Source organism: Magallana gigas, chromosome 2 (genome assembly GCF_963853765.1).
Source record: "Magallana gigas chromosome 2, xbMagGiga1.1, whole genome shotgun sequence".
NCBI lineage: Eukaryota > Metazoa > Mollusca > Bivalvia > Ostreida > Ostreidae > Magallana > Magallana gigas.
In genome coordinates, this window is record NC_088854.1 from 33,783,266 (window position 1) to 33,905,443 (window position 122,178).

Consider the following 122,178-nt stretch of genomic DNA (forward strand, 5'->3'; position numbering starts at 1 on the left):
GTTTTAGAGTACTGTTACGTTAACCTCCTAATTTTTTAAGCGCACACTTATCTTCCAGATAGTTTAGGTATTACTATATATTCTTGTTGTTCTGAAAAACATTTTTGAACAATATTTTTAAATTTCTATCAAAATAATTTGGCATATAAAGCTTATGTTTTATAGAAGTTAAGAAAAAATTAACTCGAATTTTTGCCTTAAATTAGTGTATATCATGTCATATATCATTTTTGAGATGTGACCCCTACTTTTTTTTTACTTTTATACGAGACATTTGCTGTTGTATTCATGTACTGGCATTTGAAGCCATCAGTAAAGCAAGATTTTAAACTCTGACTTGGATATTACTTTAATAGTCACTACACGTGTTCAACTTCATACTGTATTGAAATCATAAACTAAATAATGGTTCAAACTAAAAATATTTGTATGATTTCTGCAATTAATCAATTACCATGCCAAATCTTAGCAATTTAATTTCAGGGAAATTATAATTGCTGGCCCAATATTTCCAAAAAATGGCATGTGGCTTAGGTCACAAATAAAATAAATGAACATGTTAGGTCCTCATCTTTATATCCAACATGTTTTTGGGTGATTGACATCACTAGTGTTTCAGGTGCCAACATCCTTAAATTGTGAAAATCACTGACCAGGCCATGGGGCAGAGGTTGAGGCTATTCAATTGGGGGCGGGGTAATATAATATATATATATGGACATATATTTAACATGTGTTTTTACTCAGGGGAATTGCTGTGTGTCGTCAGATAACAAGTTTAACTTTATCTTGAAAACTACAAGGTCAATTGTCAGTATTGAATTAAATATGTGCTCTATTTTTATGAAATCTACTTTGGTATCCTGTGCATTGTATACTTGTAGAAATAAGCTGTATGCATTTTGTATGCATTATAATGACACTGTGAATACTTTAAAGGATTGACTATTAAAGACCTGCAGAGCTCTTATTACCTAAAGTTTACAATATTTGGCCCCTGGGGCTATGGTTTAGATAATCCGAGATTCGTCCGACTTTTAGACAACCCCTCGCCCATCCACATTTTCATGAATGGACGTTTTTCAAACATCAAATAATAAGAGCGGGGTTACACTCAGAGGAGTCTCAGATTAGGGAATAGACTTCAAAATGAAACTTAAAATGCAGACATGGGACTTTCTTACATGTCTATCTAAGGGCTATGGTACTCAGATGACCTTCAAGGCCTGTGGGCCTCTTGTAATGATAAACGTAACGTCAAAATAAGTCGAATGATTATTATTATAATATGTTGATCAAGCAGTCGAGAAAAGATGAGGTCTAAGCGTTTGTACCGTGGCTTGAGACATTCTTTAAAGATTAAACCGAATGTCTTGAGAAAATTAGGAGCGGATCAGCCATACTAAAACCGAGGCACATTTGATCAATTCTCGAGAGCTATGTCACTAACACTAAAAATATATTGGGGGAAATGTAAATTAACTTCTAGCATTAAAACATACCTTACGTTCTTTTTCTGCTTTTTTATTTTCGTGTGTTTCATGAAGGGTTGCCCTGCACTTTAGTTCACAAATATTTGAACAAAGTTCTACACTATATATTTTTCCCTAATTTCATTGATTTTCCTGCTGGACATTATTGCTTACTATCTATGTACTCAAAATAAAATTTATGAGGAAAATAATAAACCAATGATAACAGTTAACGAGAGAGAGAGAGAGAGAGAGAGAGAGAAAGAGAGCCGTTATACCTGCAGCAAAAATATTTCCGGAATTGCTAATACATTCAACTATATGAATTAATTTTGAAGTGACACAAAGGAATTTGCTGTGTACTTGTTATTAAAATTCAAGTCAAAAGGTACACAGTTTTCGATGACTCGGCAAGTCAAATACTAGTTATATTTAGGCCTATATACATGTCGTATATATCAAATATAAAGAAAGAAGTTGTTAAGATTAAGTTTGCATTATTTTTCTTTTACTTTAAATGTTTATAAAGATATCTTAAGAATGATAGTGATGTGATTTTTTTTCAATAAAAATTGAAAATCAAGAAAAAAAAAGTTCCAACATGAAAATAAAAACAATTTTTGATTTTACAATTTTTTAAACTTCGTACAAATATCCTTAAAGAATTGAACAAGATCTATAAATCATACTCTTAAAAGGGTTCCAACATTCTCAAAATTTGTTTTTAACGATCTCGTATCAATAAACGCTCTGTTTTATGTAAATAAATCGTGTCGCCATTTTGAGACATTCCAGATTACAGTTCAACCTCAATATTTTATCTTAATTCACCGGATCACGTGTGGACTTTTTTTTCATATACATCTACATTGACATCCACAGAATGCAGCAAACCAAGAGCTAGAGTTTTCTTTCTATTGTTTTAAAAGAGTTAATACAACAAAGGACACGGACAGTTCATTCATAGACACGTGACCAGATAAAACATCTGCATGTGTTGAGTACTATGTTACGATTTAGGGAACAAACCGGGCGGAGTGGGGTTAATACATGTATGAACGCATTCACTCCTCTTCACCTAACCAGGAAATTCTCATTAATCATAGCGCTACGACTACAGTTTATCATTTCATAATATGCAAATCTTTCGTTTTCTGAACAAGTACACTATAGAGTGTGGCTAATGTTGTAAAATTAATTCTTTGGTTTAATGAAGCAAGCCTAAATAGTAGTCTATGGCTATATCACCTTGCAATCGTAAACTATTGAGAGTTGATTTGAGACAGAATTTAACGAAATCAAAGATGCTTATGAACCAAGAACAATTTAAAGAAAAAACAGTTACTAGTAAGTATTGATGATTGTAAGTCAAGGTCGATTCCTAGTTCCTTATATTAAATAACGTATACAATACATCGAACTTCTTTAGCATTAAGTGTGTCATTTTAAAAATACATGAAGTCGCAAACAAAAAACTATTGTAGAAGTAATACTATAATACTCCGGCTCGTGCACCATGTATCAAACCTTGACTACTATTAAGGCATTGTACATGCACAACACAACACTATTTCTAAGCATTACGATGTACAGCAGATATCAAATAAATTACATAAGTTAACATAACGGAAACAGCGGTAGAGGTGGGTGTAATGTCTAGGTTTTTTTTATATTTCCAAAATGTATTATTGTTTCATAAATCTCGGTATCAATAAATCACACAAAATTTCAATATTTTTTTTTTTTTTTCAGAAAAAACAAACCCCAATTTGTTTCGGGTTTTCATTATGTTGCCTGAAATATATATAAACAACCTGCAGCATAAAAGAAATGAACTGCATTAAACGATTATATTTGCATATTTTCCTCAGAATATATAGAGTGTAATTATATCTGTGGTAGAACCTGAAATAAACCTTGGTGATAGACATATGAATGACAATAACTACATTTTTGGTTGAATTAATTTTTGTGGATGACATGTCACTGAAAAATCTAGACTGTTACGCTAAAAATAAATGTGTGCACTCACTAGAAATGAAATTTTGCATGATCGTAGCACTATTAATATTTGATTTTTTTTTTAAAATAATTATTAACCATGGACTTTCCGGACAGCTGTGTTCGGCATATTCTTAACTCTGCCCATCGACAAACATCTGATTATGGATCGACAGTGAATGGAATTTTTTTTTATCGTCACGTGTGTGTTTGGTGGGCTAGCGCTTATAATCATACCGGTAGCTTTACGTTCGGACATCATCAGTAATCATCGGATTACTACGAAGGATTCCGATTCACGGCCATTGTTGAATAGGAAACTCGGATTCTCAGATTGGTTCCGTCATTGGTTAGGGACCTGGAAAACAGCTTGGAGAGCCAATAGAATTCAGAAAAAAATTTATTCGATAGTATAATTCCGAGTCAGACTACCCATAACCCTTACTTTGGTACGTCAAACGATCTCTGACGGAGGTATGTTTAGTTTGGTACAAACGAACTCTGGTGGAAGTTTGCTTGGTTTGGTACAACCGAACTCTGGCGCAAGTTGGAATTCTGAGTGACGAAATAGTTCTTATTTGCAAACAATGTCGTGATGATATTTGTGATAAAGAATGCGAGAGGTTCTTTTTTCATGTTTAAACGTACATGGTAACACAGAAAATTGAAGATAAAATAGTACATGTATATATGACTTATTAACGGAAATACTGTATAAATATTTAATATGTGAGAGAGATAGAGAGAGGGGGGAGAGAGATTTCTTCAAAATCCTAATCTATGGTACCAACAAAAGAATTGATTAAAATGCAAAATTGGTTTCCTTTTATGTGTATTTTGAAACACTCTCTACAAGAAGTGATGTAATTCCCTTCAAAATTCAAATTTTTATATGCTTGCATGTTGTTTTCAATAGAGAATGTGCTTTTTTCCTGCACTAAAGTTTACAAATATTTGAACAAATGTCTACGCTATTCTGTTCATTGAACTAAAAATTAATCTTCTGCTGCCCAAACATAACGATTTAAGGTAATATGTGACACCTGTCAATATTTGACTAAAAAGGATTTTAAGGTGTTACAATGTATGGGGGACACCTAACGATGTAAATGTGGATAAAAGTATAATATTATAACATGTAATCAAAATACTTCACCTGTTAAGAACTTTTAAATCGTACAATATTTGACCCAAAAATATGTATTTCAAATTATAAAAGGCCAAGCGGGATTCGAACTCATGAATTCTGAGTCAACATTCTGACCCATTGCTCTACACTTTTAGATAACAATTCCGGGAAAGAAATAATTATAAATTATAAATAAACTTGATTTTATTATTTCTTTCGATAGGAAATACGTCACATTATGTAAGTGTCCCATTCCACCTTAATAAAACAATTTTGGAAAGTTAAAAATTTTAAAAGCCTCAATGGGATTGGAGCTCATGACTTACAGAGTCGTAGCTCACGCTCCAACCAAATGCACTTTATTAGTCCCCTACCGGTTTTCACCGGAGGGGACTATAGCTTTCCTCTGCGTCCGTCAGTCCGTCTGTCTGTCCGTCCGTCCGTCCGTCTGTCTGTCCCACTTCAGTTTTCCACACTTTTTTTCTTTATACGTTTGAGGAATAATATGAAATTTGCTGAACAGCTTCAAAACGTCAAACTACAGATCAAGTTTACACTTTTGTAGCGTCTGGTTGACATATTTTTGAGAAAATAAATTTTTATATTCCAAGGTTTTAATGATCGGGTTCGTTATCGGGCTCGGTGTGTATCAAATAAACGAGGAAAGTATGTTGTCAGTAATAATATCGTGCATTTCTTGGACCATTCCTTTTACTGTTTCTTACAAACAAATAAGTTCTGTAAAATTGTGTCAAGCATTGTGTTGTTAATTTAATCGACAGGGTTTTATGTATTATTACAATCGGGTTCGTTATCGGGTTGGTTTGTTGAGACGGTGAGAAATGATATTCTGCATAACAGTGCATTGTTTTCACAAATTTCTACAAACCGGTAGGGGACGTGTATTGCTTATGCAATACTCTCAGAATGCTTGTTTCTATAGGAAGTACATCCCAATATGGAGATGCTCCATACCACCTTAATAATGTACCTCAGTAAGATTTTGGAAAGAGGGAAACAGTTGAATCAAAGTTGAATGAAAGTATCTCGCTAGAATTACAATGTGTAAAGATCGGAGTTGTAATAATAAAAAGATTCTTATTCGAAAAATTTCTCCGAGAAATACTAAAGACACACAAAGGATACCAACTACAAATTAACTTCTAAAGAGTTAAGTACTGTTTAATTTCAATGTGTACAATGTATAATGCACTCCCTATAAAATTACTACAATCTGCATAACAACCAGACATGCCGAACTCAAGTTGCCAGAACATTTCTTACTAAAACAGTTTTGTAATACCAACAACTAAATAATAGAACTACATACCATAACCATGACAAACGCTCAGAAAATATTTGGATTGGTCAGTGGCGAAATACAGGTGTGTAAGTAATTTAATGCTGACCCCTTTTTATATCTCCATAGGGGTTAATGCCAAATATATTTTAAGGGAATGTGCGGGCCCAGAATGTTTTTTGCCGAAAGGATCAGAGGGATAACTTTGTTTTCCGTGAGTGGGGGGTCTATGGCCTATTTTTGGTCATTTTACCACGTGAAATAATACGTTACCATGATACGGAAGGGAGGGGGTCCAGATGTCCAACCTCCCCTCCCTCCTCTAGATGCGCGCATGATGAGCAAGGAGATGAAGAAATGTGAATATACGTACCCACCCACCAACATATCAAAGTAACAATATACAAGAGATACAATATTTATCACTGCTAGGCAAAACAAGCCTGTCAATGACATACTTCGTATTTTCTATCTTAAATGAGAATGATTAATTTGGCCAGATAATGTATTTTACTATTATTTTGCACAACGTACTGTATTTCACGGTATTCTGAAGAAAGAGATCAGAAGAAAACACACCAGAAGTAGGTTAATGTCACTCCCATTTGACCTACTTTTTATGTAAGAAAATCTAATGGCATCTTTGTCGTTTGTTCCGGGTACCAAAATAAATAGTATTCATTTTTTTATTCATTTTTTTTTTAAATTTCATGTTCTTACATCTCAAAAATAACAACCCATTGTGAGAAAACATATAATATATTGTCATGTTAAAGTTAAAAAAAGTACATCGATGGCCTCTTTACCTCAAAACTTAAGTATAATAATTAATGGCACTCAGCGAAGTTTACGAGGAGGGTTTTATTTCCTTACATCTAAAAATGTCCTGCAAGTGTCAAATTAATGATAAAGCGCTCAATCATTAATATCATTGCAGAGTAGTCATCAACTATAGCTGTTTACCTGTAAACTTGGTCTTCATTTCTTCTTAGTTGTTCATTTACCTGTGTTTCTGGTTTTGTTGCGATCCAACTTCGGTGGAGAAAAGAATTAAAACAAAATACGAGCGTGTTAGTATAATCTTCTGAAAGAAAAAACAACTTTTTAAAAAAATGAGATAAGTTAAAAATAATTATGAACAAGTAAATTAGTACACATAAAAAAATTCATAAAGGTAAGAATAATTTTTAGCGATTGAAATTGCTGCACTGTAGTTATAATCTATAGGTCTAATTTAGAGCGAACTGTTTTTTGTTGTGTTTTGCCACAGTTATTGGTTCAAGTTTCAGGTTTGTCAATATAGCCTGGGTCGGAAGTTGCGCGTCTTTCCTTGCAGAAGGTACCACAGACCAAAAATTTATTTATGTCCTCCAGTTTTGAGAACTTGTCCACCGCATCGGAAAGCCAGATCTGTAATTAAATTTTCGCACTTCGCCTGCTGCAACCGTACAGTGTATATATTGTGGATACAGTAGCTTTAAACCAAAACAGTTGCCTGAATTAACTGCACTCACACAGATTACTGTTCGGATAATGATGTAAACAACTTCCTGTGGGATATGTGACGTCAAAAAATAATGTAAGAAAATTGTGTCTACATAGACACTATAAGTGTTTTTTTAAAAACCACAGGTCAGTATGTACAGAATGATTCTTAATTAGATATTCATCATTAATATGCAGGAACCAAAATAAAGAGACATGTGTCAAATTTCGCTAATTACTTGGATCTGGCCTCTGTGGGTTTTCGTGTATAAGATTCTATGTCAAAACCATTCATGATCAATACTTAATCTTAATGATGAATGTAAAATTAAGATTATAGAATTAAAACGATTTTTATGTAAGTAAGCATCTGATGAAAATAAAGATACCTCTTTAGAAGGAAACAATTATTAACCAACAGTGTCACTGTCCTTAAGTTTTTTTTCTTTTGTAGGTCATTTTATTTTTGGAACTGCATAATGAACGGAGAAAGAATTATGAAGTGAATAAGTGCGGGGTCTTTTTGTCTCTTCGAACGCAGCCATGCAAGGAATTTTCGAATAAATTATAATAATTAATTGGCAACCTTCTTGTGACTGCAATGCGACCTACAACTATGCAAATGCTGAATTAAAAGACAGTGCGAGGGTGAAAAAGTAAAAGTCTTTGTCTTAAGATAACCCCGCTCAGTTTGTAGCTAGCTGAAGGGGACAGTGAAACTTTACACTCTACATGCCTTTGGAACTGTTTGAATAGATGTAAGTCATGATTTTAAGCGTTTAATTTTTTACAAGAGTGTTGTGTGTGGTGAGAATGGTCAAGGTTTTTTGTGGTAGTGGCCGGGGGTGGGGGGGGGGGGGGCGGCAGCATTTTAGGGTATGGGGTGGAAGAAAACATAACATTATCTCATATTCAGGCTATGGCTATAATACTAGTAGATTTTTTATTCAGTATTTTTTTTAACTTTTTCTCTTAAAATCTTTTAATTAGATTTTTAAAATGATATATGTGAAAGATATGAATACAGAATTTAAGAAGTACAAGGGTCAACTTATTATACATTGGTTTAAGACATATTTGACGTAAGATGTAGCGAAATATATTCTCTCTGAAAACAAGATTCCATTGCCAATTCGCAAGAAAAATATTGTCCGAATAGCAAAGCTGACTATAGCACGAATGCATCATAAGTTATGCAAGTGACAAAAATGGCTTCGCTTTTAAAAAAAAATAAATGTCATATTGTCATAACCAGCAAGTGTCTTCTGCCATAATCGTTTGTTATTGCTGACATCTTTGTTGTTAGGGTAAACAAATGACGACATCACGGGCGGACATGTCTGTCCGACGGACACATTGTTTTATCTTTATATATATTTGGCAAACGTAGTTTTGGTTATCATGCTGAAAAAGAGCAGTGTAATCATATTAACATGAGTGCGATGTTTATGTATATATAAATTTAAAGATACACAGGTAATCCTTGAGAAAATGTCCCTATATTGTGAAACAAAAAGAATCATGTTAATTTGTAAAGTTCATAAATTTTTATTTTATTTATATATTTATTTTGCTGTTTTTAATGCATCATTTAAAGCCTTTAGAGCGATTTTAGATCAAAGTTAAATATTGTGTTTGTATATTCCCATCTTCGCTAGTCAAGGTCTTTTTCTATTGAAAAGAAGCTGATCGTATACATGTGTATACCCTTGGCTAGGGAAAATGATATCTTTGTTTTATTATCCCTTAATAAAACTCGCTTGTAGATTAGTTTAAAGGAAACTACAAAATTAAAAAAGTTCATAATTCGAAAATATAGATGTTGCATATCTTTAAAAAGATAAGGAAGAGAAACAGATTTATAGTAAAAAAAAAAAAAAACAAATAGTAAGAAAATTATAACATAACTACCAAAACAAAATTACAAATCAAGTGTTATCTGCAAAAAAACTACAGATTTTGTTTATGGTTTTCTGGAGTTCATATCGATTCTATGCCAATAATAGCCTGTCTCTCTAACTTCTAGAAGCACACGTAGTACAAAAATTAAGCTGTGACAAGTGTGAAAGTATGTCGATGGCTCTTCATTAATAATATGGCTGACATGGGATTGTTAAAATTAATATATAGATGTACATGCATTTGGTGTATGTATACCTTGTAGCCAATGTTCCGGTCCTGAAAGGAAAAAAAAGCGTGAAAGAAATCGACGTCCAATGTAGGAAAAGTGTGAAATGCGTATTTTCGCTGTCCCCGACGGGAATAGCTATTTCTTGTATAACATTTTCCTCCGGGGGGAAAATTTGCAACTCCGGTAAAGAAAAAGTAAAAGATAGAAATGTATAGAATTGTCCGTACAATGCGTGTCTTTTAGCGAGCAAAGCCAGAAGTAGTTATCTCTCACTATTTACTCAGTAAATATTAGTATGACCTGAAGAACATTAAGGTCAAGCAATAAATTTTAAATCCTTCCGTGCCCCCATGACGAAGTGCATTGCCTTTGTATGAAGATACATGTATTCTTGATGTTTCAGAAGTCTGTACAAAGCGGGGAAAGTGAGAGTTTTATGACTAAATACATACATGCATCACATCTATGGGATGCAGATCACTTAATATCACAGCCATTATAGAGTTACTACAACCATCTACGAAAATCTAAGAGCCAAATTTGCCTTTCCTTACGTTTTTATCTATTATAAATGCATGTCCGTGTAATTGACCTGTCTACATCAATGCAATCGATTTTCAATATTTTAATTATTAACGCTCTCTTTCCCTTTCCCGACCCCCATCTGCAAGAGTCAATCAATGAGCAAATACTGAATTGTAAGCTGAACTAATATTTGACAGACACTTAGGATCGGGCTGAATATATGGGGGGGGGGGGGGGGGTACCCCAACTTTTTTTTTTCGAAATAGACATTTTTCTTAAATTTTGAATATAGAAAGGAATTTTCATGTACCTGACCTTCCCTGTTTTGGGCAATGTGAAAAATTAAAGATAAACTTTACATATAGATAAAAATAAAAAAAACAGATATGATGCGATATCCACCCCCCCCCCCCCCCTTTCCTCTATTTTTTTTAACACAGTGCTACCTGCCTGTGTGAAAAGACGGTTGTAGTGAAAAAACTCTATTAATTTCCTAGTTCATTTCTCCTTTACACAATAGAAAACGGTTTAATTACAGTCAACACATCTAAATCGAGTTGTCATGTTAAACCATAATTTATATTTTTATTTTTAGAGAAATTGGGCACTTTATGACCTGTCTCAGCAGTAGAATTAATCTTAACATTACTTCTTTGTCAATCGAAATTTGGTTCATTTAGTAACAGCATTTGGATAAACTCGTCAGTTCGAATCCACCTGGAGTTTTATTCTTTACCGTTCATATAATGGTAAAACTATATTTAATCGTGAAAAAATAAACATTTAAAAAAACTGTATTGAAACTTAAGTGTAATTGAATCTTTCAAACGTATGTTATGCTATACATCCACATATGTAATTCAGAAGGACCATTTAGCCTAAAAAATTAAAGACTTAAAGCTGAATATGAAAAGCTTGAGGCATCGTGTGAGAAAATGTTTTATGATAAATATGTTTAACACTTCTAATATTGATAATCATATTGATAATCAAGCAAATACATGTATACCGTGTCCAAAAATTTAATACCAACGTTCACTGGTAACAGTCTAAGAATATGATTTATCATGAAAAAAAGACAGTGTTCAATTCATGAACAAAAGTCAATATTTTGAAAAGAATTTCTTTCAGCTGACCATAATATAGAATTTAGAGACAATGCATTAAGTTTTATTATGGCTGTCTTATAAAAAGCACATATGGGATGAACATTGTGTCTGATGTTTTATTTATGGAAAGGCAGCATCATCATCATAGACATCCTTTAAAACCTGGAACGATACTCCTTGCGTTCTATATCCGGTTTAACTTCATGACCTTTTTTCTTGATGTGGTTCAACGTAAGATTTTTTCATCACGTGTATTATGTCAGTAAAAAAAAAGTCCCCAAGTAAACCGGATCGAATTAATTAACGTTGATAACATTAATCACTGTTTTCTGAGCTTATTTTATCAGTGCCTCCAACTGTTTGGTCAACCTGTCAAGTGTCTCTATGTAGTGGAATAACACAACAATTGTACGATTCAAAAGGTCATTTTTTTCATAACCACACAATGCAATAAATTATTAAATCTCTTCTTCTCTCTCTCTTTCTCTCTCTCAAACAAACATTCCAATTTCAGTAATTAACATAAAATCTTAAACGAACGGTAGGTATATATAAAGTTAATTTTCCACCTCTCTCTCCTTATATGTTGCGACGACTGTTTCTCTGTTGTTCATGAAATATGACAGACTATTTATACCGCGACGACTAGCGGCCCACGTCACAAGAGTCGAGAGGCAGTATTTTATATAACACAAGAGTTCTGGCTACACAGACCCTTTCCGATTTTGCCTGTCGACTGTACAGGATTGGACTCGGGAACGCAAGGCGTTTTCCGGAAAGGAACTTCCCCTATTTATTGTGTATATACCTCGGGTGAGTATACTCAATGAATATTGTTTATTTACAATAATTAAATGCGATAAATGTTTAAATTTTTTACTGGAAACGAAACCTTAACTTTTTTGTCTTAATGACGGATAAATTCACCTTGAAAGCTTATTTCAATGATATGCGGATTTTTGTGCGTCTTTATGAAAGAAATTGAACAAGAAGTGTTTGATCCAATAATTTATTGATAGTTATTTCAAATAATTTATTTTTACCCTTCGATTTATAAAAAAAAAACTTGAAACTTTCAAATCAACATAAATCTTAGTATTGAATTATATTAGTTACAGAGAACTTGGGATAGAGAGGTTTAAATCTGATATACCTTTGAAGAATTAGTTGAAGAACAATAAATTCATCACTTCCGCTCCCCCTTTTGACAAAACAGTTTAACAACCTACTAAACTTCTGATGTGAATTGTTCTTAACTTAGATGAAAGAGAGACGTTATCATATGTTGTGACAAGACTCCCATTACCTGAATTTGTTCAACCGTTATTAGCTAACTACTACAAATGCTTTTACATTTCCGGTACCTTATACTTGTACTATTGCAAGATGTTTTTGATGAAAAAAATCTTCTTTTAGAAAGTGACTCTTTGATATCCTTTTTAAATTATTTATTTTTTTTAAAAAAAATAAACTCATGGTATATCAAATGACTCGCATTGCAACCGGAAGTCTCTTTTTGGTTTCGTTTTCTTTCCTCAGCAACTTTCGTATTTGCAAAGACAACGTCAACTGTATTCCAGACAAGAAACCTTGACCTTGTTTTGACCTTGTCCTGTCATAATTGATTCTGTCTGGATACAATTGTCACTCTTATGCATTTTTCTATTCATGAGCCAGCGTTCTTTCAACGCCCTCTTATAACTGACAAAAACGCTTTAAACTCTTGGACCTACATCGAAGTCTTTTGCATATCACTGTCCATGTCAGTGACCATGTGAGCTTAGTAGTCTATGACGATTCGACTCTCTATTTGTTTATGTAGTCTACCTTTGTATTTTTTACATCAAGTACTCACATGGATATAGACCAGGTATCGGGTGTCAGTTACAGTGTAACGTTCTGGGTGTGTGCAGGCAGTGTGTTGCTGTACCCTGTAGACGTATCGAACAAACTTACATGCTAAAGATCAACAAAAAGAAACCAAAAAGCATTAATGTGAATCATTTAAGTGAAGAAAAAACACATTTAGAGAGACAAAATTGATATACAGCTTCAAATAGATGATAATAGAAAATGTATGATAGCGTTCGATTAGTATTCGTGGATATCCTTATTCATAATTTAAATAGGTATGTCATTTTATTAATGGAAAAAGTCCGGAAAATATGTATATAAATACAATCATGTCTAAATAGAGAGCGAAAACACATACACAACAAAATCACCAAATGTTAGGGAGAACAAATCACCCAATGGTGCACTTGAAACGTCCCCAATGACCACAGTGGTTAATTTTCTTAAGAAGGGGTTTGAATGATGACTTTTTGTTGATGACAGTGTATTACTCGATGTGACAAATGTCAAAGTTTTTAGCTGTTTCTTGTACCAGATTCAACTTTTCCAGGACACACTTCACGGCTCACTGACGCCATTAAACAAATCCAAAGTTAGCAGTGGGCAGGAGATGTTATAATCTATGTAATGCCTTGAAAGAATCCCCCTTAAAACTACAAAATCATGTATGCACGGATAAAGAAGTCTTCTTATCAAACAGGACAACCAATTAACTTTTTCCCGACCTCCTATTCCCGAAACGTTAAAAAGTGTTTAATGCGCATTTCCTGCAGGCAAGGTTCAGTTGTTAAATTTTAATCATCAAGTTGATGCGTGTTTAAGTGTTGGTGCTTGCCAGAGGTTGTCGACGGAACGAAACTCCGGTAAATAGAAAAATTATGCATGCGCAATATCATAATAGCCTTAAAAGTTCATTAATGAATTCATAACTTCGTACCGACAATGATTTTATTGTTACAATCTGGTTTCTGCGATAGAAGTTCTTAGTTTTCCTCCTTACTTGCTAATTCTACGCGTAATGGTTCCTCGGGCGTATATATCACTTGTTTTAACTTATTTGACGTTAGAGGATAAACATTTATATTTATTCTACAATTTGACATTTGTGGAATATATTTGAATTTTATAGCCAAAGCGCCCCGCCTTACTGAATTAATGTCTTGTCCTTAAATCAAGGGTTCTTGTAAACCCCAAAACAAAAAAAACAAAAACTCATATGTAGAAGAAATAAACAGATAAATAAATTGTTGCCTCAATTTTAATGTTGAATTTGATTAATATATAAATGTGTCTATTTTTACATTGTGACATTTCTTCAAAATTATGACCAAACTGTTCTTCTCTTTATAAGTGAAGTCAAATTCTAAGTATAAAAAACGGGAAAATAATACAATTTGAAATGCTTAATCGACAATTTTTGACCCAAAATGAAATCAAAGTCATGTTCGAACCAATTACAAGTGAAATGCGGGGCCGGCGCCGTCTTGTCAGTGGAAGGTCGAGCAGTCGTCCTGCTGTCAAAAAGTTTGTCGACTTCTCCAGAAGTTTTTGCATGCTAAATTTCCTGTTGAAGTGCCATCATAAGTGATACATGAAACACATCATTAATTAGCATAGATACGTTTTTAAAACATTGCGGTTCGACTTTGCAGTGTTTTTCTAAGCGACAGTCCAATGGCAGTAAAAAAAGTGAACAGTACTTAAACGTCAAAAATAAGAATAATTCAATTTTTACAACTGTTTTTTTTTAAACAAAGATTTTGCGTTGCGTTCCGCTGCGTTGAAATGCGAAATGTTTTGCTTAGGCATGTTAGGCCACTAGAGGGCGCAGAAGAGCATTTGTCGTGCCCGACATAAGTTGGACCAGAGTGACGTTTGCGCCGTGTGTCCATTAGTGTGACAAATGAATACTAATGTTTAGATGGACCAGCTGTGTTCCTTGAGAATTGCACGTGTTGAAACACGAGGAAATGTCAGATGCATGTACCAAGATGACGAAAGTCAATGTTTATGGAACGCAAATTGAATACACCCCTCCTCCTCCCCCCAAACAAGATTTCGTTTCTTTGTACGGAAAATACTACTAAAATTATGAACAAATATCACAAAAACGATTTTTATTGTATTGAACTCTTACAGAAAAGATTGTATTATATATTGATTTTTCAAAATATACATAGAGACAACAGTCAAACTCTAAACTGCATACGACCTAAATGATATTACCTTGACCAAAATTGGATACTCATGTGCAATGTCATTTAGAAGTGACACAGAAAAGTTGTACTCAATTTTTATTACTTTGTTCAATTGAACTGTAGCTAACTAAATTGACTGAAATATTATCATAATAAAAATGCCAGCAGAAGCAGACGACACCGGGGCTGTAGTAAGACACTAAACAAATCTTGGCCCTATTTTAGTTTCTTTGTGTGCTTGGTGGTAAATTTGGTACGGAAAAGTAAACAGTCTCCCGTAGTCCCGTTTTAAAACATTTTTTTTTATTATAAAAAGTAATGAAAACAAAAGAAACTTGACTGAGTTTTTGACGTTTACTTCGAGCGATAAAAATATACAAGGAACTGTATTTGTAAGAAACCCCATCCCTTCATTCTAACGCACAATTAACCGCGTACGAGGCCAAAGGTGATGGGGGAAATTACCAAAATCAACAACATTCCACTATTTTAGGCTTAACCAGGGAGGGGAAAAAAGAAGAAAGAACACATGATCAAAAGATTTGATTAACCTGAGCGGCTGACATTCGGTCAATGTTAAATATACAAAGCTGTCATAGGTTGTGACCATTAGGCCAGTGATGGACCGGCGGCTATACGGTAGCTGTCAGGGACAGTGTTTACACTATCTCTAATCGTCTGACTTTGACAGTCTGGTCGTCATATTGGTGATGAGAACGCGATAAATGATAATGAGATCTTCTGATATATATCATTTGTCAGGGAGTAATTTATGAATGAGGAGGAGGAAGTTCTTTTCCTGTTCGGACAACAGTCATTCATATATTTCCTCTACATTTTAGTTGTTTTCATAACTACATGTATGATGCGCGCGCATTAAAGTGTAACGTAGTACTGTTCTAATAGCCACGTGAAGACTATATGCAAGGTATCTCCATTGATCAAATGACAATGCTATAGAAAAATTCAAAAAGCACTTCACCTTGAACTTTTGAGGATTTAAATATGCTGGAGCAATAATTAAAATTGATTGTTATCTTGTCCATTGTCAAATAGCACAGCACAACATAAAGGGATTGGCTAAAGAGTTGCAATTACAAGTTTTTATGCGCGGATCAAAAAAAAAAATCCCCGGTGGCGTGAGGAGGGGCAGGTCGACGGGGTAATTTTATTGCCGTAGTATCGATGGGGTTGGGCGGGGTGGGAATTGTAATGTTGGGAATTGTAATTGTAATGTCTATAATCAGAATTCTCTTTTTTAGATTTAATATGTTTGAAATTTCTTGTGTAGTGGGGTCCGCATCCACATGACCCCATTTAGATCTGCGCGTTTGTTTTCATCGGTCTGTTCATTAATCAAAGAGAAACTCCATTTATTTTGGGTTTTTTCCTTTTCTTTGGTCGGCCAGTTGTCCGAATTCTGTCAATAAATAAGGTCAAAATATGAGGCCCCATTTATCTACCGCACAAACAAACGTCCACATTCTCAAAATGTCTCAAAACAGAGAAGGGAAAATAAAGCAAGCAAACGTATGAGCCCTCAAGAAAACGATGTATTATATTTTGCTTAAATAATGATTTTTTTTCCTTCATAGTTAACCCCAACAGAAAAATTAATTGTATTTATAGACACTTTTAAGATGAATGGTTAAAAAATGAAATAACAATTTTAAAAGTTTGATTAAGGTTTATCATAATTTTAATTATATATCTTTAGTTTCTTTGTTAGGATAGTTTAAAAAGAGCAACCATTATAAATCTGCACGAAATGGCCTGCCGAAATGATTGCAAATTAAGTTTATATTGCGTCTCTTTTTAGATTGATACGCGATTGTACTAATTTGTAACATTGATTTGCGTTTGATTTATTTCATTTCTATGACGTTCTGATAAAAACGGCAATACTTTAAACCAAAGATAAAACGGGATTTACATACACTGACGTTCAAACTTTCTTTCGTACCCGACAGGCTAAAGAATTTTCTACTCAACGAACAAACGCATTCAGCTTTCTTAGTCGTGATCGGATATGTTGACATTTTCTTTTGTCTCGAATCTGTGGCACCTCCTCTCTCAGCTTTATTGGTCGTGATCGGATACCGTATATTGAATGTTTTCTTCTTCTCTCTATGGCACCTCCTCTTCTTTTGAAAGTTCCGAACGTCTTCAGAAAATAACCAAAGAACATGTTTCAATATCTCCCAGACGGATTATTTATTATACCGGTCGTCTGCAGCCATAAATGTTGGACTGTGACTTTAAGAGATTTACCACACCACTCCAAATTACCAGATATTTTGTATTATAAAAACTCAAAAGCTCGCTTGAATTCAATGATACGAGTACTTTCTACAAGAGAGTACCATTTGAGAACTTCTTCGAAACATTTATGAATTTGAGTCTGCAAGCAGCCCTGTGTATTTGAAATCAATAAAAAGGGACTTGATATCAGTGACTTTAGAAGTCACTCGCTCCTTGACTTGCAATTAACCATTAGTAAGAGATAGACAAGTGCATGAAGACGGTTTAAATTTTCTTGATTCCAGAAGTTACACCTGACGGAAGTTGAGAGTTTGGCTTCATCATGACGGATTCTCACGAGGAAACAGTGAGGGATTATGGGATGACTCGGAACTTTAGCAGCGACAATTTCGGTAATTCTTAGAGAGCTTGATAGATATTAATTTAAAAAAAAAACATGTACATACCCAGTAAGCAATATTATGGTCATCGAGCATCAGGTTAGGAAAAACGTTTTTCTTGAATAACGCAAAGACAACAAAAGATGTAATTTGTAATGCTGATTTATTTGAAACCCTCGAAGACTCATAAAACTTCAAAGTTGGTTTAATTGCTATAAATAATTTTAATAAAGAAAACTAAGCCATTAAGCATTGCCCTTTGTTTACAGCTAGCGATGCTCATCGTCAGATGATAGGGGTACGCTTGCCAAGGAGACAACAGCGTCCCGGGCGCTCTTCATCTTCCAGAAGACATCGAGATCAAAATGGCTACCCTAGATCGTCTGATGCTTCAAGTCCCAGTAAGTATATGCAATTATACACCTTGCAATCACCGAGGTTCAGTTGTTTGATAGAATGATATACGCCAAATTGAGGCGGAAATCTAGCTATACGAACTGCTTTAGAATTTAAGGTTTAAGATTTCTGCTTTAAGGTTTTGCATTTGCTATTTTCTTAAACAGATGTGCCAGAAAATACAACCGGTCTTCCTGGTAAGATAATCAATGTTGTAAGGGTGAAATGTTGTATGGTGTTAGCGTACTAACGTCTTTTTTTTCCATAAAGATTTTAAGGGAATTTACAAAACTCATTATTGTGTTTTGTAGAAAAACTAATGCTCAGATCAATAATTATAGTACTGACTCAATCATTAATATCATGGTTTTTGGTGACCCCGGTATTATTCTATAAATAATTAAACTTTGCTTTCTTGCTTTTTCAGAAACAGTTCTTTTGAATTGCGTGATACTCTAGTAAAAATTTAAAAGTATCAATTAAAGTAGTTGGAATATTCAATTTCAGATTTTAATTAGAAATAGAGTTTGAACTTAATTAAGATTTGATAGCACGCTTTTTTCCATTTTAGCTTCAGTGTCGCCTAGTGAACACATTCAACAACTCCTTCTCGAGAACGATGACACACACAACGTTTTCTGTCAGATGGACACACTTTACACCGCTCTGAATGAGTACCAATGGAGAGAGACTGCAAGGTAAATACCCCGACCACAAGTTAGTACATGTCGTACCTGTATTTGTTCAGTCATCATTCTGCTGTATGTCCTTCCACATTTTCAAAAGAAGAGAGAAAACTCTATCAAATTTTTATTGAGAACTCCATTCACGTAAGGAAAATGTCAAATGTCATATAAACTTCTAAAAATATTCATGATGAAATACTGAAGACAGGAGAATTAATGAATTGTTTGTAGATGGGTGAAATATGAAGAAGATGTAGAAGATGGAGGAGAGCGTTGGTCTAAGCCCCACGTTGCCTCACTTTCGCTACATTCCCTGTTTGAACTCCGGTCCTCCCTGCTGATGGGAGCTGTGATGTTAGACATGGATGCTTACCATATCACCCAGGTTGCTGGTAAGGCTCATATTTTGGTTATGTTCAAAAGTTCTTATTTATTGGTAATAAATATTCATAAAATTGTTGTAGAAACTAGTATTTTATACAGACCCATTTCTTTATTCAGACCTCATCATCGATCAGCTCATTAATGCCAAACTCTTGGAAAGCAACCTTCGCGACAACGTCAGAGCAGCGATAACAGCAAACCACGCCCATCAGCATCAAAAGCGCAGGCGAAGTATGATGCCAACTCAACAAGAATCAATGGCCGACTTCCGGAAACGTTCAATGAAGAGGAACTTTTCTAGTAACATGTCTTTCAGAAGAGGTAAACATTTACTATATAAATTTCAAAGTATATACTCCGGAGGTGCAAGCTGGCATGTCTTTTTTCGTATTTTTGAAGGCCTATAAGCGTGTATTAATCTCTCATTTCATTACAGACAGCTCAGCAAAATTAAACAGAAATCCAAATAGTGTTCCCGAAAACATTGGTGACCTTTTGAGCGATTCTGCTTCAAGTGCTAAGGTATATCTTGTTTATTTTTTTTTTAAAGACTATTTACAACATTTTGTGTTCATAGATTGAAATAAGAAGACAAACTAAAAACGAGATCAAAACTGAGTTACGTTCTTTTTTAAAAAGCTGAACCAACAGTTCATGAAAAAGATTCCTGATGGGTCGGAAGCTGCCAACATTTTGGTTGGAGAGATGGATTGCCTGAAGTATCAGATTACTGCCTTTGTGAGACTGACCGAGGCACGGTCTATCGGGGACCTGACGGAGGTCCCTTTGCCAACCAAGTTCATCTTCCTCCTCCTCGGACCTCCCGGAAGCCACAATAAAAACGTAGAGATGGGACGTTCCATGTCCACAATGATGGTTGATGAGGTATTTGCGACTTTCTAATTTTACCAAATTTTTAAACTTTTTCTTATGTTCAAAAATTCCTATATTAGCTGAATCTCTAAATTCTTGTAATACTAGTATTGACTTTGCATTGCTCTATTCTCAGGTATTCAGGGAAGTTGCATACCGGGCCAAAAGTAGGCAAGATATTTTGTCCGGAATCGACGAGTTCCTTGACCAGGTCACGGTTCTTCCTCCCGGAGAGTGGGATCCTAAAATCAGGATAGAGCCTCCTGACAAAGTACCATCCCAGGTAATTATTATAGGATTATCTTAAAATCTAGAATTTGTTAACATTATACTGGGTATGAAAAAACGTAATGATTTTCCATTTTAAAAGCAAATCATTTTCGTTTAATATGGTTTTGTTTCTAGGACCCAAGGAGACAACAGAACGCCAAGGTTCCGGAGGGTCCGAAAGTAGCAGCAGAACAGATTGAAGAGGAAGAATCTCATATCGATCCAACATTAGTACGAACTGGCAGGTAATACTAATTTTTTTTCTTCAATTAATGCGCTCACAATTAGGATGCAAGCGCGCATATTCACTTTGTATTAATTTTTTTTTCAACTTTAAGACTGTTTGGAGGTTTGGTGGCCGACATCAAACGAAAGATTCCGTGGTATGCCAGCGACTTCAAAGATTGTCTTCACATCCAGTGTGTGGCGTCCACATTGTATCTCTACCTGGCTACTCTTACACCAAATGTTACGTTCGGAGGACTTCTAGGACTGGCAACAAACCAATACATGGTATGCAAGAGTCATTTCTCTTTTAAATTAAAATTCTTACCATTCAACTCCGAAAAAAAAAATATAAAAAGACAATTAACTTAACAAACCCTCATCACAATCGTCCTTCATCTTACAGGGTACGATGGAATGCATCTTGACCGCAGCTATCGTTGGCATTCTCTTTGCTCTCTTTGCTGGGCAACCGCTGAATATTCTGGGTAGTACTGGTCCCATGTTGGTTCTGGAAATGATTGTCTACAGCTTCTGTATGTAAGTAAACAAAGGTTACTTTTGTAGGTTTTGCAGGAAATTTATTTTAAAAAATACCGATTCATTTGTGGATGCCGCAAGTTATCCTTTAATTTTTAAATAATTCTCTGTAGTGATCAAGGATGGGATTACATGCCTTTCCGGGCGTGGACGGGAATCTGGACAACAGTTATCATCATGCTTGTAGTGGCCTTTGACCTCAGTGCGCTTGTGCGGTACATCACGAGATTTACCGAGGAGAGCTTCGCTTGCCTGATCGCCATTATCTTCATTTACGAAGCTATCAAAAAAGTCATCGGAATCACCAAAAAGTATCCCGTCAATCTCAACCCAGAGCATGAATACTTCTTCAACTGCACTTGTACGCCACCTATTGACAATTCCACCTACTTTAATGCAACGAACCTAACGATGGCTGCTGGGCCGACATACGCTGTACAAGAGATGACAACCATGAGCTACGCCAATTCCAGCTCCATTGACTTCTCGACGCTGACAGAGGACATGTGCGAGATGTACAATGGAACCATGGTGGGACCGGATTGTGGTCATCATCCGTATGCCGCCGACGTCTTCTTCCTGTCCGTCATCTTGTTCTTTGGCACCTACGTCATCGCAACATCTCTGAAGGACTTCAAGACCAGTGGATACTTCCCTAGCTTTGTAAGTTTGATTAAAATAAAATAGCTTGTTTCGCTTACATTGGGACTATGTTAACGCAGTATAAGATCTATTCTTAACTTTTTGGAGATTTTTTTTTAAAGATATCAATTTTCATTATATTTGATGGGTTCTGTTCTAGGTTCGTCAAATCTTCAGTGACTTTGCTGTACTGTTAGCCATTATTCTCATGGTCGGTCTAGATATGGCCATTGGCATTCCCACGCCTAAACTAGAAGTACCAGAAAATTTCGCTGTAAGTTTCAGAAAGTGAACTTTTTTTCCGTTGTTTTCTTATTTTTGTAAAGATTTGAATACTGATAAATCATCATCTAATTTCAGCCAACAAAGCCCGGCCGTCCATGGTTTATCAACCCCATCAGCGACAAGAACCCTTGGTGGGTCATCCTTGTGTCCGCTATTCCAGCTTTCCTGTCTACCATTTTGATTTTCCTTGATCAGCAGATCACAGCTGTCATCGTCAACAGAAAGGAGAATAAACTGAAGGTACGATGTCCCCCATCAGTCTCGAATGCTCAACCATTCTATAGTACACTAATGAATTAAGTACCGGTATCAATTAAGCAGATTTTAGTATAAAAAATGATCATGTTTATATTCAATTATTTACAAGTATGATACCGAGCAACAAGGAAACTCGGGAGAAAAAAAAACAAAAAAATAATCCCACATCTTAATTACTTGTATATTGGTAATTAGCGTAATACTTCCCCATCTTTATTTATAGAGAGAGAGAGAGAGAGAGAGGACTCAAATGTCTGTGTTTTGTAAATAAATAACATCTTTGAATAAAAAAAAATGTTCTGTTGAACAGAAAGGAAACGGTTACCACTTGGACATGTTCGTGGTCGGTATCTGCGTGCTGATCTGCTCGCTGCTGGGTCTGCCGTGGTACGTCGCCGCCACTGTGTCCGCCCTGGCCCACATCATGAGTCTGAAGAAGGAATCCGAATGCTCCGCCCCAGGTGAAAAGCCGGTCTTCTTAGGATGTCGGTATGTTGAGTTAATTCCAAAAAATGAGATTTCTGCGATGTAGTTCGTATTTCTTACAATAATTGTAAATATCGATATTGGTAATTTTGACGACTTTTTATATCTGGGGTTATATTCGTTGTGTTTCAGCGAACAACGTGTAACAGCGCTGGTGGTCGGTATCCTCAGTGGTCTCTCTGTCTTCATGACCAAAATCTTGAAGGTTAGTTACTTCTAAACGCTTGATGACTGATGAAGCCGGCCTCTGTTTTTTGAGTTTGTGGCATTTTTCAAACTTTGCATTGTGCTAGATAAGCCGCCTAGATTGTAGAAGAATGCAAGCAGTTGAAATATTCATGTCTGTTTTAGGTTATCCCTATGCCTGTGTTGTACGGTGTCTTTTTATTCATGGGTGTCGCAGCTCTTAAAGGAATGCAGGTATATATATATAACAAATGTAACACTGTATATCTTATGCACTTCCAACATACTTTTCCGCAACATTTTTTCACAACATTTTGTGTCGAGTTTTTTTTTATATATTCCGAGAAAATGACTAAAGCAAGTGTTGTCTTATTTCAGTTTGTTGACCGCCTCGCTCTCATCTTCATGCCCAAGAAGTACCAGCCCGATCACATGTACCTTCGTCACGTGCCGATCAAGCGTGTTCACCTCTTCACCTTATTCCAAATCGTCTGTCTTGCTATACTGTGGGTGGTGAAGATGATCAAGTCCATCTCCATTCTCTTCCCCGTCATGGTAACATTTTCACTAGATATATCTGATTATGAAATATACAGTTGGGTATGAATCAATATCCATTAGTCTTAGCTTATGAAATGTTTGTTTCCATCTTTATAATATATCAATACGCATTCAAAATGTTGGAGAGTGTTTTATACTTTAAAACGTCAGAAAAGGTTTGCGTGAGTTTATTATTAATATATGTACATGTATTTGTATACGAATCGTGCATTTACTTATTTTCTATTTTTCATAGGTTTTGGGTACTTGTATTGTACGAAAGTTGTTTGACTATATCTTCGAGCAAAGAGAGTTAAAATGGCTGGATGACTTGATGCCGGAGGATAAGAAGATGGCAAAGGAGGACCAAGAAATGGCTGGAGATGGCGAGGTTCGTAGCATTATATTTCTTATCACCAAGGAATTTGTTGTGTTTCATCTGATATAATCATTTGAACAATTATTTCACACCCCCCCCCCATCAACCCCCCCCCTCCCCAAAAAAAAAAACCCAGCAAAGATATTAGACAAATCCAATGTAAAATGCACATTGTTAAGAACTCCAAAAATAAAAAAGTGTTATTTAATGATACAAACATTCAGTAATTGTAAAAAGATTAAATAATCTAATACCTGCACTAAGGATTATTGATTTGGTTTTACAGAAAGATCAGCTGCTGAATGAGGAGGAGTCAAAGTTCAACTACAACCGAGTCAACATCTCTGAGGAGGTCAACAAGACCGGCATGTGGCTCCAAGTGCGCCGCAGCTCCACCAGGGAGGACTCGCTCCACGAGTAAGCACGCCCGAATTTACTCTGATCTAGTTGTTGTTATTTTCTAAATATAGTATAGGCTTTTGCTATGCTGTATGGGTGGAACTACACTTCTCAGATAGTGTTTTTTTTTCCTGTTTGCTGTTTGATCGAGAGTTACCTTTCTTAGGGGTTAGAAATAAGTGGTTATTTTGGGTGCTGATAAAATACTGAAAAGGGCATTTCTAAATCTCAAGTGTTTTTATCTAGACTATTCTTTAAAGGACAGCATGTTTCTAATTAATTCTGATATCTTATTGAAGTAAAAAAGGAAAATGAATACCATATTGTGATAAAAAAAAGTTTTACTGCATTATAATGAGCTATAATTATAGCCTTTTAAATTCCTTCTGTCTAATTTTGTGCGTCCATTTACAGCAAAAATAGAAAGAACATGAAGAACGAAGAAAATTCAGAGAAAAAGGGACAAAAAGCCGCTTTCTACTTCGGAGAAAATGCGTAAAGGACAGAGATAAACACATACACAGAGAAAAAACTAATGTGTTGATATAAACAAAGAACGCGGGGAGATTGTGTGCGTTTAAATGTAGCAATTCTTTGTATTGTTTTATAAGAGACATCAATACTAGCATAGTATTAAAGATAGAACTCCTGATATTTTGTGTACAATTGGTCAAATATATAGTTAAACAGAAACAAATAGTTTACTTCACTTTGAAGTTTTGTATTTCAATGAATGACTATGTATTTTTTTTTTCTATCACATAGGTATTTTTCTGTACAAGACTGAAATATATATTTGTATTCCCTGAATTTAGGTGCTTTTGAAGGGATGAGATTAATTGGAATAAAATAAAAAAACAAATGAATGCTTATAACTGACACTCACTTTTTTGTATGTCTGCACCAGCCATTAAACTCATGATACATTTGTTAACACTCATATTGTGCATTATGACATCTACAAAGTAGCACTTTTTTTAAAACTGTAATTTTAATTTATATACGGAATAAAAAGACTTTAAAATCCGACAACATTGTTATTTATACTTTCATTTTTTGTATAAAATTTCCCCCTAAACAGAGAGGAGAGTCGCTGCAAGTAAGTTAACTAGAAAATGAGTTATTTCTCTTTTCCACCGATGAAGTCACAGGATTTCGATGCTCATTCTGTGCCAAAAAATTATATATAATATAGAAAAAAACTCGTAAAACTATATATGAACTTTTTTGCCCCTTTTTGCACAGATTGTGATAAAATGGGTAGTCCCAATTCAAATTATTAAAAAAACATCTTTGAATCAATTTTATTGATATTAATTTTTTGAAAAATGTTCGTCGTACATATATTTTTCTTACTTGTATCCATTGGTTCCTGTTTTTGTCATTGTTAAACATGACCATTGACCAGTATCTTTAGTTAAAACAGACAAACATTGATTAACGCGATACCTCTGGCTATTGCCACAGTTTGACATGATGAGATGATTGTTTACATGTATATCATAAATCATGTGTTTAGTAAGTAATGATTATTTACTTTCTTCGTCTTTAATTAATGTCCTAGAAATTCTAGTATGAACCTGATGAAAACAGGAACAAATGTCGGATCAGAAATGACGTCATTGAGAGTAAATTATTACCACTGGTTAGAGTTTCACTTCAAACATGGTATGCTCCTCTGATTAATTACAATTAGGTCTAAACTTTAATCATCGTTTGTAAAAAAAAAAAATGAATAAATAAAGAGTGATATTGAAGTGGATCAATTAAAAAAACCAAGAAGAACCTTATAATTAAAGTGTAATATAGGTATACATTTATAAGATTTTGTGACATTTAAAGATCTTGTATCAGTTCAAACATGCCCATTTTGACCAGGTGTGGGGGTTCTATTATATTCCCAATACATTGTTATTCTAGTTTGCCCCTCCCCATTTTTGCCAGTGGTATAGAAAAATGGGACACTCCCCCTCCCTATATCAATATTTGACATGTAGACATATACCGATCTTTCCCTTTAATTCCTCGCTGTTTGATCTCCATTCATAGGTCACGAGTATAATAAATGATTGGGTGGGAATTGTAAATTACGATTATCAATTATTGTTGTCTTGCTTCTGATGCGATTTTTTCAATACAATTTACATAATAAGTCGGTAAAATGGACCAAGATACTCCAAGTGGGATAAATACGCAATAGATACACGTCAGCTTATTGATTTAGTACCCGACTCCCACAACAGAGCAGCATCATTTGTATTTAAATGTAAACAACTAGAAATATGTATTAGTTTAATCTAAATCAACAGTTTAACAATTGTACAAATAAATAGTATGTGTTCATCCTGAAAACCCAATGCAGATTTCCTGCTGATTTTCAACAAAACAATCTTCGTTAACAATGAAAACACTTTGGCTAAATACACAATGTACAGGTTTTTTTTCTTTCAAATCACGTCATTGGTTTAAGAGAAGTGTCATTGCATCGTGGGATTTTGAGGAAAAGGATAACGTCAACTGTCACCAGCTTTCCTCAAGTCAATACTCAGCCTCAAGTCAATACTCAGCCTCAAGTCAATACTCAGCTTCAAGTCAATACTCAGCCTCAAGTCAATACTCAGCCTTAAGTCAATACTCAGCCTCAAGTCAATATTCAGCTTCAAGTCAATACTCAGCCTCAAGTATAAGTTTTTTACCTAAAATGTATGCACTTTTCATTTAAGGATTTAATTTGAGGACCGAGTTGAGTGATTTGAAAATTTTTGCGCCGGTGGGGCTAGAAAAAAAACTATCCGTTTTTATCTGATTTTACCATCCAGCTTGTCCAAAAGTAAGTAGCAACATACTAAAGATGAAATACAATTATACATACAAATTTGGGTCAAAATGTTAGCTATCATGTAATCTTAATTTCACACAGAAAGGAATTTTTAGCGGAGCATAGGGTTGGATCCCATTTAGAGTTGTCTGACATCAATAAGATACAGTCCTCTCCTGCTTTAGGCGGTCTCTTAGACTTCCAGTTTGTGTACACCATTTCACCCGAAGAGAGTGTCCACTTTGAATTCTCGTATGTTCCATCAATCCACATGTTACCCACATCTTCAAAGATATAAGATAACATATAAAATTAACCTCACTATAAATGTATTCGGAAAATATGAGCAAATTTGGAAAAAAGACCACGTAGGTTGATTAAACTTAAGCCATTTGAGACACAACAGAGTACGCTGTTAAATACTATGTGTGACTTTGTCCACGAATTTACGTGCCCTTTGGTACATAAATTCGTTAAATGTGAGAACAAGTTTGTTTGTGTTAAAGTATGATTGTTTGAATATATGGAGCAAGTGATCTGATATGCACATAGTAGTATGGTTAATTAACAAAGGCCAATAGAATTCATTGGCTTTTTTTACTCCTTAGTATTGTTCTAAATTTGATTTTGAACAAAGACTGTTGATCGTATGTTTTATCTATTTGAATAACAAAAGCCACTAACTAGAGTTCATATGCTTCGTCAGAAAAGCTGAAATAATATTCTGTGCTTCTTCCGAATCAATTCGAAGTAATAAACAGTTGCTTGTCTTTTGGCACTCAGATTTGGCGTTGTCACGTGACATTTTGTTCTGCATGATGGAAATACACAACTTCCCGTCGTCACTTTCTATGAACGGCGCTGGACAAAAAGATGAATTTGGAGTTGTTGAAATCGATGACGAATCAGTTGCAGTTGATACTGAAGTCGTACTTTGCACAATACTCGAAGCAGACAGCGGTGTAGAAGTCTTAATAGATGGCCTGGGAACTACAAACATACATTGTTCAATATGCATGAGACGAACAATAACCTTCCTGAAATCTCATTGGATTTTTTACACAATTTCATTTAAATGCCGAAGCTAACGAAAATAACGTTTTTAAAAAAGACTGCACAAATCCACATAACTAATAAAACAAACTATGTTTTTACAAAAACAGAAGCATGATTATCCAGAATCAATTCCTTTCTGTGAATTTTAAGGACTTTCCTGGAGTCTGATATTTTATGGTTCTGCAAGGTAACGCAATTTATATGCAAGACCTAAAAGCATGAGTTGTCAATCCCGATAAAAAAAAAGTACTAAAAATGAATTGGAAATGAAGAAAAAACAATAACGAAACAGAATTTCACCGCTGTGATTTAATTTCTTGAGCGAGGCCCATGGATTTATGTGTCGATTGCCAATGAGGCGATAGTTGGTTTCCTAACTCTATTGATAATTTACCATAGATATATATAGGTAGAGAATGAGAGTAAAGTCCTAGAACTTGTATTCGTTTTCGAAAGGAACGTTCTTCCATTAAGGAGTATCTGGCATCAATGAACACACAAGTCTAACATGTCAATTACATTATTGGTTTGACAGGTTTTTTATGTTCCATCCCGTTTACAAAGAAAGCTGAAATACATTAGCGGTTGTGAACATAGATTCTTGGCAACCCTTGTGTGTGGTGATGGATATTTCTTTCAGACACTTTCTAAGGAATTCTTAAAATAAAATACAGTACTGTAGTGTAAATGTATTAAAAAGTTCGTCACGTTCAAATTTACCCATTTGTGTCAAAACATTCAGAGCAGTTAGTGCTAAATTGATGAATTCATCATTCAAGAACCTCATTAATTTTTTATATCCAAATAATTGAATCTTCAACAAGTACTTGTATTTATTATTAACAACAAATTTTATGTTTCCTTAGGGGTGAATATTAAAGCTAATTAGAACTAGTTTTACTTACTTACTTACTTATATGTACGAAGATTCTGCGGAATATTCAGAGAGAAAAAATTCCTATTATTTCTTTTTTCCTCCAACTTAACACTAGCACAGTTAAAACAACCGAATTCGTAGCTACGTAGCAACTGAACAAAAATCAAGAATGTAGGCAGAAGCGCACAAATGTTCTGATTTATTTTGGTAAAGAATCAAAGGTTTGGTTTATATTTGTTTTTATTATACTTTCATATTCATGTTAATTCTCTAATATTAAGACATTCAGTATAATAAAATAAATAGTGCCTGTTTGGGAGGATAACAGTTGAAATTGACACCCCTCGAATACTATTGTCAACCTCCGCTTCGCGTCGGTTGACAATGGTTTCCTCGGGGGTGTCAATTTCAACTGTTACCCTCCCAAACAGGCACTATTTATATAGTGTGTATGTTTTATCCACCCATCTCTCTAATTTTTTTTATTGTAGAGGTAGTTGCGCTCTAGTTTAAACATTTACCTGGGTTCACACACACTGTCTTCTGACTGCTCAGCTGGACACATTTAGTTGCCAAGGATCCACAACTTCCGGTTGAAGAGCAAGAGGACAACGGGCTCTGAAAAGGAAAAAAAAAAGAAATATCCTAATGATCTGTATCATCTCCGCCTAAATTCTTAAAAATAATCCTATTAAACCATTATGCAAAACTTGTTGGAGCCGTCTTTTCAATTTAAGTGATTTTAAATAGGAGACCATCCCCCTTCCGAATCACTAAAAAATACAAACTTTAATGGTATCAATTGGATATATCTTTTTTACATCAAATAAAAAAATAGACCCTCTTGAATGTTCTTTTTGTGAAAAAGAAATTGAAACAATTGAGCCCATTTTCTGGGAATGTGGATTTATACAAGGTTTATTAAATGATTTTACTGTGCATTATTTTAGAAATAGTCATACTTATGTCCTGTCTCATGAGAATTTTGAATAAGTCAGATATGTCGTTGCCTTACAAATTAAGTATTACATGTATATACATGTACATATATAAGAAAATGCATGCCACAAATAGGTAATTTGCTTGTTAAAATAATAGACGAATACCATTTGATGATTTGATGAGGTCTAGAGCAATTCTCTCTCTCTCTCTCTCTCTCTCTCTCTCTCTCTCTCTCTCTCTCTCTCTCATAGGATACTTGTATTTGCTGTGACTTTCCGATCTAATGCTCGGTCGTGTTGAAAAAAATCACACGGTCACACAGGACAAAAGAAATAGAATGATTTTTATAGGTTAAAAACATAAACTTATAACTTTTTACCTTTGCAACTCTAGGTGAAGACTATATTCTTAATTAAAAAAACATATGTTGTACCCCACAATACAAATGACCTTATTTGGTCAGAAATTTTGCATATATACTTTTCGACTAATTAAAGTGCAAAGCCTAAGTTTAATGACCTTTTCGTCGCTCTAATTTCATCGTAGAAGCTTTTATATGGCTCATTAATTGCCGGAATCGTCACAACAAATCAATTGGCTGAATTACAAGTAAACAAACCGAAAGACGCAAAATAAAGGCAAAACCAATGCGTCGCTAATATCCACTTTTAACTTTGCAGAGATCAAAATGATTTTCAAAGCATTGACTACTAGTAAACAATCTATCTATCTATCTATCTATCTATCTATCTATCTATCTATCTATCTATCTATCAGAAATTATTGTAAAAGTATTTTTAAAACCTTACAGAAGCAACATCTGCCATGTCGACGTATGTGAAGAGCGGATCCTCAGACACCAATGAAGCGTCGTTTTCCTTTCGGACACTGCTCCGATGTAAGTCACAGATAAGATGGGATCTACTGTAGCTCACGGAGAAGCAATCCTCCCGCGTTTGACATTCTCTTATACACATGATAAATCCAACACCATGAACAGATTCCAACAAACGATTGGTCAATTTGACACCATCTTGTCTTTTTATTCCCGTAGACGAAACGTCGGAAGCTACAAAAACTTTTAAAATAATGAAAAATAAAGCGGTCCAAGGGGTGAAAAATTTCGAATATTTTATCATGACTTTCAATTTTTTCTTCAAATTGAAATGAAAAAATAAACAAATTGACTGGAAATTGCGGTGTTTCGTTCTATCCTAGTTCCATCGCTGAGCGACTCTGGTGATGAAATGGTAAGTCAATGTTGTGAATCAATCGATAGTAATCCAAAGATCAAAAATAGTTCGGTTCGAATTCCATGACAAATGTCGAAAATAAGCTAGCTACATATTTATGTATAAGCAGAGGAGCACTTTCCTGATTAAACGCTAATTTGCCATTTGTTTTATGATATCAAACGAACCCGATCGAAGACAATTAACCTTTGGTCTTCTTACTGTATAAGATGCTCGTTTATATTATTTAAACCTGAGCTGATTTAAAATGATGAACAAATTTTATTTAGTAACCCGTAGTTTCCTCGATAACAATTTAAAATATCCGTCACTTAGGATATTGACTTTTTTGACGATATTCATAAACTAGACTAATAAAAAAAAATCAGTATAGTTTATCAATTATAATTTGGAAAGAAAAATAAACCATGATTATTACAATGCAATATATTCATGCATTCCAACTACTGCAACTTTTGAATCGTTAATTGAATCAATTGATTAAAAAAAGGCAATGAAACTTTATGTTAACTTTCCAGATGAGTTTTATTATTTATCCTCTTTCCTTAAAGCTTCAATTTTTTTTAATCTTTTAATTTTCATTATGCCAAGTGAGGATAAACAAATTCAGATTTAGAGAACTCTAAGTGAATGAAGTAAATAAGGTTTGTTCACCTCAAAGTATGGATTTTTTGGAAATTTATTACACGCACTGACAAACCAAGAAGAAGCTATACTGTATATGAATTTAAATAAAAAAGGAAGTCTTAACAACCTAAATCTGGCCCACAGAATTTAGTTCTGGTTGGGTTTTGTTTTGCAACCGATAGGCACTACTGGCTATTCCAATATTTCCGGGTTTTTTCCATAGTTTTTTTTATTCAATTTAATCATCCTGATTAAGTACAAAAAGAGAATTCGCGGTGTTTTGGCATTTTCATCCATCAAGCTAATGAATATTGGCAGTTTCGTAAGAAGCGAACTCATTCCCGCAACGCGACATAACCATAGATCAGAGTGTCATTACTTTGATTAACCATCAACAAATTTAATGGATCAAATTAAGACCTAGTCTTTTTTTTGACTAAGAATGATTAATTATTAATAAACAACCATTTTCATAGGGCATTCACACACGGTAAAGAATTATGATGTCGATATTTTTATATCTGAAGTATTTTAAACTAAACAAAAATAATTTCTGCGTTCTAGGCCGTGTATTATATTTTTAAAAGTTGGTAAAATTGAATAAAACTTCAATATCAACAAAACATCTCGAAATGTCCACGGGGCATTATAGGTTTTTCACCTATATCTGGCTTCAAATTCCACTTGATGGTAGTAAATGATTGTTAAAAAAAGATGTGGTGTCAATATTCTGTCTCCACGTCTGCAGTGGACAACAATGTATAAAGGATAACTTCAGAAAAATATTTTGAGTTATCTAGAAAATAGAAAATAAACAATTGAACCAGAAATGTTTTATTATCAAACAGCTGTTTCTAATAAAAGTGCACATTAAACAACAATGCAAATTCGTGGATCTTTATTTATCTGTAAATATTTTTAATATTGTTTATCCATTATACGTACATATGTAAATGCCTATCTATCGTAAATAATTAATATGACAATTCATAATGTACGTGTAACCTCCAACTTTAACACAATGTATTTTACAATTATTCATTCATATTGTTATAAAGAGACACCTTCCTTAAAACAGTGGGTATGACTTACCTAGCAACCACAGTTTCATATGTCTTTTCATTTAAATACTTGCACATTTATAACTTGCATCAACCATTTAAAGTCATTTCACAAAACAACATCCTCATTTATTCATGTATTATTAATAATAAACCTGTCAATCATCCAAATAATCATTCAAACAAACACTCAATTAACCATTTATACTATATAAATGAATATATATTACTTATATCATTTACGCATAGCGATGAAAATTCTACACTTCACTGAAATTGAACCCGTTTTTCTTGCTCTCGGGTTCTGCGTCGGGCGAATCACAGCGAGGCGACAGATTGACCGGTAACGAGGATACGGAGATCTTCCGCTTCGTGGAGAATCTCTGGATATCTTCGTAACACGAACGTCTCCGTAGAGATTCGTTAGAGATGGAGATACTGGACTTCAACTCTGTTGGCTTCAGCTGTAGCGCGTGGCTATAGACCGGTACTGAAAGCGACCGGATAGTCTTTGGTTTCACAATAAAACTTTTATAGGTCTTTTTCTGCGTCTGTAACAAAAGAATTTAAATTTATTTTTTATATGCATTCTATAATGATATATATATATATATATATATATATATATATATATATATATATGATATAAGTTACGTAATGTTGTTCCTTCTGACTAAAGCCGTGAAAACTGGCCCCTGTTGAAGAGTCGAACATATTGAGTATTTTACCGACCGGAACGCGATATCATAAATGGAAAAAAAAACTACGGGACATTCAACAAATGAGTATATTATATTTACAGAGAATGTTGTGTAGTTCATTGTTGTTTGGGCCTTTTTCCCTTTGAATTGAACAGATTTTATTGATGTTAGTCAGAGGGAATAAACTATCTTGTTACATGTTTTATAGACATTTGTTGTTATTAGCTTTCTGTAAGCTTAGAGGTACACATGATCAGAACCTCGTTAAAATAACCACCTCGAAGGTTTATTGCAATACAGACAAGACCATCATTTAATTAAATGAAACATGTTCTTCATCCGAAACGTACCGCAGGATCAAAGCATATCTAGCAAGACACTTTTTTACTACCAGAGCAACGGTGAATAGTAAACTCAATAACTTTTTGTAAGTTAAACATTACACTAGAAGCATTTTATCATTAGGAACTGCCAGCGACATGTTTCAAATATGTTATGACCATTCAATTATTAAAAAGACAACTTAGTATTATTAAATGAACTGCATGGCAACTGTATCAATCCAATAAGGTTAAAGCTTAATTGCATGTAAACGTGATCCTAAAAAATGCTTCGCACCTTCCCTGTTTCTTGGTTGATTTTTGAGCCGGGGAGAAGTTCATCCATCCACTTCAATTCATGCTGAGTAAAAATAAAGTCCAGGGCTTTCCTTTCAAAGCATATCGCAAGAACCTAATAATTAAAAAAGAGAGAAAAAATTTCGTGTGATGTACCATGCACAAATTTGAATTGTCATTGCCTCAAGTTTCAAACACATAAATATTCAATGAGATTGCATTCTACTGTTCCTACACGCTGCAAAAAAAAAACCCTAAAAACTAAAAAAAAAGTTTTGGTTTAAAAGAAAGTTGATCAGCTATTTTTTCTAATTTCTTGTTTAAAGTATGTCTTTCCGCTTTACAGTAATGTCTCACAAAATCAATCATGAATTTCACTCGTTATTGTTCGAATGCAAATTTTGGAGAAAACATTTGTTTGTTTCTAGATTATTATTGTCATACATTCAATTAATAGTGATATTCTTGTATACATGAGATACACATCTCCAAGTTTTTGGGGGTTTTGGTTTTTTTATTTTTAAAAATTGTCGGTTTATTTTGGTTTTTTGGGAGGTTTTTTGCAATTTTCATACTTGCATTGTTTGCACGTGCAAATGCTAAGATATAATATGAATTTACCTACCATCAAAGGAAACACAATGCTTATAGAGCTGATGCTCTTGACTGCCCACAAGGCGGCAAGGGAGATAATCTGAACTCCTGTGTACAAGTGTACTTTGATCAGAGGGACATGGCGAAGGAACTTATAGTCTGGTTGGTACTTCTGAGGCATGAATACGATCAGTATCCGCTGGATTAGCTGGAGATTAAAAAGAGATGAAACTAGAATGAATGGTATAACTAGGTCAATAGAGAACTCTCCAGGTATGGAAACTACTTGCATCATTGGATGTTGACCTTAAATTTTTCCCAGGAGTGATTAATTTAACATTCAAATGACTTGTTCAGTATACGATTGACTAACGAATAATGATCACTGCATGAAAAGATATTCAAAGAATTTGTGGGCCATAAAAATAAAAGAATGTTTTATTCAGTAAGATGCATTGCTAATCAACAAAAACTACATAAAAAGGTAAATGAACATATTTCTTACTTATGAAAGATATTGTGGTGTACGTAAATTCAAAGATATCAGCAAATTTGAAGTTACCTGCATTCCACTTAATGCGGATGCTCCCATGTAAAAGAATACGCCGTACAAAACTGGCATTGGGATGTGCTGCAAAAAAAGATAAATTGTAAATGTTTACTGACAGAAATCATTAAAGTGAGCCATAGCAACCTTTTTTTTTCGTGTGAGATTGACGTCAAAATCAATGGACGGCTAGCCTAGCTTTTCCACTGACCGTTGACCGACAGCTCTCTCTTGAAAAATTCACACACAATTCTGATTGGCTCCTTTGTATGTTCGTGAAGCAAATTTTACATTGCGCAATGCAAAACATATTTATGATTACTTTTTTCATATACAGTGTACTAGACAATACCGTAAACAAACAAAAAGGATATAGTGTATCGCTTTTCGATGATGGATTGAAATTATGAGGATTACAAATATAAAATGAATATTTATGATAACGAGAAAAATCCTCAGAGTTGGCGTATGGTCAGAAAATGTACTGTATGCGAGTTAGGCCGAGAGTTTCAGATGTCTTCATCGACTCTTCGCCATGAAAATCCAAAATCTTTAAAAATAATTAACCTGTTATGAAACACTGTCCAAGCCTATATATTCAAAGTAAAAAGAATAGATTTACTGATTACCTCTGGTATTGCATTTATGTTTTTCACTTTGTTTTTATCAAAACCTTAAAATATTTTCAATCTAATGAGGGGTTTTTGCATATCATATTAGATACCGTTCCTGCAATTAATTATCAAACATATACAACAGTGCTTAGTTTTGAAAACTCCGAAATTTAAAAGTACGTAGATTTTTTTAATGCCATCATGAAAATAATCTGTAGAGTATTTATCAATATCTATAGTTTTGGAAAGGATTGACATTTGAGTTTTCAACGAAATAATATTTTTGGGAAAGTCACCAAAAAAAATCTCCCATCTAGTGGACAGTGACACCGTTTCCGGATGACATATAAATAAACCATGCATGGTATAAGAACGATTATGAATAATAAATGATGAGATTTATGCATGTTGTTTGTTCACCTCAATAAAAAAAACCCAGAATTCTCTTCAAAGTGTACACCCAATTCACGAAGATCATAAATTTTGAAAGGAGTTAGTCTTGTGGGGAATAAAAAAATTGAGAGGAAAAAAAGTAATGAATATTAGATATTACCTTTAAGACCGACGTAATTAGGACGGCGAGGCCGCTAAATATGCCGACCAAAAGTGCAGTCACTCTCTGCTCCCTGTAGTAAAATTAACCCAATTAATAAAGTTTGAAATGCAATTTCAAAATTTTCTTCTCAAAGATTTTGTTTCTCTAGATCTTGATGTTAGCATTTATTAATCTTATCACGGTTATCATGTAAAAATAAAATGCTGCAATTACATGTACATATCGAAATCATAGGTTCATGTTATTTCTTTGTTTTTAACCAAAATGAGGGTTTGGTGAATTTGAGATAGGAGAAATCACACTCTATGAATTTTACAGCAGCCTTATAAAACATCCCCAATCCCATCGTGTAGACGAGAGGAGCGGATTGTAAACCCTTGGCTAGCGAAGTTGCCCCAATCCCCATTTACACCACTTTTGTTATTTACGTAAAATTATAGGCAGACATGGAGACAGCTTTGAAAATAAAATGATATCATTAAATTATTTCTTTAATCTCCGATTGGTTTTTTATTTGTACTACTGTTATATATCAAAAGGACAAATGGTCTGTGCTCAGCCCCCCTCCCCCTTCCTCTTGATCCGCCGTTCATCTCTTAAATAATTGGTCAATGTGCCAACCTGACTCCGAGAAATGTTGGTTTCTCCCCGGGTGCGGTACACTGGGACTCCTTCCTTAGACTCATCACGTGAGCAATGGCGGTTACGGTGGCTGCCACATACCAGGGGAGCCCCAGAAAGGAGAGAAGCGTGATCAGCAGGGCCACGACCAACAGGTCCAGGTGGTACCCCCCTCCTTTCTACAGAGGCGAAAAACGTGAGGTTTTATTGATAGATTCATATATTAAAATCCCAAAAATCAATGGTCTAATTTAATTGTATGTAATGAAGATAGAAAAAGAAGAATAAGAAATTACTTTGAGTTTGTTTTCTTTTCTGTTGACAATCACGGACGTAATCTGTTGATCTAGGAATACTAGAATAGACGCCAAAATAGCCGGAATGGCGGACGCCAGAATTGTCCACCATGGATTCTTCTCACTGATTGGATTAATGATCCAGCCTCGATCTGGTCTAGTTGGCTGCAAGATTATAGAAAATGTTTAATTTTGCAAAAGATTAACTTCCTATCTTAAAAACAGTAAGAGGAGTTATCCGTACAATAAGGGTATCCTTTTGGCAGCCGCCAGCCGCCAGCCGACCGCCCGACCGCCCGTCAGCCATTTTCACCATTTTTTCTTTGGAAAACCCGGTTAAAAATTCATTGCAATCTCGAAGGGAGTGTGACATACCTTGAATTCTGTTGGAACACTCAGTTTGGGAGTAGGAATGCCAAGCAAAATGTCTACAAAAACCATTACGATGATGGCGATCAAGACTCCAAAATCTCCAACGGTGTTTCTTATCTATTAAAAACAGAAAAATATATCATTGGATGATTAATTTTGTACTCTTTGCTTAACATCGATTTGGTGACATCATGTCGAAATTATAAACAAAGGTACTAACAAAGTTTGGAAAAAATCCGGAGTTTCTGAATATCTTCACCCCATAGGCGACTGTGAAGGTTCCCAGAAATAGAAGAACACTGAAGAAAAAGACGTCAGGCACGAAATCCCCAGGGTGACATTCTATTCCACCCAGGAACCCACCGTTTTCCGTACAGTTGTTCAATGCCCAAGCAACTGGGATCGGAATATTATCTGTAATGACCTCATTTCTTGGTGTCGTCTGCAAGGACCTCACATGACGGGAAGTTACGTCATCATTTTCATGTTGGGTGTTATTAAGGAAAATGCAAAAACAGTCCTTCAGTTGTTTGCTTTGAGAATGTAATTCAACGGGGGCAACATGTTCAATTTCAATAAGTTTTTTGAATGCTTCGTAAATAAAAATGAATGCAATCAAGCAGGCAAACGACTCCTCCGTAAATCGGGTGATGTATCGAACAAGTGAGCTGAGGTCAAAGGCCACGATAATAAGAAGTATCAATGTAGTCCAAAGCCCTACCCAAATACGAAGGGACAGGAAATCCCAGTCATGTTCTCTGTAACAAACAGATATTATTTATTCCAAGCTACTATGTGCATGTACACATGCGCGGCTGCATAATTCAAATTTTTTTAAATTACATAATAAAATTACCGAAAATATGCCTCGTACCCCCCCCCCCCCCCTCCACCGGCAAACTCAACCGTTGGACCCTTCCCCCTGGAAAAAATTTCTGGATCCGCGCATGTGTACATGTATTTTACATTTTACACTTAACATGCACTTTACTTCCTGTATTTTGAATGCTACAGTTATGATTAAATTTGAGTAACGTGAAATACCTACTCGCATAAATTATACAAAATTGATTCCAGGACAAGCATAGGTCCCGTGCTTCCAAGAATATTCATTGGTTGACCGGAGAATAACGCAAAAATGATCCCCGTCACCGCTGCTGCTAAAATACATTCCATTGTGCCCTGAGAAAGGAAGAGTCATTTATAATTAAAGGTTATTTTTCATTCTCTGGTTATTTATTACTTTAAGTCGGCAAATAATTTATTTCTTGAGTGCTTGTCAGAGGCCTGAGTAAAAGTTGCTATTATTATTTTTTTTTTTACAAAAATGTCGCAAACGCTGCTCGAACCGCGGATCCAGCTATTGGCACACAAACCACTGGATGTACTAACCATATACTGTTTGGTAGCAACTCCCAAAAGACCACCAAAGGTGACATTGGGCGTTAAAGTAGCCAAAAATAAGTAGACGAAAGAAGCAAAGCATTGAACGTGGATTGCGTCAGTGAAGTCGCTGATGTACCACTTCCATTTCCTCTTCACGTCTTGTATCAGCCCTCCGAACAACCTACAACGACATCAACGTGTAGATTTCTGATGGAAATCAACTAGCCACCGTGTGCACGAACTGCTCATTAATCTAGCAGCCGACATCGTTTGACATGTTCGACACTTGGAGAGCATGCTGTAGGATCGTGATCTCTTTTTTTATCCAAACAAATCAAATAAGAACAACATGGACGACACAATTTACACGGTTTTCTAGTTAAACTTTGTTTTCCCTTTTTTATAGAATTTTTTATTGGAATTTGTAATAGTTTTTATTGAGAATTCAAAATATCTTGTTGTTAAGTTATTTGAAACAAGATCGATTGCCATTTATAGATGAGACCATGCAAATTACAGAGAACATATTTTTACCTTTGGTTTGTTTTCCCAATAAAAATACTTAACTCTTGTATAAGCTTTAATTCCAAGAAAATAAAAAAAAAATCGGTTTTTACCTTAAATTTAATATTTTCCAAGAAATTCAATACAAAAAAATAAACAGATCGGTTTTTAACTTAAGTTTAATATGTTCCAAGAAATTCTTATTTCTTGCATAACAAGAAGTAAAAATAAATTTTCGAGTAGCAAAAAATTCAACATGTAAAAAAAAAAAAATTCCAAAAAATAAAACGGTTCCTCCTAGAATTAAAAATAACAATGTTTTTGTGAGAGTTCTTTTAAAATCGGGAGCATGAGAGGCAAATTATATCACTATATACAACTAATATGTACAAAGGCAGTACAACGCAATATACATGTATTACTGTGACGTCAGATAGCTACACTGCTGACCTGCCCGTCCGTTCAAGGCTGGGGTCGTGACCATCTTCCTCCTCATCCGGGACTTTGTTCACCTTTTTAGTCGGCTTTGCATTCGGTCTCGAGTCCTAGAAAAAATAACGGAGTGCATACTTTTTCACCAAAAAAACAAACAATCTGTTTGAATTCCAAAAATTTGATAAATACTTCATAGAACTGTATCAATTTATCGTATTTTTGTGTTTTCAGTACTCAAAATTGATTTTGTAAACTTCTGTTACTTTTGCAGGCATCACTTTGGGAGGTTCAATTCTGTTGTTCTTATCCCAGCATCCTGGAGGTAAAACAGTCACGTGACTGGTAAAGTCTAGAAGAGCTGACAATATTTCTACCTTATTTGAAGACCGATATGCTGCTTCTCGAAAAATCTAAGTATAAAAAATGTTGTTCAAGTACATTTCATTTATTCATGCATTTAATACGTAAAGATCTATTAAAAATTTGACTTTTAAAACCAAAAAATGCATGTTCTTGCCTCATCTGTCATTAGAGTTCCAAGGCATCGTCCTATTTCCACACCGACACCAATGTCGTCAAGTGGAACCAAGAGAATAAAAAGGAAGCGAGTTGGAAGAGAGACCTCTGTGATTTTGCCAACATCTTTAGCTTCATTCAGCCGCACGAACGCACACAGTCGTCTGTTTTTGAGCTCCTCCACTTCTCCAACCATGATATTCAAAACTTCAGCCCCATCAGGAATCTTTCTTTTGAATTTGTCATTCAACTAAATAAAAGAAATATCCAACACATTTTTATTACATTGGACCAAATTCTACGAAGTCAAAGATTTGCAATTGAATACCGTGGTCTACTGATATACTCAGTACCTCAGACCCAAAAGAGAGGAATTCATTGGATCCATCTTCATTAGAATGCGACGATTCGTATCCTTCTGCAAACAGAAATCAAATATGTATGAAATGTAGATTTTCGTTTTTGTTTGATAATGTGGCATTAATCAGCAGGGCAGTGATAGACAATTACACATGTAAGGGATCGGTCAAGAATTGCTGTTAGTAGAAGTTACCGTTGGCGTAGCCGTGGAGATTTGGAGCCGACACGCTCTCCGATATTTCTCTGACGGGACTGAGTTTGTGCTTGGATTCGTTCAGTTTGGCCTTGCTGGTGTGCCGCTTCACGTACTTGCTGCTAACATGCTGGTGCTTGTGCTTCTTCAGCATTAGGGCTCTCACGTGGTTCCACAGTAGGTTACTGACCGTGCCCTCGTTCCTCCACTCCTCCAATACTTTGTCTGAGATAATGAAAAGTATTCAGTCTAATGAAGAAATGCATTGTTGATGCATGTTAAGCACAACTAAACGAAAAGAAAAGCCTATGGTTACAACACCCTGGCTTGCTGGTATTCTGCTGCAAGTTGATACTGTTTGGGAGTCAATTGCTATGTTAGGTATTTCCATTATTGGAATGTCCATTATTCTCTAACGAAAATATATATAAATTCACCTGTACTTACCTACAACTTCGTACATAGACTGAGCCTCCATGTCCAGGATACAGGGGTTAGAGGCCATCAGGGTATGTAACTCCGTCAGGGACTGCATGTAGAGGGAGGACACGTGGGGCTTGGACCAGCGCTTACCCTTCTCCTCCAGCACCTCCTCAAATTTCACCCACCTGCAAGAGTTTTGAAATTTTTTATTTTCAACGAAAAACTTTTTATTAAACTATTTGTAAAAATATATCTTTAATCCATCATATCTAGTTTTCAAAAAATTGAATCAAGACTAGTTAAGTATAGAAAAGTTGAAAATTCTATTGATTATGTTGTGGAATTTTGCTGGAAATTAATGCATTCTTTGTTTCTTCAGGAGCTGCACGAGTATTGATAAGCAATGAATCTTTTTAGTCTGAATGTTTCTTATTCTTTGAATTCATTGTTTTTATTTGTACACTTTATTTTTTTCTAATATAAAAAAAATCCCCAAGAATTTCTTCAATAAAAACTGTGTAAAACGGTTGATAGATAAATAATTTGGCAAAAGGTGAAAATCTGGAAAATTTGTCATGAAAATGTATTGACTCAAGGTGACTGGATGAGTGATGGTGGTTCGTTACACATGGCTGCTGGGAACCAGCGACCTTGACATTTGAGGAGCACAGAGTGTATACCACTAAGTACAACGGTCACAGTCAGGGACAGGTGTAGGACGGACGAGACAGTCCAGAGTGGGGGCGACCTAGCTCACTGGCTGATACACATAACTTCTCTCTCTCTCTCTCTCTCTCTCTCTCTCTCTCTCTCTCTCTCTCTCTCTCTCTCTCTCCTGTTTTCTTATCTTATAATCTCACTCTTTCTTTCTTTATCTTTTTCAACTCGTATCTGTTTCACTTCATGTAACCGTCCCTCTATATCATCTTCCATGGTATAAATTCATCATATCTCCATATCTCCATAACTCAAGCAAAAAAAATCTCTTTAATTTCATGCACGCAACCTTACATCTTCTCAAGGACATTTGTGATCCATGTCCACTCTATCTAATCCATCTTAAATGCCCGGGTCATCTAATAACAAATGCAATTTGTTCGTAATCTATCAAACGCTCTAAAATTGGCCACCGTGAGACACCGGCAGTTTATTTTCAAGAACTTTGCGTCCTCTGGGAGCTGAACTTCAATGTGTTTTACATGCTATATCTGTCACTCTAACAGAAAGGTGATACTTGTCTCTCTGTTTCTTAGAAAAAGTGGTCAGCCAATGGCGGTTATGTACATGCATTTATAAATATCATTGTGACAGTAACGTTTTGTATTTCAAAGAATCCAAAACCATTTAAATTGTTGTACATGTAAATAGTTTGTTTTTAATACTTTAGAGATTTGCAAAATTTTGAATGTGACATTATACTTGCTACAAGCAGATTTTGAATTTTTTTCTTGATTTGACGATTTAAATTTTTAAAATTTTTAAAATTTTTATTTAAAGCTGCATGGTCTGATTTTGGGCACCCAAAAAAATATTGTTCCGGTCATGCATGATATGGACATATTACTAGAACTGTATGCTTAGTTATTTAAACGGTAAGTAATGTGGGTAGCAAGAAAATTTCAATGAAAACTTTGATTATAATAATCTAATAGCCAAAGCTAAACTTATTTTGAATTGAATAAAATCCTGAAAGAAACTCATAAAAAAAATATAATTTTATAAGCTAGGAAACAAACTAATAAGGTTCCTACAGTACACAAGAGAATTTCTCGATTTGTGGAAGTTCAGTTTGCCATGTATTTTCCCTAAATAAAGCAAGAAGATCGACTTTAAAATTATTAAAAGTTTTTAATGACTGAAAAAAAAAATATACAAACGTACTACTTTTCTCATAACTTTAATTACGATGACAACAAGTCTATTTTCCTATCAAACCATATTTATTACATGTACATGGTCAACAGATTGTTTTACGCCAGTAAAAACGCATTTCACATATATATCAAAGTGGGTTTTCAAAACTTATTTTTTCGTCTATCGGATACTCATACGATAAGCACGTTAGCACCTATGCAATCAACTAAAATCACATTGCTAAGTATATTGAAACAATCATACAGTGGTATTTCAATATAAAACAGTGATGCACATGTAAAATCACTCAGATGGTCACAATAGTAGCGTGCACTGTGAATTCGAAGTGTCAGCTGAGGTCATAGGAGTATGAGTAACAGAGGTGTGCGCAGGGTTGGAATCATTGATGTGTATGTAGTTAGTGATAATGACGCATATATGATAATTAACGTAATTCTAATTGTGCGAAACTGAGAGAGGAAAACAGGAGGGGCTCCGACAGATTTATCAAATGGGTGGGATAGGGGGGAAAGTCCAACAACAACAAAACTATATGAACCATTATAAATGATTTTAAAAAGTTTCTTGATTTCAAATCACTAATATTTCTTATATTTTACATACGATGCTTATAAATCATAAAATCGTAATTCTTGGATGAATATTTTGGATAAGTACATATATGTAATAGAAATTCTAAAATCAATTCACTAATTAAAAGACTGGGCTTTGAAAATAAAATAATAATAACCTCTGAAACATTGGTTTCTGACTAATTTTAGTCACTCTATATAGGCATCTTTCTGTGCACCAAACCTTTAAAAAAATCAACAAGTATTCCCAGAGGCTGTTGAACTTTGGGACCACAAGTCAATGACTAAAGACACGTACGATGGATCACTCTGCATTGCAGACGACAGATTTCTAATTGTCTTGTAATTAATTTTAAGGTGCAAGATCCACAGTAAAGAGCTGTGTTGTATAACGGAAGGCATTTGATTTTACAAGACAAACAGAAAAAGCTAACGGTGGCATATTTTTTTTTTATATATATTTGGTACTTTAATTTGATTTGATGTTCAAAAATAAGTTGTGATTGAGAGTAAACTCATGTGTAAACTCTAATTATTTGGAACTCGATTTAAACAAAAATTAAGAATTTCATAGTTAATGTTAAATTAGAACGTCCAAATCTGCTGATCACATAGCTGGAGAAATCATGAAAAGATAAGGGAACACATCTTTAAAATAAAATTCCGGGTAATTATGTAAAGGACCTACCGATGAAGCTCTTTCCATACGAAGTCGTCATTGTACTGTCTGAGGATGTCCATCTGACAGAAGATGTCCCGGGGCTCATGGCTGTCCATCACCACCACCTCGTATCCCCCCGAGTGGGTACCCTCACTCCCAAACTGCGAGGAGTCACTGTCGTGGTCCTCCATTGCGACTTATGAAAAAAATGTATATGCTGTTGTCTTCTCTGAAATGCATATATACAACGTGGGTTTTTTTCTTTCTTTTTACATATACAAAATTGATAATATCTAACTTTCGAAGAATATCATATATTCAATACGTTTTCGTCTTATTGAATTCACAAATATAATTATATTCAAATTTTAAGGTGAAGAAATAAGGAATTATATGATAGAAACATGTCCATTTTTTAGCAAAATGTTGATCGTATTTACTTTATTATTTTGAATTACGAAATTCTTTGTTATAAAAAGAGTGCACAACTTCTTTATCTCTGCAGAAAATTTTCCAAACATAAAAAAGGTAAATTCAATTACCTTGAAAATTCAAAGATATTACTCGTATAGATGTATATAAAAACACATCAAACTATGCCGTAATTTCACGCCTCCAACTTAACCAATTCATGAATGAAAAGACCGCAATCCACGAGAGGACAAATGAAATCTAGACGTCCACTTTCCCTCACTGATAGGTAAATGATTACCTCACGTTTTGTCTTTTTGGTTTATATACCTGGGAAAGTAAAGAAAAAAAATCCGAAAGGTCTGCGTTTACTTCAAATTCGAGGATCTTTGAACATGTTTCGTTGACCCATCAATCAAAGCGCAGCCAATTGCTGGCGACCTTAGAAAGGGTTCAGAGTTGTTGCAACAAGAGATCTTAGCCGGTATTCGTGTGTTTGTTTGTGATTATTGTTTTTCCGTGTTGACACCTTTTGTCATGATACTTTTCATCTCGTAATTTTGAAATCGTTTTCAATCGGAAATGGTTTGTAATATTGCGTTAATTTAACATCGCTTAAAGGGTGTTTTACAAACATAAATCATTTTCCATTATTCTGAACGAAATAAAAAGTGTGCCACTATTTCATGGATATTTTTAACGACAATTTCAAAATTTCCAAGGCTTTTCATATTTCAAAGTCACAGAAAGTGTTGTCTAGTTATATAGATCAGTATGTTAAATGGGAATATCTATATAAAAACAATGTGAATCAACAATTCATAAATATTTGCAAAAGACACAGGGATAATTTGACAATACACCAGTTATAGATCAATCTCGTTTAGAGAAAGTGATTTTTTTGTTTACAATGTGTACAGCATATAAATATTTTCACTTCAAATTTACAGCTGGCGGTTTCCCTGTTACATCATCATCATTATGATGATCATCATTTGACCATCGTCCTTACTGACCGTTAATGCCAATGTCACCATGTACGCTGACCCAGCGACAATGGGATACCCCCGTGACGTCAACCCACCTGTCCTTTGGACGCGATGAATGCGATGTTAAAGTTAATTATGACACACACTCCCCCCATGCATGTATCACAGTAACCTCACGGCTTTATGAAGATGAACGTAACATACAAAAAAGCTCGACGTCATAAGAAATAAATTTATTCATACGGGGGTGTATATGAATCTCTCTCTCTCTCTCTCTCTCTCTCTCTCTCTCTCTCTCTCTCTCTCTCTCTCTCTCTCTCTCTCTCTCTCTCTCTCTCAGAATGAATTCTTCAGACTTTATGAAAAATCAGGCGACACGTTAATCTAAGATCTGTGTAATTATAATGACAAACTGACTTTTCCCTGATGGTTTTATTCCAAGACTTCTAGTATGTATTGTAGTATACTCTCTATGATAACCGCAGACATACGGGCGGACAACGCAGAAACACATCATACATTGATAAGAGGACAGCCAACAACAGGCGAAATCAAGATTATTTCCAATTTAAGAAGTACCGCTGTCGCTTTATTTTTCTTCTTCGCAGAAAATGTTCCACAAACATCGTTGGAATGTCGGAGGAAGACAATGTCTAAATGTAGTCGTGATCTTGTTTTGATTGTTTGAGGTATAAAACGCACACTAAATAAATGGTTAAGGTACATAGCGACATGAATTTTAGACCCCACAGTTCGACTGTGACGAATACCGAACATAGAAAAAAAGTTTATTAGAATTTGAACTTGCTATATATTTACATGCTTGTGAGATGTTACCGAATTCAATAATTTTAAGCTTGATTGATTTGTATATGTATATTGTTTCTTTGAGCAAATCGGCTGAACAGTAAATATAAATCAGTTTGCTCAACACAATTAAAAAAAAACCAGAATTATAAAGAAAATGAAACTATCTGAACTGGGATAGTAATGAAAACAAATGCGATGAAACTGTCACCCTCGCAATGGTGATCAAATTCAGAAAATTTTTAATTCGTTTGTAATATAAAAACATAAGGATAGCCTATATTATGTATCTTTTAATTAAAGGTTTGTTCAGAAACAATTTACGACCCAGGTTTTTTTTCTCTCGGAAATTTACGTAATTTTCATTCGAGTTGCTCTGATGGTGAATATTTTTGCAAACATCTATACAAAATTTATTCTCAAGATTACATTCGTGTACAAAATTTTGAATATTTGTTTCGTAAAATTAAAAAAGTACTTTTTTCGAATTGATATCTTCTCAACTCTTTTCAATGAATAAGGCACCAAAAAGAAATTGAGGATAAGACTTCGGTCCTGAGTTGTGTTTCAATGTCAGGGTCACGAAGGCAGTAAGGTGTCTTTTGAGTCACTGTGGCTGTTTACAGCTGACTGTCAACTGCTCTCTGTTACTGTAAGTGTTTATAGAGCTCTGTGTCATGTTGTAAATGCCACCCGGTAAATTCAAAACTTTTCACATAACAGCTGACTGTCAACTGCTCCCTGCTGGATTTTAGTCGAAGAAAATATGTCGCAAAGTAAATTAAAACACAATTTTACATTACGCCGTTTTTACTCGCGTGCGCATGCGGTTAACGCACCCAGTTACATTATTAACCGTTTCTTGTTTTTATCGTACACATCACGGTAAAAATCTATTCACTAATGGAGAAATATTTTTCATGAGCAATTACTAAAATGTTTCGAAACAATATTTTTATCACAATTTTATTCCCTAGACAACTAACTTGTAACAGAGATGCTAGAAACGCGCGGCTTCTATGAAAGACTAACGGGACGCACTGCACTCATTTAATTGAAGGTCAAGTAAAGATCAGAAGTATGCATTGCAAATCAAATTGTAATAAAAATCATCATATATATATTATGCATCATTATTTATTTCAACGCATACATTTAAACTAAAACAAAATAAGATGAAAAACAATTTGTCGTTTAGTGGATTTTCTTCGGATTGCATTGGTGTAATTTATCCGTTTATCATTTAAAAATATTTTTTTTACCTTTTTGAAAGTGAATACCTTTGAATAGATTAGTATGCACTTTCTATAAAGCGAAGCGGATCTAGGAAAACGGCATTTTAAGAAACTAATTATCTTATATCATCAATCTTCTTTTTACAAACAGCCTCTCCGCCACCGGGGGTCAAACATAGGTTACAGTCTATACCTTTAGAGGGTTTTGATCTGCAGGTATTTCGCTACAGGAATTTTTATTATTCAAAGAATTGCTTTGTTTTTGTTATGTTTTCTTCCTAAAAACATAATTATGAGTCTAGTCTTTTTTTTCCTTCATTTTGTTGATTATTGAAGAACGATGACGGGAAGATTTTTGTACAACCTTTTCTTTAAAAAAAAATCCAACAATCTTTCACCCTATTATTGAGTGCTAGAACCAATGCGTTACTCGGCTATTCCAAATTCATATCAAGTAAGCTTTTTTTTTTAAATTAAACGACTTAATCTTAAATTTTATCATATCATATAATCATTCAGCAGATTTTAGATTTTCTTTCATTTTTGTAAGAGTAATAAAACTCGGTCGTTTTGACTACCGAAGTCGTACGTCTGGTGCACATCAATCATGTTACAACAGGCACGCAAACTCGAAAATGGTAATTTTGTTGATTTTTTTATAAAGTTTTTTTTTTTAAAGTTAGGAACATTTTCAATAACTATAATTACAACAACAAAAATTTGATAACTATATTTTGAAAATTATGCATTTTTTGCGTCATCAAGTATTTAACATTCCATGACCATCAAAAGATCCATATCTATAGGCGCTTTTGGGATTGAAGAGACTTGTGAAGGACTTTTGCTAAAGTATGCTCTTTCAATTTTCTGTGTGAATGGAGCCCATATACCTTACAACTGAAAAAAAATTAACTTAACGAAAAGAAAACAACAACAAGCAACCACACAAAAATATCTAAAAATGAAACTTCGTGACTGTGATTTAAAGAATAATCCATCTTTAAAAAAAGAACAATTACGTCTATAAGGCCAGAAAATTTCAGCATTTTTTTATGAGAAAATATTCATCTTCGATATAATTTAAGGACCCAAATCAGTTATTGATGATAACTGTGGTTTGGCTTTAACTTTAAAAATTGTAATGCCCATTAAATTTTCACTGCACACCATTTCCTAATAATATGTACTTTGGTTTCAGTTTGACATAGATTGAACTGATCTACGGACAAGGATTTTTCAAAAATGTCTGTTACGACCTTGGCGACTGACCAGAAAACTTGTTTCAATGTCAACCTTTGCCTTCAATCACAAGAGCTCTGTTTGGGGAAAAAGACCAAGGAGAGGAAAAATAAGAGATTTTATCCTTGACTTTTGATCAAGAAAAACTACTCTCTCTCTCTCTCTCTCTCTCTCTCTCTCTCTCTCTCTCTCTCTCTCTCTCTCTCTCTCTCCGTATATATATATGAGTGATGTCTCAGCAAGACTGGAATAAGGGGATAAACAGGTCGGGTACACTACCTTATATGGATAGCATTATTTAACACGTGACAGTATTTACATCAAGCAGATTGTCCAATCCACTGAATGAGTTGCAATGCATGACGGTCTACAACGTGTTAACGATTCAACAAACGCACGTGGTTTTTGTCTGTTTTATTCACAATATTTAATTGCTTGCCGGAATGTTTGTACATCTTGATTTTTACTTTAGAAGGTAAAAAAAGAAAGATTACGTACCATTAACTTTGTTCCATGCTCACATTGAAAAATACTGTTGTTTTAGTTGATCAGTTGTTGCTTCAAAAAATGATCAGTATCAAACGACTGACAAACATATGCATACAAGTACAAACAGATTTTGATAAGAAAAAACTGCACAATTGTGTATTTGGTGACTTTATCATTGTGCACTTGAAATAAATACAGGTAACTGTATATTTTTAACAAACGTGAATAGCCACGGTAGTAGAAATGCACAAATATACAAACGCAGAAGCGCAAGCTATGCAGCATTTATTATTTTGTCCGTTAAGGATTCTGATGAATGTCCCTGAAGAAAATATCAACGCGCATTCTACTAATGTTGTCCCAAATATGGGGTATCACGTGAAAAACGGTACTCACTGCTTCTAATTCAATAGGACTTGCCTCTCTTTTGAACATTGACAATGGGGTATTTAAAGAGGTTGAAAATGGGTTGATATAAGCCCTCATATGCAATATTTTTTAAATGTGAGCATAGAAATTGAAGTTCAGACATAATTGTCCATATTAATTTCATAAATTCTGAAAAATCATTCAAAATGAGTTTCCAAAGGACAATTCAAAATGGTATATATTTTCAATACGCTTTGTATACACTGAAACTTGTAGTAGCCCACAATGCCTTGCAACTTATTCACCTGATTGGTTTGTCGATAAAAGTAAACAGATGGCTAATTTAGTATGCAAATTTATGCCGACGTCACAAATTATAGTGGTCTCGACCTGATAAAAATGATCACTACAAGGTTCCAACAGAGCGGACATTAATACAGATATGTGTATGACAGATGTCTCTTATATAAACGACTAAAATTAACAATGAACAACAAGCAGTGCAAATGAACCCGCCCCCCCCCCCTTCTACAGGAAAAAAATAAACATTAATGAAATTATTTTATGTATGGGTAACGTAACCTGCTTTATCAAACACTTACCGAGAAGACCAACATTCAAAATTCAAGATGGCACGAAAAACAAAAATGAAGATTTAACCAAAAAAAAAAAAAATGTTCCATGTTTTTCAAGTACCGGTTAAACAAATCCCCCAAACCCTTAGTTATTTAGATAGCCAATTCCCGATACCAGGGGTTTGACGAGTTCACCTCAACAGGTGCTTGCTCATATCTTTTAGAGGGACGGGGATTTTTGGACTCGCCTGTGGTATTGGCATTGTTCGATTATCTGTGTTTACAGTATTGGCCGCTTTTAAAAGATTTTAACTGGGAAAATATAGGTATATAAACTACAAAAAAAAAAAATAATAATAACATATTTACTGGCTATTACCCTTTAACTTTTTATCTAAGTAAGCATTTCCCCCCTGTAAAATTGTTTCGTACACTTAATCGAAACTGTACTAAGTGGGTCACCATTTTGACGTACATCGATGTATACCTCTGAATAATTCCAGACAAACTTTGTTAACGCAATTAAAATTCCTGTATCAATGTCATTTGCACTCCCTAACAAAATTTCTAATGTTATCTGAACTTTTGAACAATTCTTCTTGTCGACAAGATTTTCGTGACCCGATCTTCAAACGAATACTAGTATTTATCGAAACCAATACCCCCCCCCCCCCCCCCATATGAATGTTAATACCACACACAACCAAGTAATAGAGAATTGTCTGGAATTTTATTAAAGAAAGCAATATTAGCTGCAATTTTCATGCATGTATTGAATTGCTAAACAAAAACATTTCTTCTGATGAAATTCTTTATCATCATAAAATGCGTTTTTTGTAGTTCACATGTGGAATTCTTGCAGGAACACATTTCTACATCAAAAATAAAATTTGGTACTCATGACCATACTTTTAAACAGATGACAAATTCCAACAAAGGGCGGTAAGGCCCCTTCAGGTGTAGGTGTGAAGATTTCAGCCTATAGTAACTCTGCGCACAGTGTTCTACAACAGGGCTCGCGTTTCCTGAAACGTAAAATTGTCTACGCGACACGGGTTCATTAAAGAATCAATCAAACCGTCTAATTACTCCAATGAACCGCCACTAAGGAAATTACTGACGTGGAATTTTTTTTTATGGCGAAATGTGTTTGGTTTTTCGACATTAAAATGGAAAAAAAAAACTCGGCTAACCTGCGTGCGCCATTTATCAAACTTTTGAGATATATCAGCAAAACCTATTTTGTTGCAGAGAAATTCCCCTCTGCTGTTTATTCCATTATTTGTTGACAAAGTTCCAAGTAATTAATCATCTTTTGTGGTAACAACAAATTTATTTATATAACAATAAATGTAAAATCATTGAAAAGTTTCATCACTAACAAAAGCATGATATTTAGAAAGAGAAAGTAATGATTATAAAAAAAATGATAAAATTGGTGATTTAGTAATTTATTTTTTTATGTCTTTACAAATATTGATTTTGCTGTCAATTTCCAGTGCTCCCTCTTCTATCTGTTTTTTCACTTCTTCTCCCTTTTCTGCTAGAATTTCCTCAATATTTCTGAAAACAACAGAAGTTCTATAAATTCAAACTATAAAATTCATTAATATTTATCAATAGATTTACCCCCAAATTCGTATTTTCTGAATCTGAATATTTAATTCAATTCATAACAATAGTTACTTGCTCATAAATCTCATAGCATCACATACTCCATTTAATTCAACTATGTTGCAAATCATTAAGAGTAATATTAATATTTGATAAAGTCAAATATCTGTACTCTATTTTAAAATTTCTTGCGATTTCTTTTAAAAGAAAATGTCATTTTTTTCTTCAAATTTAGCGGCTGGAAATATAGAGCACCGACAACAACCTCTTTAAGACAATTCATTTTTATATAATTGAATTCAAACATGATTTCATACACATGTTTTCTTAATTTGTTTTGGTTTTCTTTCAATTTCTACCTCTCTGTTTAAAGCGTCGCTCTATATTTCCAATGCAAAAAACAAAAAGGTAAATTTTTGACCGATTTTGATTGAATTAAAAAAATATTGTTACTCCTGATGTCATATACTGCCATTGAGTGCAAATAAATAGGTGAAAAATATAAATAGGTGAAAAACATATATCATATCAACTAAAAGTACCTAACTGTGATTATGTCACATTATGGGTATTAAATTATTTTGTTAGATGGAGCATAAAGCATTGCTACTGTTTTTAGGAACATAGACTGTTTTTGGAGTAAGGTGGGGTCATTATTTATACTAGTAACAATATTCGATCTCGAAGACGTATTGATCTCGAACCAGGTAATACTGAATGTATTTGGATAGAAATTGATAATCTCACCTCGCGACTACTCTTATGTTGTGTTTACCGTCCACCACATGCCGATTCCGCTTTTTGGAGAAACTTCTCGTGGTCTTTAGACAAAGCCAGTGAAATTTCCGACAAACTCATAGTAGTTGGTGATATAAACGTCGACCTTCTTACTATTCCTAACACACATATTTTGTACGATGTAATATCCAACACTCACTTAGTCAACAAAATCCATGAACCTACAAGAATCACGAATTCCTCACGAACACTTATTGACCCAATTTTTACAAGTGAACACATTGACGTAACTGAATCCGGAACTTTAAACGTAGAGGCGCGGCTTAGCGATCACAAGGCAACCTATGTGTGCGTTACTATGAATTACAAAATTAGTCGTTCATACAAACGTAATGTCTGGCGATACAAAGATGCGGATTTTGACAAACTTAACAAACTAATTAATGACTGCGACTGGCGCAACATAATAAGCAACGCAGAAAACGTCAATATTGCAACTGAACACTTTACTTCACAATATTTAAAGCTTGTACGTGAATGTATACCAGAAAAATCGGTCACTATCCGGCCCAAGGACAAACCATGGTTTGACTCAACGCTTAGAAAAACCATTAGAATACGCAACCGGCTTCGAAACAAAGCATTAAAAACAAAGAATGAATCTGATTGGATAAATTATCGTAAACACAGAAACAAAGTTAACAACATGAAAAAACATGCACTTTGTAATTATTATGATAGTATTGACTTACAATTGTCGGACGCGAGCTCGAATAATAATAACAAATTATACTGGAAGTTAATTAAAGACGCTTTTCATGCAAAACCAACGAAAGACATACCACCGATACAGTATACGTCTGACACGGGTGGATTTAATATTGCTTTTACCGATACAGAAAAAGTTGATGTATTAAACAAATATTTTTCATCTGTTTCAAACGTTGATGACTCTTTAAGCCAACTACCTCAATTGTATCACATATGTAATGACAAATTAAACAATGTAACTATTGAGGAGCAAGAAGTTATTGATATAATAAAAATACTCCCTGTTAACAAAGCCATTGGTCCCGATGCAATAAGTCACAAAATGTTAAAATCTACTTTACAATCTGTCGCCAAACCACTATGTTTGTTATTCAACAAATCTTTGACTAATAATGTGTATCCAAATGATTGGAAAATTGCTCATGTCTTACCATTGTTTAAAAAGGACGATCCTTCTGTAGCAACAAACTACAGACCTGTATCACTTTTGAGCTGTGTTAGCAAAATTATGGAAAGAATTATTTTCAAACATGTCTACAATTATTTTATTAAAAATAACCTATTTTATAAATATCAAGCTGGTTTTTTGCCTGGCCACTCAACTTTATATCAATTACTAGAAACATATCACAGTATTGTTAAAGCTATAGATGAAGGGAAATTTTGTTGCATGGTTTTTTTGGATTTGTCGAAAGCTTTTGACAGAGTGTGGCACAAAGGTCTACTTTTTAAATTACAAACATATGGTATATGTGGCAATATTCTTAATTGGTTTGAAAGCTACTTATGTAATCGTAAACAAAAAGTTATGTATAAGGACATATTATCCTCCTGTAGAGGTGTCATTGCTGGTGTACCACAGGGCTCAGTTCTTGGCCCTCTTCTATTTTTGATTTATGTTAACGATGTGTCAGAAAATATGCTTTCCCTGTGTAGACTGTTTGCTGATGATAACTCTTTACAATCTTCTTCATACAATGTTGCCAATATTGAATATGTCCTGAATCATGATCTGAAAGTTCTAGAAAACTGGTCATCCACTTGGCTGTTAAAATTTAATCCATCCAAAACAAAAGCAATATTTTTTACACTCAAAACAAATTTTTACTCTCCCAAACTCCAATTCCAAAATAGTCGATTAGAATATGTTTCATCACATAAACACTTAGGATTACTTTTTTGTCAGAACCTTTGCTGGTCAGAGTATATCGATAATATTGTTAAAAATGCATACCAAAGACTTGGCTTGTTGAAGAAGCTCAAATTTAGCATAGGAAGAAATACTTTATCAAAAATGTACATGACTTTTATTCGACCTTTAATTGAATACTGCTCTGTTGTCTGGGATGGTTGTTCGTTACAAGATGTCGATAAATTAGAAAAAGTTCAACTCTGTGCAGCAAGAATCATCACTGGCTTACCCATATTATCTTCAAGAGAGTCCCTTTATTTAGAAACAGGTTGGACGCCTCTTTCCGAGAGACGAAATTTAACAAAATTGAGCACAATGTATAAAATTCATAATAATTTGGTACCGGATTATTTAAAAGAAATTTTCCCTTCTATCAGGACTTTAGAATCGAATTACAATACACGTAATAGAGAAGACTATACTATTCCAAAATGTAGACTAGAAATATTCAAGAAATCGTTTGTTCCTGACACGATCAATAAATGGAATAGTTTAAGTTTACTTATCAGAAACAATTCCTCCTTTACAAGTTTCAAAAGCAGTATTCAATTAAACCAAATTAAACCTCCGTCCTATTTTTGCTTCGGCAAGAGACGACTTAACATCATACACACAAAACTTAGACATAACTGTATCTTAAACTTCGACCTTTTCAGAAAAAATATTATTGAAAGCCCTAATTGCCAATGCGGATTACCAGAAGATTCTTATCATTTGTTTTTTGGTTGTAAAAATTATATCAATGCACGAAATGAATTGTTTTCAAACCTTTTGAACTTAAATCAAATTAATATTATTAATTGTCATTTACTTTTGTGGGGAGACGAATCTCTGAGTGTCAATTTAAACCAACATATTTTTTTAGCTGTTCAAAGATTTATAAGAGATTGTGGCAGATTCGTGTAACTTCAATTTTACTGCCTAAACCAAATTCAACAGAACTTTTTATACATGTACGTTTGTTCAATAACTTAACTATATTAGTAATATCCATTTCTATGTACTTTCCATTGTAAACTACTATACAGTTGTAAATTGTTATACTTGGTAAGAACCTCGTAAGTTGTAAGAACTTGTGTTCGAACCATTTGTATATGTTTATACAATAAAATATGTTCAAACATCAAGTAAGATTATTGTACTTTGTCAGTCGTTTTTGATATATGTATACATACCATATTTGGGCTTTCTTTAATCTTACCAAGATTTATAATATTCGTGTAATGTGATGCATGGTTTTGCCAATATTTATTGATTTAGCTTGTGTTTAACACATTTTAAGCTATGAAAAGTGAAATGGCTTCAATGTTTAACAATTTATAGAGAGTAGTTTGAGTTGAAATCGCTGAATTCAATGAAAAACTGATAAAACCTTACATAGAAAACTTTGACAGAGACTACAATTCATAATTTTTCACATGGCAAGGTAAACATTTCTTTGCAGATTTCGATAAGAGATATATGGGATATAATGAGTTACAAATGTACCAATTTTCAGTGAGATTGAACCATTATTTCAAAAGTTGCAGATGTTTTATGTTGCTAAACTGTACTTATTCATGGTTGAAAAATTGTAACAAAATGCATTCTAAAAGTTATAGCTTTCATACCAGCAAGTTTAAATGGCCTTAAAATGTTAAAATATGGAATTGCAATTCATTTCTTTAAAAAATTGCTTTATTATATAGAAATCAGTAAAAAAAATGTGATGTTTGATTGGAGAGCAGTCTTCGCTATGATTGGCCTGATAGCGTACCTTTCTTCTACAGCATGAACAAAATACTTGCAACATACCAATATTTACATTTAATTTGAATGCTAACATATTAATCTTCAAATTTAAACAAATATTACAAGGATTTTACCATAAAAACATCAAGAGTGGAGATACCTTAAATGAATGAAAAAATCAACTCAATTCTAAGTGGGATTCAACCCCTTTTAAAAGTAGGAAGTGAACCTTTAATTAGGGAGTTAAAAAGGACGCTGATGTCCTAAGTGAAATGTTAACTTTGGCAGATGATTCAATTCAACCTATTTGTGTTAAAATGATTATATATAAGTGGATGAAGTTAAGAGAAGTTTTACCAAATCAATTTGTGTGGCACTGGTCTAAGATTCAGAAGAGTCTTCAGTCCCAACAACCGCAGAGATTTGGTTTTCATTAGAGATGCATGTTTAATATAGATCTCAATTCATGATGACTATGGGTTGTTATTTTATCATCATAAAAGGATGTGCATGTGAATAAACTTCATCGTAAGTGGCCCAAAAGACTTACTTTCCTTTGACGTGTTGGAACCACCCCAGATTATCAGCGATTAGATGATTGTTCTCACAACCGTCACACTTTATGATTACAATTCCTTTGGTGTAGGCAGTTCTTGAAAATGTTTTGGAATTCCTTCTATCACAGACTTTACACGTAAATTGAATTGCCATTATTTGCTTTAGCTTCCCTAGCGGTGTCGTTGAGTTTGAATCTGAGTCTGAGTTATCCGTTGACATCCATCGGTTTGACACAGTTTTTGAGCATGTCCTCGGTATTCGTAATCTCTGGTCATTTCGTTGTGTGCCTGACCAGCTAACACTTTTAACTGCTGTTTGGCAGAGCTGTTGAGAAAAATGTTTTCTTTGAGAGACTGCTCTTGAAAATGACGAAAGCAATCTTTTGTTCATATTTCCTTCACGAACGATTTTGCACGTTGTATTTTTAATATATTGCGTAAGGCTAAGCTACTTTCAGTTTCATATTTTGAATGTCGATCCCGAGCAAAATTAGTCTCTCTCTCTCTCTCTCTCTCTCTCTCTCTCTCTCTCTCTCTCTCTCTCTCTCTCTCTCTCTCTCTCTCTCTCTCTCTCTCTCTCTCTCTCTTAACGGCTTCACACCATGGATCCTATAATTTTTAAAGGTGTCCGTCGTCCGTCCGTCTTCAAACTTTTTCATGAGCTGATCTAGAGGGGGGGGGGGGGGGGGGTCGGGAGGGGGTGTTTTTTTTTTTAAAAAATGCCACCTTGGCACATGCATAATTATCCGGCACAGTGTATATATTAAAAACCCCAGTTTTCACTAAGAAAAGTATGTAACCAAGATGAGCGATGCGACTTTTTTCCTTGTTACAATAACACTTTTGTTCTATAAGTACAAGGGTTTTTTTTCATGTTAAATTCATGTGCATGGGAAGAATGCAATCGTATTTGAAATCACATTTACAAAATAAATGTGGGGAGCTAATTCAACATTTGCATTAAAATCTAAGATTTGGTTGAATTTCATGATATTTAGTTCTCATAGTCGTATTGAACGGTCCCTTTTTTTTGTCAAACGCGTGCACGTCCGCTATAAAAAAAAAATGAAAGAATTTACATAGGCCTAAACACAAAGGCCAAGTCCGTTTTTGACATTAATTTCACTGAATGTAACCATAAATAAAGACTTTTTTAAAAATTAATGTCAAAACGGGCTTGGCACCTGTGATGTAACCAAGCCTTGAAGGATATTTGCGTTTTTCCGATTAAGTGAAATATTTGCCTTGCTTTATTTAGGTTTTTATTAAAAAAAATCCGGAAATATTTTGTTCAACGAAAAGACAGATATTATACTACTTCCTGTCATTTCAAGTTAAATGCGCGGGCATGTTTTGACTTCCTTAGTTACGTAATAGTATTGCTATAGAGAAGCTGCGTTTTCGTGACTCCCAAAGATTGATAGTTTGTGAATACTATCAATCTTTGCCTTCGCCCATCGATTCGTCGAAAGTGTCGGGTACTCCTGTGTGGTTATACATCGTTCAATTGGAACAGTTTATCAACTGTGAATTTAGTTTTATTCTTTAATTACTATCCTCAGAAATTTGAAAGGCCATATTAGATTTTTTAAAAATTATCGTGTCCAAAGATGAAGGACCCTATAGCTGTTACAAGTGAAGTCCTGCCTAAGCGTGAACCGATTGTAGTAAATCGGGACGTTTGGTACAGCTTCATGAGCAAAGAGGATGCCGACCCTCAGGCCTGCTGGCTTGAAAGGAAGCGGCAAGAGAGGATGAAAGTAAGTTTTTGCTTAATTTGAAAGTAATGTTTTTATTTAAATTTGTTATGAATCTATTTTTTTTTATTGTTTGAAATATATTCATTTTATTTAAGGCTGAAAAAGCTGCCCTAGGAGCTTCTACATCTAGAGTTTCTGCATCTACAACTTCCTCCTCTGGGTCTGTGGTCTTGGACTCCATGAAATTTAGAAATATTCAGCAGAAAGGTAGGGGTATTTGCATTTTACTTTGTACAATTATATTTATTCAATCCTGTTAGCATTTACTTGGCTATCCATAAAAACAAGTTTGCTTGCCTTCTCTGAACAAATGACCAAAGATTTGTAAGCTTCAAACTATTCTCTTTTGAGAAGTGGATGTAGGCTATGTCTGTCCACATCTCAAAAGAGAATAGTTTGAACCTAAAATATTTTTATCAAACCCTTTTTATATTAGAAATACAATCATTAAAGCAATTAGCAAATCTATTTTCTATCAGATTAAAATAGTCAATTATTAAGCTGTTTGATGCAGCTTTGATTAAATAGAAACAACTTCAAACTCTGAGTTCAGGAAATTAATTACTAGTAAATTTATTGAAGGATAGTGGGGGTGGGCTATTAAAGGATTGACTTTTAGATCTGACATTAGATATTTAGAAAAATACATTGAGATTACATTCATTTTTATTTTAATAATTCTCAATTTTTAAATCATTTTGAAACATTGTTATGAAGGTATCATTTATTTGAGGAATAAATTTATACAATTATAGTGGACAGAAACCAAAACCAGACTCCTTCTCCACCAAGTTCAGTTTCTCCACCAAGTTCAGTTTCATCAACTGCATCAGATGATGAGGTTCCCAGAAACCATAAAAAATCATCTCGCAAGGCCGAATATGAATCTGATAGTGCACCACTCTCATGCCATATACAGGATTCAAACTGTAAGCACTATGCCAATATTGGCCAATATTTGAATGAAATTTATAACAGAGAACAGATATGTGACATTTCATTCAAACTGGGCAGCATCATTTACCCGGTGCATAAGGTCGTCCTTGCCAGTCAGAGTCCTTTGTTTGAGAAATTGTTTAACAGCAAGGACTTTACTCAGCCACCTATCAGACCTAGGCAAATTAGAGTTAATGGAGTTTCACAGGGTGCATTGAAGGCCTTCTTAAATTGCATTTATTCCGGTGATATCAATCACATTAAGCCTGATTGTCTGCATGAGGTAATTGATCTCTCTCGGATGTTCGAAGTGCAGCAAATCACACAGATGTGTTTACAGAAAATCTCCTCTCTGAGTCACCAAGACATGCTTGAACTATTGCAAAAGATGAGAAGTCGTAAAGATGTTCAACTTTGTGACATTCTAATGGATGAAGTAGCCAAAAATTTTATGGAGATTAGGAACAGTTCCTCTTTCTACGGCTTAGATGTGGACACCTTCTGTATGATTTTGTCCAATGATAGGCTCAATGTGAGTTCAGAGATGGACATTTTTGAGAGTGCTGTAAGTTGGCTTCACCATCCTGAGGATCAAATGAAGAATCTGGAGAGAGTGATGGATATGGTCAGGTTTTCACACCTGTCAAGCCAGCAATTGATGGAATGCTTCGTAAAATGTCCAGCCCTTAAGCAGAGCTCCCATTGTGTGGGCTTGATCACTATGGCCAACTGGTAAGCACATGTAATCTTCAATCTTACCTTCCTTTTTATATATGAAAAGGATAAATCATAAGTTGAAATTAACAAAAAACATAATGATTAACATAAGTATTAAGGCATATACATGTATATTACCAGTCTGTTATGTAAAACATGAATATCAAAGGATCTACTCTATTTTATTGTGAAAAAAAATGACAGTGTAATAAAGAATATCCTATATGTGAATTCAATGCATCTTTTATACCTTGTTGTAGGGTTCAAACCTCCATCCGCCTCAATCAGCAAGATCCTCTGAATCTGGAGATTGAAGAACCTAGGAGCCTTGCCAACAGTGGAGGGAGTGTTGAGCAATATCTGAAGGTACATGAATAGTTATGTTTCTTTGTAGCCTGATCAGTACAGTGTACCGAATTGTTTCTCCTTTTAAAATAATTTATGCTAAGTTTTTTATTTAAGATTTTTTTTATATAGTATTATACAAGCAAGTATTAGATAATTTTACTTCCACAATTAAAGATGATGTTTCTTTAAACGTTAAACAACTGAATTTACAGCATTATCAGATTTGCTAAATGTGCAACTTACAAATCATGCTTAGATAGATTGATCATCTGTTTGTAAATAAAGTATCATCAAAGGTAAGTACATTAGATATATGTTAAAAACTAAACTCAACCCTGGAATGATAAATGGAATGACTGTAATGATTTTAAATCATTTTGAAATTCATTTATTTGCCCTTGTTCACCTAGAAAGGAGAATTCATTTTTCTTTCAAAGTTGCATGGATGCATGAAAATTGATATGATGAATATGATGCCCAGAATTTTATTAGATATACCTCTGTACATGAATTATATTCTTATTTATTAGTTGACTTGGAGAGAACAAAAACTTCTTTGTGAGATGGCCTAAAATCATAAATATATTTGATATATCATTTCCTTTTTATGTAATGCAATTTCATGTTTCAATTTTACGTTAAAAAACATTTCAATGTGCATTGTAAACATAAGCTATTTCAACATTTGAATGTTACATTCCATTCTAATCTTTATTTCTGTTCTTCTGACCTATTCCTTTTCTGTCTTTCTTCTTTCTGTTGCCCCTATATAGACACACTGTAGCTCTGAGTTCAAGGAACCCTATGTTACTTATGACATTGTCCTAATGACTGAAGATGCTGTCGAGGATTTTAATCGCCATGCCTGTTCCCGAAGTCAAAGCTGGTCCACCATTTCAGCACCTTGTATCAAGCAATACAAGGAATCAAAATGTAGTATTTTATTGTCAACATACCATCAAAAAGTTAAAAAAAAATTGATATGAAAATGATATAAAAAGGAGGATAAAACCGTAGAAAGTATATATTTCCAGGCTCACTTGATGTAGTTGGCAAAAGGTCATGGATAGTTGAATACTTTTAAATTTAAGTTGATCAAGGTTTAAACTACAAACCTTATCAAAGTGCATGAATGCTCGTAATTTTTTTAGATATTAAAATTTGAAATTCATTTAGAAGATGTTATTATTACGGTCTGTCCCAGGGACAGAGTATAGAAAACTTCTTTACAAAGAATTTCATTATCAATTTGGAAATTGATGTTGAAACATTAATTATCATGCAGTTAGATATTCAGGTAAACAGAGCTAGGTACTTGCTTCATAATTATGTACATATGATGACCAGAGTTTATTATTTTGTAATAATTGAACTTGCTTAAAAGTAAAACAGCTTATTATATTATCGTAAATTATATATATACCTAGGGTCTATGATGAACGACAAAGAAAAAGAGAATGACATTAAAGTTCTGGCATGGCTGGCTGGAAAGCCAGACAGTGGCTTTAACAATCATCCCAACCTGACTGGACTACAAAGCATGGATTGTATGATGGGGAGGAAACCAAAGCAAAAGCATGTTTCCATAATTGAGGGAAAAAGCAATGACAATATTAAACATGTCAAAAAGAAAAAGAGTAAAAGAGATCAAATGCAGGACCTGCCCCTCTCTGATGGTGGTAGAGATTCTCGTACAGAGATGGTATGGGGAGGAGACCAGTGGTACATGGTTGGTAAGTAGATACAGTTCTACCTCATTATATAGAATGCCAGTAACTCTTAATACATGTAGTTTTTTGTGTCACCAAGATTCTAGACTGAAGGACATGTTTTCTTTCTTTACTGTGTCTTAACTTTTTTTTAATTTTGACCATATCTTTTAAACTTTAAAATGGAAACTGAATGTCTTATTAAAGGAAAATGTCGGTGTTGGAGGTCTATCAAGATTGTAGTTATAGATAGACCAAGGTGGTCAAATTTCCATGGGACTTTGACAGGGTGTGGGGCAAAGCGTGTCACAAAAGACAGCAAAAACTGCTTTTGACCAAATTAATTTTCATTTTGAAGAAACTTTAAATATATACCGGTATTTGTCAAATCAAATCATGTTAAAATCAATGCAAGATGATCTGATTTTGCAATTTTTGTAGGTGGAGCCAGGTACAAAGATTCGGAGTGTCCCTCCCCCTCCAATAAAGTGTTGGTGTACTCGTATGAGACCAAAGAGTGGAGACCAGTGGCTCCATTGAATGTTGCCAGGATGGAGCATTCCCTTTGTGAAATAGATGGCTATATATTTGCTATTGGTGGAATAGGTGAAGGCAATCGGTATGTACCAGTATGTCTTCACAATTTTCAGGACAAAAAGAGAAATATTGATTAACATTAATCAAAAGAAATTTGGGTGATAACTTTTAGAATTATTTAGTATATTTTTCATCAATTCAGCTTGCTTTCATCGGTGGAGTGTTATAATCCTAGAACCAATTGTTGGTTCTATGTGAAGGCACTCCCTGAGCCCAGGGCTGCTGCCTCTACCTCGGCTGAGGGGGGCAATGTTTGTCTGAAAGGGGGATACAGTCAAATGAATCATGGGCAGCCCTCCAGTTTTTACTATGAGAACAAAGTTAAATTGTTCTACAACATGGAAACCAATAAGTAAGTAAAGAAGTCATATTAAAACTAGGTCATCATAGCTTTTCTTGTCTGATAAGACCTGTCTGCCTTACAAATGTAATTGTCAATGAATTTTAGTAAATGGTGTAAGTAATGTGTGAACTTTTTCATATTTTTCTTCTCTTTTGTATTTATTTTAAGGTTTAATTGTGATTAAATCCTGTTTCTCATTTATTCACTGGATTAGTTATACTAAACAGTTTTTGTAATTCATAAATGTACATTATGATTATAAAGTAATCGTTTCATATCTTTTTGTTTTCAGGTGGTTAAGAAAATACTGAGGCCCATCCATCAAACTGAAATCTTTTTTGGAGTTGTTTTTTTTTTTAAGGACAATTTTAAAATCTAAACTTGATCAAATTTAAATCTTTATTGTCAGTGTAATTTTTTTGAAGTGGATATTATAGAAACATTTATGTAAAATGGGGCGAAAGTAATTAAATTGTATGCAACTGTTGGTATTCAGGTTTTTTTTTATTTTCCTTTAAATTTATTTTATAAGTTTGCATGTACCAGTAATGAGTATGAAAATTCCCAGACTTGAAATAAATCTATCTGAAATTATTTTAATGGAATAAAAGTATTAACATGCAGTAATTTCAAAGCCTTTTTTAAAAACCTTGCTTTAGAGTCCAAAAATCAACAAGATCCTCTGAATTTGGAGGCTTTCAAGCAGAGGAACATTAATCTCAATCACGAACCAAATACCTCAATTAGTATATCTTCCATTAAATGTACATGAATACTCTTCAAGATACTTCAATAATTAATTCTGTTTTTTTCAAAAACATTGCAAAAATAGTCTACTGCTGGGAAAGAAACTATATGTTTCAAGTAAAATTTATTTTAGAATGAGATTCTGGAATTTGAATGTGAAAAATGTACCTGTAATTACATATAATGTGATACATGTGGAACTAGGGAAAAGGGTTTAAGTGATTTTTAAAAATAACTTGATTTTTAGTAAATAAAATGAAGGCCAATATTATTATCAAGCCTAGTCATATCAATTGATTAATCTGTAATATGATTAAATTTTATTTTGAATTATTTTTTTTTATGGAAAACTTGCACCTATTCAACATTATCATGAACATATTTAACATACAAATACACACACGCGCGCAGATAGAACCTGTTGTGAACGATATCAGAAGAAACCAATTTCACAATGAGAATCAGCCGGTAGAGGGGTGGGGGGGGGGGGGGTTCTTGATATGTATAACTGGCTATACTTTTGTCGAGTTTCTCAAATTTACTGTCTGTACATATAGACAAAAATTTCATTTAGGGCACTTTTAACTCTTAAGGCATACATGTAAAAAAAAAAATGCTTAAAAATTATTCGAGCAGTATTATTGTTATTTTCAACGTCTATAAAATTTTTCTCTCGTTTCACTTTCAAGCACTGATGGTCGGCGTTTATCGTGAGTCTGACGGTTAATGTCTTAATCACTTGTACTATTTCATAGGCATCGGGACCGGGGGGCTAGGGGGGCTTTTTTTTTTTTGGCAAAGTTAGACCTAACCATTAGGCACATAGCATCATAGAGGTTCAGCTAGCCCCCCCCCCCCCCCCACACACACACTTTTCCTCGCAACAAACATAATTATTGTTCCTAAATTTACCTTGAAAAGATTGAAATATTGAGAAGTTAGAGTCATAGGTATACTTGACAATTGATAGGCCATGAAATCAAATTCTGTAATTCATTATTTTGATTATTATTATCGATATAATTTACGTTTATGTTAAAATCTTCGTAACATCATCAAAAATATAAAAAAAAACATAATTCATTATTTTTTCGGAGGGACCAAAAAATGTTTAGCAATCAGAAAAAAATTGTTGCAAATAAACTTATTAACCCAAACAAATTGTAGCTCTTTCGTTTTAACATCGATGTTGATTGTAGGTTGGTTATGCTTTTCAGGAAAATTGAGTAACAAGATGTTTCACAATAACTCCAAAAAAATTACTTTTCTATAATTAATCGATGCTGTACTACTCTAGGGACCATAAATAAAGACTATTTTATGAATTTAATGTCAAAACGGGCGTGGCCCCTTTAGGCCTAAAAATTTGGAAGGTTGATATGACTGTGTAACCGTCTTTTTAAATAGCACAAGACTTACTAAAAGGAACCGCATTAAAGATCAAAGAATATGTATCAACGAACTAAAAAAAAATAATATCTATACCAGTATTTTTATGAAATTGTCTGCTTAAAAAGATTATACAAAATTATAGTTTGCATTAACTTAATTTCTTTTGATACTGATTAGCTGAACGTTGTGAATTTGAAATTGTTTAAAATTGCTGATATGATAAAAAAAAATCTTTTCTTTTACAATATAAACTGACAAACTCGATCAATAATTTTATAGACTTTTATAAAATACATGTACTAATGACCAACAGGAATAACAATTTTATTAGGGTGTATTTTACATACACATATTAAACGAGTACAAATATACAGACATGTGACACGTGTACAAATATATTGAGTATTTTTCGTTGAACTATTTAAAAACTAGAACTAAATAATAACTCATAAAATATCAACGCTCTCCTAAATTCTTCCTGATCAAAATACAGGAGAATAAAAAATTAATTTAAGATAAATTCCAAAAATTCTGGATACGGCACCAAATTTCACATCGACATTCCTGAAAGAACATATTTCAATGTCATTATCAGACCATTTCATAACATAAATTCATTTGTTGATACTGTAACTTCTAATCTGAAACATTTCAGATCATCAATTATATATAGTCGGTGTTATTCTAAACGTAAATGCGGGTGTCATTTTCACCTGATTTACGTAAGCTGATACACATGAACCCAACCCTTGTAATATTGAGAGACGGCTAGGCGTTGAGTGACGTCATCAAAGGCCAAGCTTTCGGGGTCATAGCCTAAACTTGGCATAGTTTTCACGATGTTCCCGTCCTTGGACAGAACACACAGCTTTCCGTCGGTGGTGGCCACAATGATGTTGTTACCGACCACACAGATCCCCCGGGGCTTGCCGGGAAGTTTACTCTCCCAGTATAGTTTTTCCGTGAACGACACACACAGCAGCATATCTCTATGTACGTCAGACAGGTAGATGACATTTCTGTTAGGGTCCAGCGACAGGTACAAGTGAAATGCTTTGAAATGGGTCTCGTTCGGCCTTTGGATCTTTTCCACGACTTGAACCACTCTGCCGTCCTCGTTTAGTAACGCCACACTTTTGCCATCTCCGCCAATGTTAATTGTAACACCATAATGTTCTTTGGCGAAAGAAATGCCATATCCGTTCCCATTCAATACGAAACATTTGCTTTCGTTAATTGTCTTTTCGTTAACCTTGTAATTATAAACTCGCCTCTGACACGTGATTGCAATGTCGTTAAATCCAGCACCAACAGAAATACTACGACATCCCTCGGGAATTTTTTTGGATATCGTTTCTTGGAAATTTTCATTGAACACTTTCAGCTGATCGTTTCCAAAGTTTATGATCACCAGACGACCATCACTGGTCCACACCACGCCTTTCTTGTTAAAATCGCGCTCGTCCGATTTCAGTTTCTTTATTTCTGTCAGTTCGAACAATAAATTTTCTTCTGGAATAGCAGCATCACTGTTGCTCCTTGAGCGAGAGGAACAAAAACTACCAAACCGGTCCCTACCATACGGAAACGAGAACGAAACCGGAGAGCCCCGGATGTTATCCTCGCTTATCCTTCGGACAAATCCAGAGTTACCTGTAGGGGCCCTTTCGTAGGACAAACTTCTGGGATAGGGTGATCTCTCACTAAGGGGTCTCTCGGGTTTTTCTTTTGGAGACCGAATTGGCGGTGAAATGGAACTCTGGGACGGCGGACGTATTGGTGGCGAAGCAGAAAATGAGGATGACGATAGCTTTCTGTCGCCAAAGGGCTTGCTTGCTTGTTTTGGTTTCAGATTATTTATCGGTTTGGGCTCCGAACTGTCTTTTTTACGAGATTTGCTTTCTTTAGAGGATTCTGTGTTTGAATTTTCCGGCCGATCGGGGGCCTCCATGCTCATTTAGGTCATATATACTTTCTGTTCAATAAAATCTGCAATAAAATGTAAGATTCTACAGCACTGGAAGCAAATTTACATACATTGTATATATATACATGTAAACGCCAATATATGGTGAATAATACCGGTACTTCAACAAAACGTTTGTACTTTAGCAAACCTTAATAAAGGGCTTGTTTGCATGTATTCTAAGCAAAGACATTGTATCAAATAGCGTCTCTTTCAGTCTGGAATCTACACTGAGCCACAGCTCGGATAAAATCCTCTGTAGTTGACGTTTGTTGTATTGTATACTAGTATAATTGTACAACGGACACATGGATATATTGACATACCGGTAAAGAACTTGAAGCAAGCTGTTCACTTACATCACCGCTCACAAAGAATTTCCTGCCCTATTGACTAAGAGACAGCCCGCTCATGTCTCCATTATTGAGCCTAAGCAAACTAACGTTTACACATCTGGGGTGGCCCTTTTGTCACAAGGTAGAAAGAACAACTGTTTATACAACGTCAATGGAACCAAGAGGTGGATGATTGATTACATGATATACGAATGTAAACAATACACTTACCTGATTCTCAGTCCCGCACGCGCGCCATTCATATCTCAGTGAGAACCGACTTGCCATTGCGAGAAACCAATTCGCACCTGCATTTTACATCTCGTTGTTTGCAAACTGTTTTGAGAATAGGGACTGCACGTTAATGCGCGGGATTCAGTGTTGCTTTTGTGCTATCCGCTCGTGTAGTCTCACATAAGAACTTTAAAATTAAAGGTCTGGAGAAGTTCCAGTTCATTGTAAACTTTTTACCTTTGATTTGCTAAGCTCTTTGAAACGTAATTGAATACGACTGCGAGCAATTTAAAAATATTGAAATATATATGTTATTTCACGCCTCCATCTTGAGTATTGTGTGGGTAGTTGAATTTTTCAAAGAACGGGAACTGATGGGAAAATCAAGAATCTTAAAAACACGTGTCAAATTACGAGGCATATACAATGGTTTTTGTGAACTGCAATTGAAAAACGAAATCTGAATGTTAAACTTTAGGATTTAAAAAGCTAATTAATCATACTTTAAAAATACACAATACATATCAGGCACGTAGCATCGTATTTGAAAGTGCGGGGCCCAGACTCATCCAAAAAATCTTGAAAAAAAAGGGAATTAGGACTTTCCCCAAAATCTTCAAAATCCTAATCCAGGGGGGGGGGGGGGGGGGGCATTCAATATTCAATTTCAATCCTGATTTCCTTACTTTCATATTACTTTTTTACATGCTTCCAAAAAAGTGTGGGGGGGGGAGGCAACTCCATGATAATTCATCTTGGATTCATTTTTTATATGTAAATTTTAAAAAAATTAGTTGCTGCGAGAAAAAGTGGGGGGAGGGGGGGCAAGCCCCCCCCCTCCCCCCTGTTGCTACGTGCCTGCATATAACCCGTGAGTTATTTCATAACATATTATTTGTCTCAAGCAGTACTAAGTATATCAAACAGATTTTGTAGATATTATATCACCAGCATGTTGCATAGTAATTTATTCACACCGACACTGAATTGGAGAAATGACCTTCAACTTTATCTTTTACCATAAATCAACTTTATCTTTGACCTTTTATCCTTTGACATTTACCTTTTATCTCAAGGTCGCAAAGCATGACGTCAATCTTTTTTTTCCCTCTTCTTAAAATCATAGTTGAAATAGTATTGGAAATATGTAAAAAGAGGACAGAACCAAAAATACGGACATATCGACGGGTATGCAGACCAAAAAACGTACTTATCTCCGATTTACAAGGAATCAAACGATTTATATATATATATTTTTTAATTTATGAATTCTTCCCCTCTTGTAAATACGAGTGACGACAACATAATTCTTAATCCGTTAATCTGCATTATCTTGTACAGCACAAATAGCAGATTTGCTGCAGTCTGATCAAACATGAGTTTTGTGCTGTGAATTTTAATTACTTAAGAGATTAAAAAAAAAACTTGGTTAATCGCTGAACTCCGTCGAGAGTCGTTAAAGCAGAGAAGTATACACGCACACTGATTGATTTTCCCTGTGCAGTCGAGGTTAACTAATTGGATTCTGTTCTCAAGTGAAATTACACGACAACGCACGTTGCGAAATTATGAAGCCAAAGGAGGCATATTGTGTGTACAATCACAACTGTCTCTTTTTTCAAAATGGGCTTTCGGTCGCATAAAATAAAGATCTTAAAAATCCGATAAGAGCGTTGCATGATTAACGATATTAGGCTCGAAGTAGAAGTGGGGGGGGGGGGGTTAGATAGAACAATTGTAGGTGTCGGTCCACACGTTCTCATAGCCTTGTCAATATGTCAATAAAAGAGCCGCATTTGAAAAATAAATAAATAAGAGCAGGAAGAATTTGTTTTGTAATTTGTTTCCGTTTTATATTTTCGATTAAAATCACCAGAAAAACGAATCCAACATTCTGGGATTTTTTTTTGTAAGCATGTCATAAAAAACTTACATGACTTTACAAATATTGAGTTTGTTTTTATTCAAAATAATAAAATCATTAAATGCACACCACTTCAGCTTTTACTCTGAAATGAATCAACTTATAGAGCCATAACGCTATAAATTAAAGATATTTACGACACAAAGACGGGTTTTCTTTATAAACAAATGTATCAAGTTTTTGTTTAGTTGCTATCTATAAACGTGATAACAGAAATAGTTCAGACATTTAGTATCATATTTCTTTTTAGTTCATCTTTTTAATTAATACTAATTTTTAAAAAAAAATCCAAACACTAAGAAACATTTTTTATTATCTAAACAAGATAAAAAATATTTCCTATACATGTTTACACAGTAATAATAAAATACCTGTACATGTACATGTAATCATCGGTAACTGAGCATATAACCCAAAAATAGCTCTGTCGTTACATGTAATATGAAGGACAAACAAATGACTCAAATTTCTTTATCAGTAAATAAAAGTCATTTACGAAAAATCACAAAAAAATGACACAAAACTGAGATTTAAAGTAGTAATACACATATAAATGCTTGATAAGAAGGCATAATAGAACTTCATGTGCTAGTTCAATACTTATAAAAATACTTGTTGAAAAATTCAGGGACAAGAAAAAAGATTCTGTGGCATAGATCCTTCATTCAAGAGGCAGAGTAAAATGGGATTTAGAACCTCCTAGTGGTACTGTACTTAACCCCCCCCCCCCCCCCCACCCACCTCTTCCACAAAACACTGTAATGTATGTAATAGCACTTAGTTTCTGTTTTTATATCATAAATGCAAGATTTGCAAAAAATGCAATTCTAGTAAACATTTTATTAACATTGTCTATAATTGTAAATGAATAAATGGAAAACCAAGTCCCCAAAATTGAATAGTTTTGGAGAAGCAACTACAGTCATCTTGGATTCCAGGGGTCATCAAAGCTAATTGATTAGCATTTTTGGTGTAAATCTTCAAAGTTGATTTCTATATGATTTTTTTAATGATACACATGCATTGCTAAATATAAACTCATTGCTTTGTAAATAATTGTATTTGTACATGTATGCATGTACTATAATATACCAAATACAGTTAAATGCACAATAATGTACACTGCATATGCATTTTTATACACTGTTCATACACATACGATTGTATGTGTTAATATAATCATATGTAGAATATCACAAAAAAAAATTTAAAAAAAATCTTCAGTGAACACATGTTTTATAAAACAAATTAATTTTTTCAATGATCTGTGACCAAAAAAAAAAAGTTTTTTTTTTAAATATACATTGTATATGAATCAATAAAAGAAAAGGATAATATCAATTGTGTAAGAAAATAAAGACACTTTTAGCCCAAACCCCTAATAAATATAACTAGTATATGTTTATCTATATATAGATACATGTATATTGTACTGCTAGTTTTGGTCCCTGGAATAATTGACTATTGCGTTTAGCCCAACTGGTTACGTTTTGTTTCTCTGGAGTCTGTTATGCATTTCCATTTGAAAGAGATTTAATGTCCTGAAATGAACAGAAAATTCTTTAGTTAAATTATGTGAAGTAATTTTATAAGATGGTCGGTTTTTTTTTAATCATAACACTTGTTCTTGTAATTTTTCAGAGTTACACATATCTGCAGATCTGTAATCTATGGAAAAAATTTGGATTGGCTAGTTTGTCCACCAATTTTAATGTAAAAAAACCCCACATATCTGCAGCAGTAGGTAAACAATGCTCATACTCATGCATATACCAGCAAAATTCTTTTGTAAATTTTTATTTAAAACAAACTCAGTCATTACACATTTACTGATATAGCAAACTGATTTTGAGTCCCTTAGAGCTAAACAATAACTAAATTTACATGTTTTACAATAAAACTTTTTTATATTGTTAGGTTAGCAATATCAATAAACCCTATCATTTGAATTAATATATTTCCATACAATTTTTTAAATCAAAATATCTGATTACTGTAGCTTTCCAAAAGAAGGTATCTTTTAAATTATTTAATGCCTCACAAAACACAAATGGTAGTTAAGTAGAAGAAGAACTGTATAATGAATGAGCTTTGCATAGATTTTGAGAATGATAGATTAGATTAACGAAAAACAGATATCATTTTCCGGGAGGGGGTCCAAATTGAAAGTCGGAGGGGGGGGGGGCTACAGAAATCTTGAAAAGTAAAATAAAAGAAGAAAAAAAGAAAGAAGCCTAATTCCCAAAATCATGAAATTCCTAATCTGTGTGGGGGTAACTTAGTGCGGCTGATCTTATAAGTAATATGGACATAGAAATCTTATGAAGTAATTGACATCTGATTTGTCACAGATGCACAGATATTGTAATATATGAGTAGTCAAAGAAATGATAATTGAAATCACCTGATATTTGGAAGAGAAATTCAATGTGAATATTGCCTGAGAAAAGCACTGTCAGCTATTAATTAATGTAGGTAATTGTTCAGTGTAACTTCAATGAGAAATCAGGATTCAATGCATAAATGTAAACTGCATTAATAAATTTCTATTTGAGCATTAATTTCTGATTTACTTTACATGTACTTACATCAATCACTATGCTTCTTAGTTGAGAGTACGCCGTATCTACATCATCATTAACAATGATATGGTCATAGGAACCTGGCTGCTCAGCTGATAAAACAAATTACAGTTTCCATTGATTTCATATTGCATATTGATCTGTTGTTCATACAGTAGCTGCTTTGACAGGTACATGTATAGTTACTCACTGCTTGTTGAATGTCTCATTTGTAAGAAACTGAAAGCTAATTGAAGTTTATGAAGCAATTTTTCAGGAAATATCAAAACACTGAGGAAAAAAAACCCTACCATATTCCAGTGCTTCTTGTGCCGTGTCTAAACGTTTCTGTAAAGATTCTTTGGTTTCGGTACCTCTACCCTCCAATCGTTTTCTCTGAGAAAAAAAAAAAATGAGGAAAAATGTCATTGTCAACCATTCGACACTTTAGGCCAAAATAAAACAAAATTTATATGAATAGATAAAGAACAGATGAATCAGTTTTGCTTTCCCTTTACTGCAAAAAAAAAAGTCCAAGCTATTAAAGCAACTTACCAGATCCTCTAATGAAGGAGGCTTCACAAACACATACTTAGCATTCAGGTCAGTTTGCTTGATGTTTTTGACTCCATTAATTTCTACATCTAACACGCAAAGTCTACCAGAGTTTTGAATCAATTCTACAGCCATCTTACTGTAAACAGAAAGAAAAAAATTAGGATGAAATCTTGCTTTTATAACCATATCTATGAACTAACCAACTGCATTTAATTGGTTCTTATACTAGTACATGTATTTATATAACAAATATTAAAATCTATTAAGAATTTTCACCTTGTTCCATATCTGTTGCCGGAGAACTGTGCATGTTCTAAAAATAACCCATCCTTGATCATTTTTTCAAAATCTTCCATTGACACAAAAAAGTAATCTGCAACATTTGGGAAAAAAGGAATAAAAATATAAGAGCAAAATCGGTTCCATTAACTTTGAACAAATTAAAAATGTATCATAATTATACTCCACACTGGGCCCTTTCTAAATATGGTAGTGTGGTCTATAAGTCAAGTAAAAGCCTAAATGTATTTTCAGACTCTGCTGCTTAGGTCAAATGGGGAATTACTCAATTTTTTAACATAAAATTTGAGCTATTCCCCTTTGAAATAAAAACATGCCTGCCATGGTCACATCTACACTATAGTATTAATTTTTTGGGGCCCAAGATACTGAGGAAATATTTTTTGGCCTAATTTGTTCTTTTTTTTCAAGAGATAGATAATTTATTCAATATCTGTCACAAACAAATCCCTGAGATTTACTAGTAAATCAGACTACAAAACCAAGGCATCTATTGGTCAGACTAGTGGCTAGTATTCTCATCTTCTCACCTTTTTCATTTTGTTCTCCTTTTCTGGGCTTTCTTGTTGTATCTATACAACCAAATACAAATCGAAAGAGATATAAAAAAAATATTGGTAAAATTAAATTAAAAATTCATTTCAAAGTTTTCATCCATATACAAAAAAAAAAAGAGATACAACTGGTACAAATGTTAAAATTGATCTATAAACATGAATAAGACACTGAAACTGCAATTGTCTTCTTAATTATTTGGAATGCCAGCTGCTTGCATGATTACAGGTACATGTATTGGTACACAATTTGATTTCAATGATTGATAAGTCCTAAAGCTTTTATATTCATGTGTGGATTACCTTACAAATCCATCTATTTCATTTGTCAGCATTTAATTAACCACCAAAAAATTATTTAAAGTAAAATTGAAACCATTCTTACCAATCTTAGTTTTTCAAATGATGGCTTTTGTTTCAATCCTTTAAAATAGACTTAAGTGGTAAATCTTGTAAACTTTATAGGGTCATCAATCTTACGTGAGACGCTGAAGGCGAAACAGTTGGGGAACTCTTGGAACAGCCTGGTCAAAAGGGTACTCTTGCCACTTCCTGAGGGGCCACTGATCACAATCGGTTGGGGAGCCATTGATGAGAGGTGTCTCCAAAATCCTGAAAGCAAAACAGACACACAGCTGACATAAAAACATCATTTGAGCAGAGAGTCAATCACGTTAAACAAGTACCACAGTACAAAGCAAAAATTGATGAATTCAAAGCAAGTAAAAGAAAGGTCTTGCTGTACAAAATGTACTTCAAACAATTCAGTGCAAGATGTTTTAGCTCTGTTACTATGCCAAACACCAACTTGCTGTCAAACATACAGCAGTGTAACTAAGGCATGGCAAGATCTGAAGCTACGGTTGGGACAGTTAGACATATGGAAAGAACATCCAAATCTTGATAATGAAAGCAACACTGTCATCCTGGTACATGACATTGATCTTATCCTTGTCTCACTCTCTCTTGTCTTCTCATCCTCACTCTGTAGATGTGTACTACACCAATACACACTTAACATGCACTTTGATTAACCAGCATGCAAGCACTATTTACATGGCAATGTACACTTTACCTGAGTGCACTTTATGCAGCAACAATCTCTGCACTACATTATATAACAATACAACCAGTATAGTGTAATGGTATCATACATGTATTAATTTGTATGTGGGGAAACTTTTGCAAATTTTATGAAGTAGATTTTATTTTTTGAAATTTATCTAAATATGTTTATTAACACTTTATTTCATTATGAATAACAATTCTTGTGAATTTTTTTTTCCACTAAAATGAGTTTTCATGCTTTAATTACTGTATATCGGGTAATTTTTACTGCTGTGATTTTTAACGAATTTGTCTTAAAATAGGGCGATTTGAATTTTTATGCGTAATTTTTTTACGAATTGGACATGTCCGTAAAAATTATAATCATCTGTGGTAAAAGGGGGGAAATTTCACCGTGACTTTGTTAAGTTAACACACATGGTTTTCCTGTTAACGAGTCCTTAATTATTGTGACTGTGTTTATTCATTTACCTTTATTTCATATGTGAAATACACTTTACTTATTCCTATTAATCTGGGAATCATCATTGATGTACACCATGTGCTCGTCTCAGTTCGAATTACCGGGGAAAAAAGAAAGACAACTCCATTTAAAAATTCAATAGCAGAACGATCGGAATCGGTGTACGGTATTTCGTATATTTTCCTCTTTTCAGTGTTCTTGGTGGAGAATTAGTTGTGGCAACCGATTTATTTAAAGCAGTTATAACTTCTTTGGAATCATTTCACTATGCGATCCATTTGGATTTGGCATTGTAGATACTGGTTTAAAATAGCTTCATATCCCCGCCACAGTTATTGACTGACTGATTAAAATCTAGCTACTAACATTCATGACATCATATGTAGTTTTAAAAAATACTCAAGACTGAATAGAAAGATCTGAACCGTTATTACCACGTGACCGAAAACGCTCAAATATACCTACATATACAGCCGTCAGGGACTGAGCTGAAGGTCATGAACATTACTCTCATACGTAGAAATGAAAATTTACGTGCGGTATTTTTTACTGCTGTGAAAATTTACGCGTTTAATTTTTACGGATTTATAAAACTCGTAAAAATTAGTAAAAACTAGCAGCACGTAAAAAATACCTTTTATACGGTATTACTTAAATACAGTAGAGTAAATTGTTTCATGTATTAAAAAAAAGTAATTAAACTGTAATCTGTGTTTTTTGTTTTTATTTACAAATGAAAATGTTTGACATTAATATGTGATGCTGTGACCCAATCATTCCAGGCTTTTCAAATAATACTTGGTGTATTCTACTCTAGAGCTGATCAAAGTCACCACTGTTAGGATCTTTAGGATGATTATCTTCATGCACACTCCTTTTTGCAGGATCGGTAAACCTGTTCAACCCAAACAAGTGAGCCGCAAATTTGATTGGTAAAATTATTGAAATAGGTTAAGTATCATACAGGTGGTCAACTACAAAATGGACCCGGGGGGTCAAAACACCAAACGGTGGGATGTGTCCAACCTCTTCAAGTGGAATTGTGAAATTTTAATTAATGATTAAATGATTAATGTAAATGATTACTGTAAAAGTTGTGACAGAAACGAGAAAGAAATAGATAGCCTCAAACAACTCAGCATGTCACCTGAAAGTACTTACCTTTCCAAGGCTGTGGACAAAATCTACCCAAAATCCTAGGAAACGTGTGTGTTATCATCGATAGTGACGACGACAATGCCGTAAAGTTTTACAATCATCGTCAAATTGCATTTCACCGCTTTGAGTATGACTTGCATTTAATAAAACATTTAACTGATGACGAGAATGGAGACATACTGTAAAAACCAAAAAAATACGTACCGTAATTTTCCGAATTCCGATGAAATTAATTTTTTTCTCATAAAAAAAATCCCCCTGTATGCAGTGCGGATTTTTTCTCGGATGTGATAAATTTGGTTTTATAGGGCTAGCACTATATATAATCTCTGTTGCCATAGAAACTAATTAAGAGCCAGGTAATCTTGCTAGACTGAAGATAATCAATAAATATTTAGAAAATCTTATATACACTGACTGTGTGAAGGATTAGACAGAAGATCAATATGTTGCCCAGTTAATATTTATCTGTTGTATTGCTCAATGGTCCTCAATAAATTCAAATTACATGTATACAGTTTAATTTTATGTTGGCTAAGTATTTACTACAGAAAACATCAAACTATTTGATTTTAGATGTGCTCAGATTACGCTGATCGATTAATTTTGGGCCCCGAGTCCGTCGAATTTTACATTAAGCTTTTTAGAACCAAATCATAAAAGAATTTATGGGTGCAAAACAGATATCATAAAGCTCAGACAACACAGAGCAATTATTAACAACAGCAGCTAGCTAGGCAATGTACTTGCAACATTCAGAATGTGGATGCATGAATATTTCTATAGTTTAGGTTATGATTGGAAGGAGCCTTAAGAAAATGTTCATGGAAATGGTGCAACTTATTTTGGAATAACCCGAGATTTTTCAATTTAAAAAAAAATATATATATATTTTTTTTCTCTCACTTCTTTTTTCAATCAAAACTAGCTATCGGTACATATGAAATTTAATGACTTAAAATTTTTATAGCTAAAAGATTTGATTGTAGGCGGTTAAAGAACTTAAAAAAACATAAACAGAATTTGTTTCCACAGAATTTTATTTAACAGCAATAAATAGAAATAACAATATAACTGCATTGGCTTCAATTTGACACACTTGGACTTGGAAACTTTATACAGTCAAACAATGGCGATTACTTGTTCTATTTGACATATATCATATTCCAAATCAACAAAACATCACAGAATTCTCAAAACAATTAATTGTTTACAAAAAAATGTACATAGCTATGGACCTCCAGCAAAAACCAGCAATTCTATTTTTAAAAGAACTGCAGTCCTACTGCAACTTCAATGTTTAAAAATAAAGATAAATTTAAGACTCAAGAATATAGAGCCTGTTTTAGTCACTTAAGAAAGATATTTGGAAAAGAATACATTCATCTTCACTAACCAATGGTTTACAATCCACTCTGCTCCTCTTGTGTAGAGATGTGAGTGGTTCATTAATTCTTGGCTAGCGAAGATGCATATGTATAAAGTTACCTAAGTGACCAAAACAAGCTAAGGACTCTCAGACATTAGAATTTTACATGAGGAGAGGGAGGGTACATAACAAATACAGCCACAAGAAGCATCATTTCATCACAGAGAAAGGAGATTCTTGCAGATTAATCTCAGGGTGAGAAGATTGCTAGTAATACTGCACACACATTAACGGTACATTCTTCTTTCAATATAACCATTATTTTATCAAACAAGTAAAATTCAATATTCATTATCTTCACAGGTATTCATCATATATCATACTGGCAAGAACTTAATGATCAAACCTTGATTACATGAACTTTGTTGGTTAAGGAAAAACATGGAGTACACAATACCGGTACTTCCAATAGAAATACAGACAGACAGATAGGCAAAAATTCAACCTACAGTGAACATTTAACATACATCTATATATATAATTTTTAATAGACACTTTAAATAAGACTTAAATAATCATGGCATGACATTCTTGGAATGCTTTTAAAAAAAATAATTTAGTGATTACTGGTACACTTGTACTAATAACCATAAATGAACAATCTGCATTTCGATTCAATTAAAGTACATGTAAATTTTCAAGAACTGGAGATATCCATATTTATAGTACATGTATATTTCACATTACCAGTAATCTGCTTGTACAGAGCAGTTCTCCTAACCCTAAAAAATACAAATGTAATACACAGATTTCTAAGCAAGCAACATTTAAAGAAGAGGAAACAATTGCAATTTAAACCTGTTTTAAATCAACAGGTCTTATTTCTCATCAAATATTACAACAAAACTTCCTAGAAATAACACAAAACCATGAAAACAAAGGTGTAGCACTATTGTAAGAAATGAAAAAACCATCAAAATTGGTCAAAGAATAAAATAAGTTTAAAATAGAGCACATTGTCATGATCATACAAACCATATCAGATATAATTCAATCAGCGTTTAACATGGGACTAGAAACTGTAGAATTAAGCACTGGTTGATACATAATTCAATATATAGCATGTTTGCAATTGATAAAAGGAACATCAGTGGTAATATCAATCAATAAGTTAGTAATGATAATCAATGTTTATGACACTTTGGCAAAGGGATGTCAACATTACTTAAAAAAACTTAAGACTATTCATATAAAATCTCACAACATTGAAAAAACCCCTTTTCTATACTACCTAATACAAGTACCAGTTCATGTATATTCAAACCACTGAAATATTTAATCAAATTTTTAACACCCCCACCCTCTCCTACCAACCATAGCACCACCCCAAAAAACATTACCACCTATAATTATGAAGAATTATCATTGCTATACAGACTCTACAGATAAAACAATGGTGTATGTAAATGTAAATAATATCAGAGATAAAATGCCCCTCTTTTATTGCATTGATCATGTAATGTTTCTTTGAAAGGAATAAAATTTTTCAGGAGAAAAGTCTAACTGTTCAAAAATTTACATTAAATAAATATTAAATAGTCAATTCATCGGTTATATAATACATAGTCTATAAAATCACCGGTCATCTTTTAACAATGTGATTCTTATATTCATAAATCATATATTTTGCCTTTTCTTTAAATAAAAAAAAAAAAAACCGAAAAAATTGACCTCAACATAATTATACTAGTAGTAAATTACAAAAGTGATAATTATTGCAATATTAAATTGACATACACATTATACATGTAGCACCATTATGTGACATCTATTATCTATTAAAAGCTCATAACAAGTACATTTGTACATGTTCTATGGCCACATACATCTATCAATTTGATCGAAACTTTCAGAAATATTGTTTCCCAGTCAAAAAAAAAACAACAACAAAATAAATTGAATCTGTGGAATAAAATATGCAGTAACATTTTTTGGAATCTAGTTGTCCTAATGCCCATGCATATAAAAACATGGAAGCCAATCACCAAAAAGAAGCAGATTTATCTCCCTTGCGTGGTGAAAAATCCTCACTTGAAGCCCGCTTGTGGGATTTCCTTTTAGCATGTCCACTCTGTGCAGCAATGCTTTTGTCTGGAGGGCGCCCACTGTGCTGAACACCGGGGGGTCGGGGACAAGAGACAGTGGGGAGAAAGGTCTCAACAACAGGATACACATACACACAGTGTCCATTTGGACTCCCTTTGTTGGAGGTTGCAGTCTCCAGCGAGGACGATTTTCTGACTGATTTACCATTACAACTGGATACCAATGTCTTGCTGGACTTTAAAGCTTGGTCAGAACTGGGGAGGGCAATAGGACAACTGGCCCTCTTTTGGACCTCTCTATTTGAAGACTGTTTATCTCTCCAAAAGTATGACAACAGTCCCCGAACATTTTTCTCGGGCTTTGAATTGTTGGACGCCTGCTCTTTTGGCTTGTTGCTGGTAAATAACAATCCTGCCTCACTGTGGTTCTCTGTGCTGACAGAGTTCAACCCTTTTGGCAAATTTTGGATTTCTGTGGATTTGGAAAATTGTATTTTGTTCCTTTTTTTCTTCTTTTTTCTTTGAATATCTCTTTGCTACCAACAAAAGAAATCAATGTTTAGACACAATTCATATGTAAACAATATATAAAATTGCCCACTATTTTCAATGAAATTTAAAAACTATTTTGGCTTAAAAGTTGTGCAGACAATCAGCATTTATGAAACCCAATAGTAATTCAAGTTTAGGGCTTGATTAATGACTTTATGAATCACAGAGAAGCTGCAACCTTTAATCAAAATTTAAAGCTTTAAACTTTATCATTAAATTATAAACCAATGTTTGCTCTCCATTATTCACTTTAATTGCACTTTTTGACACTACATGATGAATACTAACTTGATCTGTAGATGACTGACTTATAGAACTTGTGGAACTGGCAACTGAAACTGGGTTAGCTGTTCAAGAAATTGAGGATGCATATGGTAAAACATAAATGCTAAATACATGTATAAACAAATGTTTATTTACTACATGTGTATCATGCTTTGATATTGTAAAAGCACATTAAATGCTGTTAGCATATGTTTATGCAAATAAATAACCAATATTAACAACCATCAGCTGATTATAAACAGCTAAAACATGTGAATTCAACTACTAAGAATATCAATTAGGTATACAGTGTATGTACACAGGTATACATAGGTATACAGTATATGTATATGTATTCATAATCAAATGTTGCAAGGTAAACCATGTAACAATTACAGTATCATTGTAAAATTGTGCATGTGTATAGCCTACATGCATAGCTGTGAAACAAATATATGAATTTTCTATACATAAAAAAAATTCTAATTGACAATTATAATACGCATCCTCGTACCTAATGATGTATCACTGCTGTGCTTCTGTAGACTGGTCCCCACGGTCAGCATTTTGTTCTGTTTGCGGCTGGCCCCCTCTGTGTAGGAATTTCTCCGAGGGGAGTGGGACACATCCATGGTGACCGGCACTCTCTCTATCAGACGTCGGACTTCTGGGGGCATGTCGGTCACAGAAGTTTTACCTCTACGACGACAAAGGAGAAGAACACAGACAAGGACGAAAACTTCGACGGACGTGAAATAAAGCTGTCGGTCAATGACCTGAAAAAACGAAAAGCACATCATTAATAAGATTCTGTCAAACTTGAAATTATTGTTCCCTAGACCTTTTCAAGAGACAGATTAAAATACAAAACTTGCAATGTCTTTTATTTTTCCCCTTGTCTTTTATTTTTCCCCTTCTCAGCATCTCATCTTAAAAACAATATGTCAGTGTGTTTCAGCATTTAATAACTTTTCATGTTAGACTATGGATACATCAAGCGTTTCAACATTACCTGTTTGTTGAGGTTAAACATCTCGTCATGGAGCTTGTACACAAGGTCGGTTAGATTGTCTAGCCGATGCTCCAAGACATTTATCTGCTCCTGTTGGTGATGATCCTAAATCAGAAATGAATACATGTATAAAGATTTTTCTCTCTCTGATTTTTCCTCACTGAAAAGTCAATCTTTTCTCTCAGTGTGCTTTGCAAAATGAAAAGATGTTCATACCCTGCGCTCTGCATCCTTCAAGTCTTTTGTTACATTTTCAAATTTAGCACTTAGGAGCTTTTGCATTTCTTCTGACTGTCTCTTAAACTTTTGTGTCATTTCATCCAGGAACCTACAATGAAAATGATCAGTTAAATGAGTACTGTAAGTAAAGTAATCTACCATCACTTAATGATAATTGAAACTTCTCAAGTACAGTGTACATTTACAAGGACATTATTTTCAAAATTTCAATGAGAAGAGCGTCATAAAAAATTACCTGCTACTTAGAGAGACATTGGTTTCCAGAGCTTTAATTCTGTTGGTCAGTCTCATAATGGCAGTTTCTCTCTTCTGGAGGGGCATGATGGGAACTTTTGCTAGTCTGAGGTTTTTCTGTGGGGTATATTCAATTTCGTCTTCTGAGAGGGCAAAACTGGACTCGGGCTTTGTGTCCGACTGAGTCTCGGGTGTATCTGATACATCTGGAGCTGTCTGAGAATCTCTGGCCCCGCCCACTGTCTGTTCGTCATCCTCTTCATTGATCTGTCCATTCTGTGCAGTATTTTCCACAGAACTCTCCATCTGAACTGAATTACTGGTGCTGATGGAGGCTAAATTAACTTCAGGTAGGTGCATTTTCTGTTCAGTTCTCTACAAAGTTAGAAAAAAACCTTTAAAGTTTCAAGAGCAAGATGTACTGTAAACAAACTTTTATTAGCGATGACTTATTTCATGATTTAACAGAGATAAGCTGGTTTGCGGCGACTACTTTTCCCAATCAAGCCTTATTCACACTTAAAATGTCATTGCATCACACAGAAAAGACATAGTTCACTGCGACAAATATTCGCAATGAAAAGGCTTTCGCGAACCTCGTAAACATTTCTTACATGCAAACAAAAGTGGATTTACAGTATACACTGTATTGACACAAATCTGATAAGCATTGTGAGGAAAATATAATTTTACACTAAATTTAGTTGATAAACCACAGATTTGTTGAAAATTATTTAGGGTGAAAGAATTTGATATGATTTAACTGAATTACATAATTTTACCTGTATGCTACATTATTAATGAAATGATAATTTCAAAAATTACCCTGCGCCAGATTTAGGTAGTAATCTGTCTACGAAATATAGTCAAACATGGTCATAGCAAATAAGCTTATAATGAATTCAGGCTTACAGTTAAGTGATTTTCATTCTGCATGACTTTTTTTTGATAAACTCAATGGATATAATGAAGTACTCTTATAAAAAAGCAAAATAGCCAGTCCATGCCACTTTGTTTTAAGAGTGTTTTACTGTACATTATACTCACACTATCATCTGCAGATGAGGATGCAGCAGGGAGAGAAGTTTCCAGGTCCACGGGGCTGATAGTGAGGGTCTCTGCCTGAGGGAGTTGGGGAGTCTCAGAAATGGAATCTGTGTTCACTTCTATAGCCACACTCGGTTCCAAGACCGGCTGGCTGGACTTGGAATCTACATCTGTGGAAGTTGTAGACTCAACAGCTGGTGGTATCTCTACAGTCTGTGTTTTCTCGACTGGAACAGATGCGGTCACTTTGACTTCAGCAGTCTCTGTTTTGTCCATAGTGTTGAGTGAAGTGGATAGAACAGGGGATGGAGAGGGTTCTTGTTGCTCAGCTTTTGTTTCTTGGGGTTTGACCTTTCCCTCTTGAACAGGGGTATCTGATTCTGCAGGGGGTATCTGTGTCACAGTCGGCATTTGACTGTCTACTGTGGAAGCTGGCGTGGGAACGAAACAAGGTGACTGAGTTTCCCCCTCATCCTCTGCTGAAGTTTTCACTACATCAGAGGTAGGTGTGATAGACACTTTAATATCCTCCTCGGGATTTTTATCCACTTGGTCTGATGGAGCCACTATAGAGGGTTCATGAGATATTGACCTTGACACACAAGTGGAGTGCAAGGTGAACTCTCCTGGCACACAGAACCACTGCGGTCTTAGAGCCATTACATAGCCACACATGGACAGGGTCGAGTTTGGACGCTTCCGGATCTTAAATCTAGATGGCAAAATGCATGACAGAAACATTCTGTAGAGAGTGGTAGGCTTGGTGTAATCGCCACTCTGGATCAAGGACACCAGTGGAGGCTTCACTGGTTCACTTGGTATTTGTTCATGGTCCTCCAGCTTTGTTACTATGGATACTGCAGGGTCCAAGAGATCCGGCTTCATTTCATCAGTAGCAGTGCCTATAAACAAATCAATTGATAAAACTTTTCATCAAGTTCTTTAGAACTGACTTTCTTTAAGAATAGTACAGATATCAAACAATTAATGAGAGTTTATTTTAAGCTTGAAAGTTGTCGTACCTGGAATACCGCATGGTTTTTTTTGATGAGCTGGACAGGAAGTTGGCATCGGGGGCTCTGGTTGGGAGGGGTCCGTCTTTACTGGCCTATCATCACACTTCTCTTTTGGAACACTAATAGTAATACCAAAATGTAAGCAATTAGATTACATGTCTAGAAAAAGAGAAATGAACAATTAATGTTGATTTCACTAAAAACTCTTCTGACACTATCACTGGGTCTTTATTTAGTGTACAAATCTATTGAGACTGATCAAAACATCAAGTAAACTTAGCATTATGACTTGCTTTGGTCTCTGATGGAATCATTTTGTTTTGAGAGTATCCTTACTTTGCAGTAGGTTCGCATGGTTTCATCTTCTCTGAAGAATCTGTCTCTTTTGTGTCTGTGACATTGTTTGAAGTCGCATTCAAAGGCAAGGAAGCTTTTGAGAAAATGAATGAAAATCAATGGTTAATATAAATTTTTATACACACACCTTGAATTGTGCATGAGCCAAAATATCTAAATCACTATGACCTCTTTGACATATTTTTGATCTGAAATTTTATACATACTGTTAAGCTGTAGTTTTTCTTCTTTTTCTTCCACATTCAATACTTTTTTCACTAGCTTCATGACAGTATCTGCAAACCATATTAAATCCCATTCAACATGTTTAATTACATTTTTCATAAAGCTTAAATTTTCAATACATGTTTTTGCCTGGCAAACATTTTACACTTTATGTCATCATAGTATATACTTTAATTATTTTGTTCGTACAGAGTCATAATATTCTACAGGGTTTCTGCACCATTATATTTACCTTTAGCACTGGAAAACAAATTTTTTGGTTGATTGGAATCTGTTCCTTCTGTATTTTCAGAGGCTAAAATTAGAATGCAAAGGTATGATCATTGAGTTGTCTCCCTTATGACAGCCATCAACAGTCTGTGGTAAAGCTTTTTTGTCTATATGAAAAACTTACTTCTGTCACAAAATCAAATTTTCAAACCTATTAAATGTTTTTTTCAAATAAAATGCACACCAATACTCCAATACAATTCTTAGGCATTAAATGTTATATGTTAAATGTTACATAGGAGTGAGGGGGTGGGTGGGGGTGGGTGGGGGTGGGGGGGATTTCCCAAAATCCCATAAAACCCCATGCTTACCTTCCATGTTATCCCCGCTCTGTTCCCCCTCCAGATCATCATCCTCTCCATCCAACTCCACTGGTATACCGTACACTCTACAGTCAACAAAAGAGACACACAATGACAATGCTGTTGTAATGAAACATAATTCAGCAACTCAATGGGCAAATGAACAAAGAAGTAAACAAAAGTACCAGTCTGTCATCTCATTTATACAGATATGTCACATCTACCTGTTAAGAGGACATTGCATGCACTAGCCAGTATTCTCAATTCATTGATTTGCAAATTTGAATCTTGAATGTTGGAAAGCGTGGTAAGTGGATAATGCACGTACTATACAGTTTAAATACAGATTTGTACAGACCTTAACATCATGAATAAAGCAGCCCTACCTGAACATGGTGAGTGGGCAGTAGTGCTCCTCTCCGTAGTGAGTCAGCAGCTCCACCTTCATGTACTTCACAAAGTAATTGTGCTCCCTCTTGATCGGGAACTTGTCCAACCCCCGGCTCTCCGTCAACTCAAACACCCCCAGGGAGTGGTACTCTTTGGCCGGGTACCTGTGGTGTTAAAATATCATGCATTCAAAAGACGGGCTTATAAACATGCAAACAATGATCAAATTGGTATCTTGCTTTAAAACAAAAACACTGATTTTATTACCAGTAAAGTGTCAATTTGGGTCCAAATAGCTGAAAAACAGAAGTTTTATAGGACCCTACAGTATTTTCAGGAACTCTGAGCTAAATCTTTATAGAATTCTTGTACATATAGATTACTGGTATATCATTCAGTTACAAGCATTCAACTTCTGCCTACCTGTCACTGACATTAACACTGAAGTTGTGTGGTTGGGAGGAAAAAAGCTCATAGCTTCCGGCTTCAATCTCATTGACATAAATCGGTTCACACAGCTCAATCACAAACCTGAAACCAAAGATAGAATTCTTTACAACCAGTTAACAAAATTAACATTTTCAATCATTGGATAGTAAAAAGTTTCAGCAACATCTGAATCGTTGCAGAGAAAAATGTTTGTATATTGTCCACTATTAAATTGATTACACTTGCTGCAATTTTCATTTACGGATTCTATAAATAAAGTGAATCCACTGACCATTTTTTGCTGGCCGTACATGGGTTAATCATATAATCGTCTCTGTTGCTGGTTAGAATTCTGTTCACATTTTCAGCCTCTGGGTTACTGGCCAGAATCTTTGCCCCACATTCTTTAGAGGCATAGTTCACCTTTTTTCCATTTTGTTTCTTTGGGGTGGAAACTCCTTGTTCCAAATTTTCAGCTGAAAAGAAAAAAGGTACATTGTAAACACAAATTAAAGTCTCCTGGCAAAAAGAATGTATGAATTATAATGTAAAGGTAAATCTAAGTCTCCAATAGGTTTACTTCATACATGATATAATTAAGAAAAAGATTATTTATATTGAAATTTATATTGTGGTTAAAGTAGATTTAGCACATTTACTTTATATTTCATCACTCTCTCATTTTCTACATGCTTGCTACACTTCCAGTAAAACATTTACAGTTGATAACCTCTCTTTCAGATTTTATATTTTAGTACCAAATGATTATCAAAATATAAAATCACACAAAAACAATGGACATTGAGTGAAAAGAAGTAGTTTAGGAAATGCAACATGGTGTACCTTTCTGTTTATTTTTCTCTTCTTCTGCTAAAGCCTTTTGGCGCCACTCCGAAAAAGTTTCAATGCCTTTTCCTTCCTAAACATGCAGGAAATTATAAATATAACCTTTTTCAAAATCCTTTATTTTAAATATGCAACAAGTAACAAGCATAACTGTTTTTCTGAAACTGTTCTCCCTCTTGTAGAGAATTAATAAAATATAACATCATTACATATACCCTTGAGAAAGCTTCTATTGTTTTTTAATGAAAGGCTATGAATGCAAATTCTCTTCACCTCATTGACCTCAGGTTCAGGGGTCGTAGTTAGCACCTCGGTGTGGGATGAGGATCCATCGGGTTGCACAGGACGACTCTGCTCTGCCTCTGTCCCTGGCTCCAAGCTCCCCTCACCCTCTGCCATAAATGTCTCTGCTTTAACCTCTGACCCTTTCTCATCTTTGTTTTCTGAGTCGATGTGAGTACTGTATTAAAAAGAAATGGATGACATGAAATACTTTTGAAGATTTTGACAATGATCAAGAACCTATATGAACTTGTTTTTTTTATTTAAAAAAAAAAAATTCCTATCATACATGGATCTCTATCTTAGCAAATATGATATGAGTTCACATAACATATTTGTATACCCTGAAAATATTTTCCTAATGCCAAATGTACTGTAAAATGTGCAACATCAAGATGATCTAATTACATACGTGTCCTTGCTCTGCTCCTCCTGTGATGAATCAACCTTCCTCAATACTTGCGAACCTTTGCCACTCTGTCCAGAATTTGTGTCATCAGAGGATTGAGTTTTTATTGAGATTTCTGAACCTTCATTAGTTTCTGTTTGAGCTCTGCATGGATGAAAAAAGAACTTAAAAAAACAAGTTTATTGTACCTGATTACATCTATACATGTACTTTTATTTTCATTTCATTGATTTTTTTTTTAATTAAAAGATAAAATGATACATGTGTTTTAAATATCAAATTATTCTCTGAGTTGAAATTTAAAATTTGAATTCAAAGCAATTGAATATTTTAACTTTTTTTCATTATAATTCATAATGAATCAAAACTCACTCTTCTTGAGTCTGTTTCTCTATTTTGGGCTCATTGTCAGGGGTCAAGGACACTTCTTTCTGAGCATTACTCTACAACATAACAATTTTAAGGATGCAAATCAAAGGATATCTGATAATAAAGCTACATCTGTTTAAATACATGTCATTTCATGCAAACACATATGCATACACATATTATGTGAAAATCCTGTCAAATTCTTTAAAACTTATTGAACCTAGGACCTTGACCTTGTACCGGTAATCTCATATTATTAAATTAAATGTATTGCCCTTAATTCATGCAATTTCGGGAGTTAGAGACCCACAATGAAGATGGAACTCAAATCTTGACACACTGTTTAATGGAAGTGGAAAATGATATATAACTTAGAATCAAGGTTATAGTCATCTAGTCACTACTTAATTCACCATAAAAACACTGAAAGCTAAACTTTATGAATAATTAACCTTTATGAACTGTAGACTACATTTAAAATTAATGTCTCATAAAAAGGAATATGCATGTATAATAACTAAATCTGTTTTCTTTTACATAATTATGTTATGAAATTTTTCAACTTCATGTAAAGAACTGAACACAATTAAACAACAATCAAGAACTTGAAACAGTATACTCTGTTGTAACATAATAAACTAAAAAATGTAGACAAATCCACATAAAACGAACATAATTTAATATTTTTAAAACACACCCATTACCAATAACAGCTGTGCGAAGGACCTTGAATTCAATTATGCTTTCATTTTTACATTAATGTAACTCTTGCATGTCCTGGCTTTAATGACATGAATTTTCGTTTTATATACTTTTATGATACAGCCAACTCTATGTGACACATAAACCAAGCAGCCATCCGATTATTTGTTCACGAGCAAACTTTGTCTGAACCCATAGACATGCATATCTTATTGATTTTCCTGCAGCATAAGATAATTTGTTAAGAGTGTAAAAAGAAGCCTGCAAATCTTAACAGACCTGCCAGACTTATGCATGTGCAGTAAATAGACTAAATACTAAACAAGCACACTTTATAATTTCTCCTCCCTGTCTGGCTGTCTGACAAATGCATTCGACCTTTATTATGACAGACCTTCACACAAAGTCAAGTCCACATCTGTTACTAAGCAACAGGTGGTTGCTCTCAATTTTCATTTCATTATGAAATTGATCAATTTCTGGCTGGTTTCTGCTCACAATGATTTACCTGGATGTGGATTTTTACCTGTTCGGGGCTTGCTGATTCTTTCTGATCATTTTCTTCTCTTTTCTGTTCACCTGACTTATCATCTACTGTTTCCCTGGGCTGAAATATAAAGGACAGATATAGAAATTGCATGCGTGTATTCAACTGGCATATGATAAATGTGGGGGAAATAGTGTCAGGTGTACTGTGTTTTCTCAGAATAAATACATATACATGTACATCAATCATGTTTGAAACCAACATATTGGATTAAAGAGAGATATATAGAAGGCATTGTAATTTATATGCTTTTTCATGTAGAATCTCTCTCTCTCTCTCTCTCTCTCTTAATTTCTCAAATCATTCTTGACAAAGCTCTGACAAACACTACACAAACAGACACTGATAAACCAAGGATAAAACAAGAAGTTCAAATGAACAAGAGTTCTGTTTTCCTTCTTTTATCAAGGAACAAATATCTAAGAGGTCAAGGGAAGTATTACATAACATTTTGTTTCCTTAACATAACTGGCATCCTCTGATTCATGTGTTGTCATCTTACAGATTGTTTTTGTTTGGATTTTCAACTACTGTTAGCACTTAATGTTTCATCCAAAATATGCAGCTTAAAACATGTCTACTCGGCCCCCCCTTCTCAACCTCATCCCCCCCCCCCAAAAAAAAACCCCAGACAACTACTGTTGCACAAAGAAAAATAATATATGAATTTGTGAATGATAAAAGTCCCAAACCAGCACATTTATCCTTGAACTGTCACTAGCATCACTTCTGCCCTTCACCTTTTACATGACCAAATATGAAGTCTTTCTCTTAGAGTTACGATGTTATGGTAAAAAAATGTTACATAACTGATAGACCAAAAACACCATGTAGGGTGTTATCAAATAATTAAAGCACTGAATCTATATCCTAGAATATGCAACTATTCAGTTGTGTTGAAAACATGCTTCTTGCCTTGACACCTATCCCTAAGTTAACCAAAAAAATCAATTCATTCTGATTTTCTCTACCAGGTACATAAAGCTTACATTTTTATTTTCCTTTTTGTGGAACTTTTCATCAGATTAAAAATCTATACATTGAGTGGTAAAATATAAGCTAGATTTAATGCATCACTGAAAGATGCATAAATTGACAGCAATTCGTTGTATAGGTACTACTGAACCTTGAAACCTTGTCCCAATGATCCAGACATATGAATGAATGCGCTGTGTAAGTAATACAGTAAGTGATACCTGTTATCACAATCATTAAGATTAGGCTGCATGGTTTGATGCTCTGATTTTTTTTGTACTTGTACTCCACCTGTGAACAGTTAGATTATCCAACGTAATTATCCTCTAATTTTTATGTTACAAAGTTTCTAAAGGAGTTCCATTGATTTTATCTGAATGCTGAACTTTTGAACCACAGAGTGCAACTGGGTTTTTTTTTGTATGTAAGATTTGGTCCAGTTTTTTTTTTTAAATGCTTCATCTGCTTAGGAGCAGTAGATAATCCATTGTCCTAGATGTCTAAAGAAGGTATCCGGCCTCACCTGTGTAAAAATATATATCCTGATTGGACTAAAAATAGGAGTGCACCAGGACATGTATGTCTAAGGTCCCCTAAAACTGATAACCTATAATTCACAATACAGTAGGTGGGAAATTCATATCCTTGTACATGTGAACATTCAAGAAAGATTATATCAATGGATTGCAGAGAGAAGTGCCATACGTTGAAATGTCATAAAATATACAAAAAATTAAAAGCAAATTGTGCAAACCCCAAGCCTAGAGGGAGACAAATGAAGCCTCAGAAGGTGATAGTTTTTAGTAAAAATGTGTTAGTAGATCAGTCACACTGTAGACTTTCACTCCTTCATTCATAAGAAGCATTAGTGGATTTATCCAGCTGTGTGTGTGTTTGCTGACCTGCTGTGAGTGGGCCTCATCCAGTGATGTGTCCCCCACTGTGGGGTTTCCAGCTTCACCCTCATCGCCTTTCTCATTCAGTGCAATCTGGTCCCCACAGGAAAATCTGTCAACAAATCAGAAACTGTATCAATTACTGGTACTTCAGAGTACATTTTTTTTTACAGTGAATCTTGCTTTGGTAAATGAAAGAGGGATTGGCTGTCTCCTAGCTAATCCCATTTTCAACTGAGAGCATAGCCTCTTATATCATAGCATAGCCTTATAATAATGAACATTTAATGTTCACTCTACCAGTTCATATACCTCTCAAAAGAATAAACTACAGTGTCTGATTTTTTCCCACATGTACATCTCTTTTACCCATGTGAAAAAAAATTAAGAGACAGTGAATTCATACTAATTTATATTTCATCTGGTTTTCTATCAACATGTACAAAATAAATAAAGATTTACACATTTTTGTGTTTAATTCACCAATTGACCAAATAAATGGGATCCTTGAAAAATCTAGCATTAATTGGAATGTAAACGTATCTATTCCTATTTCCAAATACTTCAGTACATTTAAATGTGTACAGATTTTTCATTGATAGCTTTTTTAGACCATCCCACAAACAGGATTTAAACTCCTTTCTATTGACCGATAATTCTTGACCTAAATATTTGTCCTCAGCCATTCAGGTAAATGGAATCAATCGTGGACTGTTGAAAGAAAAGCCACAACAGTTGTACTCTGTTTTCATTTCCAAATTCTTTGATGTTTCAATATTTAGAGAGAAAAATTGAAAGTTTAAATAGATGCCACCAGATCAAAAGGAGAATATCTATAAAGGTACCTACATGTGTAGCCATCTTAAAACATAAAATATCTTAAACTTTATGTATCTACTACACACGGGTACATACATACATGTATATGATATGTAGATCTATTGTTTATTGTTAGTTATCATACAGGTGAACAGATTGCAGTAAATAATAGAAATATCAAACTTTGCTTTGTTGAATTATAAATAAAAAAAGAAGATAAACGATCATCTTGCTCAATTTTAGGTCATGAACGGCCTGCAAAATATGCAGATAATGCTGCTGGCAAATGATGATGACTATAGACATACGCAATACGCAGTGCAGAATAGTTCAGAAATGTCCTATCATATGGGTACTTTTCCTCTCTATCTACACTTTGGACTTTAGATCATAGAAATATAACAACAGTGTCAAATAACTAGGATGAGATTGCAATTTATCACAAAGGAGTGCTTATTGTTTTGAAATTCTTTTCAACAAATTCTCATTTATTCACAGCAACATTAAAAAATCGGAACTACATTTTCCCATTTAAAAACAATCTACAAAGAATGATAGCATATTGTACACATAATAATTGCAATCTACACCTGTCAGCATTAAAGTAAGGATCTAAAAATCTGTGTGACATTTTTTGTCTTTTACATTTTCTAATTCCAAGTCCTGAATTTTTATTTCTCAGATTAGAGCTGTGACAAATGTTTCATGAACATTTTTTGATCATTTAGGAAATTGTTCTTTTGATTGTATGATGCATGTATGTATAGTTATTAATATACAAATGATAACCTACATGTATAGTATTGTAAGTAATACTGTATGAAAGCGTATTATTAAACTCCTAGAAATACAATGACAATTGCATATTGGGTGAAGACCAGTAGTCCAAGATTTTTACATTGACAATGATTTACATCAAAATGATAAATAATGTTGTATACATTTCATGAAGATAGTGGCATATACTGTATCCCTCTGGGTTTTGGTTTTCTTTTTAGGTTTTAAATATCATCTTTCACTTCCCCCCCCCCAAAAAAAAACTCAGTTACAAATATAGATTAAGATACTATCCTCATATTTGTCATTCAAAAAATACCCAAATCTTCTATGCTTTAATTAATATAATGTCTTCTGCCGCTATCAATAGACCCCTTAACAGTAACTGCGGTACTGCTCTTTTGCAGGACAAATTGAAATAGTTTGGTGAAATATAACGTAATGTCAATTGTTTCATTTACTTTATTTATTTATCTACCTCTTAAAACTTCTGCAAAGTACCAGTAAATAAATTTGCCCTGCAAGAAAGCAGTACTGCAGTTTACGTGAAAGGGTCTATTGATTAAAATATCCCAAGTAATTAAAATGAGGTTATACTTATTCAATAAATTTTTTAAATTTCAGTTATATGTTGTTTTAGTCTTTTCCTATTATCAGTTTCATCATTTCTATAAGATGAGATCTTTAGGCTTTTTCATGCTTAGTATATATCTTTTTCAGTAAGATCATGAATGAAATGCAACATTACACACTGATGCTGATGATAATCATGGTTAAGGTGACATCAGCTTTGAGATTACCAGTATCACAATGGTACGTGCAAATACGTTAAAAGCTTCTATAAAAAATCAATGGGGTAGAAGTGACATGTGGGCCAACATTGATCCCATGTCATCACCATCACTGATCACTGACCAGCATCAAATACATTGATTGACACTGTTACAATTATCAATTTCTCTGAATTGTCAATCAGTGCAATAGAAAATAACCATTTCTGTGAAAATCATTAATTTCTTTCCTGTTGTTCCAAACTATTCTCATGAAAAATCTGTACTATGAGGTTATTTCTCAGCAAAACATGCAGCAAACTTTTTTTGAATGGCTCGTCATGTTTTGTGACAGAACAATAAATCGGAAGGCAGTGAGACAAATAAAATCTTACCGTATCAATAAGTTCAACAAAAGCAAACAAAAAACTCTGTCTGACTTCAACATATTCGGTCACAATTGAAAATACATCTCTTTTTGAATTTTGTAACATAAAGTCTGACCGACTTCCTTCGTCAATGTTGACTATGTAAATTGGATAGCCCAACTTCCGGCGACGTGTATCAATGGGTTACGCATGCGTTAGGAAACCCCCCTTCTCGCGAACTTCTTAAATATAGGTCAAAGTGATTTCCCCTCAATGTTAACATGTAACACAAATATTAAAATGTTATATTTTTTTTAGTAGTAAAAATTTCCTCAAATAGCTAAATCACTTGATATTGTAAGTTTTTACTTTTTATTTACAAACATTATTTACTGCGGTCCTTCTGTCTTGAAAGCTTCATTGACAACAAAAACAGGTGCAAGGTGGACATAATTTTGTCCACATCAAAATGCCGCCCAAAAAGAAAAAGGGGAAGGGAAAAGGAAAGAAAAAGAAGAAGGATGGTTTGTAATCAATAATCATTATATAATCATTATCTTTTACACATAAAGGAGCCTATATTATACATTATAGAGACTTTATATATATATATGGAATCTCTCTCTCTCTCTCTCTCTCTCTCTCTCTCTCTCTCTCTCTCTCTCTCTCTCTCTCTCTCTCTCTCTCTCTCTCTCTCTCTATTGATTGACAGACCAGACTTGAATTTGAATCCACAACTCAGAATATTCAGTCAAGTGCTCTACTATATATTTTTTAAAATGTAGTATCTGGTATGGCAATCAGAGGCCGGGGTCTATATTCATCACATTTCCCCCTTCAATTAAATACTTTTCAAAGACCAAATACCAGATTCTTTCGCTAGCAGGATTTAAACTAGTGCCAGAGCTCTTAATAAGGCTTTGACAGTCACAGTATACTGCGGAAGATTATCATCATTTTAATCGTTAGTTTGTTTTCTGTCTTGTAGATGCTCAGTTGGCATTGGATGACCAATACACTCAAACCATGAACAAAATTGAGGCATTAAAGGACCACTTGGGTATCAACATTCACATAAACATTCAACTTATCTTCAAATATTTGTGTTAACTTTTCTTCATTTCTGTATGGAAAAAATATTTTTGATGGGTTTTTCCCTCAGAGAGCTAAATACTTTATTAAATGTATTGAATATAATAACTAACAAAAAATTTTCTTGAAAGGTTAGAAAACTGTTCATTTTTTTTTTTTAAGGAAAAAATAGTCTGATTTATTTTTCTGAATTACTTTCATTGCTCCTCAATAGCTGTAAGAAAAGAGTTGGCTCGTCGTAACCAAGCAGGGAGTGAAAGCATGAAATCCCAGGTGGAGGAAACAAAGGGTGAATTAGAGGATCTCAAGAAAAATCAACTGGACATTACAGCTGGTAATTTACAGACATTCTATCTTAGGATGAAATATTAAACTTTAGGTCAAAATAAAGATTTGAATGGTGTTTTTTTGCCATTTTCAAAAGTAAAATATCTTGCTTTTCATTAAAGGTCATAAAGAAAATAGATTTTATATTTAAAAAAAAAACACTTTTTCAATTAAAAGAGATATCATAACTCTTGCAATAAAGATATATCATTGCACGTTACATTTTGAAATTACAATAATTTAATTAATTTTAATCTATGATATTTTGTACATACAAAGTATTGATTTATTTCAGCAATGACAACACAGTATAAAACTATGCAGACAAAGAAGAATTATACCATTCATCAACTGGAAAGAGAGCTTGCTCAGACAACAAAGCAATTAAGTAAGAGAGAAAGAGGGAGGTACTTGAGTCTAATTATAATGGAGAGAGAGAGAGTGTTTAAAAGTGTAAAACAATATACATATATATCAAAATGCATCCATATTTTATCCCAAACATTTGTTATACACAATATTGAATATAAGACTGATTTTGTGCAGACTGTTGCTTACACATGTACATTATAATTGTGTTACAAAAGTGTTTACTTCGCTGTTTGTCTGAAAGGTACTACTTTTAAACATGGAAATCAATTAAATACCAGTTCATCTTAATACTTTAGAGGAAACAGAAAGAAAACTGAAGGAAACAGAGGATGACAGGGACCGAATAATCAAGGAGAAAGATGAAGAGATCGCTGAGCTAAACCACAACATGACGGCGCTAGAACACAGCTATAAGCGCATTCTAGATGTAAGTGTAGGAACTTTTTTATTGCCTTGGACAGTAAATCTGTTTGAGCATTGGAGAACAAAGTGTATGAAAATAAGTAGATATAAGTACAGTATATCTCAGAATTTATTTTTCCACTGTGGGCAAGGCCTACTTTCAGTAAATTTACTAAGTGAATTTGATAAATCTGAATTTTTTATTGGGGGAGGGGTCTGAACCTTCCCCCCTGAACCCTTAATTCCCTCAAGATTTGGGTAATTCACATATATATCAAAATATATTTAAGAGATTTATTACAGATGAATTATCTAACATTTATTTTTATTACAGTTTTCAGTATCATATTTGTCATCAGATGATGCACAATTCAAAATATTACAACAATTTTTTTGCTCATGAATATTTTCTCCTCCTTAAACTTTGATTTAAAAAATAATTGTTTTTTAAAAACAGCCATGCAATATTCAAGCGCTATAATATTTCTCTTGATAAACCTATGCTAATAACATGACATGAAACTGAACATTAAGCAGTCAATTCAAGATTGTTCATTGAAATTCCAAGTTTTTCTTACAATTTATTTCTGAAATTTGAACTGTAAAAAAATTTATTCAAGGATGCCCTTCGCAAATTCATTGAGAAACTTGAGATGGCCAAAGAGAAATGGGAAGACACAGCAACAATGATTCAGACACGGAACAAGCAAACTCTGATGGAACTACAGATGACCGATCCCTGGACGTTTGATGAAGTCAAACCAATGCGAGCTCTGCATTTTTAGTCTATATGTGCAACAGTTTTTATGTAATTCTTGTTTTTGTGTTTGTGTCTTAAAATATTTTCAGGAAATGGTGAAAATACATTGTAAAAGTAATATTAGCATAAAGAATAAATTAAATCATGTAAAATTTTGGATTGGTTTTGTTGCTGCATAAAACTTTCTTGCAATTACATGTATTTTTTCTTTAAGAGTTCCGAGGTCATGTCAAACTTCTGTACAAAAATCCTTACTGGATCATATTCCTTTTCCCTCTATCTGGCTAATAGAGCTTATAAGAGTAAATGGTGTGTAGTGACCTTGAAGTAAGCTTTAGGGTCAAAGGTGAAGGTTATATCAGTACTCTTTAAAATCCAGTTTTTAACCATAACCTCTGTTTTTCCATGGACAAATCTTGCTCAGAATTTTACCAAAAGATTACCTATTGATAAGGGTGAATAGTAATCTTGAACTGAATATCTTTGTCAGACCTTTGTGTAAAATCTTTGTACAGTCTCTTATTTTTCTCCCATTGGCCCCATATGCTTTATAGTACACCCATAGAATGCTTGTAGAATAAATAATGGGACAAGATCTCCAGTCAAAGGTCATGGTTAAAGCCAAATCCTTCTGATATGTTCTCCATTTGAATGGCCCATACAAAGGAAATTGACGTTTTCATCTTTCTTTCTTTTTTTAAATACAAATTCTTTTTACTGTGATAATTAAGGTTGCTGTGGTCATATTACTATTTGATTTTCGTAAAAAAAAGTCAAAGAAACGCGTCGAAAGAAAGGTAGCCTAGCTACGACGAAGTAAATATTATTTTACATTCTTTCTTGGGATGACTCGATACCAAGTCAAATAACCATGCAACTGATGTTTGACATAAATGATTCCATTTAATAAACATATAAAGCTTGATGAATATATGACAATAATACTGTATCATATCTGGTACACCAAGCACAGTGCATCGAAACTCACTTCGCCATCATTTAATCTAATCCTAATCTGGTGGAAGTTGGGGGGGGGGGGGATTAGTACCTATATAAATCCTATTTATTATATTAATGTTGTTATTTTAACCTATTATTTCATCATGCCCCCCTCCCGATAAAAAAATGAAACCAAGGTGGGGTGGACAGGTCCTTCAAATTTAAATTTTCAATATGTAAATTTAAGAAAAATGCCCCCTCCTGCTAAATATAAAGTTCTAATGTTCAAATTTTTATAAAAATCATTATATTTATACAAAAAAACATTGTTTTTTTTTAAATTGAATTATGAAAATCTATTTTTAAATACAATTTGATTAAAATCAGATCCTCGATGCTCCCGAATAATTAAGTATTGCTTCATTGGAACACACATGTATCGTTTACAGATTGCGACAGTATCGATGGTCTGATTTTAATCAGATCATGTCTATTTCAGAACATATAACATTTATAAAAAAAAAAATTAAAAATTCAAATAATATGACTTTGGAAAAAAGGCGTTTATAATACCTATATTTGGGATTTTTTATCAAAAAGACACACATAAAAAAAAACCGTTCCTGACAGAGTCGCCACTATGTTTTCAAAGTTCGCGCGAGTCAAATGATATAGGTCCCAACACCCCTAATATACACCCAAAACGTTCTGCTTCAAATTCCTGTTAATTCTTGGCTACAGATATTTAAACTTCCCGAATCGACATCTGCTGTGGACAACATTAGACTCTTTGGATCTTTTTCAGGAATATTGCACTGGTTTTCAAACAAAGACAAAACACAACCTGGAAACACAAAGATGTAAGTTTAACCAATCTTTTTTTTTATGTTACATGTATCCTTTTACACCCCCTACATATAAAGATACTTTCGTTTTGTTTGAATATTGTTATATTGCCAAGTTTTATTTTTATCACTATTTCATTGTGTATATACTATTAGTATTTACTACCTGCAGTTTATCAATATGTTACATGTATATATGAGAACTTGCAATTTTGTTGGTAAATACACAATACTTTGAACATAAACTTGTATCGATTAATGTTATTAATGATCGTTAAATATCATTATCATATTATATATGATCGTTTGATATTGTTATCATGTCCTCTATTTTACAGAAAATAAACATTTTTTAAAAATCCAAACATGCCTGATGACCAGAGAATTCGAAGACTACACAATGATCTCAAGGCGAGGCTGGCGATAGACTATCTCCACCCTACAGTTAATGGGGGCACTGACCGTCAAAGGTTTCTGATGAACTGTAGAGACTATCTGACAACCCCCAGAGAACAGGCCATTGAAAATGTGGTCTATGTGCTGGACATCTTCGAGAAAAAGGGAATCATGTCTCCGGGAGAATATGGTAATTTGAAAGAAGTCGTTCGAAATTTGAACGTGGAGATCTTAGAACTGATCAGGGAAGCAGAGGACGGGATAAGACGAATAAGGGAAGGGGACGGCGCACAAAATACCGAGAGCAGAGAGAATGCCTCATGTAAGATATCAAAGCTCGGCGATCCATACATGCAACTTATTTTTTGATTTTGATAATTTTGGTAGATTCAATAAAGTGAATTACGGTACAGAGTTTTTAAATCTTTTTTTCAGATGGTGGCTACATTTGTAACGCAAGAAACATCACAGTCAATGGGGGACACGTTACCTTTGGACCCATAGGATAAGCTCTCCGTTGATCTTGGAGTTTCAATACCCGTTTTAGCATCAAATTTTATCTTAGAGACCACTAATAAACCTCAAAACATTTTGATGCATGTAATCATTAGATATTTTTAGAATTCTTTAAAGTTCATACATTCAAAATATTTGCGATTGTTTTACTTCAAAATATATAATTGATATTCGCAATTGATTTATTGCATTAATGCCATTTGCAAATTGTACCAAATGTCTTATTTTTCTCGCTTGGATGTGTATTTTTTGTTAGTGATAGACCACACGGTTGTGGGGATACATATTTGTGCTTGTGTATAGTTATATAGGACCCACCTCGTCATTGTTTTCGTCTGTGATTTCCTTCCCTTCCACGTGTGTCCATCCTTTCATTAATATCTATGCGCACTTACATTTTGTAAGGAAGTAGATTCGGGACCTTGGAATACTCCAATAATGTAGTGGTCGATGGAAGTGTACCCATATAAGAGTTAACCCACTGTCTTAAAGAATGCTTTACACATGCAGTAGTTTCATTTTTCATTTTTTATTGTATTGTCAAAGTTTACTATTTTGACTGAATATATAATATTAATTGTTGTGTAACGTGTACTTTATATCTTTGTATCATGTTTTATTAAGTTTACTGACATCTATCAAATCAGTGTATATCTTTTAATTACAAAGATGTTTGCAAACAATATCATTTTGTGAAAACTTGTGTAGAAAGAGCCATGTGCTTAACTGTTTCACAACCTCCTCCGAGTTCGACTTACCAATCGTGTTTTGTTGGGTTTCTGTATACGATTAGACGATATTAATTAAAAGTGAATGTTCATTAATGATGTCATAAATAAGACGATATATGAAACTATTATCTACAGACAATAAAGTCTAACCCTTGTCGCTTAGTAGAAATGACACTTTTCTGCATGGTTACATGTATGTGTGACTGCAAACCCCTCCTAGCGATACCTCCATACCATGTGCCCATCAACTGGATGGCCGCCAGGATCAAATCACAATATACACAGAAAAACGTTAATACCTAACTTTAATTACACAACATGTAGATCGTTAAATTAATTGTCTAACCACAAGCCTTCAGACTGGCATATGGAGAAAGTACCTTTTATAAGTCGGTCTTATTCAAGTGACCTCAAAAGCCTGTGTTTACTATATACATGTAGTACCTAGTTACCAGGTGCTAATTTCTTTCAAATCTCGTTGCAGTTACTATAGTATCCAGTCACTACATAATAGCTAACTACATGTTTACTTGCGACTAACATCCATTATACTTTATTGATTGTACACAATTTAACGAAGTTTTACAATTTATTAAAGACAAGACACTCTTAATACAGTCAAACTTAAAATGGTTTAAAGTAAAAAGTCAAATATTGAAATAAACACTTAGAAAAGTTAATTTATGTTGAATAAGGTTTTGGCTAAAACTAGATATAATATACATGTAAATAACAGTTATTAAGAATGTGATAAACTTCAATAGTAAACAAAATGTTTATATTTGTGCCTCTATTGGACCTTTATACAAAGCAAAATATTTAATGAACAATCAATGAAAATTTCAAGTGATAACTAGAAGTACTTAACGAAAGGAATGAGCTACAAGTACATGTACATCACAGAGAGTCACTACAACAGCACTAAATGGGTGAGAGCTATTGCTTCAAGACGTTCCTCCACAACAAACAATTCCGGTCCTATGTATGGTGTTTTTCTCCCCGTGGTTATCTCCACTTTGATACGTACATCTTACGTGGGTTCCCCTCTGTTCCAAGGTTCCATAATATACAACCCATCGTCCTCGTGCTCCCCTATCCCCCTCTTAGCTTCCAACCATTTATTTCATCGTCTGAAATAGGTGGTGGCACGTGACTAATTATCCGGCCGCGGCGATTCCAGTAAATTATCCCCCAACTCATACTAGTACAAACAGACAGACAACGTGATCATACACACATATCTTTAAAGTCGTATCCAGCTGGCCAATATTCACTTCTTTGAGACGAGCGAGCGGGTTTGTGCGAATCTTCATGCAGGTTTTCTGGTTAGCCTACACAGAAATATACACACAGGATGTTCGTTAAAAATGCCGCATCATAATTTCTAAGAAATTTCAGTGATAATTATTGTAACAATGTAAAGGAATAAATCTTAAGCTTAAATAAAAATATTAGAATCTATCACATTAATACTTTTAGGCAACGTACCTTATTACTACATTTCTATGAAAGAGCGAAGGCCTTCAAATCCAGTGCGGAACAGGAAGGGGTTGGGCATGGGAACACATTGGAGGAAATGGCAGCGCATCTTGTACATGTGCATATACATGTATAAATATATGGAACCTTGGAACAGGGAAAATTTCAGGTGACCCTGAGCTTTACATTAGTCATTGTGTCGATGTATAGGGGAAGCTTGGCGCCGGTGTCTGGTTTGTAGTAGAAGCCTCCACACTGGTTGCTGATGGGAGGGGCTAGACCTTGACCGACCATCATGTGACCTCCACCCCAACCTAACCTCCACCCCAGCGACATTTACATGCTGTAATCGCTATTTTTTCAATAACAAATTGGCTATTTGACGGCTGTACATGTACATACAAATTTACCATATTTATCCGAATTTATTCCATCCGTTCTTAGATGGCAAATTGACGCACTATCGGACGAATTAAAAAATTGCTATTGTACAAAAAGTAAGAAATAGAATTTAGATACTAAATTAAAATTGTGCACAAATTATAATTCAAATTTACGAATATAAATCAAGTTTCCTTTACAAACGTTTCTTAAAAAATAGAAGAAAGTATAATTATTTATGTGACAATCTTCTAAATTATAAAATATATTGAATTTCAAATGGAATGTAGAATGTACTTACATGTACTTTAAAAAAAAAATTCTGTACAATACTTTTGGATTTAATTCATTGAAATTAATTTAAAAAGTTACTGAAAGGGGGGGGGGGGGGTTGTATAACAACGATCTGAATAAATCTACAATGGAGTCGATGAGGTCGGTGCAAGGTCTGAGCCTCGCCCCCCGTCAACGCAGCTTGACAGTTTGGGGGAGGGGAGAGATTCGCCGGAGGGGGTAGGAGATAGAGACTCCCGGGACACACATCTGTGGAGGGGGTTCCCCTCCTCCTCCTCCTCCTCCTGTCTCCACGTCTCTGTGATGAACCTCTGAAATTAAAAAGATAGAGGAAACTTTGAGTCTCATTTTAAAAGATTTTGATATAGGCGTTCGCGGATCCAGATTTTATCCCCACAATGAAGGTTGGAGGGCTCTCGGACCTATTCTCTTTTGAGAAGTGGACAGGCATAGCCTACATCTCCATGTAGGCTATGCCTGTCCACCTCTCAAAAGAGAATAGGTCCGAGGGATAATTATACTAGCCATAAATACTTTAAGCCCATTTTTGGTAACTTAAATCTGTGAATCTAATAACTACCCCATCTATATTGCCAATGTGTTATTTTAACAGATATATAACGGGATTGGGTATGGGTTGAACTCATTCAGAGAATTGCTAATATTGCAATAGATGCATGCTTTAAGAAACAATGTCGTACATTTCTGATTGAAATCAACAATCGAGTTGACAGTGATGTCAACAAGGTACATGCACTATCAATGGAACTTTTCTTCCTTTTTTGAGTTACATACAGAAGATAAGACTTTCCTAACTGACAAATAAGGTTGCATTAGTTAGAAATGATACAGAATACGTGAGATACTACGCCTATACACATAACTTTACCCATATAAATGTTCGTTTTACTTACCATTACTGCAGGCCCCTTGGTCAGCAAAGCTATGGTGCTTGCTGACAGCACAACGGTGGGCTGGAACAAAGAAGAACAAATCATTGATTAAAACTGGTGTACTAGTATTACTAAGGTTGCATGCGGTACTTTCAATAATGTAAATATACAAATACAAAGAATACTCAAATAGCAAAGCTCAAGCGCGGATCTAGCGGAGGTTGAGGAGGGGCCTCGGAAACACCACACTCTCTGCTAAAAAATTATCCCTTTGATCCCTCCCTTATTTTTTTTTTCAATCTGCAAATGTAGCTAAATAAACCAAAGAAGAAAATTAGACGAGGCACTGGTTGCTTACCAAAAACCCCATGCCACAAGTCTGGCCGAGCTCTGTCATCATCTGACATGCAATGTCAGCCATCTTCTCTCTGAAATTCAAAACAATAAATAATTTATGCTCTGATATCTGTTAATTTTTCTTTTATATAAGAAAAATTGTTTTCAAAAATATTTTTAAGCATCGACTTACCTGGTAAAGAGAGGGAAAGGTTTATTAAAACCGAACATATCCAAAACTTATTCTCTAGCGGCAGCGCAAACAAACAAAACTTAAGTTATTACTAGCTTAGTAATTGTGACGTCACAACCCGTCATGCATTGTGACGTCATTGGATTGACCCCAGTAGGATAGCCTGACATTATAGCATTGAATCATGATTTTTTGAAGTATACACTCTCATAACTGCCGCGGTGTGTGCATACAAATTGAGTAACGCGCGTTAGCGCGTTATGAAAATTTGTATGCACACACCGCGGCAGTTATGAGAGTGTATACTTCAAAAAATCATGATTTAATGCTTATATTTACATTTTTTTAACTTCTTGCCTTGTCTGCAAATGTGAATTATACCTTAAAATTCCGATCTTATCCTAAGGGTAAGTTAACATTAATGGAAGAGCCACAGTAACAGCCACAAGCGTGAACTTTGATTTTCGCTTGTGACGTTGCAGTTTACAGCGTTCAACGTTTGTGACGTCATAATAAAACTCGTCAATTTGACCTTTGACTACTTGTTGCATTTAGAGGCATTTAAACATCACGGAATTTAATGGAAAAACACAGTAGAATGTAAATATAGGTCAATAAATTTTGTGTTTGAAATATTCTCTTATCTGCTAATAACTCCTCATTCTTCTTTTTTTCAGAAAAAGCATAATTCAGTTTGATTTACATGCATTCCAAAATTTCACCCAATCTGTGTGTGACGGAGAGTTGGTTATGGAATTATAGCCAATTGGGTTAATCGCAACTCGTTCCAAAAATATCGATGAATCTTACCACGGGTCTATGACAACTCATCGAAAGACAACTCATCGAAAAAAATTCATCGATGAGTTGTCGTCATCCACGAGATGTCTTTCGTTGACATGTCACGTCGGTGAGTTTTATTTTCGATTAGTTGACTTTCGATGAGTTGTCGCATTCGGCGAGTTGTCTTTCGATGAGATGTCCGGCACCGCTCTGAAGCTCCGATTCCTCAATTACACAATGTACCATACCCGTTTTGATTTTTGCATCCACGCCTGTTTTTATGCTCATAAATATTAAGGTAGATCGTGTCACAGGGGCCAATCTTTATTTATATGGTTACATTGAAATTAATGTTAAAACGGGCTCGGCCCCTGTGGATCGTGTGTTTTATATGTGTAGCGTCGCTGGTATGGGATTCAATTAGCGCCCCATCTATTTGGTATGGCATCTTTCCCCATTTTGCTTTGCAATTAATCTTATAAGAATAAATGATGCAAAATACCGTCCTATGATAATGCATGTAAGCGATGAAAGAATGCGTTCGTTGTTTTGTTTTTGATAAACGGCAAAATAATTTATGAAGGATATCAGTCTCGGGTGGCCATTCGTCTTATATGTACATCCCTTATGACTACTTTGTCTTCGGAGATTTGTCAACACATTAATTATTATGCATGAAGACTAATACAGGTCTTGAGGTACAATTCACTAGTACTTTGTGCCTATTTACATGATTACGATGTCCAGGTTACACATGACTGCATGATGCGAGTCTTCAGGATTTTTATAAGTGCATGACAGAGCAGAAATTTCTGTTGCCAAATAAAACAAATTATATAATTAGGCTATTATATGTAAGTAAGTAAGTAAATGAATTATTATAGTGACGTGTTTTATGAACAAATAAAGATACATGTATATGATATAATGCCTTAATGAATAAACACCCGGCCCATCGGACCTATATGTCACCTTATAAACATGAATATACAAATAATTGTCCCCCGTGACAGCAAATAGTTGCTTCCTACAGAAGAAAAATTTATTTGTCGATTTGCATGTTTTCTTCATGATAAAATGAGTTATCGGACTTCGAATGTAATGTTTGCGACTCGAATTACGTCAAAGTTTCGAGTTTAAAAACTATGAAAATCAAATGCCGCTGGCTAATAGTTTTGATGGCTACAAATTCACCATGGGCAGATAGAACGAAAGCTATTCCATGGTTAGATGGGATACACTGTATCATGTTTATTCGACGAAATTTCAAATAGAAAATATTCTCAGAGGTATAATAATATATACATTGTGACAATGGTTTTCTCGGGGGGGTTACCCCCCGCCCCCCCCCCAAATAAAAAAAAAAACAACAAAAAACAGGCACTATATATTGTGACATGTTTTGATTTCAATCAATGCATCAATGAATTTTGTGGATGGAAAAGAATAGTCTTACACATACTATGGCAAAATGATAGCGTTTAAATTGAATTGCATTCTTTTTCAAAGTGTTTGTTGGAGACGCATGACCTAATAGTCTGCATAACTGCAGAGACTTTCTGTTAATACACAGAACAGGCCATAGGAAATGTGGCCAAGGTGCTTTTAGCAAAAATGATATTTGAGAGAAGTCGTTAGAGATTTGAACGTTGAGATCTTAGAACGAATCAGGGTATTAGAGAACGGGATAAAACAAATTAGATATTTGAGACTTGCAAATAAATAAAGAACACGCCTAATTTTGACAAGCAGTTGTCATGTCATATTTGGGAGTTGATTTTAATCAACTCTCCTATGCAGTTACTCTGGCAAACCGAAAGTGAAACAGTGTTTGGACCTAAGCACAAATCATCACCGCTGACAAGACTTAGTTCTTGAAAATAATAGAAAAATTCAAAGTAATGTATGCTGAAGCATTGTTTTTCAAGGAAACTTTGAAAATAGTAAGATTTTATGTAATACGCACAACTAAGATATTTTTATAGTCTCATGTATTCCTACGCCAGAGTTTAATATAGCCTCGTTCAACCAAACGCTCGGCTGTCTCCGTAAATCTCCGACAAGCAGAAAGGTTCTCTTGCTTGTCGGAGATTAACGGAGACAGCCGAGCGTCTGGTTGAACGAGACTATATTTCGATATCAATAGTGCTTGGATCCATAAAAATTTTTGAATTGCTTCGATTACTAATACATAGTTTGAAATCTATCTTTAAATATTACACAACATGATTCATATGGGGTTTCTCGAAATTCTTGTAGGAAAATTCTAAAATTCATATAATAAAAAAGTGCGTAATTCAAATACAGACTAGAAACTAATTGCCATGCAAGATAAGTTTATATAAAATAAATGATAATCGATAAAATCAACTCCCGTCACACTACCCGGTAAATTCATGATTTACAACATGGTAGTTATATGAAAACGCAAAGGAAAAGAGTGCAAGAGGGCTACAAAGTCATTAAAGGACGGACGGTCAGCAGACTCAAGAAAAGGTCTGCTGGTAAGATTTCTTTAAACTTGGTAACAAAAAGGTGGACGTACAATTTTCAAAGGTTAAAATCATGTGCGTTTATAACTTTGCTTTAGCTTGTAGCTGCACAATAAATGCAGAAAACGTCATAGTAAACGGAGGAGCTGTGACATTTGGAAGCATAGGGTGAACTCATCGATGGCTTTAAGGTGTCTGGTGTTCATACTTTTGGAATTATTCTTAATGATACTGAAAAGTTTTGTAACAATCATTGCTAATGAATTAAGATATCAACAAACCAATTGTTTGATTTGATGTCTTGGTCATTAACGACTATATCTTCTAATGAAACCCTATAAACTGTCATGTTGTGAATTTTGAATTTACCGGCAGTAAATACAAAATTCACAACATGACAACTCCTTTTAAACCATCGATGATATTTTTGCTTTTTGCTCATTATTGATGGGAAACGTGCTGTGTTTTTGGTTATGTTTGTGAGGTTTTTTTTATTTACGACACCTTGCTTGAGATTATATTAATTTCCGTATTTTTTTCCTACTTTGGTCCTTCCAGTGTCTGTTGTTGTTGTTGGGTTTTTTTTAATTCGCTGTCTCGCGTACTTTATTATTATCTGTTTACAATTACTTACATGTATTAGGTTTGTTACTGACTAACTGACTACGGAAATATATCGGGTTGACAAATCTCATAGACGGCTCAGAGTAACTAACATAATGAGTGTTTTGTTTTCCAAAAGACTTAGTATCAAATGAGACATTTTTTTTTTCTCACAAGAAGCTATGATCTTCGAAAATTCTCGTAAAATTGGCGTTACATCTCGTTCAGTTTAACACGATCAAAGTCTTCAAAATTCTCGTTCCCAGCTTTCAAATAGTCTTCGCTGCGCCCTTGTTTAATTGCAATGGTTTTTTTTGTATATTTAATTTTGAACGTTATTTTGCTATTCTTTGCAGAGGTTTGAGCAAATATCGACGCTGCCGTTTATTTTATTATGCTATAGACACAACAAAGTGACGTCGATTCAGAGGGCAACTACTGAACTTACAAAATGCGGTTTCTGTATAAAATATTATGAAACGTCGGCCATATTGCCGAATATAAGTTCTCACCCGACGGACATAGAGATATATCCGGTGTAATGAAGAATAATGACCCCCGTAAAATAATGACCGGGGTCATTTTTCTACGTAGAATAATGACCCCTTTGCCTGAAGAATAAATGTCATTTTCATAAAAATGAGCACACTCCACATGAAGAAAAGTGACCCCTGTAGAATAATGACCCCCTTATAGATTAAAGTTTTTCAGTATATTTTTTTATTATTTGTGAAATAGTCTTTACAGTATTGTAATTTTTACTGCTGCAGTTTACAGAAAGTAACAGAAATTAAAATTCATATTCAAATAAACTTAAAGTAAATGAAGGGGTATATCTTAGAAAATAAAAAAATCCTTCCGTTATAACAAGATATTGACGTATTGCATCGGGGTATGGTTGTCATCTTAACAATTACATTTACATATATCTATGGTGTTCCGATAGGACCACTTCGACCTTAGGGCAAAGATGCGAAGTTGCAAAGGCGATAGTACGAAGGCGAAGGAGCAAAAGGGCGAAGATGCGACGACGAAGCGCGAAGATGTGATGCCTAAAGTGCGAAGGAGCGATACTACTATCGCTCCTTCCCAACTTTGCACTCTGGCTTTCGCATCTTCGCACTTTCGCATTCGCCTTTTTTTATTGCATTCAGCAAGTCTCGGTCGATTACATAGAATTTAATACAGGCACCGTACTACTCGTCAAGGTTTTCCGATTAATCCATGCTATTATTGGTACGCATGCGCTAGGCCATCGTGCTTACTATGAATGTTTATAAATATTTTAATGTGTACATGTAACATATATGTTTACCAGTGCTGGCTATGCCTAATCATTATCTACTCCACACAAAATTTAATGTCCGCCATATACATGTATAATGTGTACATAAGCACTTCCAGACGTCTGTCACTTACCAGCCGTCTGTTCATCGTGGACTAAACACAGTAACATTCTTATTTCATTATGCGACACTCCTTGCTCATGCATGGATCTGGAGGGGGAGAGGAGATCTGCCCCCCCCCCCCCCGGAAAATTCAATATTAATAATTTCACGCAGTAAAAGGGGAGAGGGAGTCCTGACCCCATCCCCCCGGATAATTTTATTTTATTAATTTTATAACAAAAAAAAATGCCTCGGAACCCTTTAAACGATGGAGAGCTCCGCAATTATAAAACATAGGTAATCACAGATTACAAAGCTCACCGAGACGAGGCATCACCTTTATAAGGCATCACCTTTATAAGACCACCTTTATCATATTATATGAAAACCATCCTTTATGATCTTGGATATTCATGGATTCTGTTTTGAAACAATATCGTATATTATCTGTTAAAAATTGTATGATAATCATATGTTCATATGTTAATCAATACAATAATATAAAATTAAAATTGCATCCTATCATAATTACAATATATATCATATAATACCATAAAATACCGTAAAAAAAATTGTGAGATATGATATTGTAACGTATGATATGACATTGTATTGTGTTATACATTATTATATTTGATCAAACAATACAATATCATAAAACATAATACAATATAGTATTATATGAAACAATATCATACTGCAATAATACATCATAACATTGAAACATATGATGTTACATTGTATAATTAAGCATTGAATCATTATTGTTCCATGCTTATATTTACGTTTTTTAAACATGTATTTCCTTCCCGCAAATATGATTTTTTTAAAAGGCTCTGTTTTATTCAATGAGTATTGCGAAATTAACGGAATTGCCACTTGAACAGCCGAAATATCCTGACAAAAATAGTGCACATCGTTTTATATTCTAATAACACAATTTTATTTTTCTTTCTGTAATTTAATGAAATTACTCTTGATATACTAAGAAATTAATCAATTGAATTCATTTAACTGTCAAAATATATTTACATCAATGAGATATTTATCAGCGTAAGTATAATATCAGGTCGTTATCTGGTTTGAAGTCGCGAGAAGAGTCAGTTCTTGTTCTTCGAGATATACTGAAGGAATACTGAATGTATTCATACGCACCAGATTTGGTGATTGGGTCTTCTGTATTATGCGTAAATATCACTCAAATCAACCAATGCAATTTAATAGAGGGAACGAAAGTGAATGTAAATAGTATAATATGATATTGTATTGTATGATACTGTATCGTATTTGATACATAATATGATATTGTATTATATAATAAAATATAATTTAATACAACATTGTATCATATCAAATGATACAATATCATGGGATAAAGTAAAATATTTATAGTAATTAATAATAAATTAGTAAAAATTCAATCATACTATACACATTGTATCATATGATACAATAATATATATCAAAATATCATAAAATACAATTTCATGTGATATGATAATATATAATATAAACCAATATTACATTATACAATATCGTATGATACGATATTTTATAATATTACAATATAATATATAAAATTTCATGTTTTATAATTCTATATTACAGAAACCAATATCATATTATACAATACTGTATGATACAATATAATAGAATATACAATATTTTATCATAGGATGCAATATTAAATATTGCAATATCATATGTAATAGCATCATTGGATTAAATAATCAATAAATAATACAATATAATATAATATTATACAATATTGTATCATAATATTTAATACTATAGATAACAATATCATGATACAATATCATATCATAAAATATTTAAAAAAAATGATACAATATTTTATCGTATCATATAACGTTTTACAGTATGACATATGGTATTATATTGTATCCTATTAAACAAGTGTGTTTCATATCATACAATACTATATCATAGGAATTATGTTACATCATTTAACAACAACAACATATATCTATCAAGCAGGTTTGAGTGAGGTAGGAGATTTTTTTTACCATCCTTGATAATGGAGATCAGGCTCTGCATCTGTAGCAACCTCTGCGTTTCATTTATAATATAGTTAAATCAACTATGCAAGCTATCATCTATAAAACATGTGACCTGTTCCAAAATACTAAACCTCATCAAGAATCATAAACCTATGGCTCAGATTCAGCATAAGGTATCATCATCAGAGAGCACTGCAATTAAAACTTTTACCTCGTCCAGCATCTCCAACCTTTGACTCTGATTCAGCATCCATGCCTGTCAGGTGAATCTGTATCATAAGACACACCATCCATTCAGTTTAGGTGAAGTTAGGACCTGCAATAACTAAGATATATATTTTGAGCATCCTTGATAATGGAGATCAAGCTCTGCATCTGAAGTTACCTCTGCGATTCATTCATATTACAGTTTAATCAGCTACGATGTTTGAAATAGTACTGTTATCTATTATACATGTTACCTGTTCCAAAAAACTTAACATTATCCAGCATCCGAAACCTATGGCTCAGACTCAGCATTCAAGCCTGTCATGTGCATCAGTATCATAAGACGCACCATCCATGGAAGTCTGGTGAAGTTAGGACAAGTAATAACTAAGATATCATCATCAGTGGGCACCTGTTTCAACAACTTTAACCAGTTCTTAAAATCTTAACCTCCTCCAGCATCCGAAACCTGTGGCTCAGGTTCAGCATTTAAGCCTGTCAGGTGCATCAGTATTATAAGACGCACCGTCCATACAAGTTTAATGAAGTTAGGACCAGTAGTTACTAAGATATTATCATTAAAAGGCACCTGCAACAAAAACTTTAACCAGCTCCAAAAACATTAAACTCCTCCAGCATCCGAAACCTCTAGCTCAGATTCAGCACTCAAGCCTGTCTGGTGCGTCAGTATTATAAGACACACCACCCATGCAAGTTTGGTGAAGTACGGACCAGCAGTAACTTAGATATTGCTATTAAAGGCACCTGCAACAAAAACTTTAACCTGCTCCAAAAACCTTAACCTCCTTCAGCATCTGAAAGTTAGGAACCAGATTCAGTAGGTCCAGATCCATCATCCATGTAACTTTGGTAAAGAGAGGACAAGTAATAGCTTAGATACAGGAGCTGCAACTAAAACTTTAACCAGCTCCAGACGCCGACGCCGGGGGCATAGCATATGCTCCCATTGACTTCGTCTCGGTGAGCTAAAAAGGCGAAAGCGCGAAGATTCGAAGGCGAGAGTGCGAAGTTGCAAAGGCGAAGAAGCGGTAATAGTATCACTTCTTCGCCTTCGCAACTTAGCACTTTCGTCTTCGCATCTTCGCGCTTCGCCGTCGCATCTTCTATATTCTTCATATTGTTCATGAAATATACTTGCATTGAGGATTTCCACAATACAAACTGCTGGGTATACACGAGCATCACCCAGAATTAATGATGAAACCAAAATTATGAAACGTTTACTCAACTGTTAGGCATTATAACCAAGCTGAAGTTAGTAGGCACTGACAGCAGCCATTACGCCAGTAGAGGTTAACGGCCAATAAGGAAAATCGTCAAAGTACTGAGAGTACTCGTACAGAAAATATATTTTACTTTATCCTCGGCATACTTTAGTAAGTTTAGTTAATATCAAGATGATTAATGCATCAATAATTTGTATGAGCATTGGTAACTTTGGATACAATAAAGATCGTTTGATCAAAATCAAGCAGGATATAAACCCCTAACATGGGCCCTAACCTCTTATCAACGCTTTTAGAAACGATCTTTTCTTATTATAATCGATCAGTGTTTATTATCTATTAAGATTTTCTATAGTCAGGTACTCTTCACAAATTTGCTCTAAAAGAATAAAGTCTATTCATGATCACAAATACAACATTACAACAAATGTTTAGAATATTGATGTTCATGTATTACGTAGAAGAAAACAAAACTAACGCAGAATGATTTTTTTAAAAATCACTTTCCCCAAGAAATGTATATTAGAAATATTCATATTCCTACGTTACCTGCCCCCTTAGTCTTTTTCCATAAAGATATATACATGTATCATTCTTCGATTGACAATTCATTCACCAATGAATATTGCTTATATTATTACAACAATTATTCTTTCATGATTATTGTTCGTTAATTATCACACAATATCCTCATTGTGTATGAATTTTTCTTTATAGGTGTCATTTCCCGCCGTATGTCGACGAGAGAAGTAACTTAACTGTTAACAATCAATTTGTGGCAATGTAAGAGTGTTTTGCGTGTGCTTGCTACAGATAAGAAAAACTATATACAGCGATTTATTTACAAGTTAGGTGTTTATAACTTCAAAATCAGTTGAACAGAGTGAAAAATTAAGTAATTTCAAAGTCATATCTTGGATACGGGATAACCAATGTCTATTCACGTTTACGGGGGGGGGGGGGGTCATTTGTTATGGGGGTCATTTTTCTTCATGTTTAACATGAAGAAAAATAACCCCTGGGTCTTTTTTCTTCAGAAAAATCCTATTATTCTTCAGCTAGGGGGGTCATTATTCTACGGGGGTCATTATTCTTCATTACACCGGCAGTCACGTGTTATGTGGCATTTCAGCTCAAAGGAAAGCAAAACCTGGGCTGCGTTCAAGTTCGTAGCAGCTAGGCTGTAAATATATAGGTCTATTGAACGGACCACTAGGTTAGTCGCTAGGTATCTGATTTGAAGTTAGAAATAGTCTATTAAAGACTAATTGCATCAACGTTCTTTGTTAATTTCAAGCGTAAATATACATTTTAAAATTCATTTTAACTTATAGGATGAACAAAATATCCCTAAATAAATAGATTTCATCTTTGTTACAAAGTAGTTAATAAGGTAGCCATATAAAATAATTAAGCTACGAATGTCTACGTAGTGGCTAGGTTAGCTTACCGTTCAACAACGTAGCTGCTACGTAGCCTCACGCAGCAGCTACGATCTTGAACGCAGCCAACTGTGTACATTTATTTCCAAACTTTTGAGGCCAAGAATTTCTGGCACTTTGCAAAACCAGTAAGCTTTTTTTAAATATATTTTTTCCCTTTATTTACAAGTAATTCTTAAATAAACATAACAACTAAAAAACTTGTGTAAACTAAAAATGAAAAATAACAAACAGAAGAATTAATAAAAAAAAAAACTCTCTCTCTCTCTCTCTCTCTCTCTCTCTCTCTCTCTCTCTCTCTCTCTCTCTCTCTCTCTCTCTCTCACATGTACATAACATTACTGTATCATTTACATATTAACAATGGTCTTTGAGAGACATAAACAACTTTGCTCTTACGTTTACTGAGTATGCTTTAGTTCCTACATTTCTATGCCCAAGTCCTTACATTAATATTCTTCACATATTTATGTATCTGAGTCAGTCTATGCATTCGAATGTGTATTGTATATGTTGTATGCAATAAAATATGCTCAATTCAGTTTAGCAATAGTCCCTATATTTCTATGCCTCAGTCCCTGCATCTCTATGCCTCAGTCCCTACATATTTATGCCTCAGTCTCTACATCTCTATGCCTCAGTTGCTACATTCCTATGCTTCAGTCCCTACATTTGAATGCGTCAATCCATTGCGTTGTACGACATAGATCGTCTTTGGAACACAAAGATTCTATAAGTAACAAGGCACAAATTTAGATAGGTATATTATGCATACTGACAAAACAATCCCAAAGAGAATTTTGGTCAAACAAAAAATCTTCTCAGGGCAAATATATGAAGCCCTTTTTTTAACAAAGTCTCATTGTTGTCTTAAAATACATAACTGATTGTTGCTCGTGAAAAGTACATCAGTTCTAAATATATCAAAAAGATCTTCATGAGAGCATATCGTTGGATCGTTGGAGAAAAAAAAGACGTTTGTATCATAAACAATACAAGTTTGTCAAACTGACAAATCAATTGGTTTAATGAATATGATATTGTTTTAAGGAACTGTTTGCATTTGCATTGGATAGAGAAGACGAGTGATTTGATGACAATATGAACTCTCGCTCTCTTGATTTGTCATAAATTATTAATGTTTTGCAATGATGGTCATTAATATTTCATGATGACACTTTTGGGTAATGAATTCCATGTTTCTTGGTTTTTAGAAGTGAAGAACATGTCAAGTGACATAATTAAAGCTTAATTAATTAATTAAATTTCTTTCATTCTTGATGTCTTTTTATTAATTGCATGTCTAGACCAGAAGCCTTGAATTTACAAGTACGTGTTGTTTACTGAAAGACTTCCCGTTGTGTAAATTGGAACATAAATATCATATATATAGCAATAAACTTTTCGATTGTTCCACCCACAAAATCAAATGGATGTTAACAGAAAATTTTAAAGGTCTTTCATCAAAACAAAGAAATTCTTACTGAAAATGTCTTGTAGAGTTTTCACTCAAATATATCGTTTTGTGTATTTACTTTTTGAAGAATGATTTGTTTATTCGCCTACCTGTAACTACAATACACATTATAAGCTATGGTAAATTACAAACACACTATATAGAACACTTACTCCGCTGAGATCGGACGAAGCCTTTACCCGTACACGTCATTCTGTGACACAGGAACCGCAGTCCGAAGGAATCCTTGAAGTCGGACGGAAACACACACTTCCCGTTAATTTTGCACCCTGTAAGCATGTAAAAAAGTTCAATGGAGAAAATTCCCCACTTTACCTAACTACCACTGTACTCTTTTCAGATCAAATTCCTAATACCGTATACATGTACTAGTTTCCACGGTGAGGGATTTTTACGCGTGGTACAAAGTTTGTGTAATTTCGAAAATAGATCATAACGAAAATAATCGAATACTAGCATACGGTATACTGGTAATATTCACGATTTAAATGCGATGTTTGGAATTTTTCTAAATGGTGGTCAGTTAGTTTTAAAGAATTTGTCAAAGTGTCAGGGTGACCAACATTAGTCTGTCCAAAGGGAGAAGGGACCGATTTCTTTTTATAGTCTGGGAAATTGGATAAACATAATGTAATGTGGTACTTCACTTTTTATTGATAACGCACTGCATTGTTAAGCCAGGTTTTCGTACCCCACAAAATTTTACCGTAAAATTTGTCAAGGTAATTTCTGGTTTGTATGAAGTCAATTAGCTCTTTTTTTTAAGATATTGATTGGTAAATGTTACCAATATATATACATATTTTATTCTTCATTTTATGTCACCACAATCTATATATATACATGTAAGCCGTATTTATAATTTCGTCATTTACATACATATTGATTGATTGACAGGACGGGAATTGAAGACAGCTAAGGTCATGACTTTGAAATTCTCCTGTTAGGTTTTAATTTCTTAATGAATACGAAAGTCAACTTTCGTTATTATTGTGTTTTAGTAAAGTCCTCATTAAACTTTTTCTAATTACAATAATTAAACAAGATGTTTGATTCACACGTGATCGGGGTGCTAATTTCGTTCATGTTTCAGTAACAAATTACTGCGTCTTTCAAAAGATAGCCATTTCACTATTTCAATTTCCTTGCAGTAATTTTATTTCGGATATTTTCACTTTTCTTCCCAAAAATTTGCTTAAAATGGTTTTCAAGGTAAAATATTCTTTATAATGGTGTTGTTGTAATCTAGTGTGAATAAACATGAACGTCATAGGTACAAGCACTGTTTTAATACAAACTGCATGTACTAATGACAATCGTGATACTAATACTGCAAAACTTTTTGTCAGGAAAAGGTGATAAGGTTAATAAATCTTGTTGGAACTACAAAATCACTTAATAGTACTTCTATATAAATTGAATTCTGAATAAAATCTGCACCGTTTTCCTCATTATCATTTCCTTGGTTAAAAATTAACATTATCTTGCAGATTTTCTGGAATTAACTATTACAGATTTAAATGCTTCGTCCAGATGTAGAACAGTAATTATCCGTTAATGATATAATAATTAATACACTAAGCCTGATTTTTACACTACACGCTGCATATATATGGCACGATCACAGGTGATGGTGGGTTTTGTTTTCCGGTAAAGTTTACGTTACATAATCTGTATTCAAATTATTTATGCTTAACATTTCTATTGCGACATACTTAGATACTATACAGTAACCACAAAGATTTCCGAAAACAGAAAGTATATGCCAAGGATAAATTAAGAGTTTGCGTTTACAATCCAACGAGGTTTTTTTTATTAGTTTGTTTGTTTTTTCTCTTTTTATTTTTTTTTGGGGGGGGGGGGGGTATTCACTGTTAACTAATTTTTTATTGTAAAACCAACTTATCTCACCCCTAGTGTGCTTCATACTGTAGCCCTGGTGGTCAACAAAACAGGTGGACTTGATACACGTGGACTGGTCAACATTGGACTCCCCAGGAAGACATCGAAACGTAGAGGACATTATGGTGGCACAGTCTACAAGAGAAAACCAAAAATAAAAAATAAACTGCACGAAATGGAATCATTTGTTTAAACTTAAAATGTGTTACATGCAGTTCATTTATTTTTTCATTGGATATGTTACCAGTCCCCCCCCCCACCTCCTTAATTTTAATGTGCAGCGAGCATGATGCAGAAACGTGTTGTGTGAATGTGACAACTGTCTTATGCAGGAAGACTGACCTTCGTTTGATTTCTGAAACTTGTTTCCGTAACATTTCAGTGTTTGGCAAGACCCTGGCAGGGCCACGGATTCTCCGTCCGGAATTGCACGCCCCTCGTATACACAACCTGCAAGTTACGTAATCAGCAAAAATCAAACTCTACAAAGGATTTCTGCGCAAAGACTCTTGTATCGATAAAGGAAACAGGTTTAACAACTGATCGCTAGATTTCGCTTGAGGAAATTATATAAGCACAATTTGGAAACATTTGATTTTATCTTTTTTTGCTTTAATTTGCAGTTGCTGTAACTCATATAAGATGCAAAAGACATTAACAACATAAATACAGACATTATACAGAGCACCGTAATCTTTCTAAAGTCTAGCTTACAATCGGAACTTACCGGTATTGGTCTTTGGCTGGAATAAGTTCCGGAACACAGTGTAGGAAGTGACCTCGGTCAAACTCCACAGGCCCCCCAACAAATATGTGATCAGAACGCCGTAAAGGTTCATTGTCTCCAACAGCAAAGGATCTAGTAGAAAATGCGTTGACAGTTATAGTTATTAAGTGTGTAATTTAAATGTAATTAACAAAATATTCATCAAAAGAAGACATTAATAATTTTTTATTACAAATCACATCGCTCTCAGACATATCCGAAACAAACCATTTTAATGCGTACTTTAAAACTGGACTTACTAATCAGGTCAATTTTTTTTTTTACTGATAATTAAATGTGAATTTAGCAATTTATAAAGACTTTTGAAACTCTTTGCAGCAATTAGCTTAAAATGTTGTCTTACCTGGCGCAGGTTTGGATGAGCACGTCCGAACGTTTAACATGCAATGTTAGAGCTATCAAAGGAGTTCTCTGGATTTAAATATAGCCAGCAATGACATCACGCAAGATAACGTTTTGACGCACCTGACAACTTGACAACAATCAGCGGGGCTTGGTAAACTGGGTTTCTGCTAAACCCAGACAGTTTTGGTTAAGTTAACCCTTGGAACATGCTAATGATATGATTATATAATGCTTTTAAACTGGTGTTCATTCGATGATAAAATTTTATCTACACTGCACATCACAAAATGCATAGGTAATGTGACAAATTGCAGTAATAGTGAAATGATGTTTGCAGACACTTTTTGGACTTTGCAAAAATTTTAACAGGCGTTTATTGTGTAAATATGACAGATGATCCACAAGATAAAAGACGAATTAGTGGCATGAAAATTTCATGCATTGACTATGTCATTAATTAGGAAGTGCGTGAACAATTCTGCCTAGCTTTAACTGATCCTTTGTTGAAACCAAAACCCTAGGCGTTGACATAATGAAGACATGTTGCACCAGCATGATGGTTATTGGCGTATATTTTCATACTCTTCATCGTATAGAGCAAATGAAAATGCGATAGATAATTTTAAAAAATAATTAGAATTTTCCATTTTTGCAAATGTTAAAATGTCATCGCATTTCTCTCATTGTTTTTTGGTTTTGTTTGTAGAATATGCATTGTGTGAACTTTTGCTTAGTCTTGATTTTTTTAAGGCAACGAGAGAGAGAGAGAGAGAGAGAGAGAGAGAGAGAGAGAGAGAGAGAGAGAGAGAGAGAGTTGCAACGCATGTAATAAAATGATGGTGTTTTTATACAATGCGTTTAGATATAAATTAAATATCTAAACGAACATCTGGTGATCTTGCAGAACACAATCATGATATTTTTTTACAGCTTAATCACGAAACCTATAAAAATTTGAATTTGATAAATGTGTGGACATTTCTATTATTGATAGTCCATTAATAAAAAAAAAAATTCTTTTATAAACTTATAAATCTGTAAAGATGTGGTTAAAGTACAAAATTTACCAACGGTGGCATAAAAGAAATCAATTTTGAAACTGTCATAGTAAATCACTGCCTGTTTTAACAGGTCTACATTAATACTGTATAATTTCGCCATTAATTGGGATTGTGTGCGAGAAATCCTGGTAGATATTACGTGTGGCCGGTGTAAAAAGGTGAGTAAGTAACACCCTAACAGTCAATTACAATGGATCTAGATGCGATATACAGGAAAACAATAAAAAGAACTACCAAGAACTTCGGAGTGAATCATTTATTTGCATATTCAGGAATCAATATTACTGTCTATATTATTCCGAATATCTTAATATTAATAAGTTTTAAATATTTGCTTCCTTAATAATTGCTATAATTACATACATGGACTTTGATTATTGTTTTTTGAATTCGGGGGGGGGGGGGGGGGGGGGGTCAGGGAAATTTCGAATTTTCTGGTATTGATAATCTTTTTGAATGTTGTTGTGGCGTTTGTATTTTAACTAGAAATCTCTACATTCTTATAATTCTAGAGAGTTCATGTTCGCGAAGTTTAATTGATTTACTGCATCAAACCTTTGCCCTTCTGTGCATTACTCCGACTCCAAACACCAAATCTAAAGTAAAAAACAAATTGATAATTTGTAATTCTTTTTAAGAGCAATGCGTTTTAACATTAAAAACGATTTCTAATCTTGGAACTCATTTTTTGACCTGATTTGCATACGCACCGGAATTCTGCATCATTATGATAATGGTGCCCGCCCTTTCTATTTGTAGACACGCCGTTTTCAGAGTTAGAGTAGGATTTACATACAAGTCTTAATCTTTTTTATTATTATCTTAATTTTAGGCCAGGCTGGCTGTAAAAGCCACCATGACTGATGGTTATGTCACATGTAGTAAATGAATTGAAGTGAGAGAAAAGCATTCGCTATGTCTTGTTTTTGTTTTCAAAAACCTTATACTTCGCCTTAACCATTCCTGCTTAAATCATCATTTACATACTCAAGGTTCAAGGTTAATGTTACCTATATTTCCATGTATACATATTACAAAACTCTTATAGAAAGGGGCGTGCTATAACTTTTGAGTTGAAATCATTATAGGGGTAAAGAAAAATATTTAATAAGTTTAAAGAGAAATCTTCATATCTACAAAAATACACACATCAGAATACAAAAAAAGTAATAATGGGAGAACAGGCGCAGATACAGGGGGTTTCACTGAAGGAACTGCCACTATCCCCTTCTCCGGATTTGAAAAAATACTTCAGTTGAGAGAGAGAGAGAGAGAGAGAGAGAGAGAGAGAGAGAGAGAGAGAGAGAGAATTGTGTTATACGGTATTATACAGTTAGTTCTTACTAACTTATGAAAGAGGTCTGTGTTTCACAAAGGGTTTCCAGTGTCTATTTCTTATTACTTTATGAATATATATACAATGCTTATCCATAGAGAGTCAAGACCTCCTTGGACTGATTAACGTTGTGTACACACAAATTCTGTGAAAAAAATCAGTACCATTAAATTTTTCATGCAATTTCCTACTGATATCGCCACTTTACTTGCCTCAGACTTTCCTCGAAACACGCCTACCGACCTGGGAAAATGAAGTACATGTACTAATAGGATTAATCAGTCCAAAACTAGCGCAATT

At 34.2% G+C, this 122,178-nt stretch overlaps 11 protein-coding genes and 1 long non-coding RNA gene across 17 annotated transcripts; 4 read left to right on the forward strand and 8 right to left on the reverse strand.

Moving 5' to 3' along the window:
* The first annotated feature begins 11,733 nt into the window (after nt 1-11,733).
* Nucleotides 11,734-25,427, forward strand: LOC105338672 (electroneutral sodium bicarbonate exchanger 1). 2 transcript variants are annotated; one of them, XM_034460096.2, is made up of 23 exons: nt 11,734-11,965; nt 17,751-17,858; nt 18,116-18,247; nt 18,410-18,439; nt 18,814-18,940; nt 19,160-19,320; nt 19,430-19,633; nt 19,749-19,834; nt 19,952-20,197; nt 20,322-20,468; nt 20,591-20,700; nt 20,794-20,968; nt 21,087-21,220; nt 21,334-21,883; nt 22,023-22,136; nt 22,223-22,387; nt 22,716-22,894; nt 23,024-23,096; nt 23,243-23,311; nt 23,456-23,632; nt 23,874-24,008; nt 24,283-24,413; nt 24,810-25,427. In XM_034460096.2, the coding sequence occupies exons 2-23, from the start codon at nt 17,789-17,791 to the stop codon at nt 24,892-24,894; spliced, it is 3,300 nt and encodes a 1,099-aa protein (XP_034315987.2). In that variant the 5' UTR covers nt 11,734-11,965; nt 17,751-17,788; the 3' UTR covers nt 24,895-25,427. The 2 variants fall into 2 exon arrangements, with proteins under 2 accessions (XP_034315987.2, XP_034315988.2); XM_034460097.2 differs by lacking the exon at nt 18,410-18,439 and having other exon boundaries at nt 11,824-11,965.
* Nucleotides 25,428-26,674: 1,247 nt separating this feature from the next.
* LOC117685656 (uncharacterized) lies at nt 26,675-31,443 on the reverse strand. The gene is made up of 4 exons (XM_034460108.2): nt 30,898-31,443; nt 29,668-29,764; nt 27,898-28,203; nt 26,675-27,497 (listed from the first exon to the last, which is right to left on the reverse strand). Exons 1-4 carry the CDS (start codon nt 31,225-31,227, stop codon nt 27,292-27,294), a joined length of 939 nt encoding a protein of 312 aa, XP_034315999.2. The 5' UTR covers nt 31,228-31,443; the 3' UTR covers nt 26,675-27,291.
* Nucleotides 31,444-32,786: 1,343 nt separating this feature from the next.
* Nucleotides 32,787-45,739, reverse strand: LOC117681213 (electroneutral sodium bicarbonate exchanger 1-like). The gene is made up of 19 exons (XM_034444696.2): nt 45,415-45,739; nt 44,900-45,101; nt 41,789-41,949; nt 41,342-41,566; nt 41,142-41,206; nt 40,790-41,038; nt 40,536-40,682; nt 40,288-40,382; nt 39,340-39,514; nt 38,996-39,129; nt 38,168-38,705; nt 37,951-38,064; nt 37,576-37,740; nt 37,280-37,458; nt 36,656-36,728; nt 35,504-35,572; nt 34,973-35,149; nt 34,349-34,462; nt 32,787-33,580 (listed from the first exon to the last, which is right to left on the reverse strand). The coding sequence occupies exons 2-19, from the start codon at nt 45,061-45,063 to the stop codon at nt 33,290-33,292; spliced, it is 3,135 nt and encodes a 1,044-aa protein (XP_034300587.2). The 5' UTR covers nt 45,064-45,101; nt 45,415-45,739; the 3' UTR covers nt 32,787-33,289.
* A 13,210-nt stretch (nt 45,740-58,949) lies between these two features.
* LOC105324320 (kelch-like protein 3) lies at nt 58,950-64,486 on the forward strand. Its single transcript, XM_066076285.1, has 9 exons — nt 58,950-59,349; nt 59,445-59,556; nt 60,105-61,017; nt 61,263-61,368; nt 62,124-62,283; nt 62,778-63,083; nt 63,501-63,678; nt 63,799-64,008; nt 64,292-64,486. The coding sequence occupies exons 1-9, from the start codon at nt 59,200-59,202 to the stop codon at nt 64,308-64,310; spliced, it is 2,154 nt and encodes a 717-aa protein (XP_065932357.1). The 5' UTR covers nt 58,950-59,199; the 3' UTR covers nt 64,311-64,486.
* A 1,942-nt stretch (nt 64,487-66,428) lies between these two features.
* Nucleotides 66,429-68,930, reverse strand: LOC105338668 (uncharacterized). 4 transcript variants are annotated; one of them, XM_066076287.1, is made up of 3 exons: nt 68,671-68,930; nt 68,464-68,568; nt 66,429-68,127 (listed from the first exon to the last, which is right to left on the reverse strand). In XM_066076287.1, the coding sequence occupies exon 3, from the start codon at nt 68,093-68,095 to the stop codon at nt 66,857-66,859; it is 1,239 nt and encodes a 412-aa protein (XP_065932359.1). In that variant the 5' UTR covers nt 68,096-68,127; nt 68,464-68,568; nt 68,671-68,930; the 3' UTR covers nt 66,429-66,856. The 4 variants fall into 4 exon arrangements, with proteins under 4 accessions (XP_065932359.1, XP_065932358.1, XP_065932360.1 ...); XM_066076286.1 differs by having other exon boundaries at nt 68,431-68,568; XM_066076288.1 differs by lacking the exons at nt 68,464-68,568; nt 68,671-68,930 and adding an exon at nt 68,256-68,356.
* Nucleotides 68,931-70,892: 1,962 nt separating this feature from the next.
* Nucleotides 70,893-77,575, reverse strand: LOC117685650 (uncharacterized). 2 transcript variants are annotated; one of them, XM_066076289.1, is made up of 8 exons: nt 77,464-77,575; nt 75,051-75,182; nt 74,547-74,588; nt 73,993-74,089; nt 73,714-73,852; nt 73,470-73,554; nt 73,186-73,271; nt 70,893-72,138 (listed from the first exon to the last, which is right to left on the reverse strand). In XM_066076289.1, the coding sequence occupies exons 2-8, from the start codon at nt 75,157-75,159 to the stop codon at nt 72,106-72,108; spliced, it is 591 nt and encodes a 196-aa protein (XP_065932361.1). In that variant the 5' UTR covers nt 75,160-75,182; nt 77,464-77,575; the 3' UTR covers nt 70,893-72,105. The 2 variants fall into 2 exon arrangements, with proteins under 2 accessions (XP_065932361.1, XP_034315989.2); XM_034460098.2 differs by lacking the exon at nt 77,464-77,575 and adding an exon at nt 77,263-77,421.
* A 705-nt stretch (nt 77,576-78,280) lies between these two features.
* On the reverse strand, nt 78,281-95,017 carry LOC105338666 (SUN domain-containing ossification factor). Its single transcript, XM_011443885.4, has 22 exons — nt 94,859-95,017; nt 92,104-92,209; nt 90,206-90,286; nt 88,981-89,051; nt 88,612-88,752; nt 88,191-88,377; nt 87,915-87,990; nt 87,364-87,547; nt 87,066-87,173; nt 86,639-86,806; nt 86,262-86,338; nt 85,913-85,975; nt 85,662-85,730; nt 85,435-85,528; nt 85,105-85,217; nt 84,083-84,984; nt 83,037-83,410; nt 82,778-82,889; nt 82,562-82,666; nt 82,064-82,325; nt 81,574-81,632; nt 78,281-81,269 (listed from the first exon to the last, which is right to left on the reverse strand). The coding sequence occupies exons 1-22, from the start codon at nt 94,909-94,911 to the stop codon at nt 80,670-80,672; spliced, it is 4,005 nt and encodes a 1,334-aa protein (XP_011442187.3). The 5' UTR covers nt 94,912-95,017; the 3' UTR covers nt 78,281-80,669.
* Nucleotides 95,018-95,194: 177 nt separating this feature from the next.
* Nucleotides 95,195-97,941, forward strand: LOC105338664 (dynein regulatory complex protein 12). The gene is made up of 6 exons (XM_011443884.4): nt 95,195-95,355; nt 95,820-95,891; nt 96,138-96,257; nt 96,546-96,638; nt 96,919-97,049; nt 97,645-97,941. The coding sequence occupies exons 1-6, from the start codon at nt 95,301-95,303 to the stop codon at nt 97,807-97,809; spliced, it is 636 nt and encodes a 211-aa protein (XP_011442186.1). The 5' UTR covers nt 95,195-95,300; the 3' UTR covers nt 97,810-97,941.
* Nucleotides 97,942-99,426: 1,485 nt separating this feature from the next.
* LOC105338663 (uncharacterized) lies at nt 99,427-101,300 on the forward strand. The gene is made up of 3 exons (XM_011443882.4): nt 99,427-99,583; nt 99,907-100,286; nt 100,400-101,300. The coding sequence occupies exons 2-3, from the start codon at nt 99,935-99,937 to the stop codon at nt 100,471-100,473; spliced, it is 426 nt and encodes a 141-aa protein (XP_011442184.2). The 5' UTR covers nt 99,427-99,583; nt 99,907-99,934; the 3' UTR covers nt 100,474-101,300.
* Nucleotides 101,301-102,216: 916 nt separating this feature from the next.
* Nucleotides 102,217-102,529, reverse strand: LOC136272954 (uncharacterized). Its single transcript, XR_010711032.1, has 2 exons — nt 102,449-102,529; nt 102,217-102,341 (listed from the first exon to the last, which is right to left on the reverse strand). It is a non-coding gene; the product is annotated as an uncharacterized lncRNA (long non-coding RNA).
* Nucleotides 102,530-102,533: 4 nt separating this feature from the next.
* Nucleotides 102,534-104,932, reverse strand: LOC117681825 (uncharacterized). Its single transcript, XM_066076291.1, has 4 exons — nt 104,788-104,932; nt 104,617-104,686; nt 104,280-104,339; nt 102,534-103,676 (listed from the first exon to the last, which is right to left on the reverse strand). The coding sequence occupies exons 1-4, from the start codon at nt 104,823-104,825 to the stop codon at nt 103,488-103,490; spliced, it is 357 nt and encodes a 118-aa protein (XP_065932363.1). The 5' UTR covers nt 104,826-104,932; the 3' UTR covers nt 102,534-103,487.
* Nucleotides 104,933-115,274: 10,342 nt separating this feature from the next.
* On the reverse strand, nt 115,275-119,690 carry LOC105338661 (uncharacterized). The gene is made up of 6 exons (XM_034447935.2): nt 119,480-119,690; nt 119,077-119,208; nt 118,692-118,799; nt 118,359-118,484; nt 116,600-116,716; nt 115,275-115,700 (listed from the first exon to the last, which is right to left on the reverse strand). The coding sequence occupies exons 1-6, from the start codon at nt 119,517-119,519 to the stop codon at nt 115,630-115,632; spliced, it is 594 nt and encodes a 197-aa protein (XP_034303826.1). The 5' UTR covers nt 119,520-119,690; the 3' UTR covers nt 115,275-115,629.
* Nucleotides 119,691-122,178: the final 2,488 nt, after the last annotated feature.

What these genes read in the sequence shown, in the direction of transcription:
- LOC117685650 (XM_034460098.2), bottom strand. Translation starts at nt 77,320, where the DNA reads ATGATAACACACACGTTTCCTAGGATTTTGGGTAGATTTTGTCCACAG. An exon ending in TTGTCCACAGCCTTGGAAAG is followed by an intron (nt 75,183 to 77,262) that starts GTAAGTACTTTC and finishes TTTTGCTTTCAG; the next exon opens with GATTTTGGAGACACCTCTCA. An exon ending in TTTCGCCTTCAGCGTCTCAC is followed by an intron (nt 74,589 to 75,050) that starts GTAAGATTGATG and finishes TTGGTTGTATAG; the next exon opens with ATACAACAAGAAAGCCCAGA.
- LOC117681825 (XM_066076291.1), bottom strand. Translation starts at nt 104,825, where the DNA reads ATGTTCGGTTTTAATAAACCTTTCCCTCTCTTTACCAG. An exon ending in CTTGTGGCATGGGGTTTTTG is followed by an intron (nt 104,340 to 104,616) that starts GTAAGCAACCAG and finishes TCTTTGTTCCAG; the next exon opens with CCCACCGTTGTGCTGTCAGC. An exon ending in CCAAGGGGCCTGCAGTAATG is followed by an intron (nt 103,677 to 104,279) that starts GTAAGTAAAACG and finishes TTTTAATTTCAG; the next exon opens with AGGTTCATCACAGAGACGTG.
- LOC105338668 (XM_066076287.1), bottom strand. Translation starts at nt 68,095, where the DNA reads ATGAGCATGGAGGCCCCCGATCGGCCGGAAAATTCAAACACAGAATCC.
- LOC117685656 (XM_034460108.2), bottom strand. Translation starts at nt 31,227, where the DNA reads ATGATAAAATATTCGAAATTTTTCACCCCTTGGACCGCTTTATTTTTC. An exon ending in GACAGTGTGTGTGAACCCAG is followed by an intron (nt 28,204 to 29,667) that starts GTAAATGTTTAA and finishes GTATGTTTGTAG; the next exon opens with TTCCCAGGCCATCTATTAAG. An exon ending in GACGAAGCATATGAACTCTA is followed by an intron (nt 27,498 to 27,897) that starts GTTAGTGGCTTT and finishes ATATCTTTGAAG; the next exon opens with ATGTGGGTAACATGTGGATT.
- LOC105338672 (XM_034460096.2), top strand. Translation starts at nt 17,789, where the DNA reads ATGACGGATTCTCACGAGGAAACAGTGAGGGATTATGGGATGACTCGG. An exon ending in GTGGATACTTCCCTAGCTTT is followed by an intron (nt 21,884 to 22,022) that starts GTAAGTTTGATT and finishes GTTCTGTTCTAG; the next exon opens with GTTCGTCAAATCTTCAGTGA. An exon ending in AAATGGCTGGAGATGGCGAG is followed by an intron (nt 24,009 to 24,282) that starts GTTCGTAGCATT and finishes TTGGTTTTACAG; the next exon opens with AAAGATCAGCTGCTGAATGA.
- LOC105338661 (XM_034447935.2), bottom strand. Translation starts at nt 119,519, where the DNA reads ATGTTAAACGTTCGGACGTGCTCATCCAAACCTGCGCCAG. An exon ending in GTTTCAGAAATCAAACGAAG is followed by an intron (nt 118,485 to 118,691) that starts GTCAGTCTTCCT and finishes TTTCTCTTGTAG; the next exon opens with ACTGTGCCACCATAATGTCC. An exon ending in CTTCGTCCGATCTCAGCGGA is followed by an intron (nt 115,701 to 116,599) that starts GTAAGTGTTCTA and finishes TGTTACTTATAG; the next exon opens with AATCTTTGTGTTCCAAAGAC.
- LOC105338664 (XM_011443884.4), top strand. Translation starts at nt 95,301, where the DNA reads ATGCCGCCCAAAAAGAAAAAGGGGAAGGGAAAAGGAAAGAAAAAGAAG. An exon ending in GGCATTAAAGGACCACTTGG is followed by an intron (nt 95,892 to 96,137) that starts GTATCAACATTC and finishes GCTCCTCAATAG; the next exon opens with CTGTAAGAAAAGAGTTGGCT. An exon ending in TCAGACAACAAAGCAATTAA is followed by an intron (nt 96,639 to 96,918) that starts GTAAGAGAGAAA and finishes TTAATACTTTAG; the next exon opens with AGGAAACAGAAAGAAAACTG.
- LOC105338663 (XM_011443882.4), top strand. Translation starts at nt 99,935, where the DNA reads ATGCCTGATGACCAGAGAATTCGAAGACTACACAATGATCTCAAGGCG. An exon ending in GAGCAGAGAGAATGCCTCAT is followed by an intron (nt 100,287 to 100,399) that starts GTAAGATATCAA and finishes TCTTTTTTTCAG; the next exon opens with ATGGTGGCTACATTTGTAAC.
- LOC117681213 (XM_034444696.2), bottom strand. Translation starts at nt 45,063, where the DNA reads ATGGAGGACCACGACAGTGACTCCTCGCAGTTTGGGAGTGAGGGTACC. An exon ending in GAACTCTAATGACAGATGAG is followed by an intron (nt 40,683 to 40,789) that starts GCAAGAACATGC and finishes TTTTATACTTAG; the next exon opens with ATTTTTCGAGAAGCAGCATA. An exon ending in CCAACATTTCTCGGAGTCAG is followed by an intron (nt 36,729 to 37,279) that starts GTTGGCACATTG and finishes ATTTTACTACAG; the next exon opens with GGAGCAGAGAGTGACTGCAC.
- LOC105338666 (XM_011443885.4), bottom strand. Translation starts at nt 94,911, where the DNA reads ATGTTGAAGTCAGACAGAGTTTTTTGTTTGCTTTTGTTGAACTTATTG. An exon ending in GAGGAGCAGAGCAAGGACAC is followed by an intron (nt 88,378 to 88,611) that starts GTATGTAATTAG and finishes TTTTTAATACAG; the next exon opens with TACTCACATCGACTCAGAAA. An exon ending in AAAACCATGCGGTATTCCAG is followed by an intron (nt 84,985 to 85,104) that starts GTACGACAACTT and finishes ATTTGTTTATAG; the next exon opens with GCACTGCTACTGATGAAATG.
- LOC105324320 (XM_066076285.1), top strand. Translation starts at nt 59,200, where the DNA reads ATGAAGGACCCTATAGCTGTTACAAGTGAAGTCCTGCCTAAGCGTGAA. An exon ending in GTGTTGAGCAATATCTGAAG is followed by an intron (nt 61,369 to 62,123) that starts GTACATGAATAG and finishes GCCCCTATATAG; the next exon opens with ACACACTGTAGCTCTGAGTT. An exon ending in AGACCAGTGGTACATGGTTG is followed by an intron (nt 63,084 to 63,500) that starts GTAAGTAGATAC and finishes CAATTTTTGTAG; the next exon opens with GTGGAGCCAGGTACAAAGAT.